Here is a 132,796-nt window from a genome sequence, read left to right as displayed (position 1 = left end):
AATGAAAAATATCCAACTTTTAATTACGCCACTCCCATTCTTGTGTCGTACGAGTTTCTTCAACCGTGCATAAGTTCTTTTAAATTTTTTCAAAATATGAGACTAAAATTGATTTATAATTTCTTTCAATTAAACTATATTTTTTGGGGAAAAAGTAATGATTATGTAGAGATATGAACTGTAAAAGAAAACTAATATTGGACATTAATATCAAATATTATGTTTAATCAAAATGTTTGATTATGTGCTAATTACATCCCTAATTATATGGGATTATGACGTTCAGGCAAATTATGTAATTACCTTTTACACATCTTTTCAAGTGTATAAACAGGACTTGTACAATTTATAAAAAATATACAAATACAATATATATATATATAGACTTAGTTTTGAAATTCTTTTCATCTTAGACATTCTTTGGTAGACTCTGCTACTCTTGCTTCTTAGAGCCAGGTTTTTAAGCTTCCACTCATTCAAGTTTTTTTCTGTCCCTGAAATTCAAACAGAAAACTTGGTTGTCGAACCAATCGTCACAGTCACAAAATTAAACCTAAATACCTTAGTTAGCAGTAAGCAGAGTCGAATCCACAGGGAGCAAGACTAACAACCTAATGTATTTTGAGTAGCGGAAATGAAATTGACAATTGATTAATGAAACTAAACAAACTAAATATAAATAATAAAACGTGAAATTAAAACTAACAAAGACTTTATAATAAAAATGTTGCCGTTACGGTTTTGGTTCGACACGAGACTGACTCACACAATTCTCCTCCACCCTCTACAATCCCCTAAACCTACAAGGCAAGGTAAATCAATGAAATGTCTTCCTGACACTCTAGGTATAATCTATCATGTCTCACCCGATCACTCAAGTTTGATTGGTTAAAGACTATCATTGAACGCCGATAAACGCTACAAGGCAATACTACTAGTTGGTAAGCGATTAACAAATACAATTTGTCAACATGTATATCCCAATCAACCAACTTCACAATAAACGCAACAATAGTAGAAATTAAATTAAATCCGAACACAACTCAATTACAATGATGAGAAATAATGAAAAGCAATATTCATCATTTAATTATGTCAAACCAACGTTTATCATTCAGCAAGTTCTATGAAACATTAAATCATAATGGACAACAATATTCATCACATATTATGCTCAAACCATATTAAAGTATCAAAATCAAACATGAAACGAAAACAAATATAATCCAAAGCACAATACTACCAAATGTCCTATAATCGGGTTCATCCAACTAGTCGAGAGTTGATGAGCAGAGTCGTGGAGTCAATCTCGATCTCGCCTAAGTTGTAACAGACAACTGGGAACTTAGCCGCTCATGGTGGTGATGACGGAGGCTGAAACGGTGGAAACAAAGCTGATCATGGCGAAGAGGAGGTAACCGACAGCGATATGATGTGAAAAAGGGCTGAAAACGACCAACGAACAGCCCGGAATACGAACAGTCGCACTCGCTGAAAAATTTTAATTTTCCGGCGAGTCTTCCGAAAAATGGTGGTGGAAATGGGATCCGAAGGTACTGATGGAAAGCTTTGGTGATGGGGAGTTCAAATCAGGTCCTGAGGAGGTGAAAAGTCATCGAAAACGAGCAAGATCTAGGCTGGAAGATGAAGAGTCGCGATGGCTAAATGGCTGATTCTGGCGGTTTTGGTGGTGGCTGAAGTTTGGGATGTGTAGATCCGATCGTGGGGAAGGGAGATCAAGTCCTAGGGAACCGAAATGTCACTAAAAAACGGCGAAATCTGGCTTGGAAGACGAAAATTTGCATTGGTGAAAGATGAAATGTCGCGACGTTTCGCTGGTTTATGGTGGCGATTTGCGGTGGTTTTGGTGGCTGATGAAGATCGGTGCACAAGGAGATGGATCGTCGCCGGAGGCTGCCGGAAAAGAAGCTGAGGAGTCGCCGGAAAAGATGGATGAACAACTCCCCTGTACGCGACCTTTCATTTTCATTTTATAAACAACCTATAAAATATCAATTTGGTCCCTATATGATTGAAAATTGACAAAATCAACCCTTGTAAATATGACAGTTTACCCCCTAAACAGCATAAATGAGACAAAATCACCCCTAATCCATAAACCACAACCTAATATCAACTCATATCCTTTCCAAAATCATTCCAAACATGTTAAATTAATAAGAAAAATATTAGGAAGCGATTTTCGTAAATAAATTCATAAAATCTTTAATTGTCTCAATATACTTCAATTTAATCACACTTGTGGTATTTTTATCAGTCACTTTCATGACTTTAACATTGGTTAGTCTTCATATATTTTTTTTGGTTCAAAAATGACAAACAATCAAACCACACACACTCTTCCAAACCCCACAGGCCAACCTCCTCACGGCCCAAATACTCAAACTCCACCAACTCACACAGGCCAACCCCAACCTGCCTAAACCCAACACCAGATCAACAAGGCCCAATCCCACCAAATCATATCGGCCCAATCCCAACCAATCCAATACACCATCAAACCAGCCCAATCCCAACCATCCCACACGCAATACACCATCAAACCGACCTAATCCCAACTGGCTCAAACACAATACCACAAATCGAACTACTTCCCATACCCGTTTGGATTATCGGGCCCCACATTGGGTCAAGATTCCCAATCGGCTTCAAATCCCTACCCAACTCAATACCCCTTCAACTTCCAAAACCAAAATAGAATGAATAAACCGAAATCATATTGAGAAGCCTTAGTCATCAAGTCTTCAATCTTCAAGATAAGACTCCTCCCCAATTATGAAAAATAGGCTTTAATTAACTAGGGTAAAATTAAACTCTTTTCCTATCAATAAAGAATATCACTCATGCTAATAGTCGAAGAACCCTAATTCTTTTGATAATCTTTCTCAAGTAATACCAAAAATAGTCTCACACATTAATCTACTATATCTCAAAGTGAATTAAAAATATATGAATGCTCATTAAGATCAATGGTAATTCATAGATTAACCGCACAAATCAGGTTAGTACATCTCTNTTACTTACTGAGCATTAGTTGTGCTCACCCCGTTGTTTTCTATGTTTTTGCAGGATCTAGGTGAGGACATAGTCGGATATAGTCGGATGGACATCGGCGGGCGAAGGGAAATGACTACACTGTCCACGTTGTTTTGATGCTTTTGTACATGATACAACTTTTTGCATAAAGAATGTATATGTTTAATAAAAGAAAAATTTGGGCCCAACCTTTTTATGCTATTTTATATGTATTTTATTATGTACATGTTTTATGAATATTTAAGTAGAACGCGGCTATTACAATTACCCTAGCAAAGAGAAAAATTAGTTCATCATCAAATTAAGAGAAACCAAAAACAGATTCATTATCATAATAGAATAAATTGAAAAGTACTATAAGAAGAAAAATCCTCAAACTTGCCCACGTCAATTTGTTCAATTCTAGCTTCTTGAGTTATTTTCTCTCCTCTCAATTTGTGTAGAGATGTCGGCACGACTTGTGCCATCGACTTAGAATTTGGCACATGGGCCGGCATGGCACGGCCCATGAATTTAAAAAAAAAAATTAATTTTTTGAGAAAAGCTTATGCGGCATGTGCGCTAGCCCACGAAGGCATGATACAGCCCACCAGGTCATGGGTCGTGTCGTGGACTTCAGTTTTGGTTGTCTAGCATGGTCTGGCACAACCTACATTTTTGTGGGCTGTGGCTAGGACTGCAGTTGAACCGAGTAGCTCGTGAGCTACTCGGATTCGACTAGTGACGAGCTCGGGCTCGACTCGTCGGAGAACGAGTAGTTCTCGAGTTCGAGCTCAACGTCAAGCTTGTGAAAACTGTCGAGCTTTTCATGCTCAACTCAAACTGTTCGCGAGCTGTTCGACCAACTGGAGACGTCATTCGAGCAGGAGATTGAGTTGTGTTAATATTTGCCCTAAAATCTGAAATCAAGTCATTCATTCGGCCGAAAACAGACATTCAACTATTCACCTCCAAAACATAGCGCAAGATCTGAGACCACCATTGTCCAGCCTTCATCCAGCCTTCATTCAACTACTACCGACCAGCGACTAGCTTCAGCTACTATCGTCCACCATCGTCTTCCCTTCTTCACTTCCCTGCTGCCACAAGGTACATTTTCCTGCTTCTTGACACCCAAAGTTGTCTCTCGCCGTGAGTCTCATTCTTTAAACTTGTTTAAGTTGATTACAAATTTCTTTGTTTTCCTCTCTCTTTAGTTACGAATTCTTTTGGGTTTATGTTGACTTTGCTGCGTATTTGGAAATTGGAAGATAGGTGACATGAGTTGCGTTAATTTTTGGAAGTTTGCAGAGAAGTTGTTATTTGTTTGATGAAATGCCTCTAAAAGAAGAGTTTTGATGAAATTGCTTCTAGTCTAGTTTGCGGCTATATGGAGATTTAATTGAAATAATATAATAAGATAAAACGATGAGAAGATCCAACAAAGTTTCATCTTTATCTAATTAGTTATTGCTAATGTCGGCAATTGAGTTCAGTTCAGTGTACCCAGATGGAAGTCATTTTTAATATACACTACAAGCCTTAGCTTTCACTGGCGTCAACTCTTTTCCTCACAGTTGCCAATTCCTAGATATTCTTAATCACATTTGCCAATTAGTTATTGCTAATATCACATGTTTGTTCAGCTATTGCCTAAAATAAAATTGTTTGTGCTGTCAAGTTACATAACAAATCACCTAATATTGTTTTAGTATTATAACTTTCATAATAGATTTGGGAAATGAGTAATGTATGTGCATGAGGTTAGTGTTGATAAAATATATGGAGCTACTTGTCGTGTTTGAGAACTGAATCCTCTGTGTATGAAGAAATCTGGTTATGACAGAAAATAAAAATTTCAGATAAATGTCTCAGTGCAAAGCTGATTTGGTCATGGTGTCAATTATTCACTAGTGCCCACTCTAGTTGAAGTATTGTGAGAACTCAAAAACTAAACTTGTTGTGGCTACTATTTATCTGTTTGGGTTTACTTTTTGTGGTGGGAATTCAGTGGATGGTTTAAAAAAATATCTGCACTTTCACCAGAACTTACAAGGGACAGATTATCCCATGTTGTTGTGACATTAATAAATCTGTATATGCCAACCCTTCTGTGCCTGCCTGTTCATGTTGTACTTTGTAATCTTTACCATTGGCTGTTAAATGTGGTTCTACTGCCTGACATGTTCATTTTAGGCTGTCCTTTTCTTAAAGAAAATAAAACATTGGTTCAGCATATTAGAAATGTCCTTGGTCAGACATTCATTTTATGTTTTGTCCTATTGGAATAGTTGTGCAGATATCTGGTCTGATCATTTATGTGAACTGCTAATGTTATATGTTTTGTTGGTATCTTTCATTGTAAGATATGAATATTCTTGTGTGGCATTATTACTGATCACTTAATTATTAGTTATGGTCACTATGATTTACTGTCCTTTTTTCTCCCAAAGGTCTATCTGATACTCAGACGAATTTATTCTAGCTGGAGAACTTCAAGAAACAAGCAAGAGGGTATGCATTTCTTGGATCTTTAGTTACTTATTCGTGTTTTTGGTACTGAACTTGTCAACCATTCTAGCTATTTTGGAGCCCCTAGTATTGGTGCTTTGTAGTCCCTTTTAGCCCCTTTCCATGAACTGGTGATATATTGAAACAGTTTGGGTAGCCTCTCCCCTTTTCTAAAATTTCACCACCCTAGGTGATGACAGGATCCAATCATTGATCTCTGTTTGATGCCTAGAGGCTTGACTGGTTACATTAACGGGCACCACTTTTCATGCTTTGTGTTGTTCATTGTTTTCCGGGTATAATGGCTTCTCTGTAATTTCAATGGCAAAGCATTTTTCTATTCCCTCTTTTACACTGGTTGTTGGGGTGATAAATTTGTATGAAACCATAATTTGCAGCAATATTGATCTTTTTCTGTAATATGCAGGCAATCATTGAGAGAATGGGGGAACTGGAGAAGCTAGAGTGAAGAATTAATTATTAGTAAATGTTGTCTGGATTGCACTTTGGTTTATATTTTTTATTTTTTTCCCAAGTTGATGGTGCTATTATATGATTTGTTTACCCATTTTTGCACAGCCAATCCCTTCTCTACACTCTGCTCGTGATGATCTGGACTGTTTTTATTTATTATATATATCAGTAAAGCATGCATTCTTGAGGGTACTGTTTTCCTTTTTCACTTTATATATATATATATAAGTGGTTGATTTTATATAATGAATGTGCTGGTTTTGGGGATTGTTATAAAGTGGTGGTGGTGGATCAACAATTGAGCAAGCTTTAGACTATTTCGGTCTTGACTCTACCAACCAGCTGACAGCATATATTCAATCATGTTAGTGAAAGATTTTAAGATTGATGTTTCAATTTTAAACCGAGCTTCAAAGAAATACCTAGCTTTAAGGTAGGATACATAATTGACAATTTGATCTACTACAGAAATTAACTAATAAAATCTTTTTTTGCATAATTGACAATTTGACACATCATATCTCATACTTGAAAAATTGACCGTCCGTGAATGTTCTCGGCTTCTGCTATTTCTTCCTAGCCTCCTTCTTCGCTGTAGAAACAATCAAAATTAAAACCTCAAAATACGATGAGAGGTAAAAAAAAGGGGCAGAAAAACGTGCTACTAACCCAATTTCCTCTTAGCTTCAGATGCTGCAAAAAACTCTCTCCATTCATCAGTTAGAACAAAGATGGGCTCCTCAGCTGCTTCCTCTTCCTCTTCTACTAAACCTTTGTTGTCCTCATCTTGCATATCATATGTTACGCAAATATTATGTGAAAAACTTAAAAGACTTTGTTTGAAGTTTTCCAAGCATTCCCTATGTACGATATTTAATCCATTCATGCATCGGCTTCAAAATTAATCAAGCATGTGACCGTCAATGACTGATTTTGTTCATTTTGATTTGCTGATTAAAGAAATCTACCAATCCAAAATGTGTTTTGAGAAAAACCCAGATGAGTTGTTGAGTTGATAAGGGACAGATGTGTTCATTTTACACAAAAAATGAAAATAATTGCAATAGTTGAAGCTGGGTTTGAAGAGAGAGAGAATGAAAAAGAGTTGTGGAAGAAGAAGGTGTAAATTGGAGTGGTAATTCACGTTGATGAGAAGAGGTAGTTTTGGGAAATGAAAGAAGAAAGAAGAAGACGCTGTGCTTTGTTTTGCTGGAAAAAAGTTGCAAATGAGCTTGGCTCAAGCTCGACTCTTCTCGGCTCGGTTAGGCTCAAAACTTGACAAATCAAGCCGAGTCGAGCTCAAGCCACGTAATTTAATTAACGAGCCGAGCTCGAACTCACAAGCTGGAGCTCGACGAGCTCGAGCTCCCACCTTATCTCAACGAGCCGAGCTAGAGCCGGCCACTACTCGGCTTGGCTCGGCTCGTATGCACACCTAGCCATGGCATGGCACGGTGAGCTGTGAAAATTTTGGTACAAAATAGGAATTCTAAATAAATAGACTTGTTTGGAAAAACAACTCTAATAAATACATGAACCCCACATCTTCAAATGCAACTCAAAAGTAATTCCAATTCCCCCTTGCAATTGTAAGGCGAATGTCACTCTAGTTCCTTTAATTTATTCTTCCCTCATTATGCTCTCAAAATTCTTTCGGCTTTCTATTTTCCCATGAATTTTCAATTGTTTTGGCCCAAATAAAGGGGCAGTTTATTAAAAAGACATTTGAAGTTTACATTTAATTAAAAGGCTATCAAGTTTTAAAGTGTTAACTAAATAGCCATATTATTGATTAAGGGTCATTAGTGCTTAATTAGGATTAATGAAGTATTATGTAATCTTTTCAAAATTATACTATATTCCCGCAAACCCGAAATTGTGATTGACTACATAACTCCTCTTTTAATTATATTAGAGCATCTTCATTATTTTTAAAATAAAGAACATAATTTTTATTTAATCTAATAGATTTTTTAAAATTATTAACTGTATCTTATATTGGGATTAGAAATTTTTGTCGAAGAATTGTGAGAAAAATCTCTTTTAATAAAGATTGATAAAATAAAATAAAGATAATTGTTATACCTGGGAAATCAAGGGCTTAGTGAGAAATCACGTGATGGGGTGACCTGCTCCCGTCAGAACGGTAAGCACACGTTTGGCATGCAAGGCGCCATGGAGCTCCACGTGTCCATTTCCCTGCTCCAAATTTCGTAAAATCAGCTTGGAAGGTGGGCATGTGCATAAAGCCGGATTTAGTCCTGACATTGCACCAACCCATGGATTTAATGATGGTAATCTGCACTCATTTCACTATAAAAAGGAAAGATCTTTTCATTAGAGGATTCGGCCTTCTGCACTCTGAACTAGCTTTCTCTCTCTCTTTATCATTATACTTTTGTATTTACTTTTCCCCATTATTTGTAAGTCAGTCCGCTGTTGCAACCTGACCCACGATTCTAATCAACTATCAGTGGACGTAGGATTTGCTACCTTAGCATCCGAACCACTTTAAAAAGCTCTCATTGTTACATTTACTCTACATTTCATCCATAATCACGTGGTTCTCTTGACCATCAACGTTCCCACGTGTCGATTAGCTGGTGCCAAAATCACGCATCAATAGTTTTGGCGCTAAAAGGAGGGCCTGATTTAGTGTTCATCCTTCATCAGGAGAATCTTCAACCTACTGGTCCTACAGCAACAAATAGCCCGCCAATCTGAACCTGAGCAAGCCAACCAGCGCGCTGAGGGAGTTCCTCTAACCCAGGGGGATACCCCTTCTAGGATACTTGCAGTTTCACAAATGCTGTGGTGGATATCCCGGCAGCTTCGCAGCTTGACCCCGCCATCAAAAGCTACCTGGAGAGGTTCGACAATACTCTTCAAACGGTTAACCAGAGGCTGGACCGTTTTGGACCAAGGCATATCATCTAGAACAGTTGGGCGGTGCAACCGCCAAAAACGCCTACAGGTCGCACGAAAGCGCGGCAGAGGGAAATAGCCTGTGCCGCGAGCACTGTAGCGCATAGACGTAAGGGCAAGCAAGTGGCAAAAACAGCCTACAGGCTCCCAAGGACCAGCGAACACAAACCGTGCCCCAAGCAGGGTGCCGACAAAGCTGAGACTCGACGAAAAAGTGATACCCGAGCTGTCCCATGCCAAGTCGCAGATGAACCCAAGCAAAAGTGCCGGGCGCGACGATTCCTATCACCGCTAGCAGAACGATCCTGATCGCTATCATGCGGGGATCCCCACACCTCGCGGGGCGGTTCGTACTACCGTGAGGGTCGTGAAAATGCCTGCACAATCCATCGCCTTCACACGCCTCTAGTTAGCGTGTGTCGAGAGCGGCTGGAAATGCCGGTCGAGGCTAACAAGAGTCCACCTCCGGACTTTCCTGAACCATAATCGCGAAGGCCTGACTCGCATGGGTGAAAGCAATCCCCAATTGGCTCTGTTACCACAAATTAAGGTCGCTCCCAACGGGATCGATCAGTTCGTGGCCTCAGATAAGCACGAGGTTCCTACGGCATTTCCAAGCAAATCGAAAGTTTTCGATGCCTTTGAGCTACCTCAGCAACATAAGGCAAGAAGAGACGAATCCCTACAATCTTACATCGACCGTTTCCACAGGGAACTCAACAGGGTGGCTCATGCCCCCGAAGAGTCCATCCAAACACTCATACTAGCTGGAGTTCACCCAAACCGACCTGTGGAAAGAACTACGGCTGAGGACGATTTTTCCCTCACTAGATTTTACAACCTTGCAGAAAAATATCTCCGAATAGAGAATTCATTGGCGGCACTCCGTTGTCCGCATCACGGCACTTCAAGCAGTATGTTTGGTCAGGGGGAAGGTAGCAGAATTGATCGCAAAGGAGACATCGACGATCAGCAAAAGGAGAAACCCCCTCTACGAGCACAAAAAGCCTATGCTCCTGTTCCTCATCGCGACCGAGACAGAGTTCATACACTCCGCTGAATGTGTCCATATCTGCAATTCTTGACAAATCCGAGGAGGCAACTTGCTCGGTGAGCTGGAACCCATGAAAACCCCTACTATGGCTAGAAACAGCAAAAAATACTGTTGTTTCCATCGGACAACGGGCATCACACCGATGATGCCGAGCTCTAAAGCAGGTAATCGAAGAGCTCATCAGAAAGGGCACTTCAAGGAGCATATTGATGACTGCTCTGAAAGAGAACCAGGGAGCAAAAGAGAAAGCGTCGTGATCGCAGTAGATACAGTATGTTTTAACATAATCTTCGGAGGCCCGCACCTTGTGGGAAACACCGAGGTGTGCAGGAAAAGTACGCTCGCGAGCATATCACGACCCAATCAGTGTAATGAACACTTCGCAGCGACCGCAAAAGGGTCAAAAGGAGGAGCCGATCACCTTCTGTGAAAAGGAAGTAGCTCGCTTGCACCATCCTCACGAGAGACCCTGGTGTGACACGCCCTTGATAGGGTGCCATATTGTCTGCAGAATGCTCATGGACAGGAAGCGCTGTGAACATCCTGTTCCAGACCGTTTTTGAAAGAATGAACCTAGACAGGCTAACCTGAAGCCTGCCTCGATACCTCTTTATGGTTTAACAGGAGACCACCTGATCCCCAAAGGAACGATTCAACTCCCAGTCACACTCGGCGACTACGATAGGTGACTAGGGTTTCGAATTTTTGGTCGTGGATTGCCCATCAGCCTTCAATGGAATCTTGGGGCGACCTCTGTTGAGAAGTTTCAAGGTAGTCACTTCCATATACCATCTCAAGATGAAGTTCCCACTCCAACGGGGATAGGGGAAGTGAGCGGATCGCAAAGCGCATCTCACGAATCTACGTAAAAGTGGTACAGATGGCAAGCAAGGGAAAGGGCATTTCGCAATGTGCGCCTCGCTAGGCTATGGCGATCCGCCGGATCGAGCCACAGCCTGGTCCAGCGGGAGGATAATTAGATCCTCGAATCCAGAAATCCCTCCCAGCGGCCCGGTTGAGGATCTGTCCGAGATTTCGGTTGATCCCAAAAGAGTCGAGTCGAGTGTAAGAATTGGAAGCTATCTCAACCCTCAGCTCGCTTCCGAACTGATAAGCTTCCTGGTTGAAAATATCGATGTGTTTTGCCTGGTCGCATGCAGGTATGGTCGGGATCACCCAGACATCATTACCATGCGTTAAACATCGACAGTGAGGCCAAACCAGTTCGCTAGAAAAGAAGAGCAATGGATCCAGAGCGGTATGATGCATTAAATTCAGAAGTGGAAAACCTCCTTCGGAATGGCTCCATCCGAGAAGCACTCTACCTGACCTGGGTCGCCAACCCCGTCTTGGTAAAGAGCCAAATGGCAAGTGGCGGACATGCGTTGATTTCAGCGACCTCAATAAGGCTTGCCCAAAAGACAGCTTCCTCTGCCGAGAATCAACTAGCTCATGGATGCCACCTCGAGGCACGAGCTGCTAATCTTCATGGATGCATACCGGATACATCAAATCCCGATGTATGGGCCAGACAGGAGTCATACGTCCTTCATTATGGACCGGGGCTGTACTGTTACAAAGTTATGTCTTTCGGCCTCAGAATGCTGGCGCAACCTACCAGCGCTGGCTAACCGAATGCTCTCCGACCAGATCGGAAAGACAATGGAGGTCTATGTGGATGACATGCTGTCAATCCCAAGTCGCCTCAGAACACATTGCACATCTCGCTGAGATGTTTGACATCCTCCGACTGTACAGAATGAAGTTGAAGCCTCTCAAGTGTTCGTTCGGGTATCGTCAGGAAAGTTCCTGGGGTACATGGTTAATCAGCGAGGGATAGAAATAAACCCCGAGAGATTCAAGCTCTGCTCGATATGGAGAGCCGCACCAGCAAAAACAGGTCATGAGTCTAAATGGCGAATAGCAGCACTTAGTCGCTTCATATCGAGACTAACAGACCGCTGCTTACCATTTTTCAATGTTCTGAAGGCCAACAAGAAATTCGAATGGACTCTCGAATGCGAACAGGCGTTCCAGAGTATAAAAGAACACCTCGGAAGCCATCTCTTCTCTCTAAGCCTCTTCCACAGGAAATCCTGCTCATCTACCTGTCCGTCTCTCAGTTCGCGGTCAGTGCAGCTCTAGTATGGGAAGAGAAAAAGGCGCAATAGCCAGTGTACTATGCGAGCAAGCGTCGTGCGGATGCCGAGATGCGGTATCTGGAAAGGAGGCGACTAACCTTTGCTCTGCTGATCGCATCCAGAAAGCTGCGACCTTACTTCCACGCCCATACGATCCACGTAATGACTAATTACCCATCAGGCAGGTCCTCCAGAAACCAGAAGTCTCGGGTAAACTGCTCAAATGGGCCAGGAATTAAGCCAGTTCGACCTGAAGTACAAGCCCAGGTCGACCATTAAAGGGCAAGCTGTTGCTGACTTCATCTCAGAATTTTCCTATCTTCCAAGCGAGCAACAGCCTGGCGAAGCCATCCAGGAAAGTATTCAGAACCTGTCGACCTGGAACCTTTATTCGATGGGTCATCAAACAGAAAAAGAGTCGGCGTGGGTCTTCTCCTTGTAAGCCTCGAAGGGACTCGAATCCATGGTATTCTCTGGTTCAGGTTTAAAGCGCCCAACAATGAGGCTGAGTATGAACCTCTGCTTGCCGGGTTGCGACTTGCCAAAAAAAATGGGTGCAACCGTGCAGCATTTACAGCGACTCCATGCTAGTCGTCAACCAAATTTTAGGGAATATCAAGCCAAGGAAGAAAACATGGTCCGCTATCTGAAAGAAGCTAAGACCGCTCTTGGGTCGTTCAAACACTTTGAAATCACTCAGATCCCAGAGATAGCAATTCTATAGCGAACGCCCTAGCAAAGATAGCCTCGTCGTTAGATTCAAAGCTCAGATAACATTCCTATTCGGTTCGTCGATGCTCCAACTATCAGTTCGACCGGACGGCCGTAATATGACTCAACCAGACTCCTGGATGACTCCCATTTTCTAGTACCTCAAGGATGGGACCTTGCCAGACGACAACGTCAGGCAAGGGTCCTGCGAGCAAGATCTGCTCGTTCCACACTCATCGGGACCAGCTGTGCAGTAGAGGATTCAGTGCCCCTCTCCTCCGATGTGAAGCATGTGAAGAAGCAGACTACATCATAGGAAATTCACGAAGGATCTGTGGAAATCACACAACTGCTCGATCTCTTGCGAACAAGGTTGTTCGTCAGGGGTATTATTGGCCTCGGATGCAAAAAGATACGCATAATTTTGTCAAGAAATGTGACAAGTGTCAGAGGTTCGCGAACATTTCGAGCCCCCTCTCACGAGCTGATAACGATGTCTAGCCCCTGGCCATTTTCCATGTGGGGGACCGACCTTATCGGTCCCTAGCCATCAGAAATGGAGGAGTCAAGTATGCCGTGGTCGCGGTAGATTTATTTCACAAAATGGGTGGAAGCTGCACCGCTGGCCTCGATCACGACCAGAAAGCTGAAAGACTTTGTTTTCAAGAACATATGTGCCGCTACGGAATTCCCTACACCCTCATCTCGGATAATGGAAAGCAATTCGATAACGAGGAGTTCAAGCAGTTCTGCGACGAGCTAGGCATCCATAAAAATTCGCCTCATCGCCAGACCGCAAGCAAATGGCCAAGTTAAAGCTGTCAACAAGACCATCAAGCACACTCTAAAGGCCAAGCTTGGGGCAGCCAAGGGAAATTGGGCCGACGATCTCCCCGAGGTCTTATGGGTGTACAGGACAACTCCAAGAACCTCCACCTCAGAAAACCCCTTTTCGCTAGCCTATGGTTGCGAAGCAATGATTCATGTAGAGGTGGGAACTGGTTCTCTTCGGAGAGACTTGTACGATAAGGTTGAAAATGAAGCACTTATGAGAGCGAGTCTGGATCTTGTCGAGGAGCACCGCTGCAAAGCTTTGCTAAGGATATCAACCTACCAACACGTGCGAAGAGATTCTTCGTTCAAAGGTCAAGTAAGAGACTTTCAGGTCGGTGACCTTGTGCTAAAAGAAGTTCTCCCCGAACCAGGAGCCAAGCACGGGAGTATTTAGGACCGAACTGGGAAGGTCCGTACCGGGTCGACAGGTGATCAGACCGAGGACTTACCATCTCAAAAGGCTGAACGATTCCAAAGTACCCCGAGCTTGGAATGCCGAGCACCTCCAGCCATAATATCAATAATCCCGAGCTCAGCTCTCATTGCAAATTAGGTTTTAATTTTGTTAGATTCCTTTTTATTGTAAAATATTATCCTGTTCGCTTGTAACAATTCGCATGTGATATTGCCTATATAAACGAACTGAATTGTAAACTGCACTCATATATGATTAAGCGAAAGCAATTGAAAGCATGTATTTCATGTACAAAAATTGTTCAAGACCCTATTAATCCCTATGGAGTCATCTCATCATCGCACTAAGCCTGGTCGGTGGGGGGATCCTGAAGCAAGACCCGAACCCTATGCCTGGTCGGATCCTCGGGCGGCTGCTGTGCTTTGATCATCTTCTTTCGCCAAAATCTGCAAGGTCTCTTGCCACCCCTTTGGGAGGTCGAACATATCCAGATTTGGGTTCTTTGGTCGCAGGGTATAAATGGACCCGATCGCCCAATCGGTGGCCTTATCCTCGATCTCCTCTGACTGGATCCGCATTTCTTCTTCAGTCAGGGAAGCAATTTTTTCCCGACTCTCCTGGAGTTCGGCCTCGAGAGCTAGCCTTTCCTTTTCGGAGGCCTCCTTTTCTTGTTCTACTCGTTGGGCCCGTGTTAAAGTCGTCTGGAGCTCTTGGTCCTTCTCCCCGACTTCCTTGGAGAGCCTAGCAGTTGTCCTTTGGAGCTCTTTTACTTCGTCCACACGCCGTTCGAGCTCCGCCTTTTGGAAGTCAACTGTCCGCATAGCGGCCTCCTTTTGGCTCAATATCTATTCGCCGCCTCAAATGATTGCGTTCTTTTCGGCTTCGATGGTCGCCAGGCTTTATTTGAGCTTCGCGATCTCCTCTTTGAGATCATTTGCCCCTTTCGCAGCCCCCAGCCAAGTTTCTCTCCATGGACATCCTCATGGCAAGCAAAGCCTGCGAACAAGAAGTTAGAATGAAAATGGCGGACAAGCTTTAGAACATTTCGTTTACCTTGCTTAGATGCTGGAACGACGTGGTTATCAGGTCTTCACCCGTATCGGAGAACTCATCATATGACTCCGATAGCCCACACTCGAGCAGAGAGTGGACTATCGGTTGCAGGTATTCGGGCAAGTTCCCTAGCGAATCTGGCACTGGTGTGTCCTTCGCCTTGTCAACATTGACCGTCTCATCTGCAGGCTCCTTGCCCGCCCTCCTTCTGACGTCTCGCCGCGACCTTAGTGGCTCTTCCTCAGATTCGGTCTCTGACTCCTCGACCTGAATCTGCCTCCTTTTTTTAACTGTTGGGCGAGCCTTCCGCCTCGGGCGAGCAAGTGGCTGAGCGACCTGTTCTATCCTGGTCGTTTCTTGCTCAAGACGGGACTGGGAGGGCACGGCAGTTCGCACCGATTGTGCCATTGTAGGGCGAGCAGCTTCGCTTCCCTTTCTTTCCTCGAATGAGGGAAGTTGAATGGTGCTCGCCGGGGCTGCTCGGATTCTTTCGGAGACATGGTCGCTGCATGAAGGTGCGTTAGTAACAAGCAAAAATTATTCCACGACCAGAAAGGAATCAGTGTGCAACTTACATTCTGGGACTCTAAAGATGCCGGTCGTTGATAAAACCATACTTTCGCAGTTCGTGGTCGTCACGAGCTTCCCGCGCGTCCCGGCTTTCTTCAGGAGAACCCCAAAAGACACTATCCTGTCCGGGTCGTGTGAGCAGGTCCAAGCTGGTCGTCTTGTTAACTGCAAAAGAATGCAGGTCGTTGAAAAAACGTGCGCACAGTTAATGAATTTAGCGAAGAGGGACCTACTTGGTTTCTGAAAGCGCAGTAGCCGTCGTAGTAGAAGAAGAAGAACTTTGTCTCATAAGCCCCTGCGTTGCTGGGATAGCTATGTATCCCTCTCGGCATGGTAGATCGTCGAGACAAATAATAGGAGTCTTTGTCCTTACTCCTTTTGAGGTAATACGAACAGCCGAGCTCCATCGCTGTTATTTCGCCTAAGCCGCTCTCAAGGCACGCGATGTACATCGCAACAACGATGACATACGCGTTTGGCGTTAATTGCATTAGTACGAACCCGAAGTGATCCGGGACCGACCTATAAAAGGTGGGAAGGAATCAACCCCCCACCCTTGAAGATCTCTTTGGAGATCGCAGCCAGCCATCGGAAGGATGCCACGACGACCGGGTGGCTTCGAGAAACACCTCCGTGCGGACGTCAAACTGTTTCTTTATCCTATCGAATTCTTCTCGAGTGAGAACCGAGAAAATCTCGAGGATTCATCCACGGGAACATCCCGCGAAGACGAACCGACTCCTTCTTCGGATCTGGACGCTGAGGGTTCCATTCTGCAGTCTGCAGCACCGACAGACAGAAGGTCATTTTAGCCATCATACGTCGCCCTGTACGGCAGCTTGGGGCGAATTCCCTAAACCTAACAGTGACTCCAGCCACCATTCACGGCAGGAACCCAACTCTATCGTCGCGCCTCTAATGAAGCATCAGATGACGCAACGCCATTGTACCACCAAATAAAATAAAAAAAAATAAAAAAAAGGGAGCAAAAACCCTTACCTTTTGGGGGACGTGACCGTGAACATTTCTTGCTTCAGGTATCGGGAAAGAAAGGCTTCCGGTTTGTAGAGAGTTTTCGTTCGAGACAAGGGATTCTGGCGGCCTCATCGGAAAATCTGGGCTTTTATATGGACTACGAACCGCGTTAACCACCCCTCAGAATCGAAACGACGTTTCTCTCTCTCTGCATTAAATGCGCCCCGCGCCACATTTATTGTTGTGATGAGGGTTGTCGTTTCGGGCGCGTCGTGCAATTAATGCTCTGCCAAAGCAGTAACGCGTCAGCACACAACGCATTTAATGCGCTTGGCAGACGCCTGACACGTGCAGAGCACCTGTCAGCACAGAAACGACCTCATCAGTTCTCCATCTCTAAGGCACGGTAAGGAGCGCCCGATAAAGTCAGGACGCATGGGCAATGGCTGTCAGGTCGTTCGGACGAGGTTTGCGCGAAGTCATGTTCGCAAAAGGTCATATCCCGAGCTTCTTTCATTTAGGTCGGAATGGTCAGGGCCTCACTCGCGGCATGACTTAGTTTCCAAGGTTTGACCCTAAAACCTTAAAACTAGGGGACTTCTGTTATGCCTGGGAAATCAAGGGTTGACGTGGGAAATCACGTGATGGGGGTGACCTGCTCTCGTCAGAACGGTAAGCACACGTCAAGCATGCAAGGCGTCGTGGAGCTCCCACGTGTCTATTTCCCTGCTCCAAATCGTGTAAAATCAGCTTGGAAGGTGCGCAATGTGACGTAAAGCCTGATTTAGTCCTGATATTCGCACCAACCCACGGATTTAATGATGGTTATCGCACTCATCTCACTATAAAAAGGAAAGATTTTTTCATTAGAGGGATTCGCCTTCTGCACTCTGAACTAGCGTCTCTCTCTCTTATCATTAACTTTTGTATTTACTTTTCCCCAATTATTTGTAAGTCAGTCCGCTATTGCGACCTGACCCACGATTCTAATACAAACTATCAGTGGACGTAGGATTTGCTACCTTGGCATCCGAACCACTTTAAAAGCTCTCATTGTTGCATTTACTCTACATTCATCCATAATCACGTTGTCTCTTGACCAATCAACGTTACGCACGTGTCGATTAGTTGGTGCCAAAATCACGCATCCACATAATGATTAATTTCCTAGATAAATATAATAAATGAATACATTTTTGACTTTTTAAAATTATTGTACTGTATTTTTTTCTCTGAAAAATAAAAAATAAAAATTGTTTTCACACCTTAAATATGACTATCTTGTGTAAATAAAATAAAAATTACTCCCTCTGTTTCGAAATAAAAGTCGTTTTAGCCTTATAATTTTTTTCAAAATAAATGTCGTTTGGCCAAATGCAACTCTCTCTCCCTTCTCGAAGGATGCCCCTGTCTCCTCTCTCTATTCCTCACCCCTCATCTCCTCTCTCTCTCTCTCTTTCTCTTTCTCTTTCAAAAGCCATTTAACACAACTTTTTCATCAATCATCATTGCTTTTTCTTCGTTCCATTTCCCACGCACTTTTAGAGGGAGGAGCAAAGAGAAAAAAAATTTACATTAAAAAATTAGTTTATTAAAAAAATGTGCAATAACTTAAAACGACTTTTATTTCGAACGGAGGGAGTATATCATTATATAATGCATAACCTAATTGGAAAATTTACTTGATAAGACCTTTTTTAAGTATCAGAATGAAAAATATCCAACTTTTAATTACGCCACTCCCATTCTTGTGTCGTACGAGTTTCTTCAACCGTGCAAAGTTCTTTAAAATTTTTCAAATATGAGACTAAAATTGATTTATAATTTCTTTCATTAAACTATATTTTTTGGGAAAAAGTAATGATTATGTAGAGATATGAACTGTAAAAGAAAACTAATATTGGACATTAATATCAAATATTTATTTTAATCAAATGTTTGATTATGTGCTAATTACATCCCTAATTATATGGGATTATGACGTTCAGGCAAATTATGTAATTACCTTTTACACATCTTTTCAAGTGTATAAACAGGACTTGTACAATTATAAAAATATACAAATACAATATATATATATAGACTTAGTTTTGAAATTCTTTTCATCTTAGACATTCTTTGGTAGACTCTGCTACTCTTGCTTCTTAGAGCCAGTTTTTTAAGCTTCCACTCATTCAAGTTTTTTTCTGTCCCTGAAATTCAAACAGAAAACTTGTTTGTCGAACCAATCGTCACAGTCACAAAATTAAACCTAAATACCTTAGTTAGCAGTAAGCAGAGTCGAATCCACAGGGAGCAAGACTAACACCCTAATGTATTTTGAGTAGCGGAAATGAAATTGACAATTGATTAATGAAACAAACAAACTAAATATAAATAATAAAACGTGAAATTAAAACTAACAAAGACTTTATAATAAAAATGTTGCCGTTACGGTTTTGGTTCGACACGAGACTGACTCACACAATTCTCCTCCACCCTCTACAATCCCCTAAACCTACAAGGCAAGGTAAATCAATGAAATGTCTTCCTGACACTCTAGGTATAACTATCATGTCTCACCCATCACTCAAGTTTGATTGTTAAAGACTATCATTGAACGCCGATAAACGCTACAAGCAATACTACTAGTTGGTAAGCGATTAACAAATACAATTTGTCAACATGTATATCCCATCAACCAACTTCACAATAAACGCAACAATAGTAGAAATTAAATTAAATCCGAACACAACTCAATTACATGATGAGAAATAATGAAAAGCATATTCATCATTTAATTATGTCAACCCAACGTTTGTCATTTAGCAAGTTCTATAGAAACATTAAATCATAATGGACAACAATATTCATCACATATTATGCTCAAACCATATTAAAGTATCAAAATCAAACATGAAACGAAAACAAATATAATCCAAAGCACAATACTACCAAATGTCCTATAATCGGGTTCATCCAACTAGTCGAGAGTTGATGAGCAGAGTCGTGGAGTCAATCTCGATCTCGCCTAAGTTGTAACAACAACTGGGACCTTAGCCGCTCATGGTGGTGATGACGGAGGCTGAAACGGTGGAAACAAAGCTGATCATGGCGAAGAGAGGTAACCGACAGCGATATGATGTGAAAAAGGGCTGAAAACGACCAACGAACAGCCCGAATACGAACAGTCGCACTCGCTAAAAATTTTAATTTTCCGGCGAGTCTTCCGAAAAATGGTGGTGGAAATGGGATCCGAAGGTACTGATGGAAAGCTTTGGTGATGGGGATTTCAAATCAGGTCCTGAGAGGTGAAAAGTCATCGAAAACGAGCAAGATCTAGGCGGGAAGATGAGAGTCGCGATGGCTAAATGGCTGATTCTGGCGGTTTTGGTGGTGGCTGAAGTTTGGAATGTGTAGATCCGATCGTGGGGAAGGGAGATCAAGTCCTAGGGAACCGAAATGTCACTAAAAAACGGCGAAATCTGGCTTGGAAGACGAAAATTTGCATTGGTGAAAGATGAAGTCGCGACGTTTCGCTGGTTTTGTGTGCTTTGCGGTGGTTTTGGTGGCTGATGAAGATCGGTGCACAAGGAGATGGACGTCGCCGGAGGCTGCCGGAAAAGAAGCTGGGAGTCGCCGGAAAAGATGGATGAACAACTCCCCTGTACGCGACCTTTCATTTTCATTTTATAACAACCTATAAAATATCAATTTGGTCCCTATATGATTGAAAATTGACAAATCAACCCTTGTAAATATGACAGTTTACCCCCTAAACAGCATAAATGAGACAAAATCACCCCTAATCCTAAACCACAACCTAATATCAACTCATATCCTTTCCAAAATCATTCCAAACATGTTAAATTAATAAGAAAAATATTAGGAAGCGATTTTCTAAATAAATTCATAAATCTTTAATTGTCTCAATATACTTCAATTTAATCACACTTGTGTATTTTTATCAGTCACTTTCATGACTTTAACATTGGTTAGTCTTCATATATTTTTTTTGGTTCAAAAATGACAAACAATCAAACCACACAACTCTTCCAAACCCCACAGGCCAACCTCCTCACGGCCCAAATACTCAAACTCCACCAACTCACACAGGCCACCCCCCCACCTGCCTAAACCCAACACCAGATCAACAAGGCCCAATCCCACCAAATCATATCGGCCCAATCCCAACCAATCCATACACCATCAAACCAGCCCAATCCCAACCATCCCACACGCAATACACCATCAAACCGACCTAATCCCAACTGGCTCAAACACAATACCATAATCGAACTACTTCCCATTCCCATTTGGATTATCGGGCCCCACACTGGGTCAAATTCCCAATCAGTTTCAAATCCCTACCCACTCAATACCCCTTCAACTTCACAACCAAAATAGAATGAATCAACTAAATCGTATTGAGAAGCCTTTGTCATCAAGTCTTCAATCTTCAAGATAAGACTCCTCCCCGATTATGAAAAATAGGCTTTAATAACTAGGGTAAAATTAAATATTTTCCTATCATAAAGAATATCACTCATGCTAATAGTCGAAGAACTCTAATTCTTTTGATAATCTTTCTCAAGTAATACCAAAAATAGTCTCACACATTAATCTACTATATCTCAAAGTGAATTAAAAATATATGAATGCTCATTAGATCATGGTAATTCATAGATTAACCACACAAATCAGGTTAGTACATCTCTATTCACATGTAATTTATAGCATCCATTACAAAGAGCAAAAACACATAAATCATTTCTCAGTCTCAATATGATTCTTAAATCAATTCATATTGGCAAGATATTTAAAAGCATTACACACATAATAAACACGCAACATGAAATAATAAAATTTAAATAACCCAAACTTATAAAATTAAATTCATAGTTAGGCTACATCATTACCCTAGCAAGAGAAAAATTAGTTCATCATCAAATTAAGAGAAACCAAAAACAGATTCATTATCATAATAGAATAAATTGAAAGTAATATAAGAAGAAAAATCCTCAAACTGCCCACGTCAATTTGTTCATTCTAGCTTCTGAGTTATTTTCTCTCCTCTCAATTTGTGTAGAGGTGCCAGCACGACCTGTGCCATCGACTTATGATTTGGCACATGGCCGGCATGGCACGGCCCATGAATTTAAAAAAAAAATTAATTTTTTGAGAAAAGCTTATGCGCATGTGCGCTAGCCCACGAAGGCATGATACAGCCCACCAGGTCATGGTCGTGTCGTGGACTTCAGTTTTGGTTGTCTAGCATGTCTGGCACAACCTACTTTTTTGTGGGCTGTGGCTAGGACTGCAGTTGAACCGAGTAGCTCGTGAGCTACTCGGATTCGACTAGTGACGAGCTCGGGCTCGACTCGTCGAGAACGAGTAGTTCTCGAGTTCGAGCTCAACGTCAAGCTTGTGAAAACTCGAGCTTTTCATGCTCAACTCAAACTGTTCGCGAGCTGTTCGACCAACTGGAGACGTCATTCGAGCAGGAGATTGAGTTGTGTTAATATTTGCCCTAAAATCTGAAATCAAGTCATTCATTCGGCCGAAAACAGACATTCAACTATTCACCTCCAAAACATAGCGCAAGATCTGAGACCACCATTGTCCAGCCTTCATCCAGCCTTCATTCAACTACTACCGACCAGCGACTAGCTTCACTACTATCGTCCACCATCGTCTTCCCTTCTTCACTTCCCTGCTGCCACAAGGTACATTTTCCTGCTTCTTGACACCCAAAGTTGTCTCTCGCCGTGGATCTCATTCTTTAAACTTGTTTAAGTTGATTACAAATTCTTGTTTTCCTCTCTCTTTAGTTACGAATTCTTTTGGTTTATGTTGACTTTGCTGCGTATTTGGAAATTGGAAATAGGTGACATGAGTTGCGTTAATTTTTGGAAGTTTGCAGAGAAGTTGATATTTTTGTTGATGAAATGCCTCTAAAAGAAGAGTTTTGATGAAATTGCTTCTAGTCTAGTTGCGGCTATATGGAGATTTATTGAATATATATAAGATAAAACGATGAGGATCCAACAAAGTTTCATCTTATCTAATTAGTTATTGCTAATGTCGGCAATTGAGTTCAGTTCAGTGTACCCAGATGGAAGTCATTTTTAATATACACTACAAGCCTTAGCTTTCACTGGCGTCAACTCTTTTCCTCACAGTTGCCAATTCCTAATATTCTTAATCACATTTGCCAATTATTTATTGCTAATATCACATGTTTGTTCAGCTATTGCCTAAAATAAAATTGTTGTGCTGTCAAGTTACAAAACAAATCACCTAATATTGTTTTAGTATTATAACTTTCATAATAGATTTGGAAATGAGTAATGTATGTGCATGAGGTTAGTGTTGATAAAATATATGGAGCTACTTGTCGTGTTTGAGAACTGAATCCTCTGTGTATGAGAGAATCTGGTTTGACAGAAAATAAAAATTTCAGATAAATGTCTCAGTGCAAAGCTGATTTGGTCATGGTGTCAATTATTCACTAGTGCCCACTCTAGTTGAAGTATTGTGAACTCAAAAAACTAACTTGTTGTGGCTACTATTATACTTGTTTGGGTTTACTTTTTGTGGTGGGAATTCAGTGGATGGTTTAAAAAATATCTGCACTTTCACCAGAACTTACAAGGGACGATTATCCCATGTTGTTGTGACATTAATAAATCTGTATATGCCAACCCTTCTGTGCCTGCCTGTTCATGTTGTACTTTGTAATCTTTACCATTGGCTGTTAAATGTGGTTCTACTGCCTGACATGTTCATTTTAGGCTGTCCTTTTCTTAAAGAAAATAAAACATTGGTTCAGCATATTAGAAATGTCCTTGGTCAGACATTCATTTTATGTTTTGTCCTATGGGAATAGTTGTGCAGATATCTGGTCTGATCATTTATGTGAACTGCTAATGTTATATGTTTTGTTGGTATCTTTCATTGTAAGATATGAAAAAAAAAAAAAAAAAACCAAAGTCAAAAAGGTTTGTCTTGTATTTAATGCCTCATTTATGAGTGCTTGTCTCCTTTTATCTATAAATAAAGGCTTTCCTCTTCTCGGGAGGAGGGGAGGAGGAACTTTGTTGTAAACCTTTGCAAACACTTTAGTTTATTTCTCTCACTCTTCTTTTCCATATTTTCTCTACACTTCCATACTCTCTCTACACATCTTCACTTACATTCTTCCATGTTTCTTTCATATTTCTAAGTTTCCCTCAACCTCAAGGGTGTTGTAATACTCTGAAAATGTTATAGATAGCAAAAGATTCCATATATGTTTTAATTTATATTTTAATTTATGTTCTTTAACATGTTTAATATTTATGTTTTTATTTATGTTCTTGTTCTTTATTTATGTACATGTTCTTCATTTATATTTATGTTCTCTATTTATGTGGTTGTTTAATATTCACTAGCCCTTTTAGATGATGTTAGAATCTGTGTGGGTGTACATGTGTGTGGGATAAAAGGAGGGCCTTGACCATTTTTAGACCGATCGTTGTGTTGATTGGTTCCACTTAGATCGGCTATCATAGTTTCCCACATGCATAAACTCCATGTTTTCTGACAGCATCTCTGAGGTCTAATAATCCTTGTGGTATCTTCTCATATAATTTAATATGACAAGAAATTTTGTTGCACCGTATGAGAAATGTAAAAACTCATCTTTATAGCTTATGGAAATCGTGACGCACAAATCACTGCATTATGAAGAAATGAAAGAAATTTCGCCTTCTAAGTCGTTCTTATTTGACCAAATAATTCTCTCTCTCTCTCTCTCTCTCTCTCTCTCTCTCTCTCTCTCTCTCTCTCTCTCTCTCTCTTACACGGTTACACCATTCAATGGTTTGACAAGGATGAAAGTGACTTTTTCTAATTGTGGACCTAGTGACTGTTTTCAAACCTAGGAACTCCCATGGAAACTGATAGTCGATATTGGATAGAATCTTATTCAACAAAATTAAGTCAATGATTTAAGGGAAATGTTATCCTTATTAAGATTTATACAAAGAATGTTACAAAGTGAAAGAAAAAACAAAGAAAAAACGAAAAAAGAGAAAGAGAGAGAGAAATCATGAAGACCAAAGGTAGAAATTGTCTTTATATACACCCTTTATATTTATCTTCGTAAGACTAGCACTTCTCATGATTTAATGGTGCCAAGTGCCAACTTTCACACAAAACACATCATCTTATTTTATATATTTAAATCACCAAAAAAAAAAAATTAATAGTCCTGGTAATTTAATTTAATATGACAAAAATTTGATGAACTATATGAGAAATTAAAAAAAAATCTGTAATTATATTGAAAGGATACATATCTAGATTGCCTAATATTGTAATTTGAACTAGTCAAATAATAGAGACAATTTCATAATATATACAATTGTAATTAATACACGGTGTTTAGCGCAAATCACTGCATTCATTGAGAAGGGATGAATGAAATTTAACCCATTTATTTATTTATTTTACACTGTCCACTGTCACACATACACTCATCATAATTTGTATATTAAATTAAAAATAATAATCCCTGTAATTTAGTCAAGTTAATATAATTTAATATGACAAGAAATTCTGAGGCACCGTATTAGAAAGTGTAAAAACTCATCTTTAGAGCTTATGGAAGGATCCATATCTAGCTTTCGTAATCGTGACGCACAAACACTGCATTATGAAGAAATGAAAGAAATTTCGTAGTGATGGCAATGGGCCGGCTGGATCGGGTATCCCTTGGCCCGGCCCAACCCGACCTCATGACATAGGCCCGAGCCCAGCCCGAGCCGTTACGGGTATGATAGGCAAAGCCCAAGCTCGGCCCGACGTTTTTTATAACCGTAGGCCCGCCCAAGCCCGCCTTTTTTAATATATATTTTTTTAAATATTAATAAATTTCAATTTTTTTTTTTTTAATTTTAGAAATAGTTTTTAAATATTAATTGAAGCTATTTCCGCAAATATTTAAGCAATAAGTGAGCAATTAAAACTCCATAATATTTGATATACTAATTTTTACTGTACATAATATGTTACTGTAAAATCCACTTTTATAAGTTGAACCAACCCATCTAACTCATTTAAAGGCAATTTTAACATGTTTAAACCTTCAATATAGGATGAAAATTGAGGTTAGGTTTGGGAAAAAAGGATATACATATATATGTGTACGATAATTTGTAATTAAATATATAGTATAAGGGTATTAGTAAAATTAATACTAAAATTTTGTGACTGACCAGGCCGGGCCTAAAGATATACCCTGCCCGGCCCGTACCCGAGGTCGGGCCTTAAAATCAAGCCCGAGCCCAAGCCCAAGCCCGCCAACCTCGGGTAAAGCCCGCCCCTTTTGGGCCGGGCCGGGCCGGTGTACCCGAAAATGTTGGGCCCATTGCCATCTCTAAATTCGCGCATTTTATCAAATTAAAAGAGGAATGTGAAAGATCTATACTGCATACACTAATTGAATGCATGTGAATCATCTCTATTTTATCAACACCAATAAGCAACAAACACGAGGACCAATTAACGATATCCTAAATGGCAATCATATAACGATTCTCAACGATCTTTAAGCATAAAAACCCGATTAAAAAAAAAAACAAAAACAAAATGTTTTATTATAATCAATATTTAACATTTTTTTGTAAAACAATAATCGGTTACAATTTCTTAAAATATAAAAATTTGATAATAAAATAAAACTAATATAATAAATAAACTTGCGCACGCTGGCGTGCCATCTAGTGTTATTCAACAAAACTAAGTCAAGTCAGAATGAGCATCACAATGGTGCCAACTGATGAATCATTTGAAAGTGAATTTGACTCTGACAGTGATACTTCTGATCAATATCCTCATGTTTATCCCCAACTGATGACCCATCAACCTGAATCGTCCAGACCACCTGTTGTTTCTGAGGTCGATGATGAGATGCCTGAAGGTGATGATTCCATTCCAGACTCTCCGCCTATGTATTGACAATCTTGTCATACTCCAGTTGAACGTTACTCTTATATAGCTTCAGCAAATCTCTACACTTTTACTGTCGATGATCTTCCTCCACACAAATGGAGAACTCGAATGTATGAATTTCAGGCCTGGTTACAAGCTGAGATGTTGAAACCTAATGCCCAAGTCTCCACTGTCCTTACGCAGTTTACANCCATCAATCATCATTGTTTTTTCTTCGTTACATTTCCCACGCACTTTCAGAGGGAGGAGCAAAGAGACAAAAATTTTACATTAAAAAATTAGTTTATTAAAAAACATGTAATGACTTAAAACGACTTTTATTTCGAAACGGAATGAGTATATCATTATACGATGCATAACCTAATTGGAAAATTTACTTGATAAGACCTTTTTTAAGTATCATAATGAAAAATATCCAACTTTTAATTACGCCACTCCCATTCATGTGTCGTACGAGTTTCTTCAACCGTGCATAAGTTCTTTTAAATTTTTTCCAAATATGAGACTAAAATTGATTTATAATTTCTTTCAATTAAACTATATTTTTTGGGAAAAAAGTATTGATTATGTAGAGATATGAACTGTGAAAGAAAACTAATATTGGACATTAATATCAAATATTATGTTTAATCAGAATGTTTGATTATGTGCTAATTACATCCCTAATTATATGGGATTATGACATTCAGACAAATTATGTAATTACCTTTTACACGTCTTTTCAAATGTAAAAATAGGATTTGTACAATTTATAAAAAATATACAAATACAATATATATATAGACTTAGTTTTGAAATTCTTTTCATCTTAGACATTCTTTGGTAGACTCTGCTACTCTTGCTTCTTAGAGCCAGGTTTTTTAAGCTTCCACTCATTCAAGTTTTTTTCTGTCCCTGAAATTCAAACAGAAAACTTGGTTGTTGAACCAGTCGTCATAGTCACAAAATTAAACCTAAATACCGTAGTTAGCGGTAAGCAGGGTCGAATCCACAGGGAGCAAGACTAACAACCTAATATATTTTGAGTAGCGGAAATGAAATTGGCAATTGATTAATAAAACTAAACAAACTAAATATAAATAATAAAACGTGAAATTAAAACTAACAAAGACTTTATAATAAAAATGTTGCCATTACGGTTTTGGTTCGACACGAGACTGACTCACACAATTCTCCTCCACCCTCTACAATCCCCTAAATCTACAAGGCAAGATAAATCAATGAAATGTCTTCCCGACACTCTAGGTATAATCTATCATGTCTCACCCGATCACTCAAGTTCGATTGGTTAAAGACTATCATTGAACGCCGATAAACGCTACAAGGCAATACCACTAGTTGGTACGCTATTAACAAATACAATTTGTCAACATGTATATCCCAATCAACCAACTTCACAATAAACGCAACAACAGTAGAAATTAAATTAAATCCGAACACAACTCAATTACAATCGATGAGAAGTAATGAAAAGCAATAGTCATCATTTAATTATTTCAAACCAGCGTTTATCATTCAGCAAGTTCTATGAAAACATTAAATCATAATGGACAACAATATTCATCACAGATTATGCTCAAACCATATTAAAGTATCAAAATCAAACATGAAACGAAAACAAATATAATTTGAAGCACAATACTACCAAATATCCTATAATCGGGCTCATCCAACTAGTCGAAAGTTGATGAGCAGAGTCGTGGAGTCAATCTCGATCTCGCCTAAGCCGTAACAGACAACCGGGAACTTAGCCGCTCATGGTGGTGATGACGGAGGCTGAAACGGTGGAAACGAAGTTGATCATGGCGAAGAGGAGGTAATCGACAGCAATATGATGCGAAGAAGGGCCGAAAACGATCAACGGACAGCCCGAAATACGAACAATCGCACTCGCCGGAAAACGTTAATTTTCCGGCGGGTCTTTCGGAAAATGGTGGTGGAAATGGGATCCGAAGGTACCGATGGAAAGCTCTAGTGATGGGGAGTTCAAATCAGGTCCTGGGGAGGTGAAAAGTCACCGAAAATGAGCAAGATCTGGGTTGGAAGATGAAGAGTCGTAGTGGCTAAATGGCAGATTCCGGCGGTTTTTGCAGCGGCTGAAGCTTGGGATGTGTAGATCCGACCGTGGCCAAGGGAGATCAAGTCCTAGGGAGTCGAAACGTCATCGAAAAACAGCAAAATCTGGCCTGGAAGGCGAAAAGTCGCGGTGGTAAAAGACGAAACGTCGCGGCGTTTCGCTGGTTTACGGTGGCGGTTTGCAATGGTTTTGGTGTTGATGAAGATCGATGCATGGGGAGATGGATCGTCGCCAGAGGCCGTCGGAAAAGAAGCTGAGGAGTCGCTAGAAAAGATGGATGAACAGTCCCCCTGTACGCAACCTTTCATTTTCATTTTATAGACAACCTCTAAAATATCAAGTTGGTCCCTACATGATTGAAAATTGACAAAATCAACCCTTGAAATATGCCAGTTTACCCCCTAAACAGCATAAATGAGACAAAATCACCCCTAATCCATAAACCACAACCTAATATCAACTCATATCTTTTCCAAAATCATTCCAAACATGTTAAATTAATAAGAAAAATATTAGGAAGTGATGTTCATGAATAAATTTATAAATTCTTTAATTGTCTCAATATACTTCAATTTAATCACACTTGGGGTATTTTTATCACCAAAATAGAGTCACTTTCATGACTCTAACATTGGTTAGTCTTCATATATTTTTTTTGGTTCAAAAATGACAGACAATCAAACCACAAATACTCTTCCAAACCCCACAGGCCAACCTCCTCATGGCCCAAATACTCAAACTCCACCAACTCACACAGGCCAACCCCAACCTGCCTAAACCCAACACCAGATCAACAAGGCCCAATCCCACCAAATCATATCGGCCCAATCCCAACCAATCTAATACACCATCAAACCAGCCCAATCCCAACCATCCCACACGCAATACACCATCAAACCGACCTAATCCCAACTGGCTCAAACACAATACCACAAATCGAACTACTTCCCATACCCGTTTGGATTATCGGGCCCCACATTGGGTCAAGATTCCCAATCGGCTTCAAATCCCTACCCAACTCAATACCCCTTCAACTTCCAAAACCAAAATAGAATGAATAAACCGAAATCATATTGAGAAGCCTTAGTCATCAAGTCTTCAATCTTCAAGATAAGACTCCTCCCCGATTATGAAAAATAGGCTTTAATTAACTAGGGTAAAATTAAACTATTTTCCTATCAATAAAGAATATCACTCATGCTAATAGTCGAAGAACTCTAATTCTTTTGATAATCTTTCTCAAGTAATACCAAAAATAGTCTCACACATTAATCTACTATATCTCAAAGTGAATTAAAAATATATGAATGCTCATTAAGATCAATGGTAATTCATAGATTAACCACACAAATCAGGTTAGTACATCTCTATTTCACATGTAATTTATAGCATCCATTACAAAGAGCAAAAACACATAAATCACTTTTCAGTCTCAATATGATTCTTAAATCAATTCAATATTGGCAAGATATTTAAAAGTATTAAACACAATAATAAACACGCAACATGAAATAATAAAATTTAAATAACACAAACTTATAAAATTAAATTCATAGTTAGGCTACATCATTACTGTAACGCCCCACTTAAGGTACGTACTCAAGATTTGTTATCTTGCTTAAATATTTATTGATTTGGTTTTAATTGAGTTTGGATTTTGTCATGATATGTCGAATTGGTTAAGTGTTTGCCTTGGTTTTGGTTGAGATTTGGTGAATTTTGGAAATCCAATCTTTGTTGGGGCGAAGGAGAATCTTCGCCGTGGCGATGAGGTGCTGTACCCACGGGTAGGTTCTGCCGTGTTTCGCCGGGGCGACGGAATATTCTTCACCGCGGCGAAGAGCCTAACAAAAAGTTTCTTGAGTTTTCTAGAGAATTCTTCATAAGGGTAAAAATGACCTTTCTACCCCTAATTAGTAGGAAAAGTGGGGAGTGAAATGTAAGGAAATTTAGTAGAGAATGTGTTGGAGTGGAGGTGTATTTGCAAAGAATCAAAGGATATAGATGGAATTTTCAAGGAAGAGTAAGGGCAAAATTGGAAATGATAGTTATAATATGAGCTAAAAAGGGTTAAGTGAAATAAACCCTTCATTTTGCATCCATTCCACCGCCATATCCATTCTCTAATTTCTCTCAATCTTCCATTCAATTTTCCTAAGATTTCTAAGGGATTTAAGAGAGCTTTTGAGTAATTTTGAGTAGAGATTTCATCTAAAGCATCCTAAGGTAAGGATTCTTGCTTTAGATGTGAGTTTTGCTTATGGTTATATTGAAGTCTTATATTGTTATTATTGTTCTTGTTGTTGTTTTAAGTTGAAGAGAGAAGACAAGACAATAAAGGAAAGGAAAAGTGTTAGAGAAGTCACTTTTTCCCAAGGTAAGTAAATCCAACTAAATTGAGATTTAAGAATTTATTTGAGTAGAAATTGTGTATGTATATGTATGTATTATGCTTACTGAGAAATTGAGATGTTATGAGTATGTATCTATGTTGATATGAATTTAATTGAGTTATGAGAAGTGTTGTGATTGTATGATGATGAGTTGAGTTTGATTGAAGTTGGAGGGAGTTTTGAGCAAACCCTATGGGAGTGTTTTGCCTTGACAGGAAATTAGAGTGTATGAGGGAGTTTCCCTCCCATTTTGGATGATTAAAGAGAAGAGTAGAGTTATAGATATGTAGAGCTTGGGTATGCACATGAGTTATTTGAGAAAATGCCTAAGTGAAATCTGCCCTGTCACAGCCGTGACTTTCTAAGTGAATTTTGGGCATCTTACGAATTGAACTGGGCTAAGACCAAAATATCAAAGTTGTAGCCCTATTTTTAAGCTTTAAAACAAGACCAAAACTGCAGCAATCTGATGTGTATAACGCAAGTTATGCCCTTTTTAGTGTGACCTGTGCAGATTGTCGATTTTGGAGCAACGTTGCATTTATTCATTTCATGAGTGCATTAATGAGCATGATCATCCACATGCACTAATTATGCCTTTGAGTGTGAGCTTTATTAAGAGAAAAGAGGGAAAGAGAGAATAGAGTAGGTTGTGCAATGGGGAACCCGTGAGTAATAGGTAGAGTATTCCCGCATGTATGCCGCATTGAGAGAGCGACATTAGTATGAGAGAGAGAAGTGGTGTAGCCCGTGAGAGTGCATGCGGATGAGGGCTATACCCGAGAGTACCCGAGAGAGAGATTATTCACTCACATGGCCAAGGGTTCCGAATCCATGCATAACCAAGTCCGATCGGCTAGAATGAGGAGAAGTCACGTAGAGCGAGAGCGAGTCCCGGCCGTGCCTCTGATAAGATGAGGCCGTGACTACTAAAAAGAGTTAATAAAAAAGAGTTATGAGAAGGAGAAAATAGATGAAGTATAAGAGAGAGAGAGAGAGAGTAAACGAGAATTGTAAGGAAGAATTAGAGAGAGAGAGTTACGGGGATAGATGAGTAGAGGATTTACTTACTGAGCATTAGTTGTGCTCACCCCGTTGTTTTCTATGTTTTTGCAGGATCTAGGTGAGGACATAGTCGGATATAGTCGGATGGACATCGGCGGGCGAAGGGAAATGACTACACTGTCCACGTTGTTTTGATGCTTTTGTACATGATACAACTTTTTGCATAAAGAATGTATATGTTTAATAAAAGAAAAATTTGGGCCCAACCTTTTTATGCTATTTTATATGTATTTTATTATGTACATGTTTTATGAATATTTAAGTAGAACGCGGCTATTACAATTACCCTAGCAAAGAGAAAAATTAGTTCATCATCAAATTAAGAGAAACCAAAAACAGATTCATTATCATAATAGAATAAATTGAAAAGTACTATAAGAAGAAAAATCCTCAAACTTGCCCACGTCAATTTGTTCAATTCTAGCTTCTTGAGTTATTTTCTCTTCTCTCAATTTGTGTAGAGATGTCGGCACGACTTGTGCCATCGACTTAGAATTTGGCACATGGGCCGACATGGCACGGCCCATGAATTTAAAAAAAAAATTAATTTTTTGAGAAAAGCTTATGCAGCATGTGGGCTAGCCCACGAAGGCACGATACAGCCCACCAGGTCATGGGTCGTGTCGTGGACTTCAGTTTTGGTTGTCTAGCATGGTCTGGCACAACCTACATTTTTGTGAGCCGTGGCACAGCACGGCCCATGGCACGGTGAGCTGTGAAAATTTTGGTACAAAATAGGAATTCTAAATAAATAGACTTGTTTGGAAAAACAACTCTAATAAATACATGAACGCCACATCTTTAAATGCAACTCAAAAGTCATTCCAATTCCCCCTAGCAATTGTAAGGCGAACTTCACTCCAGTTCCTTTAATTTATTCTTCCCTTATTATGCTCTCAAAATTCTTGCGGCTTTCTATTTTCCCATGAATTTTCAATTGTTTTGGCCCAAAAGTTCGACTTAATCTTCTCAAATTGGTTCGAATAATAAGACTTTTCCTATGCTTCTGAATTTATTCACCTAAAACAAAAAACAAAAAAAATCTAATTATTAAATTAATTAAATAAATATAATAACTAACAAAATATATTAAAATGTAATAAATATAATATAAAATAAGCTCAACAAATATAATATATTCTCTCTATTTTGTTTTAGCTTTAGTTTAATTATGTACTCTAGATTATTAGATTGATGGTTGATGAAGCCTATGTGTAATAATTTATTTTAAAAATCCTAAGGAGTTAGCCTAACGGTCAAGAGAGTTTGCTCTCTTCCTTGAGTTTTTGGGTTCAAACATTGGAGTCACCTACCACAATAACATTGTGGTTTACATGGTCCTTTGCGTTTATAAGGTATTCAATAGATAATGCGTAAACTGACCTGAACACCCCAGTAACCAAAATAATAATCATAATAATAATTAAGTTTCAATCCATGATTTAATTCATTTATTCATGCAATTAAGGATTAATGTTCTTGCTTCATATATAATTAGATAAATTCTTTTGTCTATAATAACATATATTACTGATAATTAGAATTGTTTGAGTGGATGCTGTTTATTTAATTTATTTGATGTATTGTTTTTCATTGAATTAGATATATTTAATACTTAGAAATTATACCTTAGGCACTCTTAATTTTCTATGTAAAAATTTAACCCCTTTTGTACTTAACGGACAGTTAAGAAATCAATCCACTGTCTAGTAAAAATTTCAATTAAACACAATTTAATAAATTTAATGTCAGTTCTTCTTCAGTCTAAGCTATAATTTCTAGGCATTCAATTTATCTAATTCAATGAAAAACTATAAATCAAAGAAATTAAATAAACATGCATCCACATGGCTTAATTGATTAAACAATCCAAACTATCAATAATAAATGATATTATAAATGAAAGAATTTATTTAATTAAGTAGGAAGTAAAAACATTATTCTTTAATTGCATAAATAAATTTATTAAATCAAAGATTGATAATTAATTATTAAACATAGACTTCATGAGCTCTCAATTCAATAATCTAGAAACACACAATTAAACTAAAAACAAAAACAAAATCATGTTGAGAAGTCTTCAGTCTTTCCCCAATTATGAAACATACTTTATATAAATAAAACCCTTTACCTCTTCAAAATAGAAATTTCATATAGATTTGGCTTTGGAAACCAGTTGTAAACTTAGGTTTAATTATATGTGAGTAATACTACACTTACAAATAAATTTTATAAAGATCTTCATACAAAGTAATGTGATAAAAAATGAATAAAATAGTAAATTTAATGAATTTAACTTTTTATTTTATTATTTTATTTATTTTTTATCATCTTATTTTATATGAAAATCTGGATAAATATAATATTATGGAAAGGATTGAACGATGAGGCTATTGTCTTTATGAATGGTGGAAGATTAAGCAGTTATACAGAAACACCGCCTGGCCCAACTGTTCAGCAATGTGAAATGGGCTGAACTCTGTCTGTTAGGCCCTTTGACCCTTTTTTTAAATTTAGTGGGTTTTTCTAGAAACGTCTGAGTTTGATTTTAATAATTATCTTAAAATTGTTAATGCAATAAAGGAGACGGAGTCCAAAGATGTTATAAATAATGGTCCCACCCATCAGAATAGAAGATAATAAAAATAAAATAAAATGACAAGCTTTTCTCAATCCTCAGACAATATCTGACCTTCCATAAAATTCTCGAATGATGTACAAGCTCATAAATAGAAACTCTAGAAACTCCTACACATTTCAATCCTTCTCTCCAGAAACTTCCCCATCCATCCTCGTATCCTCCTATAAATACAGAAACTACCTCCTCTCATTCTATGAAAAAGCAATTGATAAGTATCACTTTCGCTGAAACAATTTTTAATATCACCAAATAATAAGAACACTCGTTTCATCGATATGGATTTGAGGATCATGGGTTTGGACTCTCCCCTCTTCTCGACACTCCAGCACATGATGGACGTAGCCGAACACGATTCCGACAAGTCGTTCAACGCTCCAACACGCACATACGTGAGAGACGCCAAGGCAATGGCGGCAACGCCTGCCGACGTGAAGGAGTACCCCAACTCGTACGTCTTCATAATCGACATGCCTGGGTTGAAGTCGGGGGACATTAAGGTGCAGGTGGAGGACGACAATGTGCTGCTGATAAGCGGAGAGAGGAAGCGGGATGAAGAGAAAGAAGGGGCTAAATATGTGAGGATGGAAAGGAGAGTCGGCAAGTTTATGAGGAAGTTCGTGCTGCCTGAGAATGCGAATACTAATGCCATTTCGGCAATTTGTCAGGATGGAGTTTTGACTGTTACTGTGGAGAAGATGCCGCCTCCCGAGCCGAAGAAGCCGAAGACCATTGAAGTTAAGATTGCTTGAAGCGTTTGCAGAGGGTGTGTTTTCACTTTTCTTGTCTATTAAATATAATAAATGTGTTTAGGAAATGGTTTTGGTTTTGTTTCTCGCTGTGTATGGGTTCTGTTTTGGGATCTGGTGACGGGTTTCTAATGGTTTTGTGTAATAAATGTGTTTACTGTTTAGGAAATGGTTTTGGTTTTGTTTCTCGCTGCGTTTGGGATCTGGTGACGGGTTTCTAATGGTTTTTGTGGTAGATATTATTAACGAAGCTTATGTTTTAGAATAAAAAATTTCTTTTATATTTCTCTGTCCACAACCACAACTCCAAGTTTGATTACCATTCTCAACAAATTTGGCAAACGTGGTAAATAGCATTAAAAATATTACCATGTTGCAATTAACAAGATCGATGCTCTAGTTTGTTTATCTTTTAGGACACAGAACATGATATCTTTTCACTTGAATTTGCAGCTGCGATTGCCATTCTACAATAGTAAAACACACAAAAAAAAAAAAAGAGGAGTAATGGTTATTTTCGTAAGGAATAAAATTAAATTTTAAAGATTCGTATTCTGGTAGCAGAATGACAAATTGACAATCTGTTGCGCTGTGTAATTAACAATCCACTTATCTGTTGCGCTGTATAATTAACAATCCACTTCGAAATGGAGAAATTTTCATATGAGACCAGAGCAAGACCGATCTACATATGACAGTTAAAACGAAAATATACAAACTAAATGTGGATTGCCAGATTTACAAGGTACCTGAAGATTCAAGAACTACTAACCATCTCATGTTCAGATTCAAGACTAATTGTTGCTCCTCCTGACTTCTTTCTTCCAAATTTCAGACCACCATAAGACCATATCTTGAACATTCTATTATACATGTAAGGCGTTACATATTTTTTCTTGTACACAATCCTATGTGCGTTGGCGCAATCCCTTGTGTGAGCACAAGGGCATCGGCTGCTCTTACTAGGCATTTTTGAGTGATCAGCCGTGTCTCTCCTTTCAAATAGAGCAATGAAGAAGCCTTCTTTGTCCTCCACCAGATCAGTCCGGAGCAGATGTTCAGCTGCAATACAAGAAACACGTTTGGGTTTGAAAGACAATAGTGTAATAAAGTTTTTAAGATATTTTAGAAACACACTTACAGCCTTTAAAAACTAGGAGGCCACGACGGTGCCACTGTGGAAAGGGAGTTGCCAATTGAAAACCGTAGGAAGTAGCAAGAGGTAAAACAGATTTGACAACATCTTCATTTTCAGTTTGGTGGATGGAGCATGTACTGTAAACAACTCTCTCAACTGCTGGAACTGTAACAAAAGATTATAACATTACAGCATAAATTGAAACACGAAAACAATTCTCTACGACAAGGTAAAGTCACATTCAGAGAGATACTGCAGAAGAGGTAGCAGCTCGTATCAAAGATCCCAATCACAACAATGACACGAACTTTAAATCCCTATAGCTCACAAAACAAGAATTTCCAAACGTATAAATTGGTGCAGTTATGTTATTTGGCATGATATATTAAGATCATCAAAGGTACAGATTTCAAACTAAGATTTCAATTTTCTAAAAAGGTACAAGAAATTTTGAAACCAGAATTTCTTATAGAATTACATGGCAATGGACAACTACATATTTAGAAATTCGTACCAAATGGATAACTTCAACCAGATCAAACAGAAGGCACACCAAGGCCTAAATGAAAATAAAAGTTCTTCTACCTCCTAATTTAAATGGCGCAAGTTTCTTCAAATAACTAGTGCAAAACTTTGAGAATAACTTCAATTGAGAAACTAATTACCCCCATGAAGTTAAATATGAATTTCCACTCCTTGAGAAAAGACATAGCAAAGATAATCTTGGGTGAACTATAGAAAGCAATCAAACTTACAAGATAGTGCATGTGCCAAAGCCTTCTTTTGAAAAGCTGCAAGCTTATTCAGTCTTTCAGTGTCAATAATATCAGGGGCATGACCTACAAGATTTATGATGGCAAAACAAATATAATTCAATAAACAATGTACACAGTAGCTTGCGACTCTACACACAACATGAAAGTGTAACTAGAAATCATATTGACATTGCAAAAACAATGGAGATGATAGATCTTCAAGTTTAATGATCAACATTACTAATATTACCGGACAGGTCCAAAAAATAAAAGTTCTAATACTCGGTAGTTGTTAATGTCATTTCACCTTTCTACTATTATCTGGCCACAGAGAGAAAGAGAGAGAGAATTGGTCAATCTACTAATATGCCTAGAGAATGCAACATGAAAATCCCTTTAACGGATTATACTGCCTATGCTCCACCATCTTCAACATGCACTCCAAAACAGTCCTTCTGGAGCAATGATCTTATACATGAAGCAAAGAGCAGCGAGCACAAAGTTGTCACCAAAAGCACGACAGATGATATAGTATTAACCAAAGTAAATGATAAAATATTACAGAAAGAAGAAGATGTGAACAAATGTAATTTAGATACACATATCAAGGGTAGACAAAAAAATTTGCATAAACAATTTCAAGTATATCTTTCATACGTTTAACTCTCAGGTGTCATTTACTTCGTAGATTGCATGACGAAGGGATGGGAATGGGTATGTGTGAAGGAGCTAAAATCATCACAGTGTCTACTTGTAATGATGAACAGTGACAGACTGGAATATAATTTATAATTTTTGGACGAAAATATTCTCTAGTAAATTGTTACATATGTATATTTTATCACAATTAAATCCATTAGATATTAATTACACAAAAATAACTCTATAATTAAAAAATATTTTAATAAAATATTTACATTTAATTAAATAATAAAATTAAAATAAATATTAGAATAAATTATTTTATTTAATAAACTAAAAATATTATTTTCTATTTATATAAAAATTTTGAAAATGGTCAACTGCCGGTCAATGTCACCGGCCTGACAACATTTCTTCACGTTCAGACATCATTGGCGGCATGTGAGGAACCGGCACTGCCGATCTGGGCAAACTCCGGCTGTCGAAGATCACCAAAGTGACATCATGCACAACGGCAGATTGTTCATGCTGCCATGCGTGAAGTCACCTCTAGCATCTTTGGCTATCGGAACCTGCCCAGACCAACAGATCACCGGACGTAGGTTCCCCACATGTTGGTAGTGACGCTGATATCATGATTTCGGCAATGTCAATGGTCGATGTCAGTGATGTGGCAGTGGTGGAGGTTAGGGTGATAGGGGTAAAACAGTAATTTCTGTTTTATATATTTTATTTATTAATATAATAGTATAATAATTTTTAAATTAAATAATTAAATTCTAAAGAAACCGTTTCTAGGGAAAATGGGAAAAAAATTAAAATAGTGGGCAAAGAAGAATTTTTTCCAGTATTCCTACACCTGGCTTACCCATTCCTCCCAAATATGGGAGGGGATTCCCCCATTTTGGGGGAATGAGCATTGCCTTGGAAAGCCCATTCCCCTAGAACTTTGCCAAAGTAAACGGTGGAGTGGGAGTCCACCTCCATTCCACCTAAGCAAACATGCGATCAATGGAAGCTTATTAATCAAATTGATGTAGAGTAATTTGTACTATACCCATTATTACTGAACAGTTGTAACATGGAAAACAAATTTCTCATCCTCAATTAAATTCGAAGATATGCAAAATTACCAGTTAGTAAAAGAATGTCTACGTTACCTGCAGCATGTGATGGGAGTAAGTGGTCTAATCTCTCCACTGCAGTCCCCGATCCAGAGCAGGATGGATCTAAAAGAATGGCACAGACCTGAAATTATTTGCTTGTGAGCAAAGAGCTGATATGAACTATAGTAGCCTAGCAAATGCATTCAAAAGGTGAATTACCCGTCAAATAAAAGACACATGTGCTCTGCTAACCTCAGAAATCAAGAGTAAGAGAGAAAGAGAAACAACAACTAATACTACAAATTGCAGTATTTTAGAATGTTAGAAACCCAGGATTTTATTAAAGCCCATCCAGGTAGCTATAGTGGAAAACCAACTCATTATCAATTAATGACAGGGATCATATAAGTTATTATTTCACTGAATTTTAACTTGCTTTCCTATAACGTACAATTAATAAGCCTTTAACAGTACAAAACAGAGTTACTTAATCGATAGCCTAAACTTTGGAAACCCTTAGTAGCCCCAACAGCCATTCCATAGTGTTTAAATGATATTGACCACTCACTGACAGGAAAAATTCCAATAGCAACAAGCAAAGATTAATGAATCATGAGATAACACATACAGACAACTGTCGCTAAAGTTGTTGGCAAAACTTATAACATTCTTAAGAGGCCATGCAGGATAATCACCCTTACAGTTAGAACTTAAGATATCATGCTTACCTCAGAGTATGGTGGATCTTTTGGGTCTAAGTTTAGAAAATCCCCATGCAGGACTTCAATGTCTACAACCTAGGTTAAGGATAATCTGGTTGCCAGAAGAAAATATACACAGACAAGCTAAAAGATTGACCAAAAAGTTATGTTTCAAATGAAAATAGATACTAAAAAAAAAAAAAACAAAGAACAGGCTCAGATAACAAGCAACATGGAGGCTGAAGATCATTTTACAATTTTAAACAAGCTAAAAAAGTGTAACCAGCGGCAGACAATTAAAGTGCACAGCATCTAAAAGATCAAATAATTTTTGGAAGGATACTAGTTGCACCTGAGAGCATGACAGTATCTTCTAATCGTTTAACCCTTTCCTTGTTCAGTTCACATGCAATAACTTTTCCCTTTCCTTTCATAAGAGCAGCGAGGTGGACAGTTTTGTTTCCCGGAGCCGAACAGGCATCAAGAACCTTCACAGAAAATTGAAACAAGGCATGAAAAATATGCAAAGAAAGAACTCACAAACAATTTCATGCATTTAGGAGTCAATTTCTTAAAAAAAAAATTATAAGAAATATTTATAGCAAAGAAGATGTGACAATTATCTTCACGTAAATATATGGGATAAAAGTAGCACTTATGAATTTATTTTATAAAAAAGGAATAGCAAAACTTGAGCTTATCTACTACAAGAACAACATTAGTTGCAAACAAAAATTGGGAAGACCTTAATATCAGAGATGATCAAAGTACAAGGACCAAAAGAAGGCATAGCTGACCTTCCATCCTGGTTTGGGAGCAAGGGCTGCTGCAACCAATGAACTTGCCTTTCCCTATGAAAACAAACAATCACTACACAATGCCAATGAAAAACCAAAATCCACAGTATCTCTTTCAGAAGGAAAGAATTATTATACAAAATTCTGGCATGAATTATTAAAGCGTTACCTGCATGAACACACTTCCATTCACAACCAGAGGATGATTGTGCAAATCAGAACCTGGTGGGAGTATCAACAAGTCAGGAACCATGTCATCCTTTCGAACCTATTTAACCCACACAAGAGACAATCATAATAAAAATGAACCACATAAAAAGTCAACCAGAAAAGCAAGAGACATGTATATCATCAAACTAATTTGTAAGTAAAACAAACAAAAAATACAAGTAGGTTAAGAAAAAATGAAAAGACATCAAATCATTACTTAATGTCACTACATCAATTACATGATGATGAAACAAGCCATTAAAACATGCCTCATGATTATTTTCAGAGGTTAACTAGTCGATAACATGCATATCACTGAACTAAAAGAGAATATTTAATCATATAAATATTATATTATATATTCAAGTAGAAATTCAAATAGGTTTCACAAAGTTAGTACCATGTATTGCTTCCCTAATTCGAGTACTGCAGAATCAACATCCATTTTCAGAGTATTCACACGAACATAACGAGGTTTTGTTACATCTGCATCAAAATTAGCCAAACACAAAAAGGCCGTGTGTTAAAAGGGCTGGACTAAAATAACTCATGCACTTTAGTAAGAGAACAGTTTTGAATAGCCACCAGGTGTCTGATAAAGTGCCGTCAAGTCTTCAATGCACTTAGCTTTTTTCCTCACTAAGAGCCGAGCTAGAGACGACTGTATGGCATCTTTACGGAGCATGAGAAACTTCTCCGCATCACCAACTAATAAAATATCCTAGGAAACATATAGCACATCAAAAGTCACCACAAAACCAAGAAATAAGCACAAAGCACAGGCACAGATGACAGTAGATACAATGCGTTCTTGGAGCAATGAAAATTACTATACTAATTTAGGGAGTTCAAAAGCCATTATCATATCTCAGGTCCGTATAGTAATCTAGATTCCAAACAGATCGAACCCCTAAAAGTTTTGCAATCAGTGACAACTCTTAACACTCACACTATCACCTGGTAATCCAATACTTTTAACATTGCACTTGTATCACACTAATAAAATCTCTTTAAGCCCAAATAGAGCCCGTAATTAAGTGCAGCAACAGCTGAAATATTTTATATGATCTGCTACCAAAATTTAGCAAGCATGAAAAGCTCCAAACCAAGTCTTAACATTTACAAAAACAAAACCAATTATGTAAGAGCTACTGAACCAACTTCGTAAGTAAAATTTACCTGGCCAAAAAGAATATCGTATGTGATTATATAAACCAATTCTTCTTGCCGCTGCAAGAGCATAAATAAGGTTAGACATCATAAAACGTTGCATTATTATAAAAATTAGTAATAATTCAAACATAAGGATAATAACAACAATTACCTTCCATTTGCTATTCAGTATGCTAGAAGTCTCCAGAACTTCTTTAATAATGGGGAGATCTGAATACAAAAAGCAACAAACACTAAAACTTATAAATTATATAAAAATACATAGATACCAGGTAGTGGTGGAGGCCTTGTAGCTGAACTTACGTTTCAGAGTTTGACAAACCAAAGCGAAAGTTGCCTTCTTGTTCCTGACAGAGGGGCTATAGACGAGCGACTTGATGGAGCCCACGGCTCGGCGCTGAGCGTCGCCTTGGAGGACGCACCGCAAGACCTTCGTAGCCTCTCTTCTCGCGAAGTAAGCAGACCGCTCGGCGTTGCTAAGTCGCTGGTTTCTGGATGCCTTGGCAGCTCCTGATGCAGTGGCAGCTGTTGCCGCCTTGCTGCGCACCATGGCTCACGCTAGGGAAATTGATCGTTGTCACTAACGTTCAATTTTTTGAGACCTCATACGTCACCGTTTTTCAGTTTACACCCTTGATTTAGCAGCCATTGCGCATTGTTTCGATGAAGCGGGTAAACCGTTTAGTTTGCCATGGCAAATGGGCGGGTTGCAGTGGGCTAAGCCCAACGTAATTTAATATTAAAATAAATAATAAGTGATTTTAAGCTTCGTCTAATTGATCTTCACCCGTGTCACCCATGACAGAGTAACTACTACATCTCTGATTGTCTTCTGTAATTAAATGGAGATTTCTTTAAACCTCGTTTAATACGAAAATATTTTTTTTAAGATTAATTAGGTTTATTTTTCTTAATTTCAAACTTAATTAATTTTTATTTTACACATTTTTTTCCCAATCTAACTTATTAGATTTTTTTTTACATTTTTTTCTTCAATTTCCTAATTTCAACTTATTTTATCTTTTTCAGGTTTAGATTCATCTCGTTATAATTTTTATCATTTTAGTATTATATTTTCATCAAACAAACAAATATTTAAAATAAAATAAAAACTTTCAATGATTATGAAAATTTGGGATTAAGTTATGAAAATTTAAGGTTAGAGTTTATGTAAGATTAAATATTAAAAATTAAAACAAAAAAATATAAAATAAAACATAAGCATATTCAGAAATTATAATGTTATTTCTAGTAATTAAAAATTAATTTAATTTGTTAAAACGAAAAATTAATTTAAAAATGGAGGTAAATATTAGGTGGGGGCTAAAAATCACTTCAAAAAAAATGGAAAATGAATTTTTACTCCCACTTTTGTTTAAGTAGCCCCTATTTAAAAATTAAAAAAAATAAACTTATTAAATCTATTACAATAATAAAAAAATAAACTTAAAATCCTAATTATACTAGAAATTAGAATGCATTAACGAACAAAGTGTGATTGGGGTGAAAAAATGTAAAACCTACTTGATTTGTAATTCAAAAATAATTTTGAACAACTAGAATATAAAGAAAATTTTTGAGTTGTATGTTAATCATTTTAGAGCAAACGACATGTTCCCACCAAAAGATTAGTAAAACGGCAAATTTACACCCTTGGTTTCATTTATTCCAGATTCCCACCGTAAAAGTGACATCGTTGCAGACTTTAGAATTCTGACAAGTATTATTACCAAACTGCCCTTAACCTTTGAGAGAGTTTTGCACCGTATTCTGAAATTAGCCCAACTGTCGGCGTTTTCTCCACTTTTTCGGCTTTTTTTCACCCAAAACCTCCACCATTTGCCTCCCTGAACCTCCCATACCAAAAACCTAGCTTTTCCTCAACCAAAACCAGTTGTCCCACTTGGAAAACGCCGGCCACAGGTGGATATTTTATGCAACTGTCCCTAGCCAGATTCCGACTGATTCTGGTGGCCTCAACTGCAAATGACAGCACCCCGACACTCACAGGTATCTCTCATTCAAAAACTCCAACTTTCCAACCACAATTGCTTGTCCGCCACTCACCTTATGGTTTGGCGAATTCAATTGAAATTGGGTTTGATTGGAGGCTATTTTTTTGAGTTATCAGATTGGAGTTTGATTGGGTTATGGATTGATTGATGGTTGATTGGCAAAACTAGTCGTCTGTAATTGGAAAACGCAAACAATAGCTGGGGTTTTTTTACAAGCTGAGCGATTGTCCTTAGTCGGATTCTAGCTGATTTCGACGACTTTAACCCTAAATAACACCACCCCTGCACTCACAGGCATCTCCCCTTCAAAACCCCCAACCTTCCCAACCACGATTGTTCGCCGTTCACCTCCGCCACTCACCTTAGGGTTTTGTGAAATCAATTGAATTTGGGTTTGATTGTAGGCTTTTTCTTTTTGAGTTGTTGAATTAGAGTTTGATTGGATTGTGGAATTGAATTGATTGTTTATTGATTGAGTTCTTTTTCTGCCTTTTCCCCTACCGTCAGCCACCTCTTCTCCTGACCTCTTCCTATCGGATATATGAGATTTAGGGGCCTAAATGTAAAGATCTAAAGGTTTGTAGAAACGGTGTGTTTTGTATAATTGAAAACTATAAAAACAGACCACCTGTAACATATTCAGTTAGAGAAAGAATTCCAAATTTTTACTCATTTTGCTTGTCTCTTTCGTTGCATCTTTTCTCTGTATTTATGCTGAGTTTATTTCTTGTTTTTAGTAAATCTTTCATGGTATCAGAGCCAAAGACAAACATCAATGGCTAATCTAAATCCTAAGATCATGAATTTCAGTTCAAAATCTGGAGTCGAGTAGACTGGTACTGAGAATGCAGGAAATCCAGTTGTTCAATCTATTCTACCGAATCATTTTGTAAAATTAGGGGAAAGGAACTTCAACTATTGGCATTCACAAATTCTTCCCGCCCTAGCTTCTCATGAGCTTGATGGATTTGTTACAGGTGAGAATCTTTGTCATCTTATGTTTCAAATTGAAAAATCATCATATTGTGAGTTAGGAATTAAGAAACCAAACCCTAGGTACTCTAGCTGGAAGAGAACATATCAATTTCTGGTAAGTTGGTTGATTTCATCCATATTAGAATCCATGTTTAGACACATAGCTAAATGTACTAGTGCCTATGAAATTTAGAATACTTTAGAGCTTTATTTTTAGTCCTTTTCGAAAGCTAAGACACTGCATTTGCATAATCTATTACAAAGTACTAAGAAGGAATCTTTAAGTGTAAATGAGAATATTTTGAAGATGAAAGAGTATGGTGATGAGTTCATTTCAAGTGGAGTTCAAATTGGAGAGTAAAAACTACTCTTGTATATCTTGGATGGTTTAGGACCAAAATTTGATGCTATGGCCACTAATATGATGGCTAATAATAGTCAAGCTACTCTTCAAGAAGCTCAGATATTGTTACACAAACATGAGATGAGACTTGAAAAACAGAACAATGCTCTGTCCAGTTTTCATGAGCATATGGCTTCAACACTACTTCCTTCTAAGCAAGGCTCTATTGAGTCAAATGAAGGAGTATCTCAACTTCAAGCTTTTGGTTCACAAGGGATAGTATTTACTAATCCTCAGTTGTCACCAATACAGTCAAGATTGATTCCTTACCAAAATCAGAATTCATATGTTCAATACCTGTTAATGTTCTTGCATTCAATTATGTATCCTCACCTTGGCTTTTCTCAATTTGTTTCCTCTGGACTGATGTCTTTCCTTAATAATGGCATAAGAGGCAGAGGTAGAGGGCGAGGATATGTAAAGCCATGTTTGGTGTGTTACGTTTGTGGTAAAACAAAGCACTCGGCCATCCAATGTTATCACCATTTTGATCATAACTATCAAGGTTTTACAGCTTCTGGTCACAATACCATGCCAAACTATCCTACACCAGGTCCTTCACCAAGCTTCAATGTTCAACAATCAGTAGCCTCTTTTTCAAAATCAACACATGAACCTGCATAAGCTTTGTTTGCTACAAATTGTGCATCACTAAGAGCCTTTCATAATTCATATGAAGCATCATGACCTGTTAGCCAAGAATGGTTCTCCAGCCTCTTCTCAAGATTTTAATGGCCCTCTTCCTTCTCAATACCATCATTTATAGCATTCTACTGATAGGGGTGTTTAAAAGAACCGGTTGGAACCGGAACCGGCAGGTACCCTAGGTTTGGTTCCGGTTCCTACCCAGAACCAGTTGTCAATGGGTAGGTTTCGGTTCCAAATTTTTGAAACTGTTACTGTGCGGTTCTAGTTTCGGTTCCTATAGTTAGAAACCGGAACCAAGAACCAGGAACCGAGACTAATATAAAATAAAATTAAAGATTAGGGGGGTTAATAGAAACTTTTTATAGAAAAAGTAATGTGAATACATTTATATTTATATTTCATAACATTTAAAGTAAGTTGGTTTGACTTTTGACAATCTATCTTTACAAAGTAATGGAGTTTGTAATTTGTAATTTTATTTTTGTTAACAAGTGCCAAGTGGGGGGGTATTTGTAAGTTTTTAAGAGTTTTTTTGCCACTTTTTAAAAATTTTGGGGGGTCATGTAATTTTACAGGGTACCCAGAATCAGAACCAGAACCGTTGTTACAGGTTCTGGTTCTGGGTACTTAGGAACCGGAACCGTCGGTTCTGGTTCTGGTTCCAAATTTCAAGGAACTGTTGGTTCCGGTTTCGGTTTCGGTTCCTTCAAAAAATGCAGGGTACCCGGAACCGAACACCCCTATCTACTGATGGATCTCCTCATCAGCATTCAGCCTTAATGTCAATTCCTTTTGCACAGACTATGGCAACAACACATACTCTTAATGACCAATCCTGGTACATGGATTCGGGAGCTTCAAATCATGACTGTTGATTCAACATATATGGTGATAAAGGCTAATTATCAAGGAGGATCTTAGGTGCAAGTTGGGAATGGCCAGTCCATACCTATCACACATACAGGTATGATCTCATTGCCCTCAGTTGTACCTTGTAGAGCTTTACAATTGTATAACATTTTATATATTCCACGTATCACTAAAAACATGTTGAGTATCTCGCAAATTACTAAAGAGAACAATGTAATGATTGAATTTCATGATGATTTTTGCCTGGTAAAGGATAAGTTTAGCCACGAAGTTCTTCTCCATGGAACTGTCAAAGATGGCCTCTATCGATTGACATTTCCAAGAGGAGTCTCTTCTTCAGCAATTCACTCTACTGTTGTTGTTATTTCTTCAAATGTGTGTGATGTTACTACTCGGACAACCTCTGGTTGTTCTTCTTCAGCTAATGTTGAGATCAATTAGTTGAATTCTGACCTTTCTTCAAATAGTACTTCAGTTTCTCCAATTGTTATTTCTTCAAATGTTGGTGGTGTTATTGCTCAAACTATCTCTGGTTGTTCTTCTTCAACTGCTGCCAAGCTCAATCAGTTAATTTCTGACTCTTCTTCAGTTGGTACTCTAGTTTATTCAGTTGCTTGTAATCAATCAAAGTCTGTTTCCAATAATACTATGTTGTGGCATGCACGATTGGGACACCCAAATACTAAAGTGCTTACTGTTGTTTTAAATAAAATGCATGTAAGACATTCCATTGATAATAATAATCAACTATTTTGTGAAGCCTACTAGTTTGGCAAACTGCAGCAATGTTGATTTCCAAGTTCACAGTCTAGAGCAAAGCATCCGTTCGAAATAGTATATTTAGATTTGTGGGGGCTAGCATCTATGACTTCTACTGAAGGTTATAAGTATTATATCATCTTTGTAGATGATTTTAGTAGGTATGTTTGGATTTACCCTTTAAAGTTTAAGTCTGAGGCCTTTGATGTTTTTACTCAATTCTACTGTTTTGTTGAAAATCAACTAAATACCAAGCTTAAATGCTTGCAAACAGACTGGGGTGGCAAATATAGGCCATTTGCTAACTATTTGCAGAAGCGTGGTGTGTTATTTAGGCATCCTTGCCCGTATATTCATCAGCAAAAAGGGCGTGTGGAAAGAAAACATAGGATGATCATTGAATTTGGATTGTCCCTACTAGCACATGCTGGAATGCCCTTAAAATTTTGGTGGACAGCCTTTAGCACAGCTACTTACCTCTTAAATAGACTTCCTTCAGTAGCCATTGGATTTATCTCACCTTTTCAGTGTTTGCTTAATCAAGAACCAGACTATACCATGGTAAAAGTGTTTGGTTGCAGCTATTTCCCATACCTTAGACCTTATCAGCCACACAAACTTTCATTTCACATAGAAAAATGTATGTTTCTTGGGTACAACCTTGCACACAAAACGTATAGGTGTATGGCAGCTTCTAGTAGAATTTATGTAGTAAAGTAAGTGAGGTTCAATGAGACTGACTTTCCTTTCAAGTCTGATTTTCAAAATACAGCATCTGATTCTAAAAAATCCATAGAAAAACTTGGTTCTTCTCAAGCATGGTTTCTGCTATATAGTGCTCAACCATTGTCAAACTCCAACTCTAGAGCCTTTATACATGAGGGCACTTCTAATTGCAATCTTTAGTCTGCTCCATCCTCCTCTCATCCTCCAATACCAGTTGTAGTAGAATCATCTTCTGATCATCCACATAATGTTGAATGTCCATCTACTACAGGGTGTTCTAGTCCTCAGTCTATGGCTAATGTTCCTGTAGTTTCAAAACATCTCATGACTTATGATCCTAATGCGTCTGCTGTCTCTTATTCTGGTCCTGTAATTGCTAATCATGAAGTTTCTCCTAATAATATGCCTACTTGGTTCATTCAAAATTAGAATCCTCCTAGCATTCACTTGGAGGTAGTGTTACCCATGTCTTCCTCTAATGCTCCATCAGACAATGTCCACCCATGATCACTAGATCCAAGTCTAAGGCACATGTTCTTCTAGCAACTCATGGTATATTGGTAGAACCAAAATCTATCACCGAAGCATTGAATACTCCAGAATGGAAGGAGGCTATGAATGCTGAGTATCAAGCACTCTTGGATAATAAAACATGGGAACTAGTTCCATATGAAGAGGGTATGAATGTAGTTGGTAGTAAGTAGGTATTTAAAACCCAATTACACTATGATGGATCACTTTAGAAGTACAAGGCCAGGTTGGTAGCCAAAGGATTCCAACAAACTCCTGGCCTTGATTATTTTGATACTTTTTCCCCTGTAGTTAAGGCAACTAAAATTCGAATTATTTTGTCTTTAGCAGTTTATAATGGCTGGGAATTACAACAATTGGATGTAAATAATGTGTTTTTAAATGGTGAATTAACAAAGCAAGTATTCATGATGCCTTCTGAAGGGTTTTTTTATTTCTCTCAGACAAAGCAAGTGTGTAGACTACATAAGGCATTATATGGCCTTAAGTAGGCTCCTAGAGCCTGGTTTGACAAGTTAAGGGCTGCATTATTGGCTTGGGGTTTTACAAATTTTGCTTCCAATGTAAGTCTTTTCCTTTACAAAAAAGACTCTCACATTGTATATCTCCTAGTCTATGTAGACGATATATTGCTTCCAGGAAATAATCCATAACCACTTTCTCAAATTGTGAAAGATCTTAATGACCAATTTGCTTAAAAAATCCTTGGTCTAGTGAGCTACTTTCTAGGATTTGAAGTTAAAAGAATTGATGCAGGGCTACTACTAACTCAAAGTAAATATGCTCAAGAGTTTCTACTTAAGGCTGGTATAGAGAGCTCTAAACTTTGTTCTACACCTATGGCTATAGGAACTTGACTAGGAAAGGAAGATAGTGATCCATTTGAACAACCTTCTCTCTATCGAAACATTATAGGGGGGCTGCAATACTTGATTTTGTCTAGACCTAATCTAGCATTTGCTATGAATAAATTAAGTCAATTCCTTCAACATCCCACTGTCAACCACTGGACAACATGCAAAAGAATATTGAGCTATGTCAAGGGCACTGTTAAGCATGGTTTGTCATTCACAAAGAAAGATCATTTCTCCCTTGAAGCCTTTGTTGATGCTGATTGGGCGAGCGATATCACTAATAGGAGATCAAGTACAGGCTATAGTGTGTTTGGTTGTGGAAACTTAGTTCAGTGGAGCTCCTGGAAACAAAAGGTAGTTTCTTTGTCTTCTACAGAAGTTGAATACAAATCTCTCAGCCATACTACTACTGAAATTGTGTGGATCAAACAATTGTTTATTGAACTAGGAATAAATATTCCTAATACGCATGTTATTTAGTGTGATAACATGAGTGTAAGGGCTTTGTCTACCAACCCTGTACTTCATGCGTGAACTAAGCATATAGAAATAGATGTGCATTACCTTCGTGACTTAGTTGCCCAGAAAAGTGTCAGTGTTAAGTATGATGCCTCTGAATTTCATATTGCTGATATTTTAACCAAAGCTCTTCCAAGTAATAGGTTGGCTTTCTTAAGGGAGAATCTAAATGTTACTGATAAGTTGCCTGAATAAGGTTGTACAAGAGCAGAGAACGAGCAAAAGTGGAACAGAGAAACTGTGGAAGAAAGTTTAGAGGTGCAGATGTGTTTTTGGTTAAGAAGGGATATTGGATATGTGAAGGTAAGAAAATACAGTAGAAAATGTTAAGAGTAATAGAAGTGGCATAAGTCCTGGATATGTAGCAAAAAGTTCAGAGGTACAAATATGTTTTATTTAAGAGGGGATGTTGGATATGTGAAGGGCAAAAAATGTAGCAGAGAATTTCAGAGTTGAAGACATGCTTTGTTTAATAGGGGATATTGGATATATGAGATGTTAGGGGCCTAAATGTAAAGATCTAAAGGTTTGTAGAAACGGTGTGTTTTGTATAACTGAAAACTATAAAAAAAAACAGACCACCTGTAACAGATTCAATTAGAGAAAGAAATTCCAGAATTTTACTCATTGTGCTCGTCTCTTTCGTTGCATCTTTTCTCTATATTTTTGTTGAGTTTATTTCTTGTTTTTAGTAAATCTTTCACACGCCTGCCACCTGATCAATTAATTGCCCCAACCAAATTACTCATCAACCACCCTTTCAAGTTATGATGAAAAGACAATTTTAGCCTTTAATTGTTAAAAAGAAAACAATTAATGGTGTCACTTTAAGGATGAGAATATGTAATAAATGAAACTAGGGGTGAAAACTTGTCCTTTCACTAATCTTTGGGTGGGAACATGTTGTTTGCTCATCTTTTTAATATTTGAAAATGTGTTTCATATAAAATATAAAAATTGATTTCAGATTAAAAGTTGTAGACAGCTTTCAAAATCGTCTTCTAATTTTACACTAGTTTTTAGGAATTAGGATTGTATTCAAAAACTATTTTTAAAAATATTCTACTTCTTTTTACCAACTGCATTTTTATAACATTTGTTGTATCTTTATTTTCAAAAACAAAAATTGTATTTATTTTACCAAACGCATTATTATAACATTTGTTGTATCTTTATTTTCAAAATAAAAAAAAAAAATTGTATTTAAAATATATATCAAACGGCCTGTAACAATTCAAACATATCCCACTCGTTAATTGTATTGCTGAATTTCAAGGAACAGAATGCAATCTTGAATTTTAAGCAATTTAGTGAAATAGGTCACAATAATGTTATGCTTACTCACGAACTTACTAATCTTTGTAAATATAAAACATAGTACGGGTACCATAAGCATAGTATGGGTACCATATGTAATTTTAACAAAAGTGAATAAAGTAGTTAGTAAATTCGTGAGTAAGCATAACATTACTCTATACGTAATACGGTCATGGTATTTTATCGAGATGTCTTTAACCTCTCTTTTTCAATTTGTTTTGTTGGTGGCATAAGCTGCTCTTAGCTCACATAATTGCCACCTCTTCATAGAAAATGCTTCAACCTTGACACAACCAAAGCTACTCAATAATGTCCCAGGAACCAGAAGTGGTTACAAGTGAGTAAGAATTATTATCCAGAGATCAAATTCTCGTTATCTCTTGTTAATTATAAACTAATACAATAAAAATAAAATATAAAACTAAATACTAGTTCAACCCAAAATTAAAATTAATTACATAAACTAAATACTATTTAAATGAATCTAAGATAGAATTTATAGAACTTTAAATAAGATAAAGACTAAAATTAATTCACTCAATAAAACCTACCAAAACTATGACTGTAAAATAAATCAACGTAATTTTATTTTCAAGCACAAAGAGAGGGAAATTGCAGTGGGAGATTTTGCAAACAAGACATCTAGACATCTGAAGTGTCATTCTTTTGGGCCATTTGGGAATGCAGATTACAAGCTAAAGCTGCCAAATGGGTCTAACATATCTTTACATAGGAAACAATTGGCGGGTGTCAATCGTTGGTGGCAAGGGCAGACTGTAGTACATCTTCAAGATATTTCTCAGCAGCAGCATACTGTCTCTTTTTGTCCTCAATAGCTAAAGCAGCCAAAGCTTTATCCTGCACAAACAGAAATTTTTTTATCGATCCCATCCAAAATGTATGAATTTAGAAGTATAATGACGGTGTTGTATTTAATAAAACACAGAATTACCGGCGGCAAGTCTTGGTAGCTCCTTAGAGTATCCAGGATGGGTTTTGTCTTCTTCTCTAACTCTTTTCTGTGCTCAGCCATTTCAGCCAACACCCCGTGGCTAATCTCAGGGGTATAGCCCAGACGATTGAGTAATGCCTGTGGAAAAGGGATTTGGTGCAAATTATACACAAATGAAACAAAATGTAGGTGATATACGAATAATTGATTTGAGAGCAACTCATCCTTTGAAGCTTCATTGAAAACAAACATAAAAAGAGAAAACCATATTCAATCTGGATCCAGGATTCCAATTTAAACAGCAGGAGTGGAAGTACAAAGGCAACAACTCCAATAAAAAAATCTAGACTGACAGAGTTCCATAATGTAAATTTTGAGAAGAAATACAATATCTATAATCCCATACTTTTACACTCATATACATAAATATGTTAAATATTTGAATAGAGAAAACAAAAACATGATATAGAAAACATAACAAGTGAAGAAAGAAAGGGTCTTCGGTGTTTCAATATTTAAAAGCCCCATATGACTTTGTCTAGCCTTGACTTTTTTGGTTGCATTCGCAACGTAAATAATTGTGTCGCACCTGATTACACTTGGTGCAAGAACCTAGAAGTATATTTAAAAGAAAATATGAAATATCTAATAATAGCTAAAGAGTAATGAAGAACAAATGAGCTGATGTTGCGCAATCAAATTGTCTTTTAATTGTACAGCCAGCAAATCGATATTTTTTTTTTTTTTTTTCTGCTAAGTGTTTTATTTACTTTTAAGAGTGATTTTTCTCCTATTGTAGATTCCATCAAATAACCACTTGAATCAATAGATGCACCACCACAACCACAACTGAACTTTTAAAAATACCAGAAGAATAAGTTGCATTCTAACTTTTTTGCCGCCTAATCAAGGTTGCACCTTGGAAAGTGTTAGGATCCCACATTGAGAGGGAAAAGGGGTAGACATGTGGTTTATAAGGAGTTGGACACCCTCCCTTGACAAGCTGGTTTTCCAAAGAGAGTTCTACCCAAGCCCAGAAAAGCACCACTGCCCAGCCCAATTCCCATCAAAGGCCCACTATCCAATCTAATTCTTATCAATTTGGGAGATGATTCCTATCAAATGGTATCAGAGCAAGCCCCACCTTCCGAGCACACGCAGTAGGGCCTAGTGGCCCCCCCCGAAGGGCCGAGAAGGAGGGTTGCTGACAGGCTTCTGGGCGAAGTAAGACCCGAAGGAAGGGCAATAAGGGCAATGAGGGCGGGGTAGCTGATGAGGGCGGGTGCTCTTTAGAAAGAAGACCAACAAAGGCATTTGTCTCAAAGTGTGGGGGAATGTTAGGATCCCACATTGAGAGAAAAAAGGGGTGGGTATGTGATTTATAAGGAGTTGGGAACCCTCTCTTGACAAGCCGGTTTTTAAAGAAGAGTTCTATCTAAGTTCACAAAAGGATCATTGCCCAACCCAATTCCTATCAAAAGCCCACTGCCCAGCCTAATCCCTATCAATTTGGGAGTGGGTTCCTATCAGAAAATGGAAAAATGTTTGCATCCAGCATTTCAAGGAAATCTAATAATCAATAGAAAGGGTTATTTCATTGTTATAAAAAGTAATTACAAGTCACTAATTTTTAGGGCCAACAAGCTCGAGAGAAAATCAAATTCATTCAACTGTTAAATCTTGAGAGAGACATGTTCGCATCCAATATTTCAAGGAAATTAAATAATCAAGAGAAAGAGTATTGAATTTCTAGGTTCACTAATTTTTGGGGGCCAACCAAGCTTGAATTGAAAATCAAATTCATATCAATTGCTAAAGCTTGAGAGAATGTAATGTTTGCATCCAGTGTTTCAAGAAAACAAATTAGGAAGAGAAAGGGCATTGAATTTCATTCTTTTAGAAGGTCACTATAGGGTTCAATAATTTTTTTGGGCCAACAAAGCTTGAGAGAAAATCAAATTCAATTCAAATGCTAAAGCCACATACACAACCTGTTTTGATAGTTCTTCAAGTTGAACAACAATTAAGAGGCTGAGATCACATTACAGAGAAAGCCATTCAAGTGGAGTTCACTGAATCTATAACCAGCACAAAGAAATTTAAGAAATGAATCAAACTACATTATTTTTCCTCAATTTCCCTAGTCAACTTTGTTAATACTTCCAACATTAAACTTCCAAATAACAAATTAACATAAAATTTTTTGCAATTGAAAATATTTGATGAAAGGGATTCCTTAATGAAACCAAAATCAAATGAGGTTCTTAAAGATGATGCTAACTGAAAATTTTCTAATCCCTAAACTTCTCATAAAATCAAGACAAATGATGGGTGTACAATTTCCTATGAACCGATTCTATGTCATATAAAATATTTCTTTGTCTAGTCATGTCATATATTTCTCTCATTTAAATATCCACTTCCTTCATTTTTCTCATAATTCCACTCTTAGTCAAATGACTTTCAAAACCTCACCTCCCTAATTCATATTCTAACAAGTACTTCTTAAGATGCATAACCATGTAGAACCAAATGGTTTAATTTGTTACCTGGGTCTACTAGCCTCAAGCTTTGATACGACTAATATCCACTGTAGAAGAGATCAGAATCCTAGAACAAGATCAATATATGTCATGAATATCAAATCTTCTTCAAATCACGAATGTAGGCATCCTTATAAACTTTCAAATGTAATGAATCTTCACAGGCCTTGTTCCTTCATATACCCACATGGTATTTGTACAATTTAATCATACTAAACTGTATTGTCGAGACATCCAAGGATGACAGTGACACTAGCCAAATTAAAGAATCCAGGAAACTTAAAAATAAATTCCTAGTGTCTAATCTGGACCTACTTCATGACAAAAACAAAATTTGGAGGAGTGTGTAAAAAGAATAAGTAAATTCTTAAAACTTCTCTCGACCTTGGAATTGTTGAAAATATTCAATACCAACAACAGGAGAGCATGAAAATTTGGACCTGCATCCTGACTTAAACAAAATTTGGAGGAGTGCGTGAAAAGAATTAAGCAATTGCTCAAAACTTCTCTCAACCTTGAAATTGTTAAAATATGCAATACCAACAACAGGAGAGCATGAAAATTTTCCTATTAGCATATGAAAGCTACTGTATCTCTCTCCAAATCTATTAGTTGATTTCAATGAAGTTGCAGAAAGATAAAAACGACAGCTGTCCTGCCAAAGGTTCCTTCATCAAGTTTCATTATGCCCTTAGCAAAATGTCAATCAAATGAAGTTTCTAAGGTGAGTTAGTGCCAAAGTCTCATTTCAAATTATCTTCTCCAATCCTTTATGAGCTACTTTAACTCCTTCCTCAACAAGTGATCATATTAAATTCCTCAAATAATCTCTTAAAAGATGGGCAACTCTCAGAATGGGCTCTAAGTGAGAGTTGAATGTCATAATACTAAGTGACTTTCTTTGTCAAATTCTTTGCAAGTAATTCTTCTCCATTTAACATAGGGAGGCCAAAAAGAGCCTCACCTTCTAATATTACTTCGGAAATAATAAAAGTAACAACAAAAGATCAATACCTTGTAGTTGTTATACTGCTGCAGGTACTGTCGCTCCTTCGATGCCATTACTGCCAAGTTGGTCTTCCAATTTTCCATTTGAGCTTCACAAGGAGCTACATCATCTTCTAGTTGCGCAAGTGTTCTACCAAAGTAAATCAAACAACAGATATAGATTCCAAGATCCAATTCAAGGATATTCCACGGCAAGAACNATGACTTAAGTATATATTTCTAAAATTAATTAAAAATACACACTTTTTTTGTCTTTCCAAGTTAAGCCACTTAAATATTTTATAATAGATAAATTTAATTTTTCGAAAGGTTTTAAAATTTCTTGCATAATTTTTTTTTTTTGGGGGGTGGGGGGGTGGGGTTTGTAAATAGAACCGAGGATAAAATTGTCATTGTGAGTGATGGGTGTTCTTAGTAATCTTCATAGTTAGGAGATGCAAATAGTTTCTCAAGTTTTAGTGGTGAGTGGTATAATTTTTTAAACCCTTTAATTTCATTATCACTTATACACCTTTATTTGATTACCTACCGCTTCCCACTGCCGGCAATGGCCTGGCAGGCCTGCCAAGACTGGCGAATTCTACTTCAGTTTGAATTTTTTTAATAATTAATTAAATGATATTTATTTAATATAAATTCAATTTTACTTCATAATTATAAAAATATTTTGTAGAAACTATGTCCCTTCTATCATTATACTTATAAACAATTTACAAATAAAATTTTATCAATCACAAATTTATAATTTTTTAAAATTTAATTTACCAAAAATCAAATAATCAAAACTCATATTTATCTGGCATTTATTTCATCATCTTTATTTCTATTTTTTACAAAAATAATACTACACATACAACATTCTCATACAACATTATGTGGCAAAAAATGATTGGGTAAAAGTTTAATTTTAATTTAAAATCAATCAATCATATTTTATCACGTAATACTATATGAGAAATATTGTATAAAAATATATGTTTAGTATTTACTCTTCTCACAATTGCAATATTATTATACACAGTTGTGGAGCCACATCCAAGCAGGGGTGAATTTTATATAGAATATTATATTTTGTCCAGGAAATTAAATAATCAAGAGAAAGGTATTGAATTTCTAGGTTCACTAATTTTGAGGGCAACCAAGCTTGATTGAAAATCAAATTCATATCAATTGCTAAAGCTTGGAGAATGTAATGTTTGCATCCAGTGTTTCAAGAAAACAAATTAGGAAGAGAAAGGGCATTGAATTTCATTCTTTTAGAAGGTCACTATGGGTTCAATAATTTTTAGGGCCAACAAAGCTTGAGAGAAAATCAAATTCAATTCAACTGCTAAAGCCACTACACAAACTGTTTTGATAGTTCTTCAAGTTGAACAACAATTAAGAGGCTGAGATCACATTACAGAGAACCATTCAAGTGGAGTTCACTGAATCTATAACAGCACAAAGAAATTTAAGAAATGAATCAAACTACATTATTTTTCCTAATTTCCCTAGTCAACTTTGTTAATACTTCCAACATTAAACTTCCAAATAACAAATTAACATAAATTTTTGCAATTGAAAATATTGATGAAAGGGATTTCTTAATGAAACCAAAATCAAATGAGGTTCTTAAAGATGATGCTAACTGAAAATTTTCTAATCCCTAAACTTCTCGTAAAATCAGACAAATGATGGGTGTACAATTTCCTATGAACCGATTCTATGTCATATAAAATATTCTTTGTCTAGTCATGTCATATATTTCTCTCATTTAAATATCACTTCCTTCATTTTTCTCATAATTCCACTCTTAGTCAAATGACTTTCAAACCCTCATCCGTAATTCATTTCTAACAAGTACTTCTTAAGATGCATAACCATGTAGAACAAATGGTTTAATTTGTTACCCGGGTCTACTAGCCTCAAGCTTGTACGAACTATCATCATGTAGAAGAGATCAGATCCTGAACAAGACAATATATGTCATGAATCAATCTTCTTCAAATCACGAATGTAGGCATCCTTATAAACTTTCAAATGTAATGAATTTCACAGGCTTTTTTCCTTCAATACCACATGGTTTGTACAATTAATCATACTAAACTGTATGTCGAGACATCCAAGGATGACAGTGACACTAGCCAAATTAAGAATCCAGGAACTTAAAAATAAATTCCTAGTGTCTAATCTGGACCTACTTCATGACAAAACAAAATTTGGAGGAGTGTGTAAAAAGAATAAGTAAATCTTAAAACTTCTCTCGACCTTGAATTGTTGAAAATATTCAATACCAACAACAGGAGAGCATCAAAATTTGGACCTGCATCTGACTTAAACAAAATTTGGAGGAGTGCGTGAAAAGAATTAAGCAATTGCTCAAAACTTCTCTCAACCTTGAATTGTTAAAATATGCAATACCAACAACAGGAGAGCATGAAAATTTTCCTATTAGCATATAAATCTACTGTATTCTCTCCAAATCTATAGTTGATTTCAATGAAGTTGCAGAAAGATAAAAACGACAGCTGTCTGCCAAAGGTTCCCCATCAAGTTTCATTATGCCCTTAGCAAAATGTCAATCAAATGAAGTTTCTAAGGTGATGAGTGCCAAAGTCTCATTCAAATTATCTTCCCAATCCTTTGAGCTACTTTAACTCCTTCCTCAACAAGGATCATATTAAATTCTCAATAATCTCTTAAAAGATGGGCAACTACTCCGAATGGGCTCTAAGTGAGGTTGAATGTCATAATACTAAGTGACTTTCTTTGTCAAATCTTTGCAAGAATTCTTCTCCATTTAACATAGGGAGGCCAAAAGAGCCTCACCTTCTATATTACTTCGAAATAATAAAAGTAACAACAAAAGATCAATACCTTGTAGTTGTTATACTGCTGCAGGTACTGTCGCTCCTTCGATGCCATTACTGCCAAGTTGGTCTTCCAATTTTCCATTTGAGCTTCACAAGGAGCTACATCACTTCTAGTTGCGCAAGTGTTCTACCAAAGTAAATCAAAAAAAAGATATAGATTCAAGATCCAATTCAAGGATTATCCACGGCAAGAACTAAAATTGCATTTAAAAGAAAAGTAATCTAAGACATACCTTTTCAATAGGTTAACCTTGCAATTGCTTGCGGGTGTAATCCAGAAGAATTTTAGAACTCCTTGCGTACTTTTGCTTCTTCTCCTGTACAGCAGTTTTTCTCAACGAAATATCACCCATTGCTACAAGAAAACTGAAAAAATTTGAACCAATCAAGAATTGTAAAAAAATTAAAAATTAAAAAAAAAAACAAAAATGAAGAGCAATAATATTGAAGAATAAAGAAACACCCACTGCTAAGTTAGTGTCTCTTATATTCAACAAATTAGCTACGTTAGCAGAAATTGAGCTGAAGAAACCACATTAGATGGCAAACTCTCTGTTGCCAGTCCCACATTCCAAAATCTCTCTAATCCTTGCAGCTAAGACCATTCAAATAACAAAAAATTAGACGAATTAAAATTGAAAACCCAAAAGAAAGAAGAAGTAATTAAAAATTAGTACCTGTGAGCGATACTCGGTGGCTTTGGCGAAAATCAGCAGCGACAATGTTGGCAGCTTGGGTCTTGGCTTGTGAAAGAGTTACTAAATTGTACAAATGAGCGACGCTTCGAGGCGTGTATTCGAAATCAGGAACTTCTTTTCCAGCTGCTTCAAATTGTGAGGCCAACCACGCCTTAACTTCGGCAATTCGCGACGCATCGCTACCTGCTCCGCTCTTTACGGAATTGTCACCGGAGAATCAATTATGTCGCTCATTGGTAACCAATCTGTAAACGGAGAGAGTGGATCAAACAATTTTGAGATCAAGAACACTGAATAAGAATGTTTTGATGGGTTAAAAGGGAACTGAAGAAAGGAGTAAGAAGACGATTTAGTGAAGGCCAATCTTTGGTAAGTACTGATCATCTCAAATTATCCAACGGTTAAGCAGTTGCTTAGTGGGCCCAAGTATTTAAGAAATGAAAATTTTGCCTCCCTAGCTGTTTAATTTTGGGTCCTTTCAACCTGAAACTTAAGAAACTAACTTTGCCTCCCTAACTACCAAACTATCAAAAACACAACCCGCCGTTAGTTAATGGTGTTAACCGTGTTAAAATAACTTTATAGGTTTAATCAGTCTTTTTACTTACAGATTTTTAAATTAAGAATAAACTAAAAAATTCAGATATGAAAAAGGAATTAAAAAATTTTAAAAAGGAAATTCAAGAAAAAAAATTGAAAAAATAAAAAAAAAATTATGTGCAATTGAACTAGTGATTGAGATCATGACTACAATCTCCATTACGCCAAACTTCAACTTGCAAATAGTTGGTTGTAATTTGCAAATCACGGCTTGCAATCTACAGCGTTAGCAGTGATCAAAAGATCATAGCCAATGATCTAAGATCGTCGACTACAATTGTTTTTTTTTTTTTTTTTTACAGAGTAAGTGTATTTTATCGAGATGTCTTTAACCTCTCTTTTTCAATTTGTTTTGTTGGTGGCATAAGCTGCTCTTAGCTCACATAATTGCCACCTCTTCATAGAATGTGCTTCAACCTTGACACAACCAAAGCTACTCAATAATGTCCCAGGAACCAGAAGTGGTTACAAGTGAGTAAGAATTATTATCAAGAGATCAAATTCTCGTTATCTCTTGTTAATTATAAACTAATACAATAAAAATAAAATATAAAACTAATTACTAGTTCAACCCAAAATTAAAATTAATTACATAAACTAAATACTATTTAAATGAATCTAAGATAGAATTTATAGAACTTTAAATAAGATAAAGACTAAAATTAATTCACTCAATAAAACCTACCAAAACTATGACTGTAAAATAAATCAACGTAATTTTATTTTCAAGCACAAAGAGAGGGAAATTGCAGTGGGAGATTTTGCAAACAAGACACCTAGACATCTGAAGTGTCATTCTTTTGGGCCATTTGGGAATGCAGATTACAAGCTAAAGCTGCCAAATGGGTCTAACATATCTTTACATAGGAAAAAATTGGGGGTGTCAATCGTTGGTGGCAAGGGCAGACTGTAGTACATCTTCAAGATATTTCTCAGCAGCAGCATACTGCCTCTTTTTATCCTCAATAGCTAAAGCAGCCAAAGCTTTATCCTGCACAAACAGAAATTTTTTTATCGATCCCATCCAAAATGTATGAATTTAGAAGTATAATGACGGTGTTGTATTTAATAAAACACAGAATTACCGGCGGCAAGTCTTGGTAGCTCCTTAGAGTATCCAGGATGGGTTTTGTCTTCTTCTCTAACTCTTTTCTGTGCTCAGCCATTTCAGCCAACACCCCGTGGCTAATCTCAGGGGTATAGCCCAGACGATTGAGTAATGCCTGTGGAAAAGGGATTTGGTGCAAATTATACACAAATGAAACAAAATGTAGGTGATATACGAATAATTGATTTGAGAGCAACTCATCCTTTGAAGCTTCATTGAAAACAAACATAAAAAGAGAAAACCATATTCAATCTGGATCCAGGATTCCAATTTAAACAGCAGGAGTGGAAGTACAAAGGCAACAACTCCAATAAAAAAATCTAGACTGACAGAGTTCCATAATGTAAATTTTGAGAAGAAATACAATATCTATAATCCCATACTTTTACACTCATATACATAAATATGTTAAATATTTGAATAGAGAAAACAAAAACATGATATAGAAAACATAACAAGTGAAGAAAGAAAGGGTCTTCGGTGTTTCAATATTTAAAAGCCCCATATGACTTTGTCTAGCCTAGACTTTTTTGGTTGCATTCGCAAAGTAAATAATTGTGTCGCACCTGATTACACTTGGTGCAAGAACCTAGAAGTATATTTAAAAGAAAATATGAAATATCTAATAATAGCTAAAGAGTAATGAAGAACAAATGAGCTGATGTTGCGCAATCAAATTGTCTTTTAATTGTACAGCCAGCAAATCGATATTTTTTTTTTTTTTTTTCTGCTAAGTGTTTTATTTACTTTTAAAAGTGATTTTTCTCCTATTGTAGATTCAATCAAATAACCGCTTGAATCAATAGATGCACCACCACAACCACAACTGAACTTTTAAAAATACCAGAAGAATAAGTTGCATTCTAACTTTTTTGCCGCCTAATCAAGGTTGTACCTTGGAAAGTGTTAGGATCCCACATTGAGAGGAAAAAGGGGTGGACATGTGGTTTATAAGGAATTGGGCACCCTCCCTTGACAAGCCGGTTTTCCAAAGAGAGTTCTACCCAAGCCCAGTAAAGCACCATTGCCCAGCCCAATTCCTATCAGAGGCCCATTATCCAATCTAATTCTTATCAATTTGGGAGATGATTCCTATCAAATGGTATCAGAGCAAGCCCCACCTTCCGAGCACACGCAGTAGGGCTTAGTGGCCCCCCCGAGGGGGCGAGAAGGAAAGTTGCTGACAGGCTTCTAGGCGAAGTAAGACCAAAAGGAAGGGCAATAAGGCCAATGAGGGCGGGGTAGTTGATGAGGGCGGGTGCTCTTTAGAAAAAAGACCAACAAAGGCGTTTGTCTCAAAGTATGGGAGAATGTTAGGATCCCACATTGAGAGAAAAAAGGGGTGGGCATGTGATTTATAAGGAGTTGAAAACCCTCTCTTGACAAACCAGTTTTTCAAGGAGAGTTCTATCTAAGTTCACAAAAGGACCATTGCCCAACCCAATTCCTATCAAAAGCCTACTGCCCAGCCTAATTCCTATCAATTTGGGAGTGGGTTCCTATCAGAAAATGGAAACATGTTTGAATCCAGCATTTCAAGGAAATCTAATAATCAATAGAAAGGGTTATTTCATTGTTATAGAAAGTAATTACAAGTCACTAATTTTTTAGGGCCAACAAGCTCAAGAGAAAATCAAATTCATTCAACTATTAAATCTTGAGAGAAAGACGTGTTCGCATCCAATGTTTCAAGGAAATTAAATAATCAAGAGAAAGAGTATTGAATTTCTAGGTTCACTAATTTTTGAGGGCCAACCAAGCTTGAATTGAAAATCAAATTCATATCAATTGCTAAAGCTTGAGAGAATGTAATGTTTGCATCCAGTGTTTCAAGAAAACAAATTAGGAAGAGAAAGGGCATTGAATTTCATTCTTTTAGAAGGTCACTATAGGGTTCAATAATTTTTTAGGGCCAACAAAGCTTGAGAGAAAATCAAATTCAATTCAAATGCTAAAGCCACATACACAACCTGTTTTGATAGTTCTTCAAGTTGAACAACAATTAAGAGGCTGAGATCACATTACAGAGAAAGCCATTCAAGTGGAGTTCACTGAATCTATAACCAGCACAAAGAAATTTAAGAAATGAATCAAACTACATTATTTTTCCTCAATTTCCCTAGTCAACTTTGTTAATACTTCCAACATTAAACTTCCAAATAACAAATTAACATAAAATTTTTTGCAATTGAAAATATTTGATGAAAGGGATTCCTTAATGAAACCAAAATCAAATGAGGTTCTTAAAGATGATGCTAACTGAAAATTTTCTAATCCCTAAACTTCTCATAAAATCAAGACAAATGATGGGTGTACAATTTCCTATGAACCGATTCTATGTCATATAAAATATTTCTTTGTCTAGTCATGTCATATATTTCTCTCATTTAAATATCCACTTCCTTCATTTTTCTCATAATTCCACTCTTAGTCAAATGACTTTCAAAACCTCACCTCCCTAATTCATATTCTAACAAGTACTTCTTAAGATGCATAACCATGTAGAACCAAATGGTTTAATTTGTTACCTGGGTCTACTAGCCTCAAGCTTTGATACGACTAATATCCACTGTAGAAGAGATCAGAATCCTAGAACAAGATCAATATATGTCATGAATATCAAATCTTCTTCAAATCACGAATGTAGGCATCCTTATAAACTTTCAAATGTAATGAATCTTCACAGGCCTTGTTCCTTCATATACCCACATGGTATTTGTACAATTTAATCATACTAAACTGTATTGTCGAGACATCCAAGGATGACAGTGACACTAGCCAAATTAAAGAATCCAGGAAACTTAAAAATAAATTCCTAGTGTCTAATCTGGACCTACTTCATGACAAAAACAAAATTTGGAGGAGTGTGTAAAAAGAATAAGTAAATGCTTAAAACTTCTCTCGACCTTGAAATTGTTGAAAATATTCAATACCAACAACAGGAGAGCATCAAAATTTGGACCTGCATCCTGACTTAAACAAAATTTGGAGGAGTGCGTGAAAAGAATTAAGCAATTGCTCAAAACTTCTCTCAACCTTGAAATTGTTAAAATATGCAATACCAACAACAGGAGAGCATGAAAATTTTCCTATTAGCATATAAAATCTACTGTATCTCTCTCCAAATCTATTAGTTGATTTCAATGAAGTTGCAGAAAGATAAAAACGACAGCTGTCCTGCCAAAGGTTCCCTCATCAAGTTTCATTATGCCCTTAGCAAAATGTCAATCAAATGAAGTTTCTAAGGTGAGTTAGTGCCAAAGTCTCATTTCAAATTATCTTCTCCAATCCTTTATGAGCTACTTTAACTCCTTCCTCAACAAGTGATCATATTAAATTCCTCAAATAATCTCTTAAAAGATGGGCAACTCTCAGAATGGGCTCTAAGTGAGAGTTGAATGTCATAATACTAAGTGACTTTCTTTGTCAAATTCTTTGCAAGTAATTCTTCTCCATTTAACATAGGGAGGCCAAAAAGAGCCTCACCTTCTAATATTACTTCGGAAATAATAAAAGTAACAACAAAAGATCAATACCTTGTAGTTGTTATACTGCTGCAGGTACTGTCGCTCCTTCGATGCCATTACTGCCAAGTTGGTCTTCCAATTTTCCATTTGAGCTTCACAAGGAGCTACATCATCTTCTAGTTGCGCAAGTGTTCTACCAAAGTAAATCAAACAACAGATATAGATTCCAAGATCCAATTCAAGGATATTCCACGGCAAGAACTAAAATTGCATTTAAAAGAAAAGTTAATCTAAGACATTACCTTTTCAAATAGGTTAACCTTGCAATTGCCTTGCGGGTGTAATCCAGAAGAATTTTAGACTCCTTGCGTACTTTTGCCTTCTTCTCCTGTACAGCAGTTTTTCTCAACGAAATATCACCCATTGCTACAAGAAAACTGAAAAAATTTGAACCAATCAAGAATTGTAAAAAAATTAAAAATTAAAAAAACAAAAACAAAAATGAAGAGCAATAATATTGAAGAATAAAGAAACACCCACCTGCTAAGTTCAGTGTCTCTTATATTCAACAAATTAGCTACGTTAGCAAGAACTTGAGCTGAAGAAACCACATTAGATGGCAAACTCTCTTGTGCCAGTCCCACATTCTCCAAAATCTCTCTAATCCTTGCAGCTAAGACCATTCAAATAACAAACAATTAGACGAATTAAAATTGAAAACCCCAAAAGAAAGAAGAAGTAATTAAAATTTAGTACCTTGTGAGCGATACTCGGTGGCCTTTTGGCGAAAATCAGCAGCGACAATGTTGGCAGCTTGGGTCTTGGCTTGTGAAAGAGTTACTAAATTGTACAAATGAGCGACGCTTCGAGGCGTGTATTCGAAATCAGGAACTTCTTTTCCAGCTGCTTCAAATTGTGAGGCCAACCACGCCTTAACTTCGGCAATTCGCGACGCATCGCTACCTGCTCCGCTCTTTACGGAATCTGTCACCGGAGAATCAATTATGTCGCTCATTGTTAACCAATCTGTAAACGGAGAGAGTGGATTAAACAATTTTGAGATCAAGAACACTGAATAAGAATGTTTTGATGGGTTAAAAGGGAACCTGAAGAAAGGAGTAAGAAGACGATTTAGTGAAGGCCAATCTTTTGAGTAAGTACTGATCATCCTCAAATTAATCCAACGGTTAAGCAGTTGCTTTAGTGGGCCCAAGTATTTAAGAAATGAAAATTTTGCCTCCCTTGCTGTTTAATTTTGGGTTGTCGTTTACAACCCTGAAACTTAAGAAACTAACTCTGCCTCCCCTAACTACCAAAACTATCAAAAACACAACCTGCCGTTAGTTAATGGTGTTAACCGTGTTAAAATTAACTTTTATAAGGTTTAATCAGTCTTTTTACTTACAGATATTTTTAAATTAAAGAATAAACTAAAAAATTCAGATATGAAAAAGGAATTAAAAAAATTTACAAAAGGAAATTCAAGAAAAAAAAATTGAAAAAAATAAAAAAAATTTATGTGCAATTGTAACTAGTGATTGGAGATCATCGACTACAATCTCATATTACGGCAAACTTCAACTTGCAAATAGTTGGTTGTAATTTGCAAATCACGGCTTGCAATCTTAGAGTGTTAGCCAGTGATCAAAAGATAATAGCCAATGATCTAAGATCGTCGACTACAATTGCTTTTTTTTTTTTTTCTTACATGACTTAAGTATATATTTCTAAAATTAATTAAAAATACACACTTTTTTTGTCTTTCCAAGTTAAGCCACTTAAATATTTTATAATAGATAAATTTAATTTTTCGAAAGGTTTTAAAATTTCTTGCATTATTTTAATTTTTTTTTTTTTTGCGGGGGGAGTAATAGAACCGAGGAAAAAATTGTCATTGTGAGTGATGGGTGTTCTTAGTAATTTTCATAGTTTGGACTTAGGAGATGCAAATAGTTTCTCAAGTTTTAGTGGTGTAATTTATTAAACCCTTTAATTTCATTATCACTTGTACACCTTTATTTGATTACCGACCGCTTCCCACAGCCGGCAATGGCCTGCCAAGACTGGCGAATTCTACTTCAGTTTGAATTTTTTTAATAATTAATTAAATGATATTTATTTAATATAAATTCAATTTTACTTCATAATTATAAAAATATTTTGTAGAAACTACGTCCCGTCTATCATTATGCTTATAAACAATTTACAAATAAAATTTTGTCAATCACAAATTTATAATTTTTTAAAATTTAATTTACCAAAAATCAAATAATCAAAACTCATATTTATCTGGCATTTATTTCATCATCTTTATTTCTATTTTTTACAAAAATAATACTACACATACAACATTCTCATACAACATTATGTGGCAAAAAATGATTGGGTAAAAGTTTAATTTTAATTTAAAATCAATCAATCATATTTTATCACGTAATACTATATGAGAAATATTGTATAAAAATATATGTTTAGTATTTACTCTTCTCACAATTGCAATATTATTATACACAGTTGTGGAGCCACATCCAAGCAGGGGTGAATTTTATATAGAATATTATATTTTGTCCCTGTAATTCAGATTTCACTTTGGCCACCTCAGTTTTTGAACATCATATATATATATATATGTGTGTAACTTTTTCACTTGTGTAATCCTTTTTTTTTTTTTTTTTCTTTTGATAACCCATGTGTCTGGGCCAATTTGCGCCCACCTCAATTAAACTTTGAGGTCCATTGAACATTCTACATGTTCTTTTGAAACTACAATGTTATTCATTGAACCCTCCGGCCTGATTTCACAATAGAAATAAAAAGTTATGGCCACCAGCCACCTCTTTAGATTTAACTGTCTAACTGATAAGGTGAGAGTTGAGACTGCACTTAAATGGGGAAGAATGACAAAGGCCTACCTCTGTATATAGTTGCCATTTATAATTAATGGGCCGTTAAAAGTAGCTCTGCTTTCTTTTTCTTCATTTGAGAGGGGGAGATTTATCATGTAATCAAACAGTTAATACTTATGCATAACATTATAAATAAATAATATATGGATAAAATACTTTTATTCAAGTCTCAATTTACGGATTTCAAAGATAACAACCTATTATAAAAAATGAATTTACTCAAAACACTTTTCTTAAATACAACAGAACCAAATTGTGGGTAGTATCCCACTTTGTTGATCTACAACTACAAGTGAACACTATTTATAACCAACGAGTGGGTAATTGGGTATAAACTCACCTTCCAACATTAATTGCTTTAAATTTTATGGATCCATATATATTAACCTTCCATGCCAGCAGTTCCTTCACCACTCACCTAAGCTTCATTCATTCTACCTCAAAACTTCAGTCATGGCTTCTTCTTCCCCTTATCTAATCTTTGCCTTCTTCATCATTTTCCCATTTTCAATCACCAATTCAGCCCTGGCAGCCCGCCCCTTTTTTCACATTTTGAAGCCTCAATCCATGAACCAATTGTTACACTCACAGGATATTCCTCCTTTGCCCAAGCCTAAGCTTCCTTCATTGCCGCCATTCACTTCATCACCACTCCATTTTGCACCATTGCCCTCACCACCAGAGACAGAGATACCTCCTTCAATGGCACCCGCAATGCCACCATCACATGGTATCACTTCTTCACCACCTGAACCATCGGCATTGCCTCCAACCTCAGCATCCCCGAAACATTCGAAGCATAAATCACACCATAAACACTCTTCTTCACCACCTGCTCTCGTGCCACCGGCATCGCCTCCTTGCTCAAAATCACCACATGAAAGCACCTCTTTGGCACCAGTAGTGTCACCAGCATTGCCTCCTAGCACAACACCACCAAATCCATCGGCATTGCCCCCAAGCTCAGCATCACCAAAACATTCAAAGCATGAACCACCCCATAAAAGCACTTCTTCACCAACCGCCGTAGTGCCACCAGCATTGCCTCCTAGCGCGACACCGCCAGAAAATTCAGTGCCACCATCACCACATAAGAAGACTTTTTCAGCACCAAAATTACCTCCTAGCTCAAATTTGCCAAATCCTACAATTCCACCACATTTTCTGCCATTTCATAAATATTTTAAGCCACTCCTGCCCCCTTTTCCCACATTCCCAAATGTCACATTGCCTCCATCGCCAACAACTCCGTAGTAAAACTTCGGGAATTACTGTTTCTGTGGATTTTAAGAGAAAATCCGCAAGTATTGTGTTGTGTGCGTGTGTGTGTGTGTGTGTTTTTTAGTATGTCCGGCGATCTTGTCTGCTATGGAAGCTCTTTCGAATTCGTGTGATCTTTTTAACTTATTGTACCACGAGGTTCTTAATTAGTAGATTCTTCTAATATTGTGAGCTGAAATTATTCCTTCTTGCTCAAATTTCATTCATGTGGCTAGAAAATATTGGACTGAAACATTCACTTAATGGTTTCTCAGTTACCAAACAACATCAAATTAATAAATTGCATATACTGTAGAAGTATTTTTAATCACAATTAAGGGAAATTATAAAGAATGGGGTAATTATATTATATATATATATATGTTTCTTTGATCTCTCTAAAGTCGGACTGAAACAAATGGACAAATCTATCCAAAATTCATAACTCTCAAAATTTTTAGAAATAATTTCATATCAATTGTTGTTATGCAAAAATGCAACAAACCGGAGATACCCAATTGATCTTCGACAGAACTAAGTAGGATGTGTACGTAATTAAGAGTTAGGAAACGATATCAGTTATGGTTCACATCGTTATTGAACTTACAGGATTGGCTGGAACTAAAGAGAGCACTACCTATCCAAGTGAATTCAACCTTGTATTTGCTTATTAATGTTACTGTATTGGCAAAATCGCAAATCTCAAGATTATATTTTGTTACTGTTACTACGGATTTTGAGACAACACTTTTGTATGCGTTTGGTTTCTTATTTTGGGTAGGATTTTGGGGATAGTATTGGATAATTGAATATGGGAGTATTACGAGGTAAAATTTAAAAATTTATAGAAAAACCCCCTAAGTTTGCTAATTTCATAAATACCCCAATATGTAAATTGACAAAAATACCCCCACCACCTGCAGTGCCAGATTCTAGCCACTACCGCCGGAATTTGGTCGGAAAATCGCGTTACGACACAGACCGGTCGGATCTGTGTCGTAACGAGTCGTTATGGCCTTTTCCAGCCAGATCCACCACAGATCTGGCCGGAAAATGCCAGATCTATGGCCTGCCGTGGTCATCGACGGCCGAAAAAGGCCAAAACGACGGCCATCTTTGGCCGTCAGTGACAGCCAAAGATGGCCGTCGTTGAGGTCAACGATGGCCAAGACGGCCATTTCTTTGGCCGTCATTCACGGCCAGATCGGTGAACTTCCAGCCATTTATGGTCGGCAGGTTGGCCGTTGTATAGATTTTGGCTACCACCGATGGTGGTTGCCTGAATCTGGCGAGTATGGGTTGCGGGGGTGTTTTTGATAATTTTTAAACTTTTTTTAGGGTGTATTTGATGAAATTAATAACTTTATGGGGTCTAAAAGTAATTAAAAAAATAGGGTAATATTCTTGGAATAATGTGCCAAACATTATTTGGAGAATAGGATCCAGAATCTAGATAAAAATAATAAGCAAAACATAGTGTTTAAGTATTTGGTATTATATATAAGATAATACGCATTATTTAAAATAATTACTTATTTTACACATATATTATATAAAATAATAATTAAAATTATATTAAAAATTATTTAATACTTTAATAATAGTTGGTACTTTGTTAATAATTAATAATTATATTTATAATAAAAGCAAAAAATATTAATAATGATTAATTTGAATTTAAACTCGGACCTAAGATTTGGATGCCCAGGCCCATGGATACAAAAACTCGGGATTATACTTGGGCCCACGTCAGCCATGTGACCTGGCCTGGTGGGTTTTAACTTGTATGGGTTTATTTCCTGGGGAGTGACTTTTAATCCTCCAGAAATTATAAAATTTATCTAAAATTGGGGTGAGAATTGAAAACTCGCTTAGATGTGGAAGTGTCTCAAGGACTAGCCCAACCACAATTTCCCTTAATTTATAGGACGAAATTTTTCCCATAGTTAAATCATTGACCCTTAACCAATTTCCAAGCTTTCAAATGTTCAATCCCTACGAATCACTAGCAAATTGAGTTCTTTTGATTCTAAGGAGGTATTATTGAACCATTTGAGAGCATACTGTTGTTTTAAAAGCTCCAAAAAAGTGACAAAGGTATCTTATGTACTTTAGAGGTTGTTTAATCTAGTTGATGGATTTCAAATGTATGTGTCCTAAACATGTAAATGAAGTTTTTTTCAGTTAGATTGTTGTTTTAGTATGTTGTATGAACTTATTGTTGAATGGATATGATTTAAATGTATGTTGTTGTGTTTTTCACGAAATTAAATAGGGTGAGTGAGTTGCTCGTGTGGATCATATTTGGTCAAAATTCGATTCAAAGGTTGAAGATGACTATTGACTAACACCCTTGTGTTGGTCACTTAAGGCTCTGTCCAAATGACCAACACCCTATATCGGTCATTATCGGTCAATGTCGATCTAAGTGCTTTAAATTTCATTTATCTTGGGATTTGTGCTTTGAGTAGCCATTGACTTATTTTTGTGGGTTTTTTAGGAAAATGGGGAACTTGGCTTGTATTCATAAGAATACGGAGGACGATGGGACAACCAACGTAAGACCGGAACAATTGCTGGACCTAGTTAATCGACATACAAGATCTACCTTTCCAAATGGAATTGGTAGGAATGCTCGTTTAAATGTAATTGAAACTGTGACTTGCTCCAATTATGACAGTAAGCCACCTAAAGGTAGGAATGTTGTGAACCTTGGAATTGGCCGAGATGTGGCTACCTCTCAAAAAATGAAGTAATAGTAATAATAATCAAATTCTTGAAGTCGATAGATTTTGAGATGGGCATAAAAAATAAATAAATCACATCGTATATTGAATATCGCATAGGAAAGAGAGATGGATTCTCCCTTCCGGGCAAAGTTCTGAGGAACGTTGACTTTATAGTAGAGGTGGGAATTTGGGCCTAAGCCCAAAAAACCTAACCCTAGGATCGATCTTGTAGGGCTTAGGCCCAAACCTAGACCGACGCAAAGGAGGAGGGACCGATCCTTGGGTTGGTCCCTCCTCCAAGGCTCGGGCCCAAACCCTTCCCCTTTTTTTCAAAACTCCCTTGTCAAATTAAAAAAAAAAAAAAAAAAAAACCCTGTTTTTAAATAGATAATAATAATAATAGGGGTAAAATGATAGTTTACAAAAAATTGATTCAACCATTGGCCAACAGTCAACTAACCATCGAGCCAATGGTCATGATGGGAGAGAATTTTTTTTTCTCCACTCCACCTCCACAACCAACCCCCCCCCCCCCCCCCCCCCCCCCCCCCCCCCCCCCCCCCCCAGTGTTGCCAGCCTCAAGTATAAATAATTCTACAACTCAACTCTCAATCTCTCTACTCCAATTCTCAAATTCAGTTCAATTTATATTTACATTTATTCATATTATTTATATTATTCAATTTCTTCAATTTTTTCTATTATTTATATTATTCAATTTCTTTCATTTTAATTATTTTTATTTTATTATAAATTCATAATGGATTCCCGAAATTATGCATTTAGAAGACCCTAAATGAGTTTTACGTTCCATCCACCGAAGAAATGAAAGGGTTCGATCCATTTTCAACATTTCCAAAGGTAGCAATTCCCTAACCAGAAACGGCCGAGACTGCGTGTAACCAAACATAAGCAAGCTACGACACCATGGGCTCGACAAGACCGTCAAAGAAGGCTATGTCCGGGGTATGACAATACCTCACCAGATCAAAACGAGCAAAGCTAAATAGGAAGGGAGAAGAATCATGCGTGGTACATAATTTTTGTGCAACCGTTATTCGCGCTGAGCACGGGACTTCAACGATGCGGAGGCACTTGGAGAAGAAGCACCCCCAATTTATGGCGCAATCTAGAGGGTCCAGTTCAACTTCAATCACACTAGGTAGGCAAATTCAAACTCAACTTAATTTTAATCCACAATTCTCAACTCTCATAGCCTGGCAATACAGTGCACTCAAAGCACGAGAGTCAATGGCAAGATACATAGTTGCTATAGACTCTCTTTCTCTCTTTATCTGAAGATCCTTTTTTTGTTAAATTGAATAAAAATGCTTTTTGTCTAACATATAGCCCTGCTAGTAGAGGTACATGTAGAAGGGACATATTAAATCTTTTTAATAAAATAAGAGATCAACTTAAAATAGAATTTGAAAATTTTTGGAATATATCTGTTGCACTTACTTCATACATATGTGCTATTAGATCAAAAAACAGTATTTTTTAGTGTCACAATACATTACCTAGATCATAGTTGGAATTTACAACAAAAATTGATAGGTTTTAAACCATTATATGAAAAATATAGTGCTGACACAATTTATTTTACAATTATTGAAGTTTCACAAGAATATGTATTAACTGACAGAATTGTAGCGCTAATGCTTGATAATGCAGCTGCTAACACCGCATTAATTTCTTTATTAGAAAAGAGATTGGATCCACATGGTAAAGGAAGATTTTTTCACTAGAGATGTGTTTGCCACATCATTAATTTGATTGCTAAAGTAGGTTTAGAAGCTATAAATTCGAGGATTGAATGGGTGCGCGCAGCTATCGGATTCATCGCCAGTAGCAATACAAGATGGACTTAGTATGTAAAATATTGTCGCCAAGAGGAGCCGCCAATTCAACCAAAGAAGTTATGTATGGACATGCTTGTTCGTGGGAACTCCGCATACTTGATGTTGCAAAAAGCTATGTCAACCGCAAAACAAATTATAGATTTCGTCAACTAGAAGAACCATCCAGATGAAGTCGTCAACAATTTGGATTGGACGGTTTGCGATGTTTTTCTTTAATTTCTTAAAGTTTTTTACGATTCCACNCATAAAAAAAAAAAAAAAATCACATCATATATTGAATATCGCATCGGAAAGAGAGATGGATTCTCCCTTCCGGGCAAAGTTCTGAGGAACGTTGACTTTATAGTAGAGGTGGGAATTTGGGCCTAAGCCCAAAAAACCTAACCCTAGGATCGGTCCTATAGGGCTTAGGCCCAAACCTAGACCAACCCAAAGGAGGAGGGACCGATCCTTGGGTTGGTCCTTCCTCCAAGGCCTGGGCCCAAACCCTTCCCCCTTTTTTCAAAACTCCCTTGACAAATAAAAAAAAAAAAAACCCTACTTTTAAATAGATAATAAAAATAGGGGTAACATTATATTTTACAAAAAATTGATTCAACCATTGGCCAACAGTCAACTAACCATTGAGCCAACAGTCATGATGGGAAGGAACCCCCCCCCCCGGTTGCCAGCCTCAAGTATAAATAATTCTACAACTCAACTCTCAATCTCTCTACTCCAATTCTCAAATTCAATTCAATTTATATTTACATTTATTCATATTATTCATATTATTTATATTATTCAATTTCTTCCATTTTTCAATTTTTTCTATTATTCATATTATTATTTATATTATTCAATTTCTTTCATTTCAATTATTTTTTATTTTATCATAAATTCATAATGGATTCCCGAAATTATGCATTTGGAAGACCCTAAATGAGTTTTACGTTCCATCCACTGAAGAAATGAAAAGGTTCACTCCATTTTCAACATTTCCAAAGGTAGCAATTCCCTAACCAGAAACAGCCAAGACTGCGTGTAGCCAAACACAAGCGAGCTGCGACACCACGGGCTCGACAAGACCGTCAAAGAAGGCTGTGTCCGAGGTATGACAATACTTCACCAGATCAAAACGAGCAAAGCTAAATGGGAAGGGAGAAGAATCATGCGGGGTACGTAATTGTTGTGCAACCGTTATTCGCACTGAGCACGGGACTTCAACGATGCGGAGGCACTTGGAGAAGAAGCACCCCCAATTTATGGCGCAATCTAGAGGGTCCGGTTCAACTTCAACCACACTAGGTAGGTAAATTCAAACTCAACTTAATTTTAATCCACAATCCTCAACTCTCCCAGCCTGGCAATACAGTGCACTCAAAGCACAAGAGTCAATGGCAAGATACATAGTTGCTACATACTCTCCTCTTTCTTTATCTGAAGATCATTTTTTTGTTGAATTGAATAAAAATGCTTTTTGTCTAACATATAGCCCTGTTAGTAGAGGTACATGTAGAAGGGACATATTAAATCTTTTTAATAGAATAAGAGATCAACTTAAAATAGAATTTGAAAATTTTAGGAATATATCTGTTGCACTTACTTCAGACATATGTGCTATTAGATCAAAAAAGAGTTTTTTTGAGTGTCACAATACATTACCTAGATCATAGTTAGAATTTACAACAAAAATTGATAGGTTTTAAACAATTATATGAAAAACATAGTGCTGACACAATTTATTTTACAATTATTGAAGTTTCGCAAGAATATGTATTAACTGATAGAATTGTAGCGCTAACACTTGATAATGCAGCTGCTAACACCGCATTAATTTCTTTATTAGAAAAGAGATTGGATCCACATGGTGAAGGAAGATTTTTTCACCAGAGATGTGTTTGCCACATCATTAATTTGATTGTTAAAGTAGGTTTAGAAGCTATGAATTCGAGGATTGAATGGGTGCGCGTGGCTATAGGATTCATCGCCAGTAGCAATACAAGATGGACTTAGTATGTAAAATATTGTCGCCAAGAGGAGCCGCCAATTCGACCAAAGAAGTTATGTACGGACATGCCTGTTCGTGGGAACTCCGCATACTTGATGTTGCAAAAAGCTATGTCAATCGCAAGACAAATTATAGATTTCGTCAACTAGAAGAACCATCCAGATGAAGTCGTCAACAATTTGGATTGGACGGTTTGCGATGTTTTTCTTTAATTTCTTAAAGTTTTTTACGATTCCACTAATATATTAAGTGATATTTATTATCCTACTACTAATGTAGCGTTAGATATTTTACTTCAAATTTCTAAAACTTTTGCTAGACATATATATGATGAAAATTTAGGCAAAATTGTTTCAAAAATGAAAAAAAAAAATACTAGAAATTTTGGTTAGATATTCCATTCTTATATGGATTAGGTTTTATTGTAGATCTTATGTTTAAATTACACATATTTAAATGTATGGTTATTGAGATAGGCCAACATTTAGATTATGACTATAGTTCTTATTTGATAGACTTTAAAAGAAAATTGGAAAGCCTTTTTTCTTGTATGAGCTAGGTACAGAGGAACAACCAGTGCCAGAAAACATGATCAGGAGCTTGATGAAGACATTTATCAACAAGGAATAGGATCAAGCATGTAGACGTATATGGAACATAACGGAAGTAGCAGCTCAAGCTCATATAAACATTAACCAAATGAGCTGCATCGGTACTTATAAATGGACATGTCTAACATGACGAAGAAGGAGAAATGTGAGATGGATTTGCTTCAATGGTGGAGCAAAAAAGCAAGTCGATTCCCCATTATAGCCTAAATGGCACATGACATTTTATCTGTGTCAATTTCAACAATTGCATCCGAGTCAGTATTTTCAATTAGAGGTTGTATTGTTAAAGAAAGAAGATGTTCTTTAACCAATGAGATGGTTGAAGTCATAACATGTTTACAAAATTGAACTCATGTAGACAGAAGACTATAATAGCACCCTGAAAATCCCAAACTACTCGACCTCTTCAAAAACACAGATTTGGACGATGTAAATTAATTTAATAAAAACAAATTTATTTAATTGTTTATTTGTGAAGTGTGATTGTGTGAATATTATATTTATGTTAAAATTAAATTATCTCTTTAAAGTTTAAATTAAAAACACCCTAAATTTAATCATTTATAACCAATTAACCATTCATTTATATTTAATTATTTATTTACTAATTAATTAAAAATTTTCAAAACACCCCCTAAAAAATTTCATAAACCCCTTATATAATTTTGATTTAACCCCTAAATATATAAAAAAATTAGGAGGGTATAAGTAATTTTCCAAGCCCATAGGACCGGTCCTCTGGGCCTAGGAGTGGTCCTAGGGATCGGTTTGGGCCCTGATTATATCTCATGGGCCTGAAAAATTAATTAATCAGGGCCCGAACCGATCCCCAGGACCCTAGGACCGCTCCTAGGCCCATATGACCGGTCCCAGTAGGGACTGGGCCTTGCCCAAATCTACTTTATAGTCTTTATCCTCACTAGGTAAGTGGGAATTAAATTCATTGGTTTGATTGAACCTATCAGGTAGCGCGCTACTTTAAAGCTTGCACCCGACAACGACTTTCACTTTCTAAATAGAAAGGAAAGAAGGGAAGAGTAACTCACTAACAGGAAAAGGATACGAAATAGAGCACCAAAAATAGTTCCACTCAAGCGAACCTTCTAACTGAAGCTGGTCACATTTTTTAGCAGGGTCTAGGCTACGGGGCTCTTTTCCAACCCCTTTCTTATGCGTTCAAGGATGACCCCTTTGAGTTGGCTCATGGCTACGATCTCTTATAACTTACCAACCTAGTCAAGTCGTACCTCTATGTCATGCTTAACCTTCTTAATTTTACCCTTTTAAAATTTGATGAAATGCCTTTTAGTCACCTTTTAAAGATTCTCTAGCGTATCCTCCCATGTGACCTATAACAATTTCTCAACCTAAGAATCCTCATTTTAGGTCTACTTAAGATAAATCGCTCCAAAACGTAAATGATAGCCAACTTAACGACATCCTCAGGTGGGACCTTAGTGAAATTCTCCCCATTAAACCACTTCTCAAAACACTGAATCTTCCATTACATAGATTTTATGTACTTGTCACAGATTTCATTCTTTAATTTGGTGTTGGCGGCTATCAAACTCAAACTAAACCCCCCATTCTTCTTCCCCAAATTGCTTCTTTCTCTTCAACAACCTATCAAGCCAAATTTTCTCTTTTATCCAGACAAGTGTAGTTTTCTCCCCCTATCAAGCTAACAAGCCCTTTTTTCTTCAATTTTTTCAGGTGATACATTTTATATTTTTATTCTTTTAGTTTTGAAAGTTCAAGGTTAAATTACAAATCAGGACTTAGAATTATGAAGTTGTCATTGCCATTGAGACCACAAATTGCATCCATTTTTTTATTTATTTGTAATGATATATTGAAGTCAGAGGAAGTAAGAAGATAGTTTTAAAGTTATTTTGGAGTAAACCTTGGGACCACATTGTTTTACCCATATTGCCTATTTTTTGTTTTCTTTTTTTTTTTTATGGAGAATATGAGTTATTGGGACCACATTGTTTTACCTATTTTTACCTTTGTTATATAATAAGTGTTTAATTCAAATGGATTTTGGAGTTGGCCTTGGGACCACATTGTTTTATCCATATTAGCCATTTTTTTGTTTTTTTTTTTTTAATGGAGAAGATGGGTTCTTGAGACCACATTGTTTTACCAATTTTTATATTTGTTATAAAAAATTGTTTGATTCAAATGGAAGTTAACTTTAATTGTTTTACAAGTGTTATGAAAAAGTGGGTTTAATTGTACAAGTGTTTGGTTATTTGAATAGATTTGTTACACATATCAATTCAATTTTAGTCAATGTATATAATGTAAGATCTATTTTAAAAAAAAAAAAAAATTACATTAAGATCTAGTTCAATTCAATTTCTATTATTTTAATTTAATTTTTGTTAAGGTATTTAAAAATTAGAAAGAGAAAGAGATATACTTGTGATGTGTATGTGTTATTAGAATATTTTAACTTATTAGCTTTATAATTTTTTTTAGTAGTTGTGGTTTCACTTATATATTGCATACATGGATTATTGTTATTGTTTGGTTTATATTGAGTACATAGCCTATTTTGTTGCATTTTTCTCTATCAAGTAATAATATATTGTTGTTTTGAAATAGTATGAAGAGATATTTCAAAAAAAAAGTCAACAATGATCTCATTATTTGAACAAGAGGAAAATACTGGTGATTCAAGTTAAGAGTGGGTGTTGATTTGCGAGATCTTCCTCCATTTTAGATTATGATCTTAATATTCAAGATCAAATCCGAAGAATATATTTGAAAAGAGGTCCTTGTCAACATAAGGGCTATAAGTTTCCTTCTTGGTATTTTGGTGGATTTTCAAGACAATTTGTTGTTTATTGGTTTAGTGAATTTGAACAATGATTAGAATATAGTGTATTGAAAGATGCTGCTTTTTGTCTTTATTGCTATTTTTTTAAGCCATATGGTGATAAAGGGGGTGGTGATTGCTTTGTTGGTCAAAGGTTTTCAAATTGGAAAAAAAAAAATTGAATATTCACGTTGGCGGTTTTAATAGCGCTCATAACCAAGTTTGAAGAATGTGTGAATCATTATTGAATCAAGATCAACATATTCAAACATTTTTTTATCGACACTTGTCTCAAGCACAAACAGAGTATCGAACTCGTTTAAATGCTATAGTTGACTGTATTCGTTTTCTTCTAAGGCAAGGACTTGCATTTCGTGGTAATGATGAATTATATGATTCAAGCAACCAAAAGAATTTTCTCGAGCTTCTACAATTTCTTGCTAATCATAATGAAGATTACAATGATGTACCTTTCAAGAATGATCCTAATAATCTCAAATTGACATCACCTGAGATTCAAAAAGACATTGTAAGTGCTGCTTCAAATGAAACCGTAAATGTTATCATTAGAGATTTAGGAGATTCATTATTCACTATAATGATTGATGAATCTCATGATATCTTTAGGAAGAAACAAATGGCTACTGTCTTATGTTATGTTAACAAGAATGGACTTGTTGTGAAGTGTTTTCTAGGTCTTGAACACATTACCAGTACCACAACTCTCTCACTTAAGACAAAATTTGATAATTTCTTTTCAAGACATGTGTTGAGTTTTTCTAGACTGAGAGGATAAGGTTATGATGGAGTTAGTAATATGTAAAAAGAATTTAATGATTTGAAGACACTTGTTTAGAAAGAGAATAAATGTGCTTATTCTATTCATTGTTTTGCCCATCAACTCTAGTTGGCTTTAGCAAAGAACCATGATGATGTTAATGATATTTTTAATATCGTAACGGTTGTGGTTAATATTGTCGGTGCTTCGTCAAAGCGTTGCGATATTCTTAGAGATAAGAAAGCTTATAAAGTTATTGAAGCTCTTTCTAGTGGTGAACTTTCAAGTGGAAAGGATCTTAATCAAGAGACTAATCTGCAATGTGCTAGTGATACGCGTTGGAGCTCGCATTATGGTACGTTAATGAGCATAACCTTGATGTTTTCATCCATTATCGATGTTCTTGAAATTGTGGCAAAAGATGGGTCAAACTCTGAGCAAATATTTCATGCAAAAAACATATTGAAACTGGTGCAATCATTTGACTTTGTGTTTAGTCTATTTTTGATGAAAGGTATAATTGGCTTTACAAACGAACTTTCTTAAGCACTACAAAGAAAAGATCAAGATATTGTAAAAATGCTATAAATTTGGTTGAAGCATGTAAGTAAACTTTACAATTGATGAAGGATAGTGGATGAGAGACTTTATTAAGCAAAATTTATTCTTTTTGTGTCAATTATGACATTGATATTCCTAACATGGATGATAAGCTTTTTTATTCAAGGGCGATCACAACGTAAGACTCAAGGTATGACAAACATGCATCATTACTGCATTGAATTGTTTTATAATATCCTAGATATGCAGCTTCAAGAGTTGAATAATCGTTTCAATGAGGTAAACACTGAATTGTTTATTTGTTTGACATGTTTATGTCCAAATGAGTCATTTGTTGCTTTTGATAAACAAAAATTGATGTGCCTTACCAAACTTTATCAAATGATTTTTCTGACTTAGAACTCATGACACTTGATTCTTAACTTGATGTTTACATTTTGGATATACACTCTAATGTCAAATTTATGGGATTGAAAGGGGTTGAAGATCTTGCAGAAATGATGGTTGAAACTAAGAAGGATGAAGTGTTTTCATTAATTTATTTGTTGATGAAATTAACATTAATTCTATCTGTTGCCACTGCTAGTGTAGAAAAAACATTTTCAACAATGAATTTTGTGAATAATCATTTGCGAAATAGAACGAGTGATCAATGGTTGAATGATAGCTTAGTTGTGTATATAGAGAAATATGTATTTGATAGTATTGATAAAGAAACCAGTATACCATACTTTCAAAAGAGAAATCTCATCGAGGACAATTACAAATGTATTAGTTAATGAGAATTTTATAAATATAAAATTTTTGCTTATGTTAATTTAAAATTATATTGTTTTTCCAACTTTGATCAACCTATATTTTATTTCTGGTATGTCCCTGAGTACGAATATAATTATATTAGACAAAATTTATTCTTCTTCTTTCTTTTAAACAAGATACCAGGTATCACAAACTCTCAGTCTCAGTTGGTTTGATTAATTTTGTCTCATACTTTATTAGTTAATAGGATTGATTTAAATTTATTTTTAACTTTTGATATCTATAAATATAAAACTTTGAAGGAAAAATATATAAGAAGAACTGAAGAAAGATAATTCTTTTTATTATAATTATATCCTCGTTTAAACTTAAAGATGAGGCTAAAGTGAAAAATAGTACGGGCTAAAAGCCACTTTCCTGATTTCATTTTTTTGTCTACGTCCCTTAGTATAACTTATTCATCTCATTCAAAAGGACTTTTATCTATGACTTATCCCAAGATTTCAAGAAATGTCATCAACACCCCACAGGTATGAGAAATTAGCTACAACTTCCCCTCACCTTTCCAAAAATATCAACAACTTCCCCTCATCACCGTCATTTAATAGAAAATTCACAAAATGAGTCTACATGTTTTGATCAGTAATCTCCAATCAATTTTATATAAGTTAATTTATGTAAGAGAATTTGTATAAAATGTCAAATATAATTGTTTATTAAATTATGTTTAAAGAGAGCATTATTTAGTAAATTTACACATCTTAATTATTTAATAAATTTAATAAAGAAAACCAAAATAAAGTTAGATACATTTTGATATTGGGTTAAAATGACTCCTTGAGGTATTATAAAATAATAATACTATGCTTACTCACGATCTTACTAACCATCTTACTATCCTTTGTTAAAATTACATATGATACCCGTACTCACGATCTTACTAAGTATAGTACGGGTACCATATGTAATTTTAATAAAGGATAGTAAGATGATTAGTAAGATCGTGAGTAAACATAGGATTACTCATTATAAAATGACAAAAATCTTCCCAAGGTTTGTGCAAGAACAAAAATTTTATTGTCGTTAATGATATGCTAGTGAGACGTAAAAATTTATTTTGTAAGGTGTTCGTAAAAATTACCTATTTAACTCTGATGACCGTTAATTTTAACACCAAAATTTAACATCAGGGTAATTTCTGTTATTTCTAGAATTTTAGGGAGATTTGTAATTTTATCATTATCTTAGGGGAATTAATTTTATTAACCCTTTATATTTCAGTTAGATCAGCTGACAACAAAGTTGCCACGTCATCACATTGTCCAATATTTATTTTGGGCTCCGAATCCTATGTATAAGTTGGCCTCACTTTGAACCAATAACCGGGAGATGGACGTGAACGTCTACGCTTCTTCGCACAACGATGTCGCTGTTTTCCCTCTCCCTTCTCCGCCACCAAATTCGGCGGCACGTCGTTTCGTCCCTCTTCACATTCACCGCAAAATTCCTAATCTATCCCTAACGCTACAATTGTTAAGCGACTAAAACCTAAAACCTAAAACCTAAGATAAAAACACTCACCTTTCTCCTCTGACGTACGCTCCTCACGGCCACCGCCACGCAGCCAGCTGCTGGCCAGAAAATAATACTTGAAAGCAGCCACCGCCTACCTGAAGTCCGCACCACGCAAAGGCAGAGCAGCCACCACAATGAGAATAATTAGTACCTGAAGTCGCCACCACGCAGCAGCAACAGCCACTACACAACCTCCACGCAGCAGGCGGCATCACCTAAAATGTAACTTCTTTTAATTTAACAATTGTTGGACTTAAGTTTTGTTTTGAGTTAATCGTAATGTTTGGATTTTGTTACGGATTACTTACCTTGTTGTTGGCATTTATATATATGAAATTTCTTTTTATTATTTGAATAGTTGGTGATGTTTGTTGGTAACTTTTTATGAAATTGGTATTTTGAAAATTTTTAGGAATCTAGGAGAATAGTTTTAATTCTTTTACAGGATACTCCTAGTTCAATTAGGAGGTGGTCTCAATTTTCTGTTAATAGCTACTCCTCTCAAGTTTTAATGTTCTTTCATTTTCTTCACTCTTGTATAGATCGCATATTACTATCACTCACATTAATATGCAGAATTTTCCTACGGTTGGAAACATATTTAGACAATAAATTATAATGTACTATGTATGAAGTATGTTTATTTTTTATAAACAAGAAAAGCTATAGGTTAGAATTTTAAAAGATAAAACTAATTAAAGGAAAAACAGAAAACAGGTTAAAAATTAGAAATCATACACAACCTGGGTATCTAGACCTGGATTTATAACACTGGGACCGGACCTCGGTAGACTTGGCCCTGCCTAGGATATAAAATTCCCAGGGCTGGACCCGGAAAAATACTGTCTGGCCCAGAAATTTGGCATTCCTATTATCAATTCAAGACTAATCAATACTGGACATGAATTAGCCAGAGCCAAGGATGGAGATAGAAAGATCTCTTCCTTTATTGCTGTCTACAGCTAAACTGAGCATGATCAGCATGTTTACTGCAAGACTCGCAAGAGTGTTTTCAGACTCAATAATGTTCCATTTGTAGCCCAGGTTATAGTATCTCTGGGTTGCGATTCAAATTTGGGTTCAGTAGTTAACAATCAGATAGGATTTTTTTTCTCTCAAAGTGTTGCCAGCTAAGAGAATGCTGTCTTATGGGTTCAGTTTATTTGAATTTTGTTCTTGTTAGGGTTTGATTTATAAATAATTGATTGTCGTTTGATCTCAAATTGGAGAGAATTGAAATATTGAACTTTATAGAGTTTTTTTTTATTTGTCTTTTAATTTCCCTTTTTGGATTGAAAACAAAAATGTTTTAAAACTTTCTTACTTATGTGTGTTCATTGTTTTGTGCTTGTTTTGCAGAGCCGTTATTATCATAAAATGGGTAGTTATGATTCGGGTAGTGGTTCGAAGGATGACCGGGATGAAGGTAAGTTTGTTGCTTGAGTACTGAAAAAGCTAATGTTATCTTAGTATATTGGTCTAATTCTTCATTAGTTTGATAGTAGGCATAAAGTTTAAAGTAGTGAGTGGGAAGAAGTAGAGGAATGGGTTTTAGGGTAAAAATTTAAAGTGTTATTGCATAGGTGACTGAATTCTGTGAGCTGGCTGTCAAAAGGTTGCATCAAGGGTAATTGTGCAAAAAATAATTATCTGAAAGTCCTGTGTAGATCCCAAATTTACTTGTCTGCCCTTTTATACTGCTTGACATGTATGTAAACGACATGCTTGGTTTGTATAAATTATGAGATAGCAATGTTTACTTCACTGGTAACTGAAGGAATAGAAGACATTATGAATTCTGTATGGACACAATCACAATTATGGAACTTGCAGAATTATAGTTTCTTTTTGGAATTGGCTTTATTTGATTATGAGTAATGCTATGTGCACTAACCAATGTGTACTAATCCAAGTACTAATATTGGAAATTTGAAATTTTTTTTTGGAGGGAATTTCAAATTTCCAATGTTAGTACTTGGATTAGTACACATTGGTTAGTGCACATAGTTTTATTCTTTGATTATTGTCATGATGGTTTGGATTTTAATTTTATATTTATTGCAATTAATTTCTAGGCATTTTTTTGCATACTAATTTGTTTGTGCATAGCATGATACCTATAGTTTCAATTAGATATACCTCTTGTTTCCAAATCTTATGAAGATTTTTAACTGACAGATGATGATGAGGAATATGAGGAATATGAGGATATTAGTGGGGGTAACCGGCTTTTGGGATTTATGTTTGGGAATGTTGACAATTCGGGTGATCTTGACATTGATTACCTTGATGAGGTGATTTTTATCCTTCCCTTATATGCATTCTATCATGATATACAGAAACAAATGAGGATAATAACTTTACAGATATAGACAAGCTTTGACATAAACATAATACACCCAGTCATCATATATGCCTTTTAGCATATGTGTCTACAGTCATCATATAGGCCTTTTAGCATATGGCCTATGTGTGTTTTTCCTCTATATTGCGATCTATTTTTGATAATGGAAACTTAATTAAGTTGTAGGCGGGTATATATTTGTTACAAATTTGGATTTAGTATATCTTTCACAGTTGAATTTTTTTCATCTTTTTGATTGTGTTAATTCTCGGAATACAATTATTTTTACAGGATGCAAAGGAGCAGCTTGCTGCAGTGGCTGACAAGCTGGGTCCATCTCTCACAGATATAGATGTATGAAAATCTTAATTTGTTTAAGCTTTATTATTCTCTATATTCAACAACAAAACTTTTTCATAGACGTCTACATTTTTTTTTTTTTTGTTTTTTTTTTTTTTTTGTAAATGATGCAACACTTATGAGGAATAATTTTCAGCTGTCAGTCAATTCACCTCAAGGGCCCGCTGATCCTGCTGATCAAGGTGACATTGTCTTCCTGGAAAATCTCTCTCATGCAGTTTTTGAGTTCTTTTATTGTTTCCACAACTAGCTAGTTCTTTTTCTTTACTATTTTCTTCATTTAATAATTTAGAAACACTTTTGGTGGTTGTTGCTAATTGTATCTGTATCACTAGAATGAACAGACTTTAGTAAACGGAAAAGACTGCTTTTAGTTGGATATCCTGGGCTTTCAATTGCCCCTTTTCCACTAATGATTTTGTTTGGTTCTATTCTGTTGGTGCTTTCTAAATGATTGGTGATTCAGGTGCTTATTACCCCCTTGAAAGTAATTTTAGTCAAAGTGGCGCTTCTATCTTTGATTATTGAATGATCTAGTGGACTTAGATATCAGCACAGTTGAAATTATGTTGATTATTATGACGTTATGTGAAACGCATTGGAAGTTTTACTGAAAAATCAAAAGATTGTATAGTTTGTCATTACGAGTACCCTTATGGAAGCATTGGTGTTGATGTTTAAAAGATAAAGACATCCTTTTTTTTTGTTTGGAACAAATTTATGTGAACAGTGTCTAAGGCAAACATTAAAACACCAGGTCTAAATATGAACCCAGAGAGTAAGAGAAAGCTTGTCATGGTGGTGAAGTTCTTAGGCACTTCAGAGTGCATGTTGTATGCTCATGTTGGTTATGAAGTTAGTGTTGGCCATGGTGCATTTTGCAAGCGCTACATGTGGAGAGATGTACAGTGTGCCCAGCGCATCCTATGTTTACAATTTTACATGTCTGATTATTTTTGGGCTGGGGAGATGGGTAATTAGCTTTTAGCATTACTAGATTGTGTGATTGAACTTCAGTTTAATTCAAAGCTTTGAATTTCTGTCTGTATGTGGCCAAATATTCTTATTACAAGTTAATTTTTTGTTTCTACTGCTAGATTATGATCAGAAGGCTGAAGATGCCGTTGATTATGAAGATATTGAAGAGCAGTATGAGGGGCCAGAGACTCAAGCTGTTAGTGAGGAGGACCACTTGTTACCAAAAAAGGAATACTTTTCTGCCGAAGTTTATCTGGCTACTTTGAAACCTACAACTTCTCTGTTTGATGATGAAAATTACGATGAGGATGATGAATTTGAAAATGAGCAGGAGTTGGTGGATCAAGAAACAAAAGTTTCAACAATATCTTTATCAGGTTGGATGATATCTTCCTTGTTTATTTTTTTTGGTGGACTTCGAAAATTTGATATTTATATTGATTAATAAAAATTACTGTTTCTTAATTAAAAAAAGAAAAATATACCTTTATCAGGTTTAGTTTAAATATACTTTATCTGTTGATTTGGGATCAAATAAATTTTAACCCTATATCTTCATTTGTTTGTTGATATTAGATTTTTCTTGATAAACACCTCATATAAAATTTTTGGCATATGTTATCCTGTCTTAAAGAAAAAATTGTTGAATTGAGAACTACATGTATTTACTTTGTTTGCACCATGCTGGATGAGAAACTAAGTCTCTAAAGTTTTGTCAGTGTTGTTCAGATTGCTTTCTGCATTTGTAGAAACCTGGAACCTTCGGTTATAGTATATTGTTGATTTTTGAATATTTATTTTCACAGGGTTCACATAGATACTTATTATTATTATGAATTTTTATTGTTGGCTATTATTATCATTATGATTATTTATGCAGTACCTTGATGCTAAATTTCGTTTTGCATTGACCTTTGTGTAGCATTTGGAATGATTTGTTGTATTTGTGGTGTAAATGTTGTACTTTCCATACTGGACACCTGTTTAAAGTAGGTTTATTTAGATTATCTGTTGAGGCAACCAACTTCTGTTTTCAAGTGCTATATGCTAGTTTCTAAGGGGTTGCTAAATGTGGGTTCTAATATTTCACACATACAATGATCTTCAAATTTCTTAACGGAATTGTATGTAGATCATAAGTGGTATCAATGCAATTCTATGGATTGATTGACTTCCAAGGCCACCCGGTGGCCCCATTGTGTGTTTGTTTGCATAGGATGCAAAATGTGGTATAAAATATTTAGACATTTATTAATCTTCAAATCTCTCAATGTAATTCAGCATAGGTTGTATTTATAATCACCATGATTGTGTATTTCACATACACTGCTTGAAGAGACTGGGAGACTTGTAGAATTGCTCAAGCCTAAGTATAGAAGTTGGGTACTTGGTTTGTTTGGATCTGAAATGAATTTCATTCATCTCTGGTTGAACCTAATATTGTTCAGGTTTGGATGCCTGGGTGTCAAATGACTCAACAAAGTTTTCATCCTTACACTTGGTCGTAAGTTAGAGGACTGCTATAGGAGAGTTGGTTCATGTTGTATAACTTCTTTGCTTGCTTACTAGAAGCATTGGCTGGCTGGTCAGCTTGTTAGATTGCCGAATAAAGTGATTTCAACTTAACATTTGTCAACCATGCTTACCTCTTGCCTTTTCTTTCTTAAAAGTTATGTTATATTTATTTAAATATTATAATTAAGTAAGTTCACTTAAGTGGAAAAGGGACTTAAATCTATGGGGATCAAAAGAGAGGGTGACAAGTTTTTAAAGGTTTTGACCTTGAATTGTTTGTGGAGATCATGGTTTCATGGTTCTTGAACATTTAGTAATCATTGCTTTTAGAACACTTAGTTATTAGTTTGAATTTTAACAAACTTTGCGTTCTCCCTTCAGGTGAGCAGGATGCGTGTGTTACAGCAGTACCAGAAGTAGAAAAATCTCTTGAGGATGATCTACAAGTTGGATCTTTGGGTACTGAAGAAGATATGGTAGTTGGGGTAGAAGATCATGATGAGGTCAGTTGGATACATATTTCCCTCTAATTCTTGGATTCTCTTTTTCATATTTTGTGATCAGTGTAAGAAGTATATTGACATATCTTTTCCAGTAGAATTTTGTAGCCTTTACTTCCTCCCCCCACCCTTTTTTTGTGGCAAAAGAATGAAAGGAAGTAGTGTATTATTGTTGGTTAAATTTACCCATGGTCTTGATAAACAGTGACTTCCTGGTTGGATGTTGACTAATAGTGAAATTAATTATTTGCTAAGCAATGGCTTTCTGATTTGTGTATTGCATATGATGTCATTGCATTTTATCTAGACATTTGATATTGTATTTTGACCCAATTAATGATGATAATTTAATTTTCTGGAATGGAGTCCATATATAAATTAAGTTTGTACGAATGAATTATGAAATTATGAATTTATGCTGGTATTTTTTTTTTTTTATTATGGTAGTAGAGAGATATTATTAGGAGCTGAGGTTGACTATCATGATGGTAATGGCTTAGAGCAAATGCTATAATTGCTGAAACCATGTTGTCAAGATTTGCATTATCCAGCAGTGATGTTTCATCGACAAATATAGTTGACTGAGTGGTGGCTATAGGAGTTCACTCCTACCATGTATCTAGGTGTCAGTTTGTATGTTATTGAGATCAGTAATTCATGTATTCTCTTTTTTCGCATATCCTCTGTCTCCTATATCATAAGAAATGGTCAATTTTATAAATATACTGTCATAGCTTAATCATTAATTAATACGTTGATGGTTCATTAATTGATTGCAAATTTTATTAAAAAAATCTTATGTGTGCTGTGTGATATGCATTCCTGTAAGATGCCTAACTGGTGATACCTTTTCGTAAGACATGCAATATACCGGTTTACTCCATTTACTCTATAGAGGTAATTAAGTGTTCATTTTGTTAATAATAAAATCCATCAGGAGTTGGCTGATATTTTGGAAGGTGCATTTGATGGCCAAGATTCTGCACTGCTGCCAGTTTTGTGTGTAGAAGAGGGTCTGGTGATCTTACGGTTCTCTGAAATATTTGGTATTCATGAGCCATTGAAGAAACGGGAGAAAAGAGAACAAAGGTATTCCATTCATAAAGGTATGTTGTCTTATTTCCTTGATGTTTCCAGGCCTTAAAAGTCTGTTGAATTAATAGAGTTAGTTTATGTCAGTTTACATCTGTGTTGTTTCTTTGCCTACATCCTGTTTTAATTATCTGGCGTTCCATTTTTTCCCTTGATCATTCCAGACGGATATAACGCTTTGGATATTTCTGATCTTGTTGAAGAGGATGAGGAGGTGTATTTAAAGGGCTCAAGTCAAGGTTCATTTGTGAAATATGCGCATGTAGTTCAACATGATACCTCACTTAATGATGGTGATTCAGAATTAGCAAATTTTGGTTTTGTGCAAGATGCTACCCCTATGTCTGGACAATATGATGAGCTAAGAAAGGACTCTTATTTTAGTGCAGAACCAATGAAAGAGGACTTAAAATTAAATCTTTCTGCTGGATGGCAATCAACGTTAAGTCCTAATTTTTTCCCGCTTGATCAGCACGACTGGGAGGAAGACATCCTCTGGGATAGTTCTCCTGCGGCAAGTGAAAATTCTTTTAAGAGTGGTGAAATCACTGGAACTGATTTGGAAACAGCTCTTATTGGGGATTCAGAACTTGAGCCTAGGCAATGTAGTCTTCATTCAGAGCTCTCTGTGAAAGATGAGAAGGATCATAGTACGGTTTTGCATAATTCTCATGTTTTATTGGAACCCTTTGGGTCAAGAAATTCTTCAGATCATATAAATAATAGTTTTGTAGAAAGCAGATGCCATCCCCAAATATTGAGGTTAGAATCTCAGTTGGACCTGGATAATATCAATCATGGAGATGGTAGAAGGGAGAATTGCTCACCAGAGCTTTGCCAATTTGATGCTTTAAAGCGCTTCAGTGAACTTGCCTTGCAAAACAGAGATATGATGGATGGATCTTGGTTAGATAATATCATGTGGGAACCACTAGATGCTGTAGAGAAGCCTAAGCTAATTCTCGATCTTCAAGATGAGCAAATGCTTTTTGAGATTCTGGATAACAAGGACAATAAACATCTTGAGCTGCATGCTGGGGCTATGATTGTAACTCGATCTGTTAAATCAAGCAGTTTAGATTCTTTTGAGCTGTCGGGTCATAAGTATCAATGTGATTGGAAATTTAACATTGCAAATGACAAGTTCTACATGAATGGGAAAATATCCCAGCAGCTGCAAACCAATTCAAATAAACGCATCCCGCATGGTATCAGAGTTCATCATTCTGCACCTGCACTTAAGCTGCAGACAATGAAACTGAAGTTGAGCAAGTAAGGATGAATGCCATTTCATCTGCTGTTCTTTTATTGTATTGCATACTTATAGATTTTTGTTGATGCAGTTCCTTTTGCTACATTGGTCCATTTTATTGTATAGATGCCATATTCTTAACCTGTTAAATGAGTCTTTTACTTCAAAAGTTTTTGGTGTTTCCTCCACTAAGTTGAACTGTTCTCACTTCAGATTTGTTTAGCTCAAGCAAATTTTTTCTTTCTTTTTCAATTTTTATTCTTGAAATTTATTAGAGAGCAGCAATGAATCACTCTGTCCTTAGAAATAAGATTCTATTGATACTAATGAGAACCTGATCACTGGACCCAGTGAATGGAGAGGTAGGGGAGTTTGTTTGTTAACATATTAACATTCCAAGGGTAAAAAATTGAAGAAAATTAATTGAGGTCATTTATTTTTAAACTATTATACTGTAGCTGGTTCTTTTCCCACAAACTTCTCTAGTACTTTATGAATCTGCTATATTCCTTGAGCTATTGGGTGTCTGGCATTCTGAGATAGATACTGGAATATATAATGGAATTTGCATTGTCTTGTGTGAATCTTGAAAATTAAGAATATTACTTATGCATAGAATGTTTGTAAGTTATTGATGGGGATATGTGATATAGTGGTCATCAAGAAATCAAGAATAATTTGTGACCTAGCCGTGCAGCAGTCTTTGTGTCAGATGATAAATGATTTTAATTTTTTACTTGCTTGTTTTATTTCTATATATCAATCTCTTGTATTCTTTCACTCTTTTTCTGATATGTTGCTGCATCTAGTAGATAAAACTTCGAAACAGTGAACAATTGCTTCCAAAATTGTTATTTTGAAATTTCTTTTAACAATGTTAATCTCCATAATTGGGGAGAACTATAACTAGTTTGAATTTATACCTTAACTAGTAATTGGACCACTGCTATACCTCATTGTGAGTAATTAATGATTTCCTAAATTCTTTAAGCTTACAAAATTTGAGAGTTGATGACAAATGCTTTTTGCGGAATATTAATAAGGTGGCCTACCTCTAGACACCTCTCTAAGTCGTGTAAATGGAAGAGGTACTAACTTTAATTTACCTATGGTATTCTATGGGGTTGGCTAAATGTATAATTATATCATGGATTTTATTTAATATTGATAGCTTTCCTCTGAAAACGTATCATGGTTCCTTAATTTAGATTAGTTGCATAAACAATTAAGTATTATAATGCTGCATTCAAGAATAAACTAATTGGCTCTTGGTTCAGTCATTATTGTACCATCCAAACCTTCGCCTTTATCCTTTAATTTCCTCGATCTAAGATCATTAACCATCTTAGTTTATGTGCTTGGAGGATCAGCCTTTTCCATTGGGACAATTTGTGCTTGGCTGTGACTCTTTTCAATCTTATGTGAGATTTCTTAACTGGTATGCCCTAGACATTGTACCCTTTCAGTTTAAATGGGCCCGATAGTTTGCCCTGGATTGGAAGCTTTTGTTGTTCTTTTGTGAAATCGAACGAAATTCTTGTCAAGAGTAGATTATCCAGGTGCTGTTATTTTGATGTTTTATGATTTTGGAATTTACTGTGATTTTGTATAGTCCTAGTCTTATGTAAAAGCCTTTTTCATATTTTTCATATGATTTGCCATGGTGTTCATTTTGATAAGTTATGACTAGTTAATTTTGTACTCAGTACTCAAAATCATACATCTGCTGATTTTTACCAACTATTATACAGTAAAGATATATCTAATTTTCACCGTCCGAAAGCTTTATGGTATCCCCATGACAATGAGGTGGCAGTCAAAGAACAAGGGAAACTACCTACTCAAGGACCCGTGAAAATCATCATAAAGAGCTTAGGAGGCAAAGGAAGTAAACTGCATGTGGATACTGAGGAAACTGTTTCTTCTATTAAAGCAAAGGCTTCAAAAAAGCTAGGTTGTCATTTTTCTTTGGCATGTGTTTGTCCATTTCATATATATAATTATTGGTTTGGTATCTTAAATCAGTTGGCGATTTTACATTTTGAAGGCTAATGATTTTTCAATTTCCCTAGAAGAGATCTTAACTATTACTATTGTTCTTATAGATTTCAAGCCAACAGAAATGGTGAAATTATTTTATTTGGGCAAGGAGCTTGAAGACCATAAATCTCTTAGTGACGAAAATGTTCAACCAAACTCCTTGCTTCATCTTGTTCGTACAAAATTAAATTTGTTGCTGAGGGCACAGAAGCTTCCTGGGGAGAATAAGTCTTTGCGCCCTCCTGGAGCCTTTAAGAAGAAATCTGATCTTTCTGTAAAAGATGGCCATATCTTTTTAATGGAGTAAGTGATCTTTTCTTTTTGACATCTTCCCCCCTCCCTCTATTTTGCTTCTTAATTTTTTATTTCATGGTTTAATTAATTATTATTCTTCATGATTTGCTCTTGATGAGCTTTTTATAGGCCAATTACAGAACTGATTTTTAATTGTGGAAGTTATTTTCCTGGTATCTTATTATTGAACTGTGCTTTTTCATGAGGCTAAATGGATCTTAATCTTTGGTGAAATGTTTTTTATTTACTTATTTATATGTAATTTGATTTGCCTTCCTTATGACAGTGCAAAATGTGCTTGGTTTGATGCGGAGTATTTTGGCAACTTTCGTCTGATTGTACCAGAAATCTTTGCATTATTTTCATTGGATTGTCTTCCCAGCAGCGACAAAATGTTTTTGTTGCATTTGCTTTCTAAATGCATATTTGTTGCTATTGAGGCATGATATATTTTACTATGTCTTTGTCTACCCTATACTCTTTGGTAGAATGCTGCTTAAGTTTCCTTTTTGTAAATGACCGCATCTTTTTTTGTGCATGCTGGAAACTGTCTGACCCCTTGCCATGCAGCCGTTATTATTACATGAAGTATGTATTCCTGGATAGCTGAACTAGGTATAGCATGACACTGGAAACTCAAGTAACTAAATTGATTGGAGAAATTAATAATCATGTATAAAGTTAGCAAAGCTCTATATTGAAAACTGTACAATAGATTTGTGAAATAAAAAAGAACTTTTAATTGGATTCGTCGAAATGCACTTCTAAGGCAGATGAATGTTATTGGGTGGTTGGTGGAGCAGAAGAATATAGAAATCAAGAAGATATAGAAATTGACAGAATAAACGAGGATAGAATCAAGGAGAACAAGCATGAAAGGGGTGAAGCCTGGAAAAGAAAGATGAGAACCCAAGAACAAAAAGAGAAATAGATAACTGAGGGGGAGAAAATGGATATTCTTATTTAGTCATCATTCAAGCATGTCAACAATAATAATAGAAGCCTTTAAAATATAGTCCTAATCAAATACGAATAAAGCCTTTATTTAATCATGGAGTACTTCATATCCATTGGAAATTATTGCTCGACTTTTATTGGTCATGTTTGAATGATTAAACCTTTATATCCCGGAAGTAACAGATGAAAGGGGAAGACTTTTGTTCAGTTAGAATGTTATAGTAGCTTACTGACAAAGCTTATAATCTCTTTTGCTTCTGAATGTGATAACNTAGAATCAAGGAGAACAAGCATGAAAGGGGTGAAGCCTGGAAAAGAAAGATGAGAACCCAAGAACAAAAAGAGAAATAGATAACTGAGGGGGAGAAAATGGATATTCTTATTTAGTCATCATTCAAGCATGTCAACAATAATAATAGTAGCCTTTAAAATACAGTCCTAATCAAATACGAATAAAGCCTTCATTTAATCATGGATTGCTTCATATCCACTGGAAATTATTGCTCGACTTTTATTGGTCATGTTTGAATGATTAAACCTTTATATCCTGGAAGTAACAGATGAAAGGGGAAGACTTTTTGTTCAGTTAGAATGTTATAGTAGCTTACTGACAAAGCTTATAATCTCTTTTGCTTCTGAATGTGATAACACCATCATTCTTTTAGGACAGAGAGAGTTTTCAGAGAAAATTAAACTATTTATTTCCTTGCAGGTATTGTGAGGAAAGGCCTTTACTGCTGAGCAATGCTGGAATGGGTGCAAATCTGTGCACTTATTATCAAAAATCAGCCCCAGGTGATCAAGCTAGCACCCTTTTGTGCAAAGGAAACAACAGCTTGGGCAATGTTGTGATGCTGGAGCCCGGTGATAAATCTCCCTTCCTTGGAGATATAAAAGCTGGTTGCAGTCAGTCTTCTCTTGAAACAAACATGTACAGGGCACCCGTATTTCCCCATAAGGTGCCATCAACTGATTTTTTGATGGTCCGGTCTGCAAAGGGAAAGATTTCCATAAGACGCATAGACACGATTGCTGTTGTCGGACAACAGGTTTGTAATAGCTCGTCTTCTTCCTTAATCCCTGTATGACTATAGCCACAGAAATTTTATTATGATAGCAAAGCTTTAGCACATGGTTTGCAATTTAGTCTACAATATATCACAGAACACAGTAAAAGGGTTCACGTCCTCTCAATAAGTAAACTCTGAGTTGCTTTGTACACATCATTTTAAGATTAAACACCAAACTGTAGATATTTTTCTAGTAGTTAATAATGGCAAAGCAGCAAAGACAGTTAGTAGCAAGTGTTGAAATGGGGGGTTTATATATATATGGATGGTAAGAAACAGAAATTTTTTGGATAAGATGTTTAGCCAAACAGGAATACTAACATAATGATAACCCAGGAGGCCAGGACTACCAAAAACAAAAACAGGGCTTTCTAGAAACAGCCCTACAAAAGCAAAGACCAAAAAGACCTCTATCGCCTCACACTGACTAGTACAAAACACATTTCAAATTATAAAACATCCGCTTTCCAATTATGACGAATGAGGAAAGGAAGAATTCTCTGAAAAACAACTGCTATCTTATATAACTAAGATAGCAATTTTGTCTAACTTTTCTAGTAATTTAAATAAAGCTGCAAGTAAATCCCTATGTATCTTAATATCATCTTTTAGTCATTCATCTACCAATTTGTGATGCCACCAAATTAAAAAAGTGGGGTACCCCATGTAGTGTTGACTTGGTCACGGGTTATGTACATGGATCTGTATGTATGTATGAATGTGCACATCTCTCAATATTGGCTCTCCATAGTTTGACAACTGTTTTTTATTTTTCATTGAAAATTATTGAGGAAGGTATTGGGTCAAGTTGAATATCACTATTGTATAATTTATGTTGAAAATTTATATGCTGTAATACAATGTTCCCTACTACATGGTTTTTTTTTTTTTTTTTTTTTTCCCATTAACTGTTTCAAGCTGCAACGTCTGGTAGATAAGTGAACAGTCAACCATTGACTGATTTTGTCAGATATGTGAATCTGTAAACAATAATTGAAATACTAATTGAAATACTATACCATTATCTTTTTATGTTTTATTTTATTTATTTCATTCATTGAATATCGTTGCCATTTAGTATGCAGCTTTATCAAATTTAGTCTTGAAAATAAAGCTTTTATGGTGTTAAAGTTATTATTTATGTTGTTTTTTATTTTCAGGAGCCTTATGGAGGTAATGTCCCCTCATCAAGAATCTTCAAACATATAGCACAAATAGGTGTGATATATGGGTACGTGAGTTTTCTGCTGCTGCAAAGCGTGGCGTGCTTCCCTGCATTGGGGTGGATGAGTTGTCTGCACAGTTTCTCATGTGTCCGAAGCAATTATTCGAAAGAAGATGAAGGAATGTGCTTTTTTGCAGGTAATGTTGCATTTTATCTATGTTAGCATTTGTAACCTGTGTTATTTACAGTTGCTTTATTTGTTTTTGTGCTTTGTATATTATCGTGTGTTAGTTTTAGTTTGTTATAGGATTTATCAGCTAACCTTGTTGCTTTGTGCATATGCAACCTACAGAGGGATGGTAGGGGAAAACAGTTTTGGTCCATGAAACGCACATTCCAAATTCCATTGAGGGTGATTTGCGTAAATTGGTGTCCCCAGAGCATGTGAGTTCCATATGTCAGATGCCCTTCTTTCTCTGTTGATGATAGCATGATAATTGTAGGAAATTTTCTGGGTTCTGATCAAGTTGGAAACTTTTCTCTATTTCAACAGCTGATGGAAGTTATCAGGATTCCTTGATAAGAAGTCTTACGAAAATTCTTATTGGTATTGCCGGATTATTAATCATTGTCATCTGTAATTGAATTTTGTCCTCTTAGTGGCTAATTATTGCCATTGCCTTTAACTCTAAGTGGAAAGTAGACTTAGGCTCTGAAATGCTCTTCTTGGACAAATTTTAATTTTTTCTCATTAGTTCTTAATCTTCCTTAATGTAGCTAGAAAAGCTTCAGTTTGAACATCATGTATAGTTGCAAGTGTGGACCTCTGATGATAGTATAGTATTTTAGTAGCCTCTCAGTTTTATTTTGCTCTCTATCTCTATTTGTGTTCTAGGTTATTTCTGCTGAGTTTCTATCAGCTGTTGTGATTAGTTTGACTCAAGTTTATATTATGTTTCCATTTGGAATGCAACGTGTGCTACTTTAGTTGGTGTTGAACTATAAGCTAGCTAAGGAGGGTGGGTGGTATAGTTAGGGTGATCAGCGATGGAAGAGAGCATAGGGTAGTAGATGGTTGACTTCTCATTGTACTATGTAATTTGCACTAGCTCCCATTATGCTTCTAGAAATGTGAACCTTTAGGTTATATGTTACTTTCCCCATGTTCCGTCTTTCAATTTTTTTTTTTTTTTTTTCGATTTTGAATGTCTCAATGATTTTCTCCCGTTTTAGGTGCCTTTTTGAATAAACTATTAGCTGAAAAGAAAAAAAAAAAGGAATACTATTCCATGAATTAGGGCAGGAAATAAGTGAGAATTGTATTGTTATGTCCTTTTTTTGTGCTGAGTGTTGTAATCAATCCAGTACGGGGCTGAATTCTATTTTTATAAAAACTTTTACTGAAGCTGTAAGGAAGAAGGTTGTTAGAATTATTAGTGTCTACGTGCCATGCATGTATTTTTTATTTTATTTGATTATTAGGATCTCCTGGCTACATTTTTGTCTATATGATTAACAAATATCAGTTTCGAGCTTGGATTGCAAAACAAGTGTGGGGAATTTCTGGATTATATATATAACATTGGCCAAGAAGATCACGATTTTATGATTCAACTTGGAAAAGAGGCAAACAATTTACAAGTGTTGTATGCTTCTTAGCTTGCTATTTTATATAGTTTACTCATTATACTTGTTTGCATCTCCCTCTTTACACTGGCTTAGGTTTGCGCTTACGAAAGTATGCTAGGGCCTGTACCGGCTCAAACATTCAGGAATCACACAGTTAACTCTTCTGCCAGCATTTCGTCTGCAATGAGTCAACTCCCTGATGAAGCAATTGCTCTAGTGCTGATCTCACATTGAGAGGGAACTATTAAAACTCCATGGAACTGAGTAGCAATTTTGTTGCCGTACAAATCAGGTAAACTTATCTTTCTGATTTAGAAAATTTGTTTGTCTGCCCACGTGAGGCATATAATTTGTGAACATTAGGCTTAATAAATTTATGGAGCTATTCAGGTGTTATAACTTTTGCTTTGGGTCAAAGTTATTTGCCAAATTTAATTTATTCACATCTGGTGCCTGGTGTCCTATTTGTTTGCGGGTGTAGTACCAATTTTTTGTTTGACTACTTGCATTCTTTATGATTCATAACATGATGAACTTTCAGATTACAGTTTTAATGCCCTAATACAATCTCTCCCAAACACCACCATCCCTCCCTCAACCAACCCCCCAAAAAAAAAAAGACCATACCTACGCCTTTATTTATTATTGTTTCAAGGGGCTGAGGGTTTATAATTCCATTTGCTTTTACTTATCTTTACCAGGACAGAGAAAATATTGAGCGTTTGGAAATAACTGGTGTTGGTGATCCATCTGGTCGTGGCCTAGGATTTAGCTATGTTCGTGCTGCTCCCAAGGCACCAGTGTCAAGTGCATAGGTGAAAAAAAGGCCGGGTAGTCGAGGAGGCACCACTGTTCTGGAACAGATGCTGATCTTCGTAGATTGAGTATGGAGGCTGCCCGAGAGGTGGTGTTGGTATTCTTACAAGAGATTTTAATTATTATAGGTCATAGTCTGATGTCTAGTTTTTAGCTTAAGAAGTTTTGTGTAGGGATGTATTGTAGCTCCAAAAACTCTATATATTTTTACGTTCAGCCTGCAAATTTCTTGAATGACCCTTGCCAAAGCACTTGTCCAAGTCTTCTGATAAATTCAGTAAGAAGTTGGACAATACCTGACATCAATCTCACTTGGTTTTAGGGGTTTTGTTGGCTGGCGGGTGCCTACTCCTCAATATGCTAATTTGGTGTGCCCTTAGATCATCCCAAATAAATGAATAAATATCTAAACAAATAAATAAGAGAAATAAAATTGTTTTGTAGTTCCTAAAGTTCCTTGTTATTGAACTTTAGGTCATATAATATCTGGTGTGCGGTGAACTTTCATTATTCAAATGGCCCCAGCTTTATACAAAAGGCTGGATTCCTTGGTGATAGAATTTGAGGTGGACTTAACTACTCACCCAATAAGACCTTGTTGAATGGAAGGATTACCTCCTCTTATAAACCAGTACACTTGAGCGTGCCTAGTCGGTCTAAGACTCCAACATTCCCCCTCACGGTCAAACCCATATATTGGGTCATGCCTGTTATTGGAGGTAGTTGTCGCCTCTAACTCCTCACTCGCTGGTCAAACACTCAGCTCAAGTGAACCTGGGCTCTGATACCATGATAGAATTTGAGGTGAGCCTGACTCCTCACCTAATAAGGCTTTTTTGAATGGGAGGATTACTCCCTCTTATAAACCACTACGCTTGAGCGTGCCTAGTCGGTGTGAGACTCCAATACTTGGGTTTCTCTTAGCTTGAGTAGATTGGGATTGAATTGTTCTTTCTGATACAGCATATCTGTGGTCTGACTGAGTCACCTCCTTTAGGTTCTTGGAAGAATGTGGGAAAGGAAAGCATATAATAGTATGCTTAAGTGTTCTTTTAACTAGTGCAGTATCTTGATTTATTTTACTGTCAATTGAAGCTTAAAAGGTTAAGGATGTATAGGATCAGCTGAAATATTGTTTTTTGAATTTTTTTCCTAATCTCGTATGATATAAATCTATTTTTTAATGATAGCAGCTGGAATAATTCAGTTTCCCTTCCATGTATTTGACTAGAGAAGAGATTCATAGAACACGATAAAGGTGGTGGCATTATTGTCTTTGGGGTATTATAAACTACCCACAACGTTTCGATTTCTATTATTTGGATGACAACTTTGCCAATGTTTATCAAAGCTATCCTTCACAGTTCTAAAACCATATCATTGATATGCCTTTGCCCTAACTTTGTTACCTTGGTGTTAGAATCTAAGGTGTATTATAGTGCCTCTAGGTATGTTATCATACAGATGCCAAATTGAATAAATTTTATAAAATTATAAAACAAAATTGAAATTTAAATAATATGTAAAATAAAATTAGAAAAAAGAGAAAAATAAAACCCACCCACCCCATTCACTGGCTCGTGCCTCGACCACATCAAACCACCAGCAATACTCCACCACCGTATCCGGAACAAAAACACAGCCACCCTTCAAAAACTCTTCCTCCCTTAAAAAAAAAGCCACCAGCTACATAAGTGTGTAAAAAACAAGAACTCAAATCTCACTTTTATCACTCTGAAACTGTGTCTTCCTTAACCATAATCACACTCACTTGCATCTCACTGAACTACTCCACAAAAAAAAATCTCATTTCCAAAATCAATCTTCTTCAAACCGAAGAAACAGATTTCACCGGCCTGCCTTGCTGGAGCATTTCAGATTCTTTATCTTTAGCTTGGTGGCTTTGAAGAAACCGAAAATTCTACTTCAAGCCGAATACTCAGTCTTCTTCGAAACCAATAAACTGGAATCAAATTTTGTTATTGTCTGATTTTCTTCAGCAGGAACTAAGCCCGTATGGTAGGTTTTAAATCTTTCTCCCTTTGCTGATTATTTATCTTCAGCTTCAATTACAAAGCATTTTGCTTTCCAGTGAATTGAGAAATTCTTTTATTCATTTGAGCGTCAGCTTGTGGGTCAGGAGTAATTGGGCAGAGCAAGCCAGAATTAGTCAATATGGGTGGCGGAATCGATCAGAGTGGGGCTAAAAGGAGGCTGAATCTGTGAGGGTGAGTTGGGTCATGGGTAGGCTGAAATGGTAGGGTATCAATATAAGTTTGAAGTTACCATTTTAACCCTTTGATCTCAACGCCAAGGTGATAGAGTTGGAGCAAGGGAGTATCAGAAAAATTGCCAAAGTTGTCATCCAAATGATAGAACCAAAACGTTTGGGGTAGTTTATGATAATATCCCTAGAGTCTTTGCTGCATCCACTTTTCTCAAAGTTGGGTGATACTAATATCTATAGTTTATGTAGTCTCTAAGTACTCTTATTTTTAGGTTCTTCTCAAGTTCAATGTTCCAGAGGAAATGATTTCAAAACAGACCAGATGGCATCGAATTGCTATGATACGTAAGCTTTCAAGTGAGCAAGCTTCATCAGGGGTCCAGGTTGATCCAACAACTATCAGCAAGTATGCACGTGGCCAGCGCATGTCCTTTCTTCAGCTACAGCAACAGACAAGAGGAAAATGTCAAGAAATTTGGGATCGACAAGTTCAATCTCTTTCAGTTGGTGATGATGATGATGAAAATGGAAGTGACTCTGAAGCAAATAGCGATCTGGATTCCTTTGCTGGGGACCTAGAAAATTTGCTTGATGCAGAGGAGTTTGAAGAAGGGGAAGAGAATAACTATGAATCAAAGCATGATAAAGCGGATGGTGTAAAGGGGCTCAAAATGCGACGGCGTCCATCCCTAGTGCAGGCAGAGGAGGAAATTGAAGATGAAGCAGCTGAAGCAGCTGAATTATGCAGGTTGCTCATGGATGGTATGAATTATTTGGTTTCTAAATGCTTATTCACATTACTTATAAAGACGATTTGGATATTGAAGTTTATAGGCCAAGTTTGTATCCACACGTAAATAGTGGGATTTGGTGAGAAAGTATATAAATATTGGTGGATATTAATCATAAATATAACAGTTATCTGTTTGTTTCCCAAGTCTGTCCTGTAGAAAGCTCTTTTGATACATTGAGGAAATAGAGAAGTGGCCATGAAATCTCAGTATCATAAGCTTATGTGATACATATACTGCTCCTGTGTTTATGTATTCATGTTTAATATATTTTGGGCATGGCTATTGAAATTTAACAAAAGCTATTTGTTTACTTTCCTCATTTAGGTTCAAAACAAGAATGCCTGAAGTGAACTGCATTGCAGTTCTTGGCCCGTAATTTTATTTGTATGTTTTCTAATGGCAGAAATTATGTGGTGAATGGAATTCTCATATTCTGAGTTTGACCTTTTTCATTGAATTATGACCCTAAAGTTAAGCAAAATGATGTAACAGGTGGAGCTAATGTGGGCTTTTCAGAGCATTTGGGTATCATGTCTATAAAATGTGTTCCCTCTTAAATAACTTAAAGAGAAGCTTCTGTTTTTAATTGAATATTAACTGATTACTTTATACCGCCAATGGTCATAGTATTGAGAGAATATTTTACCTGTTATGTTTTATGCTTGATCATACAATTATTTTGCAGATGATGAGGCTGATCAAAACAAAAAGAAGAAGAAAACAAAAGCTGCGGCAGAGGAAGCAGGAGTTGCTGCTGCCATGAGATCTATTTCTGGTCTTCAGATGGTGGAACGGGTTAAGAAGCCAAATAAAATAACCAAGCAAATCACTAGTACAGGCCAACCAAATGGATCCTCCTCTGCAAATGAGAATATTAGAGATCCAAAGGAGGTGAGTTGACCAAGTTTCTTCAGTGATTTTTCCTTACTATTATTTGGTTTTGTTGGTTCCTTAGTTCATTGAAAGTTTCTTTTTGCTGCATGGGAAGGTATCTTTGATGGTACTAATAACTTCATTATCTTTTGTTGGCAGGAGGAGAGTTTTATTATTAAAAGAAACATATCGGGAAAGATAAAAACAATTAAAAAGCATGGTATTTCTCCAATGGGTCAACTCAAGAAACTCAAAATATTGGGAGATAATGTTAAGGCAAGTATAACATTAGTAATCTTTCTCTTTCTCTTGGCTTTTGAGCTCCATGTTAAAAGAACATAAATACTGCTCCTAATGTTGCACTCATGTCACATCTACTCTCCACGTCATAGTATTAGGACTATAATAATTATCAGTGTGTTTCACCCTGCTACTATTAAGAAATCTGATTGCTCGGTTTAGCTTGGTGGAGATAATAGAATTGAATATAGAAGCACAGAGACATGAAACTGCTAATTTCTAATTGCCAAACATTCCCGACTGGATTTTCGGTTCTATTGCATATCATTATGCTAGTTGTTCCCTTGTAACTGTGGCTAAAGGGCCCCCTGAGTTGTTTTAAGGACTGGTGCATTAATGTATCTGCTATTCTCCGTGCATCTACTTTTAAAAAATGCTCATGGAGAATGATTATGATGCATTAATTATGTTCTGAGTTAGTAGTGCCATAGTTCTGATAGAAATTACTCATAAGAGTTATCTAAGGCTGTACTTTTGTTACGGTATTTTCAAATTATGGGAATTGGTGGATCATGACTTAAAAATTTAAGAGTAGCAAAATCCATGGATCACAGATAGTCTTTATGTTTATGATTTGCAAATTGCATCATAGTCTTTTACCAGTAGCTAATGAGTAAGATTTTTCAAATTGCATCGAAATCCTCTGTAGCTAATGGGGTAAGATTTTTCAAATCACCCTCAGGAATTTCATTCATTATTTTTGAGTCTCATGAGATTTAAGAATAAGGACATGTTATCAAAAATCAAATAAAATAAAAGCCAAAATTTTAATTTCCCATTATTCTTTGGGCTCTACTAATTAATCCCATATTACAATTGGTTGCTGGGCATACAGAATTGAAAATTGGAAGTATATTTACTCTCGTTACAAGCTTATTTCTGTGAAGATCCTCAGTTTCTTTTCTTTCTTTTTGTCCTGTCTAAGATGACCTTAACCTACACTGTTATTCTAAATAGATGTTTAAGGAGAAGAAATCATCAAGGGAGCGTTTCGTCTGTGGAGCTTGTGGTCAGGTTGAACTTCTTTAAATTAGCATAGAGTTTATATATTGTCCAAAATATGTTATCAGATGATTGTTTACTTTTTGATGAATCAGTTTGGACACATGAGGACCAACAAAAACTGCCCCAAGTATCGAGCAGATCCAGATACACAGCTTGAAACTGCAGATTCAGAAAAAGCTTCAGGAAAATCCAACTCTCTGGATCCTTCAAGTCAGTCTCAGCCAAAAAGTCTTAAAAAGAAGCTCATATCTAAAAGTGCAACAAAAATTGCTGTGGTTGAAGCTTCAGAGAATGAGAAATCCAGTTCAAGGAAAGTTTCTCCACTAAAATTTAATGTGGCTCCACTGATAGCTTTCCGATAAAGTTGTTTCTGCACCATGCAAAGTTCTGACCAACCAGTGCCTTCTGATGTTGAAACTGCAAACAAGTCTGTTGCTAAGGTTAATAAATAAAAATTTCTAACAAGCTAAAACCTGAAGAAATGCAGGCTGAGTCTCATAACCCCTCTATTGTAATACGGCCTCTGCAGATGCAGATAGAGTTCAAGCTGAATCTCCTAGGCCCTCTATTGTCATACGACCTCCAACAAATATTGATAGAGAACAAGATCCCATAAGCCTGCTATTGTCATTAGACCCCGACTAGTACAGATAGAAACAAGCTGAATCTAATAGACCCTCTATGTGATACGCCCTCCTATGGAAGGATAGGGACTGCCTCAAAAGAAAATTATTATCAAACGACCAAAAGAATTATTGACCTGAACCAAGTCAGTCCGGATGGAGCCACTCATCTTGAGTACAGGAAAACAAAAAAATTAATTGCTTGTCAAGTTTTAAGAAGCGTGGGAAGCAGGAAAGCTCACGGTCGATTTATGAGTCTCAGAAAAGAAAGGTAAAGAGGAGAGAAGATGGTGGGAAGAGGAAGAGAAGAGAAATGCGGCCAGGTTGAGGGAAGAGAGGGCAAGGAGGCTTTATGAGGAGAAACGAGGGTGCAAGAAGAGCGAGAAAGGTTTGCTGAAATCAAAGATATGAAGAATCCATCAGAAGGAGAAGAGGGAAGAAGAACGCCAGAAAGCAAAGAAGAAAAGAAGAAGAAAAAGCCAGAAATAGCAGAGGATTATTTAGAGGACTATAGGACGAAGAATGATAGAGATGCCGAAAGAGACCGCAGTGCAAAGAGAAGACATGTTTCTGAGTTGGGAAAGTATGTTGCAGAGTCGGGGCCTCCAACTAAGCGACTAGAGGGGGGGAGGTACCTCTCTCATTCTTACCTTGTTACCTACATGTAGAATTTATTTTTCATGCTCTATCAAATAATTACAAATAATGGTCCTTGTGAATCAATATCTGTATAATGTACAGAAAGAAAGTTTAGATATATGACTGACATCTCAATTGCAACCACGGTGTCAGTAGATACCTCTTATTACCACTAGCAGTAGTATGTCCTACCACACTGCGTTGTTACTCCCTCTACAGCTACAATTTAATCACAAGGGTTTAACTGTAAGTGACTTCCTTTTTTTTTTTTTTTTTTTTTTTTTTGTAAAGTAAAAATGCATAACTAATAGTAAGGTAGATATTCTTGCTTAAAAGTTCCTAATTTTTTCTTTGTGTATAAAAAGGGGAGAAGTTTGAGGAGCTAATTGATAATTGAGGGAAACTATCAACTTGAATTACTTTCAGATGCAGGTTGCCTTTTTTTCTTCACGGTTTCAAGATTATAAGAATGATAAATATTTCAATATGTTTTTTTTTTAATCTATATTACTTGTGTGTACATATATCCTTTCGTCGGTCTGTCAAACATATTAGAATGCATTGTGGAAACACTCAGAGAAAATACTGATGTGTCATTTCTTTTCCTAAAACCTGTGTCAAAGAAAGAGGCTCCCGATTACCTTGATATTGTTAAACATCCCATGGACTTGTCCAAATCAGGGATAAGGTGAGAGGATGGAGTACAAGGACCGAGAGGAATTCAGACATGATGTTTGTCAATTGCCATCAATGCTCACATTTACAATGATGGGCGCAACCCTGGTATTCCTCCTCTAGCTGATCAGCTTTTAGAACTTTGCGACTACTTGCTGCATGAGAATCGTCGTAACCTGTCTGAAGCTGAGGCTGGCATTGGATCACGGAATATTTAGGGGAAAAGCTGTTACTAGATTATAACATTCATTTGGCTGAAGCCCAAAAATGGTATTGTTTTATTATATACTTTTTTTGGGTAATTTCCAGGTTTTGTAGTGAAATGGCCACGTTTCCTGATGAAAAAAACAGTTGGTGGCATCCCATTTTGTGTGTACATCACAGTAAAGTTGTTTGTATGACTGTAAATAAAAGTGGTGTATCTGCCTATAGTAAGCTTGTAACTTTCGATATCTTTTTCCTAATGTAGTACATTTTTTTTTTTTTTCCTTTTTATGAATAGATTTCAGAAAAGATATGCTTATACGTTCGGATTATGCTCACTGACTTCATATAGCAAAGTAGCAAACTACTAGCTCTCCTTTTTTAATCCTTTGGCCTTGGCGAGATGATTTTATAATGAAAATGTTACGTTACAATGTTTTTCTCATAATTTTTTTCTCATAATCTCGTTTACATGGTTCCTTGCAAATGGGGAGGTGGGACTTATACAAGCAGTATGACCTATTTTATAAGTTGACTAATGGCGAGTTATCACACGTCGGAAGTGTGAGAAGAATTTGTGAGAAGAGGTTGGGAGTGTAACATTAATATTTTATAATTTTTTTGGAATTTTATTGGATAGGCTTTCTAAAGGATATCTACAATAAACCCTCACAGTTCTGTCAATTTATAGATGACACCTATTACTATGAATTTTTCTCCAATAAAACGTTAAAATTAGATTTTAGAATAATTTTTTATACTTTTAAAAATCAAATTCATTGATAATAACAATGACGAAATAACTCGTACAAAATGCTTCAAGTTATAAAATGATTTTGAATTAAAATTTGTTATTTAAATATTTTTTATGACATTTAAAAAAAAAAAAAGTAACCACTGTTGCAGCAACGTCTCGGGCAGCGGTTGTTGGCCACCGACAATGTCAAAGGTGGCACAGTTGATGACACAATTGTGTTGCAACTTAAAATGAGAGAAAAACTTAAGAGTAATATTACATTTACATCACTCTTTTACATCATGGTGTAATGAAAATGATGTAAAAAAGTGATGTAAATATAGCATTATTCAAAACTTAATCTATCCTAAGCTTCTAGTCTATTCATCAAAATCCTGTCCTTTTAAATATTAGGAAATATTTTATTCAATATAACATCTATTATTAATTCTAATTTTAAAACAAGTATTTTTTACATAAAAATGAAAATGCTTTTAGAGGTAATAATACCTAACTTTACTGAAAAAATAGTAGTACATAAAATTACCCATTCTCTCCTATATAGTTTAATGTAGGTTAGACTAGAATCAAGGAAATCTTTCCAGCAGTTTAAATTTTAAACACCAGGACAATGAGGACATAGATAGCAGACTCAAAACCCTAGGGGAATATGTGATTTCTCTAGTTAAAATCCCCTTATTATATATGGGAGACGTTTTACAAAACCCTTTTGATATGATTAACTTTAAACCCCCTGCCGTCGGTATTTTTTTTTGTTGGTTGAACATAAAAGGGTTAAATAACCTCCACGGGTGGGAGATTTAAAGTAATTATCCCTATATGGTTATATATTGCAATGGCTCAACCTTAAATTTGAGTCTAGATAAACTGTAAATCACGTAGGAAATGAATGGGATGATGCTCAGAACCACTATAATTTGAGGAATAGATGGATAGATAGCGTTGAACTGATTTTGACAGAAGCCAAAAAGAGTTGCCATTACAAAAACTAAAATCTGATTGGTATATGCAGTATGTACAAAGTTTCCCTGGAAATTGCTCAGGAATTTCTCAAGTCAATCAAAGTCATCTTGTTGAAAGTATAATTAAGAGTAATTGAATAGGGAATAAGGATTGGCTGGTTATTATATCGCAATTGGAGTTTATAGTCAAAGATTGCAATCAAGTCTTGCTATTGTTAGCTTGTTGACCTCTTGTCCTCTTCCTTTTTTTCTTTGGGGTGGCCGGACCTCCCAAGTTTGTATTTAAAAAAATAACCCTGAATATTTACAATTTTTTTTAAGTTAGAAAAACTGACGTGGCACACTTAGGATTCATTAAACATGTAAAACGGGTTCAACTGAAAAGATTTAAACATATATGGTAATATTTAATACATAAGTTTGTTTAAATTTTGAAAATTAAAAAGACCCCCACCCTTCAAAATCGCAATCGAGCCATATACCAAAAAAGGACCGACGAACACCTTTGATTTCTTTATGATTTTCGGCATAAAGTGCCCTATCTTTAACAAATATTCGATCCTAAAGCTTCCTTACACAAATCATGGCTGATATTCACAAAGAGAGGAAAAACCCAATCCCACTCCAAATCTTAAGACTCCATGACGGTGGCTGTTCAAAGGCTATCGAAAAGACACTCCAGTGGTACATCCTATGAGTCAAGGTGGTCTAGAGGTAGAGGGACAACGGTTCACAGACAGAAGAAGAATCAAAAAATGGTTTTAAAGAGGAGGACGCTGACAAGAATTCAGGTGAGAGGAGACGCCGATGAAGAAAGGGTATGTTTTTTACTTGGGTTTTGAATTTGATGGAAATTTGATTGTTTGTGCAAATTTAGGGATATGTAGTTGGTTTTATTGTTGCGGTGGTTATGCGTTTTGTCGAGTATTGGCGGGCATCGGGAACAACTTTGTTTGGGTTCTAGAGGATGGGAAGGCAAGGAGGCTGTAGAGAGGTTGTTTGTGGAGGTTGAAGGTTGGGGATGATAGGAGGTGACATAATAGGGGCTTGGAGGGCTACCCTGCATATTATAGGGCAGCCACGCATAGCTGCGTGCGATATGTAGGGCAACCCTCCAACCCCCTATTCCGCCACCTCCTGCCATCCTCAGCCTTCCAACCTCATGGAACTTGCCACAACAGCCTTTGTAGGGCTTGCATTAGCTTCCCTAGTCCTCTCAAAGTCAAAACACCCACTCCCCCATGCCCTCGTAACCTATATCCCCCAATTGGCAGCCTATTGGTTTTTTGGATTCTTTTTTTTTTTTTTTTTTTGGCTGATATTTAGTTTATATCAATTGTGCAGATTTTTCAAAGCGAGCGATCAGGAAACCGTACTTCCCCGTAAGGTTGAGATTACGTTGAGTTGGCAAGTTTTAATAAGAATAATGGAGATTTTAGAGGACAAAAAAAGGGTATGACCAATTCAAAGAGAGTTGTTTCGATCATTTTGTGAACATCAGAGAAAATTGGAAAATATGTTCTGGGTACAGGGATGCATTATATGTTGTTGTACTCAGTTAAAAGCAAAAAAAAAAAAAAAAAAATAAATGTGGTATGGTGGATGGAAGTCACTACGTTTTGGGTGATGGAATATGCCCTGATGGCAGGCTTAAACGTGGGCATTTCTAGATGCGGAAGAACAAGAAAGAATAAAGAGAGGATAGCGATAACTTGACTAAAAGGTTTGGAGGGAAAGGCGTCTATTACGGGACGCCATTTAGAGGAAGGTTAGGAGAAGGTGGTTATACCTCTTTAGAGAGGTTCAAGATGTGCTTGGTATGGTTCTGCATTCGATCCTAATGGCTTCTAACTCAACAAAGCCTTAAATGGATTGGGTGAAATTTGCAAGCAACATGGACTTCTTTAATGTTTATCTGTGGGGATGGGTATCATTTCAGCTTCCCATGAATCCTTGCAAGGAAAAACTGGTGTTAAAGCATCGCCAATCTGTCGAGAAGAATAGACTGAGCAGGTACAATTTGTTTGGCTTCCCATGGGCAATGCAGGTAATATAATAGCCTTTTGTTATATTTTTTGTATTATATGTGTTTTAATTGTGATATGGATTATTTTTTTACATTTAGGCTTGGATGTATGAGGCCATCCTTGTCTTGGCTAGGCGGGGGAGAGGAAAACTTCAGAGGAGCAACCGCAATTTCCTAGGATGTTGCGGTGGCATATCGAGAAGTGTACCATTGAGATTATGATAAAATAGACATGGAAATTCAAGCAGATTGGGTAAGATTAAGGATTAATCTTTTGAATATGCACTTGCTTTTATGTGACTAAATTTGATTGATTTTTTTTCTATTGTAGGGAGTCGTCCATCCCTTCCTCACCGCTACTAGGGGTGAAGCGGGAGAGGAGTATGTTACATCATTCAAAGCACTGGACGATGCAGCAAATGAAGGATACACTGCCTAATGTGGGACCTGAAGTGTTCACGCATATGAGTGCAATTGCAGGGTCATTGCTTGAGAGTTGTTGACGCCGAGGATATAAAGCTCCATCGATGGGAGGAGGAGGGGAGGAGAGATGAAGAGATTCGTTCGCCTCCACCCAATTGGCAAATCGGTACAACAAGTACCACTTTGCCGAGTGTCGGGATCGAGAGAATGAGGTGGTTGACCCTATAAATAGTCTGTTTGAGAGTTTTATAATGTCGTTTATGAGGTTTAAGAAGATAGAAGAGCGGATGAAAGGTGAAGAAGGAAGTTGGTGGGTATTGAAAGTGATTGGTGCAACCTAAGCATAAAGAGAGCCAAAAGAGTAGCACATAATTCTCCTTACACACATAGTGTAGTGAAAGAAGAGGAAAACGAAGAAAAAAATAGGAAGTCCGTGAAATGGAGAAACAAAAATGGAGAAGGGTAGAGAAGGCGGAGGAAGTGAGGAAGTGAAATAGAGAGGGGTAGGCGGACACGAAGGAAGTGGGGAAGTGAAAATAGAGGAGGAAGTGGTGAAGTGAAATGGAGGAGGAAGTGGGCAAGTGAAACAGAGGAGTTAAAAGTCGATTTGTATAGGCTAATAGATGAGGAAAAGAAAAAACTTTTCTATGCTTTTACAATGATTCTGGAAGTGATGGGCATGTGAGTCAAGACCAGGATTACCCCAGGAGTGGTTTGGAAGATGTACAATGCAGGTGGCTCGACGACTCAGTGAGTTATTTTCCCTTATTTTTTCTTATGTTTTCCATGAAGTATTGTATACTATCATGTTATTTTTATTTGATGCATCATATCAATAAGGTATTGGCACTTATGAGACTATGACAGAGCAGTAATTGTGATATTTGTATTCGTGATGTGTCATCACGATGGGCCTTTGCCAAACGCTAGTAACTATAATTGACACTTTAATGAAAAATGCCAATGGTAGAGGCGCAACAAGGGGAGGCAAGCAAAAAAGATTGGCCACAGATGACTTCGATGGTGTCCCTGATGATTTTCAATTTGATGCAGGATGATACAGTATGTACGGGTGAAAAGCCCAAACATGGCAATAGTTGGGCAAACATTAAAGAGTATACTGCATCATGAACATTAAGGATATGCAATGGATAGCCGTCGTCACGCTACTAGAGGATTGCTTGCGGCAGATCCTTGACTGCAACCTAAGTTTTGTCGAGAGAGGCAATTGGAGACAGAGTTGCAGCCGTTGTTTATTATGTTCCCACGACTGTTGCACGACAGCGGGATGTTTCAGCACTTGGGTGATGAACTACTGAAGGAAAAGTAGCCACTCTGCCCTTCCCATCCCGACAAATGACTCAAGGTAAATTTTGTATAAAACTTACATAATACAATTGTTCTATAAGCTTATTCTAATGCTATGTCTTCCTCCTATTGTAGTGGGGCATTGCACTAAAATTTATTGAGTTTGACATAACCAACACCCATGGACAACTTGAATGACGAAACAATGAGCAACTGTAGGAATGTTGGGCTGTTGAGTGCTTCCATGGTATAGATCCCTTTTGACTGACCAGAACCCAATCCAAGTCACTGTTGATGCTATCATAAAAAGTACAAAAGTTGGACTCAGAATTTGTAGTTTTATGTGATGTTGTCTTATTGGGTTGTCTTGAATAATTGGATTGTCTTGAATTGGATCACTGGTGTTGTTAGGTGTCAGGCTGTTGATACTTGGTTGTGGTGCTATGTATGCTTTGTGGCCTAAGCCAAGGCTGGATAATATTGGAAGGAGTGCTCTAATGCTGAAGGTGTGCTAATAATTTTGGAGGACAGGGAAGTGGCTGAAGAGAATGTGAGAGGGATGGACTGCCGACACTACTTTTGTTTTAGGCATATATAGGACATTATTTGTTGTATATAATATTGTAATTTATGTAATTGACACATTTCAATTGTACAAAATCAATTTAGTATTTCTTCCCTCTTTTGAGTTTGAGTTTATTTAGTATTCTTGTTACATGACATTGATGTTTGATGCAATTAGGTTTCAAATTCAGGAGAAAATATGGAATTAATATGTATTGTGATTTTAGTTTTCAATATTCAGAGAAAGCTGGAAAAAAATTGTATTGCCCATGATCGCTTAAGTGTATATAAGTGATTACATATATCGCTTAAGTGACCAAGAGTTTTCTATACAGGATCGCTTAAGTGGGAAAATAAATCGCTTAGCGATCATGTGGTAACATCTAGATCTATCTGGACATGATCGCTAGCGACCAAGGTAAAAGTGAACTTCGGACATTCACAACATCACATGATTATTAACGTTAATGTTAGCAACATCGGTTATTAACTATACTCTCCATTAAAGGATTATTGCAACCTAATTCCATCACCACATTAAGGTTAAACCGTATGATATATGGATAAATTTCATAGCACACAGCATGACAGGTTGGGAGAACGTACCTCTTTATAAATAGGGATGATGTTTTGAGAATGATTTGATTGAACTAAGCTTCATTTTGACTGTATGATTAGTTCAGTGGACCATGATCGGTCTTATGTTAATGATTTGATTTATATAATCACTTATCGATTTGTTTTCAAAATTATTTTTTAATTAAACTAATTTTTTTACGTTTGTACATAAAATGAAAATATATATAAAGTATAGAATGTTTTATATAATACAAATTTTAATATTTTTAAAGTACCCAAGTAATTACTCTTAATTGCTTAAGCGATATATGGTTCACTTAAGAGATCTTGTCTATTTAGCCTTGGTCGCTTAAGCGATAAGAAATCGCTTATGCGATCTTGCCAAGGGCAGAATAAAGGTCATCTGACTATACTAGATCGCTTAAGTGAGTTTAGGTCTCTCTTAAATGATCCAGTATACTAGCCTTAGTCGCTTAAGCGATCACGTCCGTCGCTTAAGCGATCACGTACAGCAAGGTCAAGATCACTTAAGCGATGTTCCACTTTAACCCTTGGTCGCTTAAGCGATCATAGTGATCATGTCCAAGGCAAAATCAAGTCACCCTAGTGCACGATCGCTTAAGTATTCTTTACTTTACCCTTGGTTACTTCCAAGGCAGAATCAAGATCACTTAAGTGATTCTTCACTTTTGGCCTTGGTTGATCGCTTAAGCGACCAAGGCCATTTTGCTTCTATCTCGCCGATCTTTTGATATTGTGCACGTTTGAGTGAGAAATTATATTCTGTATTATGAGTGAGCTCTATATTCAATCATAATCATCCATATTTGTGAAATGAGGTACGTTTCTACTAACGTGCCACACTCGTGATTATTTAGCAAATTGATTGATTGATTGACTTATATGACAATTATGTTGATAATATTTATTTTGCCTGTCTTACTTTTTGGGAAGCAATCAGTGTCGTACAGGGTAATATACGAATTTTACTTACTTAAACCCTTTTTAAAATGGATGAAAATAAAAATAATAATTTGATTTAATACGTTTAAAAGATGATTTATTTAGTAACAATTAAATTTAAAACATAAAAAATTGAAAACACAACTCTTAACGGTTGGCCTTGGCAACTCTCCAATTTCATCATTCTTCTTGATGACAAGCGGAATATAGGGACATAAAATCAGTTAATGCACCACAAAAGAGAAAACATAATAACTTCACCAGATCGCTCAAGCATCTTTGATCACTTAAGCGATCTGCTTTTCAGATTGCATATAAGAACGATCGTTTAAACGACCTTATGTTGCTTAAGCGTCTGGTGGTCACCAGATCTGATGAGCAACAAATCGCTTAAGCGACCAAGAATCGCTTAAGTGATCAGTGTTCACAAGATCTAATCTGACAACTGACTGTTTAAGCGATCTTATTCTTTGAGCGATCTGATGTTCAATCTGCAATAAGACAGATCTCTTAAGCGACCAAGGATCACTTAAGCGATTGGCTGTTATCTAGGGATCTGAACATCAAATCACTAAGCAACTTAGGTTCTTAACTATCTGATCTTATCTGCAGATTGCTTGCTTTCTTGCTTCTAATCAATTCAAACCTAATTTTCGGATCTGCATGTGATCGATTTTGGCACTCTCCTTTTTATGGCCAAGTTGCTTGCAAATTGAGCATTTATTCATCCCTGAGGAACCTCACATGCTGATGGAATACGCTTAACTATTTTTCTCCCCTTTTCTATCTTCTTGAATGGCGGATGGATGATAATGTCAACCAACTCTAGTGGCACCACCCACTACTCTTCTAGAGAAATTGGATTATCGTTTCTGAAAGCCAGCATGTAGTGATTTTCCATATAGAGAAGGGAGCAAAGTTTCATGTAAATTCTTGAACCAAATCTGGCTTCCATTGGTTTCAATGCTGCTATTGCATGAGGACAAGGTAAACATTGAATGTCAAGCACTTTACAGCCTCAGTTTTACTAAGAAGTTAACTAGGGCATCCAATCTAGCCACGCATTGTGAACTCTTGAGCTTAAGAGGATAGGCAAATAGTGCATTTGACAGTTCCATACTTTCTCGTAATAATTTTTCAACTGAAGGAACAAAGGTTGTGGTAAAATTATCTGACTTCAACACGCTCATAGAACCACCGTGACAATGTCCTCTAGATTGCATCAAAAAAGGCAACTATTGGAAACTTTCTTTCTATTACAACTTCGAATTTATGGACTCGGCTATGTTCATGATCATGACATCAAACCTTCTCCAAGAAAGTAAGCTCTACTCCATCGCTCGAAACCAACATCATGCTCAAGATACTTAGCAATTCTATCATCCTTGATTCGGATTTTCCGGAAGTGCTCCTTGAACTTATCAACTCGATAAGGTTTTGCTGCCATGTAGTATGTCTAAAGGAGGCCAGCACCTTAAACTTTTGTTTTATGTTCTCACCAGGTGTTTCATACGAATCCGTGATTTGCTTGAGGGTAAATAGTGACATCCCTTCTTTATAGATTGTGTCTATCGGATATTATGTACAACTCGTCACACGTCAAGCACTATCGTAATAATTACTAAAAAACCAAGTCCACAACTTGTCGTTCTCAAGTCAACCACACCCATGCAATGGGATATGTGTGATTCTCGCTGTCCAGCAATGGCCACCACCAATGTACCTCCATACTTTCCCGTCAAAAAGCACCCATCATAGCCAACACTTTTCTCATGTTTCACAAACCCCTTATAGCAGCACTGAAGCAACAAAAAATTTTAAACCTCTATTCTTGTCCTATTTCAAAGTTGTCTTGCTACTTGGTTTGTCAACTCAAGCATAATAGTACGCTTCCAATACTACGTACCCTGCTCTGGCGTTCCCCTATAAAACTTGTATATGTTGTCTCTCTCTTCTAGCATTTTCAGTACTAATAGTGCATCCCAACTTTTTGCGCATAAGTCTCTGAATATCCTTAGAGATGGACCTTTCCCTCAACAAATTGACTTTTGACAAATTGTCCATAGATCACAGCGGAGGCTTGTCGATGCTTACCTGAAATATGTCTCAACCAACATTGGTCTCACGGTATATTGCTAACAATAAATTTTTGGACTCTGCCAACCTTATACAATAAACCGTCACTTGCACTTTTGGTCTCGACATGCAACCATCATTACCGATGAATTATACTTTTTGGTGTAAACTCAAAATTATCTCTCACGGCAACAAGTTTTAGCTTCCTTACCACTTCCTCTTTGTTGTCATAAATACCCTCCGCCAGTCTGATCCATTAGTAAAAACATGAGCTAATTCACTACTACCTGCTTGTCCCTCTGAACCTGCATAATGACCATAGTGTTCTCTTCCTCACAAACTACACCTTCTGCATAATCTGTATTTAAAGGAATCTTTATGTTTGCGGGAACATGTACAGGGTCCTCCTGTCAACTTTCATTCTATTGCACATACCAACCTCTTCACATCAGTGTCCTCCTTACCACCCAATTACTGCCTACTCTTGATTTTTCAACTAGAAATCAATGCCCTCATAGTTCAAATTAAAACCAGCATTCTCTCAACCAACTTCCTCGTTATCCCCTTCCTTTGAACCAACTTCCAACGTTTATCTACAAAAGAAACTCTTAAAATCGCCTCAAACCATTATCGCCCACATCAATTATATATAACTTTACACCTTCATCCGACTTTAATATAGAAGGTATCTTATAATGTTCAAGAACTCTGCTAAAACATACTTACAACTATATCACTACGTGAGCAACTCAACACTTCTTCTAATTATTTCATCAATCAACTCATCAAACTAACATTTATGCCCACATCAATTGTATAACTTTTTCTCTTCCTAATCCACATCCACTAACTTTCTTCCTCCACTCACTCACCAAAACATTCAGCACCCAGAACAACTTGTCTCATGTCTTAATAGCCAGGTACCTATAATGCAGAAAATATATTATTAACTGATATATTAAGGGTTGAAAGTTTTAAAATGCATATGCACTTAAGCGATTTGCTGCCATATGCCAGACTTATAGCAGATCGCTTAAGTCTACACCAAATTACTTAAGCGATCCATGATATCCATAACACATTTTCAGTCATCTCCACCTACAATTGGTGCTACCACCCCTAACTACTTCCAATGCAAGAAAATATTCAACAAATTTCACTCTTTTCAACTTGCATTACATCAAACACAACCCAACACCTAAACAACTACATCAAATCATAACCCAAACTCAATCCATCATTAAATCTTTGTAAATCGAAATATAAGGGAAGGGAAAATACACATACTTGGACGAATGTCAGGAGGAGGAGGAGGAGGAGGATTTTGTGGAATGTGTTAATGGCGAAAAAAGATGTACAGGAAGGAGAAAGAAGAAGATGTAGACGAAGCTTAGAATAATTAGCAACCAAGGGAGGGATGCGTTAATGGCAGGAGGAAGAAGAAGAAGATGTTATGTTTCAGTTTGCTTGCAAGAATTTCAAGTTTTTGGGGACATATTATAATTTTTAAAAGTTACACAAACTACATCTTATCCTAATTAAGTCATGATGTGATTATTGTTTTAGTTTGTCTTAATAAAAATAAGATCATTTGTAAAGACTAAAAAACTACATGGCTTTTTAATTAAATTCAAGGCCAATATGCATTTATCATTTGCTCCTCACATCCATGCTAGAAGTATTAAGTGGTGCATGGTTCAAAACAAAAAATCGTCTTTTCGATATTTCCTTGGCTTATTCAAAAGTGTGTTTCGATGAATACACAAACCAATTAGGTCATAAGCACGTGTAGACTGGAATGGATTGGTCTTAAATTCTTACGATAAACTAACCAGCTGATGCAAACTTTGAAAATGAAAGACTGGTTTAAATACGCAACGAGTTTTTTGCATTCAAAATGTTCGTAGTATATATATCTAAAACTGTGAGCATCTCAAATTCTCATCTAAATTACACAGAGAGACATCAATATATAATGATGAAATAATATGTTTTTACATTCGTAAGTTCCTGTACAATAAATAGGTCATGCAGAAGATGGAATATCCCAGTTGAAAAAAGAAAGCCTTTTCTAAATAAAATAAATGTTACACAGCACAGTTAATCTAGATTATGAATGTTGAGTCACTTTCAGTTTTGTAGGCTGGGACGAGACTTTATTGATTAAACCGTCAACCTAAACAAATATAAATCTCCAAGTCTTCTCTTTAAGTCATCCCCCATGCCCCCACCCTTCCATCTTCACATCTTCCCTTTGCTTTCAGAATTAACGTTGAAGCTTCCTGCAATATCCCAGGAACCTTAGCATGAACCCACCTCCAATGTAATTCGTTCCAGATTTCATAAAACAAAGAAATGCTGCAATCTCTTCCTTACAGTCCTAACTTGTTCGATTGTCGTCCGAAAAACCGTAATAATGCAAATTTTCACCTCAGGACTCGCTGAGAGTGACTCACCGCGGAACCGACCATTTTGAGCTCTCCGACTACTTCACATTTGATCAGTGCTAGAGGACGATCAAGCGGCCACAATTTTCGGGGCTGTTCAGAATCCGGTTTCGAGCAAATGAAGTAATTGAATCGGGAGGAATGGTGGCCAAACCGAAGGACCTAGTAACAGTAAGAAGTTGTAAATTTGTCATGTAAATTTGTTCTTGTAACTATTTAACTAATGGTTGCGTGTGACTTAGATGAAAGTGAAAGTGGTCGGGAGAGGAAAGAGTTGCGTTCAAGACAAAATCAGAGATTGAGATATTGGACGATGGATACAGGTGGAGGAAGTATGGGAAGAAGATGGTGAAGAACAGCCCGAATCCAAGGTATGGCAAACAATTTGAACGTCTAGGTTTTAGATAAGTTGAATTTCTACCAAATGTAAGATTTATATACCATTTGATGTGATAAACACAGGAACTACTATAAATGCTCAATCGAAGGATGCCCGGTAAAGAAAAGAGTTGAAAGAGATAGAGAAATCCAAGTTATGTAATTACTACATATGAAGTCTTCATACTCATCCAAGCACCACCTAGTTTTGCTTTTATGAACCCCACCTGTGAAAGGACCCATGCACAATCAGTCTCAAATACTTGTGACTATTAAGCAGTATGTTTCTGCAATTTGTAAGATAATTTTGCACCTACTCTTGTAGAATTAGTAAGTCTTTTAAGAGAGATTGATCTCTTTCAATTAGATAATATAAAGTCTTGTCAATTTCAGTGCATTATTGCTGATTTATATATCACTTTTGCTTCTACTGAAATTCTGTCAATTAGATTTTATGTGTTTTTAAGTATATTCTTATAATAAATTTCATGGAAGCACCTTCCTTTTTATCTTTAAGTTGTACAATGTTCTTCCTTTTCTTCTTTAAGCACCATTTCTCTCTGTTTGCTTGAAAACTGGGTTGTTTTGCTTCCTTTCTTGGTATAATATTATTATTTTATTAAAATTTATCAATTTCTTAAACTATATTCCTCTATTTTCTTTTTGCTAACATAGTGTTAATGATGTCATTAATATTGACACATGTGGTCCTATTATTCTTTGTCCCACTTCCACCTTTCATTAAGGGTGTTATAACTAGTTTTTCGGTTCAGGAATTTCCTGAACCAAATCCAAACCATTTAAGGGAAAACCGGTTTTCGCTTTAACTTATTTTTATTTTTATTTTTTTCTAATTTAACTTATTTTTATTTTGAGAGGGAAGAGAAAAGAGAAAATTGTGAGGATTGAGGATAAATGTGTGGTTTGTGTGAAAAAAAAAAATGGAGAAATGCATAAAGGGTGATGACTGAAGAGTAAGAGAAAAGGATTTGGGATTTAGGGTTTTGTAATTTTAAGTGAAAACCGTTTTATAAACCGAATCCAGTTTTAAAATTTCTTTAAACCGGTAATCAAACCAAATTTTCGGTTTATGTATTTCTTTTAACCGAACGAACAGGTTTTTCATAACCGAAAACCTGCTTCGGTTCGTTTTTGAATTTTTTTACACCCCTAATTTCATATGCTCTTCAACATTTTGTATTACTCCCACTGCTTACTCAATTATTTCTTAATTTAAAAAAAAATAAAATCCTTTAACTTACTGTAAATTATACCATTAATTTCCACCATTTTCTCTTACTACTAATATTGATATTTCTATTTAATGGTACAAAAATAAGTCAAAATCCATGCTCAAACTAAAATTTGTTAAACAATAATTGTAAAATATTAAAGGGATATCTGCTATCATTTCTTAGGTGTTTTTTCTTTTAATTTTCAATTTTCAATCTAACAGTTCATTATATGAATGGATTGAAAATGAAAGTAGTGATTGTGGCAGAGGGACATGGCACATCACTAAAAATACTTTGGGAAAGACTGTCTTGTAGCTACAGCTGCTGTATGGAAAGAAAACTGGATAAAGAGAAGTTAGGCTTCGGCTCTACTCCCTCGATTCAAGGATAGCCTTTCTGTCCGTCGGTTTATGTCTGAATGGGACCTCCCAATGGTTTTGTGCATTCTCTCATAACTTGGCTGCGTGTTGGGATGAAGTGTGGATGGTTGGGTTGATGAAACTGTTTTTTTAATCTTCGTTACTGGTTTCTTACTGCCTGCTGTTTGCTTGTGGTTGGGATCCAGTTAGTTTGCTGATTAGGATTAGTGATCATTTTGTTTATAGGTCTTTTGATATATATGTCTAGCAGAGCTGTGCCCTCCTTTTTTGGCGTTTGCCTTGTGTGTGTATAGCATCTCAGGCCTGGTCTGTCTGGGCATGAGTATAGGCAGCTCCTTAGTCTTTTTGTGTTCTGGCTTTGCCCCTTGGGTCTGTCCAAGGGTTTGCAAGCTTAAGGGTTTATTCCTTTTCTATTCGTTCCTTTTCTCTGTATATACCGGGTTTATCAAAAAAAAAAAAAAAAACTGAAGTTGGGGCTTACTTAGCCACTGTTCATAGCACACTTGACTGGCAAGACAATATATTTTTCTTTCTCTCCAACACACATCCACTTTTTTGTTTCTTCACTTTCCTTTCCTCTACGGCAGGCTAATGTTGACCAAGTTTCTTATTTTTGTACCACCATTACAGGCTACAGCTCAATTGTTTTCCTCCTCTTCTTTATGAGTAAAGCTTCTACGATTCCCGGAATCAATCGCTAAACGGTAGTAGATTAACAGTGAACATAAATAAAATTGGATTTAACAAGTGAAATAGACATCATTTACTGAAAAACAGCAAATTTGGATCAAACCAAGAGCAAGGCTGAAGAACTGAGCTTAGATTGTTTTATTGTTTCAATGCACATCAGCTGATTACATCCAACACAAAACTACAATTTCAAATTTCATCTTCATATGATCCTAGAGATCAACAGAACCACTCAAATTATTCCTAGAAGCTATACAAAATCTTGCTATTAGAAAAAATAATTTCAAAAGATAAAGCGTAAATTTAGGTGATACAAACAGTAGGTTCCCTTGCCATCTCTGTTTACTATGCCAACAAAAGAATCCACTAAATACATCTCACCTGCTACTTTCACTTGGAAATACAATGTCTGGGTTTCGATGTATGGAACCAGTCCTACCGACTCTTGCCATTTCTTCTTGTGTCATGAGAATCAGAGGTTATACTCCACAAGACATCCTCATTCTGCACTTTTCCACTCCCTTGTCCGTTAGATATTACAATGGCCTTTGACTTTGAAACTGGATGTTTACTGGACTTACCCAGCCACTAGCTAACAACCAGCGGCCCAGACTGTTGCTGTATCTTGGTACCCCATCTGGTTTGAGCCCGAGCTCAGTGTTCAACCCTGCAGATGGACTTCCAAAATTCTAAACCATGGAGTTCCTTCTATTTCTTTCTCATTTTCTTTCACCTGACTCATTAAGCTGGCTTCATTGTCCTTTTCCTCATTTCTATTTAAGATTGTGCTGCATATTTTTGGCTTAAAAGGGAGAACAACCCTCTCCATCTGAAACAGTGCTAGCATTGAGGTGCCAACAGTTCATAGTTTCGAAGAGGATCTCAAGCACACCCTAGAGCTACTGTGAGGTTATTTCCCACAAACCGGGTTTTTACACAGATGCCTCATCCCAGTTGAGGTGCCCTGCTATGGTTCCACCAACCAAATCTATGCATTTAGCATGATGGGCAGCCAGATCTTAACCTGCTCTTGTAATATGATCTTCATCACCGATAATTCCACAATCCAGCTTCAACCACCTCATCAAAGGTTACAGACAAATCCATCAATTCATCATCATTAGCATCATCCCTGACATCAAGCAGTTGCAATTCTGTAGCTCCTTCTGAATTGAGTAACCCAACCAAATTGGTTTTTTTTCCACTCAAATTTCTTCTTGATGGGGTGGATTCTGATGCGTGATGGGGCATCCGCATCAGACATGTGTGGACTGAATTCTCAAACCTTCAATTGACAGAGTCTCGACCTATCCATTGCTAAAGAAGTAAATTTTCAACGGATGCCCAGCCTGAGTCCATCACATCACTATTTAAACCTGAGCTTTCATATCATAACCTCCAACCATATTGAATTCTATCTTCCAGTCTCCTACCAAAGGCATCCTGCCCAAATATTGATCCATACAGTGGTGAAGCCTGCCTGTATTAAAATAGAAAAACAAATTAATACATCAGGCATATCAGTAGCGAAAAGGATTTAAAGAAAAACAGAAATAGGGAACATATACATGATATGGAAATCAGGAATCTTCATATATATGTGCAATTGATGTGTTGACAAACCTCTTTGACACCATAGTTGCAGGTGTGGCTTCCAGTGCTACTTCTTTCAGTGTCTTCCCAGAATATCCTCCAAAGGCATTAATTTCTTTGTCTGCACAGACAACTTTTTAATTCCAACTGATGCCAAGTGCTCCAGTCGTCACTGATTTCGGAGCCCATTTCTGCTGGAAGCACAACTGGTCTAGAAACTTGCATGATCAGGCTCCCAACATTTTTAGCATTTCTGAAAAGTAAGGGACTCATAGACCTCAGATAACCTCCACCCTTTGTTTGAACAAAGGTCCAAAGCCATGTCCAAGTGCGGTAACTCAAATGAATATTTAGAAGAGAGCCCACTGGACTTCCAAATCCGTCAGAGCAATAGCGTGAGAACTCTGAGCCCCTCTCATTCAAGCCCCATTCTCTCATTAAAGATTCAGTTTCCAAGTCTTCAAGAATGTTGCCCTTCCTTCTATTTTCAACAACCAATCTGCACTCTTGTGCTCATCCTCAGAACCATGAATATCTGGAAAGTGACCAAAATCTTGAAACATCCAGCTACCAGATCCAGTTGGAGCAATGCAACTGAAATGCACCTGATCCTCCTCTGTGTCAAAACCTAAAATGAAATTACCTGAAGCCAGAGTCTCCTTTTCAAACTCTCTCAACAGACGCTCTCTAGGAGAACTGATCACCATCAGAGCTCAAGCCAAAAGAGCATGCTCACTCTCAGCATATTTAAAAATTCACTTGCCACTGACTCAGTAGCATCATCCAGCTAATGATTTCTCTAACTTTTTACTGGCTCTGTAATTGATTTAACATCCATGTAGTTTTCTTGCTCAAGAACTCATCTACATCAAGTGGATCTAAATCCGCCAATTCTGAAATCAATAGCCGCCTGAAAGCTGATTCCAACTCGTCCATGGTTGCCATGGGAGACCCAGTAATCTCTTTATCTTGGCTGTCATTCACAACTACTTCATCCATGTACCCACTAGAGGTACTTTCTTTGGGATTGAATCCTACATTCCATCAACGCTATGTTATCATCTCCAATTATCTCATCCACATTAATCTTCAACCACGACACCATCATCATTTAGCAGCACTTTGTTCCAATTTCAACGGTTCCTTTCAGACATTTCTATCCCCTGTTCAATCACAACGAAGTCAGCATTGTCACTCTCACTTTCACTAGTTCTTTAGCAGACTCCAGATTCAGATTATTTGTACGCTCCACATGTTCAGATGATAATCAAACTCTTCGGAACCACGCACGTTTGCTTCATTAATTCTCATATAAAAACTTTATGACTTGGACAGCTCCAACCCCAGAATTGGTAAACTTCCTCATAAACCTGGCATCAAGAGACATTGAAAGAGGGCAGACCTGAGGTCTAAGCTACTAGGAACACTTCCAACCTTCTACATGTTTGTCATTACAGTTGCAAAAACATTCATATTGCTCTTTGATTGAACAAAATTGTCTTCATCACCGAGAAACCAAAACTAACATTGTGTTGCACCCTTAGCCTTGCCTCCAAGTGAAGTTTGTTTCCACTACCAGAGCTTTTCCTCCCTCCAACTCCTCCAAGTGAGAGGTAATAGCCGGTGAGATCAACCCAATGCTTTCCTATATCAACTCCCGGAGCCTCAACTACAGAAGCCAAAATCAAGAAAGCTTCTCTTCATATTGTCTGAATTATGGGACCCACTTCTACTACCATAAACCAACATTTATCCATCAACGTCTCTTCAAATTCAGCAATGCCCGCACAACCGTCGATTGACGGGTTCGTAACACCTTATCCTTCTCTTCCAAAGCACAGATAAACTAATGTATTGAAATTCACTGGCAAACCTTCAATTGAATGCACATGGAGAAAAAAACATATTGAACCTGTTATGCCAATGTGCGCTAAAGCTTTAAGTGGCTTCTTCCAATTCCATAATAATGATGATTTCTTATTCTTGTGCAACACATTTTCATCGTGGATTCCTGAGTTCTGTTTTGATTTTGAATCTGCGAAACGGGTTCTTTCAGCAGATTAGATCGATTTGGTGAAATCAAAGCCTTTGTCCTGGTTTTCGGCAAGTACAAGGCTTGCTTATTGCCTCAATATCACGCAACAACTGGCTATTACGTTCCCATCATCTTATCATTTGCAGACTCAATCTGGACAAATTCATTTCCTCATGAAGCAAAATATAATCCTCGAACTCGAACAATTTAAAAATATACGTTCGTAGCAATTCAAATTCCCCATATTTTCAGTAGCTCCTTGATAAAAAAAAAAAAAAAAAAAAAATCAGCACAAAGGGAATAAACATTTAAAAGAAAAACCAGCATTCAAGCAATTAAAAACAAATAACAAAATCGAAATACAAATACACACATTAACAAAAAAATAACCAACTACACACGCCAAAACCCTGTTAAATATACCCATTTTTCCATATATGATTTCTGACCAATCAAACAGTAGCTATAATAATCAATTGTTGCTAGCTTACCTCCAACGAGATCGTCTTCTCACAGACAGACGAAAACAGAGTCGATACAATTTTACTTTATATTTTGAGAGGTTTGGCTTCTGAACCATACAAAAAGAGAAAAGAAGGGTTCGTTTAGCAAAATATTTTAAGGGCTAATGCGGAATTTATTTTCTGGACATACTGGGAAAACTTCATGAGATAATCGTGAAAAAAGAAAATGGTTTTGTCTTTACTCCATGAGTAGAGGTGACGCCGTGATGGACTGGACTCTGGAGTTCGGAAATCTTGACGTGGTACAATGAATATGATCTGCTACATCCGATTTCAATGAGATCGGATCTTCAGCCTTTGATTTTTCTCCTCATCTAACGTATATCATCCATCCACATCATCCAATTAGGCTGTGAATAGTTAAAAAGTAACCCCTCCTGTATGATATAATAACAAAATTTACCATTTATTTTAGCACTTAAAACTTAACAATAAAAGTTTATTATTTTTAAAACCCTGGGGAAATACCAGTCTATTGGTAACTATCTGTGAAAAGGGAAATTATAGAAATTGGCCAGTCTTGGGGTCCGAAAAAAATTATCCCATATTAACAGTATTTTCATAATTAATTTTGTAAATAAAATACGGGTTTTTTTAATAGAACCTTTTGTGTTTAGCTTTTTTTGTGAGCATCTGTTGCCTTCAATATGTGACCTTTAACTCGGGTATTTTTTTTTTTTATAGCGAGCACTCGCTGATTTAAAGTGTAATCTTAACTCCCATTTTTTATAGGTCAGGGTATTCTGTTTAAGTTGGAAGGAGATAATGTTTTTACAAAAAATTGTTAATAACATGACAGGTTAATATATTTTTTTGAGGTTAAATTGATGATATTTTTTAAACCAATGATGTCCACTACCAAAAAAAAAAAAAAATATCAAACACATGAGGGCTAAGGTCGTATTTCTAAAACTAGAGGGGGCTGGAGTGTATTTTTGAAACTAACGAGTGCTCACAAAAAAAAGTCAAACACACAAGGTTTACTTAAAAAAAAAAAAAAAACCATGAAATACAGCAAAATAAATATTCTTTTTTTCTATTTATATGATTAAATAAGCATCTTTAAACAGTTAATATAACAAATAAATGACAAAAGTTATCTATTTATTTGTTTAAGATTCCCACATAATGTTTTAATAACCAACCCAGAGTGAAACGCAGCAAAGTTGATGGGTCTCGAGTTGATTGGCTGGTCAAACTAAGTGACAAAACTTTTAAAATTTAACAAATAAACCCTTAAAAATTACAATTAAGTCCCTACAAGTTTGAAATTTAGTAAACACATGTCAAATACAAATCAGCCAACAACTGGTTGGTGGCGATGACACCCTAAATGCAATCTCAATCATCCTTTGAGCCAATTCCTTAGAAAATCTACCCAAGATCTAGCCAAAATCTGTTTGACTTCAGCCAAATCTTACCGATGCCGGCGTAGACAACCCTCCCCATCACCCCGAAAATACTTCCCTCTTTCTCTTGACCAAAACTCACCTCACCCCACCCCCGTTAACCTTGCCAATCGCCAACAAAAGCTGGTTGTTGCTGCCTCTTTTTTTTCGATTTTCGATCAATTCACTCTCCAGAAAATCAACTCTGTTGCCACCATTGCACTTACCGACACTTTCTTTTCAAAATCCGTAACATCCCACCCTTCAATTGTTCACCAATCATCATTTCAAATTCTAAGGTTTTGGGTGAATAGGAAAATTGTTAACACGGTCAGGTGAAGCTGCCAAGACCCGGTTAAACCGGCTGGCCCGGGCTGGGTTTTAAGACGTTGCTTCCACACTCACACATCACAGTCACAACATAATAATATTTCTAAGAAATAATTGCTTATGTAACCCTATTTTAAGAGCCAAATTAAAAAATAATGCATCTCTAATTGTCTTTGTAAGCAAAACTTTTAATACAAATTCTGGACGATTTTGCCCATCTCCTTCAATTCACTTCACTTTACTTCTTTCTTTCTCCTATTTTCCTTCTTTTCTCTTCTTTCTTTCTCCTCAATGTTTTTAGATTTATGTTTTTTGTATTGTTTGTAAATATTTAGGGTAATATTATATTCATATGTGTTTAATATAAGTGAAATATTGAATATTTGGGGGAAAAAAAAAANAAGAAGAAGAAAAAGCCAGAAATAGCAGAGGATTATTTAGAGGACTATAGGACAAGAAGAAATGATAGAAGGATGCCAGAAAGAGACCGCAGTGCAAAGAGAAGACATGTTTCTGAGTTGGGAAAGTATGTTGCAGAGTCGGGGCCTCCAACTAAGCGACGTAGAGGGGGGGAGGTACTCTACTCATTCTTACCTTGTTACCTACATGTAGAATTTATTTTTCATGCTCTATCAAATAATTACAAATAATGGTCCTTGTGAATCAAATAATCTGTATAATGTACAGAAAGAAAGTTTAGATATATGACTGACATCTCAATTGCAACCACGGTGTCAGTAGATACCTCTTATTACCACTAGCAGTAGTATGTCCTACCACACTGCGGTTGTTACTCCCTCTACAGCTACAATTTAATCACAAGGGACGTTTAACTGTAGAGTGACTTCCTTTTTTTTTTTTTTTTTTTTTTTTTGTAAAGTAAAAAATGCATAACTTAATAGTAATGTAGATAATTTCTTGCTTAAAAGTTCCTAATTTTTTTCTTTGGTATAGAAAAGTGGGGAGAAGTTTGAGGAGCTATATTGATAATTGAGGGAAAACTATCAACTTGAATTACTTTCAGATGCAGGGTTGCCTTTTTTTCTTCACTGGTTTCAAGATTATAAGAGATGATAAATATTTCAATATGTTTTATTTTTAATCTATATTGACTTGTGTGTACATATATCCTTTCAGGTCGGTCTGTCAAACATATTAGAATGCATTGTGGAAACACTCAAAGAAAATACTGATGTGTCATTTCTTTTCCTAAAACCCGTGTCGAAGAAAGAGGCTCCCGATTACCTTGATATTGTTAAACATCCCATGGACTTGTCCACAATCAGGGATAAGGTAAGGAGGATGGAGTACAAGGACCGAGAGGAATTCAGACATGATGTTTGTCAAATTGCCATCAATGCTCACATTTATAATGATGGGCGCAACCCTGGTATTCCTCCTCTAGCTGATCAGCTTTTAGAACTTTGCGACTACTTGCTGCATGAGAATCGTCGTAACCTGTCTGAAGCTGAGGCTGGCATTGGATCACGGAATATTTAGGGGAAAAGCTGTTACTAGATTATAATCATTCATTTGGCTGAAGCCCAAAAATGGTATTGTTTTATTATATACTTTTTTTGGGTAATTTCCAGGTTTTGTAGTGAAATGGCCACGTGTCCTGATGAAAAAACAAGTTGGTGGCATCCCATTTTGTGTGTACATCACAGTAAAGTTGTTTGTATGACTGTAAATAAAAGTGGTGTATCCTGCCTATAGTAAAGCATTGTAAGCTTTCGATATCTTCTTCCTAATGTAGTACATTTTTTTTTTTTTCCCTTTTTATGAATAGATTTCAGAAAAGATATGCTTATACGTTCGGATTATGCTCACTGACTTCATATAGCAAAGTAGCAAACTACTAGCTCTCCTTTTTTAATCCTTTGGCCTTGGCGAGATGATTTTATAATGGAAAATGTTACGTTTACAATGTTTTCTCATAAATTTTTTCTCATAATCTCGTTTATCATTGGTTAGCTTGCAAATGGGGAGGTGGGACTTATACAAGCAGGTATGACCTATTTTATAAGTTGACTAATGGCGAGTTATCACGTCGGAAGTGTGAGAGAGAATTTGTGAGAAGAGGTTGTGAGTGTAACATTAATATTTTATAATTTTTTTGGAATTTTATTGGATAGGCTTTCTAAAGGATATCTACAATAAACCCTCACAGTTCTGTCAATTTATAGATGACACCTATTACTATGAATTTTTCTCCACAATAAAACGTTAAAATTAGATTTTAGAATAATTTATATAACTTTTAAAAATCAAATTACATTGATAATAACAATGACGAAATAACTCGTACAAAATGCTTCAAGTTATAAAATGATTTTGAATTAAAATTTTGTTATTTAAATAATTTTTTATGACATTTAAAAAAAAAAAAAAAGTAACCACTGTTGCAGCAACGTCTCTGGCAGCGGTTGTTGGCCACCGACAATGTCAAAGGTGGCACAGTTGATGACACAATTGTAGTTGCAACTTAAAATGAGAGAAAAACTTAAGAGTAATATTACATTTACATCACTCTTTTACATCATGGTGTAATGAAAATGATGTAAAAAAGTGATGTAAATATAGCATTATTCAAAACTTAATCTATCCTAAGCTTCTAGTCTATTCATCAAAATCCTGTCCTTTTAAATATTAGGAAATATTTTTATCAATATAACATCTATTAATTAATTCTAATTTTAAAACAAGTATTTTTTACATAAAAATGAAAATGCTTTTAGAGGTAATATTAACCTAACTTTACTGAAAAAATAGTAGTACATAAAATATACCCATTCTCTCCTTATATAGTTTAATGTAGGTTAGACTAGAATCAAGGAAATCTTTCCAGCAGTTTAAATTTTAAACAACAGGACAATGAGGACATAGATAGCAGACTCAAAACCCTAGGGGAATAAATGTGATTATCTCTAGTTAAAATCCCCTTATTTATATATGGGAGACAGTTTTACAAAACCCCTTTTGATATGAGTATTAACTTTAAACCCCCTGCCGTCGGTATTTTTTTGTTTGGTTGAACATAAAAGGGTTAAATAACCTCCACAGGGTTGGGGAGATTTAAAGTAATTATCCCTATAAATGGTTATATATTGCAATGGCTCAACCTTAAATTTGAGTCTAGATAAACTGTAAAATCACGTAGGAAATGAATGGGATGATGCTTCCTAGAACCACATATAATTTGAAGGAATAGATGGATAGATAGCGTTGAACTGATTTTGACAGAAGCCAAAAAGAGTTGCCATTAACAAAAACTAAAATCTGATTGGTATATGCAGTATGTACAAAGTTTCCCTGGAAATTGCTCAGGAATTTCTCCAAGTCAATCAAAGTCGATCTTGTTGAAAGTATAATTAAGAGTAATTGAATAGGGAATAAAGGATTGGCTGGTTTAATATATTCGCAATTGGAGTTTATAGTCAAAGATTGCCAATCAAGTCTTGCTATTGTTAGCTAATGTTGACCTCTTGTCCTCTTCCTTTTTTTCTTTTTGGGTGGCCGGACCTCCCAAGTTTGTATTTAAAAAAATAACCCTGAAAATATTTTACAATTTTTTTTAAGTTAGAAAAACTGACGTGGCACACTTAGGATTCATTAAACATGTAAAACGGGTTCAACTGAAAAGATTTAAACATATATGGGTAATATTATAATTAACATAAGTTTGTTTAAATTTTGAAAATTAAAAACGACCCCCACCCTTCAAAATCGCTTAATCGAGCCATATATCCAAAAAAGGACCGACGAACACCTTTGATTTCTTTATGATTTTCGGCAATAAAAGTGCCCTATCTTTAACAAATATTCGATCCTAAAGCTTCCTTACACAAAATCATGGCTGATATTCACAAAGAGGAGGAAAACCCAATCCCACTCCAAATCTTAAGACTCCAGTGACGGTGGCTGTTCAAAGGCTATCGAAGAAGACACTCCAGTGGATCATCCTATGAGTCAAGGTGGTCTAGAGGTAGAGGAGACAACGGTTGCACAAGAACAGAAAGAAGAATCAAAAAATGGTTTTAAAGAGGAGGACGCTGACAAGAATTCAGGTGAGGAGGAGGACGCCGATGAAGAAAGGGTATGTTTTTTACTTGTGGTTTTGAATTTGATGAGAAATTTGATTGATTTGTGCAAATTTAAGGGATATGTAGTTGGTTTTATTGTTGCGGTGGTTATGGCGTTTTGTCGAGTAGTTGGCGGGCATCGGGGGAACAACTTTGTTTGGGTTCTAGAGGATGGGGGAAGGCAAGGGAGGCTGTAGAGAGGTTGTTTGTGGGAGGTTGAAGGGTTGGGGATGATAGGAGGTGACATAATAGGGGGCTTGGAGGGCTACCCTGCATATTATAGGGCTAGCCACGCATAGCTGCGTGCGATATGTAGGGCAACCCTCCAACCCCCTATTCCGCCACCTCCTGCCATCCTCAGCCTTCCAACCTCATGGAACTTGCCACAACAGCCTTTGTAGGGCTTGCATTAGCTTCCCTAGTCCTCTCAAAGTCAAAAACACCCACTCCCCCATGCCCTCGTAACCTATATCCCCCAAATTGGCAGCCTATTGGTTTTTTGGATTCTTTTTTTTTTTTTTTTTTTGCTGATATTTAGTTTATATCAATTGTGCAGATTTTTCAAAGCGAGCGATCAGGAACCGTACTTCCCCGTAAGGGTGATAGTTACGTTGAGTTGGCAAGTTTTTATAAGAATAATGGAGATTTTAGAGGAACAAAAAAAGGGTATGGACCAATTCAAAGAGAGTTGTTTCGATCATTTTGTGAACATCAGAGAAAATTGGAAAAATATGTTCTGGGTACAGGGAGTGCATTATATGTTGTTGTACTCAGTTAAAAGCAAAAAAAAAAAAAAAAAATGAAATGTGGTTCATGGTGGATGGGAAGTCACTACGTTTTGGGATGATGGAATATGCCCTGATGGCAGGCTTAAGACGTGGGGCATTTCTAGATGCGGAAGAACAAGAAAGAATAAAGAAGAGTAGGATAGCCGATAACTTGACTAAAAAGGTTTTGGAGGGAAAGGCGTCTATTACGGGACGCCATTTAGAGGAGAGGTTAGGAGAAGGTGGGTATACCTCTTTAGAGAGGTTCAAGATGTGCTTGGTATGGTTCGTGCATTCGATCCTAATGGCTTCTAACTCAACAAAAGCCATTAATATGGATTGGGTGAAATTTGCAAGCAACATGGACTTCTTTAATGTTTATCTGTGGGGATGGGTATCATTTCAGCTTACCATGAACTCCTTGCAAGGAAAAGACATGGTGTTAAAGCATCGCCAATCTGTCGAGAAGAATAGACTGAGCAGGTACAATTTGTTTGGCTTCCCATGGGCAATGCAGGTAAATATTAATAGCCTTTTGTTATATTTTTTGTATTATATGTGTTTTAATTGTGATATGGATTATTTTTTTACAATTTAGGCTTGGATGTATGAGGCCATCCTTGTCTTGGCTAAGGCGGGGGAGAGGAAGAAGACTTCAGATGAGCAACCGCAATTTCCTAGGATGTTGCGGTGGCATATCGAGAAGTGTACCATTGAGATTATGATAAAATAGACATGGAAATTCAAGCAGATTGGGTAAGATTAAAGGATTAATCTTTTGAATATGCACTTGCTTTTAAATGTGACTTAAATTTGATTGATTTTTTTTCTTATTGTAGGGAGTCGTCCATCCCTTCCTCACCGCTACTAGGGGTGAAGCGGGAGAGGAGTATGTTACATCATTCAAAGCACTGGACGATGCAGCAAATGAAGGGATAAACTGCCTAATGTGGGACCTAGAAGTGGTCACGCATATGAGTGCAATTGCAGGGTCATTGCTTGAGAATGTTGTTGACGCCGAGGATGATAAAGCTCCAATCGATGGGAGGGAGGAGGAGGAGGAGGAGGATGAAGAGATTCGTTCGCCTCCACCCAATTGGCAAATCGGTACAACAA

The 132,796-nt window shown here is 36.4% G+C and overlaps 5 protein-coding genes, 1 long non-coding RNA gene and 1 pseudogene across 7 annotated transcripts; 3 read left to right on the top strand and 4 right to left on the bottom strand.

Moving 5' to 3' along the window:
• The first annotated feature begins 3,733 nt into the window (after positions 1-3,733).
• LOC116117499 lies at positions 3,734-6,125 on the top strand. 2 transcript variants are annotated; one of them, XR_004125972.1, is made up of 3 exons: positions 3,734-4,146; positions 5,490-5,550; positions 5,975-6,125. It is a non-coding gene; the product is annotated as an uncharacterized LOC116117499 (long non-coding RNA). The 2 variants fall into 2 exon arrangements; XR_004125973.1 differs by having other exon boundaries at positions 3,734-4,188.
• Positions 6,126-34,930: 28,805 nt separating this feature from the next.
• Positions 34,931-35,781, top strand: LOC116117493 (17.9 kDa class II heat shock protein-like). The gene has a single exon (XM_031403516.1). It carries the CDS (start codon positions 35,126-35,128, stop codon positions 35,597-35,599), a length of 474 nt encoding a protein of 157 aa, XP_031259376.1. The 5' UTR covers positions 34,931-35,125; the 3' UTR covers positions 35,600-35,781.
• Positions 35,782-36,110: 329 nt separating this feature from the next.
• On the bottom strand, positions 36,111-42,766 carry LOC116117492 (probable 28S rRNA (cytosine-C(5))-methyltransferase). Its single transcript, XM_031403515.1, has 13 exons — positions 42,422-42,766; positions 42,270-42,328; positions 42,125-42,175; positions 41,531-41,666; positions 41,346-41,431; positions 40,905-41,003; positions 40,736-40,789; positions 40,282-40,426; positions 39,966-40,027; positions 39,292-39,379; positions 37,490-37,573; positions 36,738-36,899; positions 36,111-36,658 (listed from the first exon to the last, which is right to left on the bottom strand). Exons 1-13 carry the CDS (start codon positions 42,666-42,668, stop codon positions 36,354-36,356), a joined length of 1,578 nt encoding a protein of 525 aa, XP_031259375.1. The 5' UTR covers positions 42,669-42,766; the 3' UTR covers positions 36,111-36,353.
• Positions 42,767-52,166: 9,400 nt separating this feature from the next.
• LOC116117496 (AUGMIN subunit 1) lies at positions 52,167-59,194 on the bottom strand. Its single transcript, XM_031403518.1, has 3 exons — positions 59,098-59,194; positions 52,688-52,825; positions 52,167-52,593 (listed from the first exon to the last, which is right to left on the bottom strand). The coding sequence occupies exons 1-3, from the start codon at positions 59,173-59,175 to the stop codon at positions 52,486-52,488; spliced, it is 324 nt and encodes a 107-aa protein (XP_031259378.1). The 5' UTR covers positions 59,176-59,194; the 3' UTR covers positions 52,167-52,485.
• Positions 59,195-61,273: 2,079 nt separating this feature from the next.
• LOC116117497 (AUGMIN subunit 1) lies at positions 61,274-66,122 on the bottom strand. The gene is made up of 6 exons (XM_031403519.1): positions 65,723-66,122; positions 65,507-65,639; positions 65,269-65,403; positions 65,036-65,159; positions 61,477-61,614; positions 61,274-61,382 (listed from the first exon to the last, which is right to left on the bottom strand). The coding sequence occupies exons 1-6, from the start codon at positions 65,979-65,981 to the stop codon at positions 61,275-61,277; spliced, it is 897 nt and encodes a 298-aa protein (XP_031259379.1). The 5' UTR covers positions 65,982-66,122; the 3' UTR covers position 61,274.
• A 2,310-nt stretch (positions 66,123-68,432) lies between these two features.
• Positions 68,433-69,109, bottom strand: LOC116117495 (loricrin-like). Its single transcript, XM_031403517.1, has 2 exons — positions 69,099-69,109; positions 68,433-69,036 (listed from the first exon to the last, which is right to left on the bottom strand). Exons 1-2 carry the CDS (start codon positions 69,107-69,109, stop codon positions 68,433-68,435), a joined length of 615 nt encoding a protein of 204 aa, XP_031259377.1.
• A 13,526-nt stretch (positions 69,110-82,635) lies between these two features.
• On the top strand, positions 82,636-128,660 carry LOC116117494 (annotated as a pseudogene).
• Positions 128,661-132,796: the final 4,136 nt, after the last annotated feature.

The sequence above is a fragment of the Pistacia vera genome, unplaced genomic scaffold, assembly GCF_008641045.1.
Source record: "Pistacia vera cultivar Batoury unplaced genomic scaffold, PisVer_v2 Contig812, whole genome shotgun sequence".
Classification (NCBI taxonomy): domain Eukaryota; kingdom Viridiplantae; phylum Streptophyta; class Magnoliopsida; order Sapindales; family Anacardiaceae; genus Pistacia; species Pistacia vera.
The sequence above is the reverse complement of the archived record's forward strand: the minus strand, read 5'-3'. Positions and strand labels throughout refer to the sequence as shown.

Coding starts and splice junctions, on each gene's coding strand:
- LOC116117497 (XM_031403519.1), bottom strand. CDS start 65,981: ATGAGCGACATAATTGATTCTCCGGTGACAGATTCCGTAAAGAGCGGA. Junction 65,404..65,506: donor AGAGACACTGAACTTAGCAG/GTGGGTGTTTCT, acceptor AAATTTTTTCAG/TTTTCTTGTAGCAATGGGTG. Junction 61,383..61,476: donor GCTACCAAGACTTGCCGCCG/GTAATTCTGTGT, acceptor CTGTTTGTGCAG/GATAAAGCTTTGGCTGCTTT.
- LOC116117492 (XM_031403515.1), bottom strand. CDS start 42,668: ATGGTGCGCAGCAAGGCGGCAACAGCTGCCACTGCATCAGGAGCTGCC. Junction 42,176..42,269: donor TACTGAATAGCAAATGGAAG/GTAATTGTTGTT, acceptor ATGCTCTTGCAG/CGGCAAGAAGAATTGGTTTA. Junction 40,028..40,281: donor CATGCTCTCAGGTGCAACTA/GTATCCTTCCAA, acceptor CCTAGGTTGTAG/ACATTGAAGTCCTGCATGGG.
- LOC116117493 (XM_031403516.1), top strand. CDS start 35,126: ATGGATTTGAGGATCATGGGTTTGGACTCTCCCCTCTTCTCGACACTC.
- LOC116117496 (XM_031403518.1), bottom strand. CDS start 59,175: ATGGAAAATTGGAAGACCAACTTGGCAGTAATGGCATCGAAGGAGCGA. Junction 52,826..59,097: donor AGCAGTATAACAACTACAAG/GTATTGATCTTT, acceptor CCTTTTCCACAG/GCATTACTCAATCGTCTGGG. Junction 52,594..52,687: donor GCTACCAAGACTTGCCGCCG/GTAATTCTGTGT, acceptor CTGTTTGTGCAG/GATAAAGCTTTGGCTGCTTT.